This window comes from Chionomys nivalis, chromosome 7 (genome assembly GCF_950005125.1).
Source record: "Chionomys nivalis chromosome 7, mChiNiv1.1, whole genome shotgun sequence".
Lineage (NCBI taxonomy): Eukaryota > Metazoa > Chordata > Mammalia > Rodentia > Cricetidae > Chionomys > Chionomys nivalis.
This window is the reverse complement of record NC_080092.1, coordinates 44,800,974-44,945,152: the sequence shown is the minus strand read 5'-3', so window position 1 is coordinate 44,945,152 and position 144,179 is coordinate 44,800,974. Positions and strand designations below refer to the sequence as shown.

The window sequence follows — 144,179 nt, the reverse complement described above, 5'->3', positions numbered from 1 at the left end:
TGTGGTGAGGTACATGGAGTGTCACCCTTCCGTAAGGCACATTGATACACTGTCTACCAGGATGGAACTAGAGGAAAGTACAGAGGCAAGAAGGTCTCTGTGACCTAAATGGCTGAAGCCCCTCCAGTGACGAGTGTCTTTGCTCAGACTGTCACCTGAACCTGAGCAAACAGGTCTGGCTAAGTCTCCATCAGGTATACCTGCATGTCCACTCATTCTTCAAGCCTCAGAAGAACTCAGCATCCCGGGCTCTTAAGATCCCTGTTTCTGAGGGCTCTGGTGCCATGGAAAACTTTGGGTAAGTGTGTCATGAGCCATGCTTTGCTCCTGTCACTCATGCTTTGTCGTAGGGGTGTGGGACACCAATCTCACGTAACTGGGCAAAAGATTGACTTTTACTCCTCTGTGTATTTTAAAACATGAAATTAAAAAACACATTTCTTAAAAACCAAAAGGGCTCACGGGATGAAAGAAGGAAGCATGAGGTCAGAGCTAAGTAAGGTACACGGGGCATGTCTGTACTTTGTTCAGATCTGAAAATTAAATAGCTGTGGGTTCAAGAGTTTTAAGAGTCCAAATGTCATAACAAACAGGGAGAGTAAAAAGATACATGGTCAAGACACTGAAGAAGTGTTTATAATAAAAATTATGTAGTTCATGTCAAGGCGGGGTCATTACAAGATGTTAACTCTTAAAAGTGAAGGCATGGATGAAGAAAGATTGCAAAAATGTTAACAAAAATACCAGGATTAATACAAAGTCACACTATATTCTGAAGGGCACAATTCATTTAAACAAGAAATTCTTCTATTATGACTACATCGTGATATATTCATAATGCTCATTATATTATTGAATATCTAATATAAAGCAAAAAATACTACAGACCAATCAGCAAAAAATTAGCATAAACTGAAGGAAAACAGGAAAATACAAATGATAAAAATGCAGAAATTATTAAAAATAACATTTTTATATCAGATGAGAGAATTAAAGCACTACCAGGTCTAGTCTGGAGAAAAGTTAAAGATGAGAAAGCACAAATGTGCACAATTAGAAGCAATAAAATTGACACAAGAAATTAGGGTCACTCTTAGAGATGCCTACAGTGCTCCACAGAAACAAACTTTATACAGACAAGGCCGAGTGCTTCCTCTAAAACACACAAAGTATCCAGATACATAAGGAACTCCACAACTACCAAGACACAGACAATGAGACAAGGATTTGAGTACCAGCCCCTGCTTGATGACTCCTCAACACCAATCTTATCAAGCGTTCAAGAAAACCAGACTTACTCACCGTCCCCTGCTTACATATATTATAAACAAAACAAAACCCTTGAATTTTTATCTTCAGCAGAAAGTCTTGTATGAAGCCTTATCACAGATAGATTCATTTACTTTAAAACTACCCCCAAATCTGCATTAAAAACAAAAGGCAAAGCAAGATCAAAACCAAAACAAAACATGAGGGATCGGTGGTAGAGATCAAAGCCCTCACATGAGGACCAGCCAATAGAAAAATGGGAAAAAACAAACAAACAAGCAAAAACCCTAACTCTAGTTTGCCCAAACTAGATATCAGATATTCTTCTGACATCTCCTTTAGGTATTTTCTGGTCCATGAACAGCAAATAAGGCTGTGGAAAAGCTATGTTAAAGGCAGAAAAATTAAGAAAAGAATTAAGTTCCCGAAAGAAAAAGAGGTAAACAGATCTCAAGGCTACCAGGACGAATGCTCTTCACAGCTGTAGAAGGCAATGTGGCCCTTCTGGAGACAGTCATTCCAGGAGACCCAAGCAGAGCAGAATGCAGTGACTAAAAGGGCAGCTTCTAATCAAAACTGTCCTGCTTAAATTCCTAAGACTGAAGTATTTCTCAGAAGTGCTCAGGGTGGGAAGAAAATGTCACAAAATCATCCCCTAGGGAGGCTCAAGGTTCTGCTGAAAAAAAAAAAAAAAAGAATGTGCTAGCTGTTCATCTCCACAGTTCTATCTGAGTTTCTACTGCTCTTTCATAAGGAAGAAGACTGTTATCCCTTTAAAAATAAAAACTAAGTAAACCAAGAGCTGAAGAGATGGCTCGGTGGTTGAGATCACTTGCTGTTCTTAAAGATGATCCGAGTTTGGTTCCCAGCACCCATGTCAGGTGGCTCCAGCTCCAGGGGACCCAACACCCTCTCCTGGCCTCAGTGAGCACCACACAGGTACACAGAAACCCACACTCAGAGGCACACGTGTTTTGTCTGTTTTGAGACAGGGTTCCTCTGGGTAGCACTGGCTGTCCTGGAAGACAGCTCTGTAGACCACACTGGCGTGGACCACCAGACCCACACTGAAACGTGGGCATCTTCCCAGTATATTGACCTGTGTCTGACCCACCAGCTCCTCACTTACTTTGGAGTGAGTTTTGAAATCAAGAAGTTTGAAACTTAGTATTTTGTCCTTATTTGAGATTGTTTTGATTAGGTTATCCTGTAGACTTTGTCATTCCTTATGATTTTAGAGACAGCTTGCTGGTTGTTAAGTAATTTTCCTTAGCTGACAAACCTCTCCGCTGATGCAATAATCCCAATCAAACCAAATCAGACCGAATTAGAAGATGCCAAGGGTTAATGGACGGCAGCACTGGTGGCCCCCCAGGAAAACACTGAGAGGGGAACAGAGAACCAAAAGACCATGGAAAACCGGGAGACCACATGTTCATTCTCTGGGGGTCAGTTTAAATAGCCTGTGGGAGTGGCCTTGACCTTCCCTGGGGAGGGGTCACCATTTGGTGGGCTTTCTTGACCCTCCCTGGGTCGGGGTCACTGGTTGGTGGACTTTCTTGGAGGTGGAGTTTGGACTGAGGCAACTCCCAGGGGAGGGAGCTTGTGCCAGGAACTGGGGTGAAGCCCCCAGCCAAACATTCCAGGCATTTTTGGATAAGGATGTTTGGAGCTGAGGTGATGTATTTAACTAAACATTTGCTGGACTTCTTGTATATATGGATGCCAAGGGGCTGGGGTAAATCTCCCACCCAAACATTTCACACTCTTTGGATAAAGGGGTGCCAGCAAGTTGAGATAAAGCCCCTCAAGCAAGCATTTTAGACTCCTTAGATAAAGGGGGGCCAGTGAGCTGAGGTGAAGCCCTTCGACCAAACATTTTAGACTCCTTGGAAAAAGGAGTGTTATGGAACTGAGGTGATGCTTTTTACCAAACAGTCCCGACTCTCTTTGGATAAAGGGGTGCCAGCTCAAGTCTGGCTACTTCCTGTGGGCATGTGGCGACGTGGGAAAAGGGAGAGCTGGGAGTTGGTGGCCTCACGCTCAGCGAGAGGTGTGGCTGGAGCAATATCCAGGTTACTGTCACATTGGAGCCCTGAGACAGTGTTTCTTGAGGGAGATGAGAAGGCAGGTGGGCTAGGAGAAAAAAATATATTGTTATTAATGGCTCTATGAATGGTCCTAGCCATGGGAAGGGTCATTAACTGCCAGAAAGAATGGGACAAAGTAGCGCCCTGGTTGTACAGGCGAGGCTTGAATGAATAAGTGAGACACAAGAGCAGATATGTCCTTTTAAAACCAGATTTTAGTTAGTAGGTGTCCTGGATCCAGGAGAGTTAGTACCAATGGTGAAGTAACACTGGAGCTGGTGAAGGTGTTGGCATTGTCTGGAGGGTCCTTTGTAAGTTGGTCTTGGCCCAGACAGCAGGAATAACCTGTAAGATATGCTTAAAAATGGGTGGGGTTAAAATATGTTCTGGAGACTCTCTTTACCAGACCAGAATTCTTGATAAAACAGCAGGACTTGTATAGTTGGGTTATTCTTGATAATTTTTTTCCCTTTTGGATTTAAGCTACCATCTAGAGTTAGCTGCCGTCACTCCAGAGGTTTCCGTGGTGTTTCTTGTAAGGCAGCTTGCCAACAGAAAACTGCCTTTGTTTTGTTTCTATGAGAAAGTGTTTTGCTTTCATTTTTGAGACATAGCTCTGTTGGATGGAAGACTCTTGGTCGCTAATCTTTTTGTTTTGTTTTTAAGAATTTCACTAGGCTATCCAATTGCCTGGTATCCCTCTTCTGTGGCTCTTCTGGGAAATCAAGTCTTGATTTTTTTTAATCAATAACACATGTAAAATTTTGTCCTTCTCAAAAATCTCTGATGCCGTTTAACAGCTGAGAGGTTTTGTCAGTTTAAAAGAACGACCTCATCAAACAAATTTCAGTAAAACACAAATACAAGTTATTAAGGTCTGTATCTGCAAGTTATAAAGGTGTGAGGACAAATACAAGTTATCAAATTTTTCTCTCACACTGCCTTTCATAATTTAAAAATACTTTTCGTTGTGCAAAAAATGTCTGTCACAGTCATTCTGCTGCTGTTTAAAACTTATGTTTTCACGAACCCAAAACATTCTTGTGAGTTCCAGGGAACCAAATTGAAGGATCCACCTTAAACAGGTCAGATACACCCCTCTCAATTCCTTGGTCTTATTTTTTTTCCTTATCTTAACTTTGTCCTCTGTTCAGCCAATACCTTGAACAGGTGTAAGAGACACCAGACATTTCTATACACTGGACAGGAGCAAAGAGACCACCTATGCCAGGACATGACCAGCACTCAGCCTTCTCAGACCCCCACCCACCCAAGACGATGCCCACAAATAAGCAGGGAGCAGTCTTGAGAATCCTCCTTCCCAATTCCTTTAACCTGTTGTGCCTAAACTTCAGCCTTTTTATTATATATAAAAAAGAGAGAGATGGGAATGTAAAGGTTTATCCTGTCCCTTTAAGAGATAAGCCATGCCCACTCCCTTCCCTGTCCACCAAGGCAAGCTGATCTTCAACTTCCAGCCTGGGTCCTTCCTCTCCTCATCTCCCTCTCAAAGAGGTAGCTTCTATCTCTCCCTTCTCCCCACTTCTCTCCTTCCCCTTTCTGTTTCTCTCTCTCTCTCTCTCTCTCTCTCTCTCTCTCTCTCTCTCTCTCTCTCTCTCTCTGTGCCTCTCTCTCTGCTCTTCTTTCTCCCCTTTCCCCTCCATAACCCACTAAATATATATCTAAATATCCAACCTCACTCTGCATGGAGTGCCTATCCATGTCTCTGTCTCTCGCCCACCACCTGTCTCCCTGCCGCCACTAGGGGAACTGCACCATCCCTGCCTGGGACTGGTTGCTCTCAGGACCTGCAGTGTGGTCTCATGGCCTGCTGCCCGCTGCAGCCACTTGGGGACCCACAGCATTTTACTTTTACCGTTACAGTGCGGTTTCCTTTCCGTGCTGTGCTAAAAGCTCTCTGACCAAAGGCGACTTACGGGATGAAAGGGTTTGTTTCCATTCCCAGAATACAGGCTATGTCATTGAGGAAGGTCGGAACAGGAAATCCTGCAGGAACCCGAAGGTTTGCTTGCTCTTCCACACAGCATCACCTCCCTACAAGGCACTTACCTAAGGAAGCACAGCAGAAACTAGGATCACTCACATAGGTCATGCTGGGCTAGATAAAGCACAGACCTTCCCACCCAGGAAATAGTACCACCTGCGGTAGGCTGGGCCCACCTACACCAATGAATAGTCCAAACAGTCTTCCTGATCTAGGCAGTCCTCAGGAGATGCCTTTCTCAGGTCAGTGTAGGCCAGTGGTTCTCAACCTGTGGGTTGCAACCCCTTGGTGGCCACATATCAGATAGCCCGCATATCAGATATTTACATTATGATTAACGACAAAAATTACAGTTATGAAGTAGCAATGAAAATAGTTTTACGGTTGAGGGTCACCATAACACGAGGAACTGCATTAAAGGGTCGCAACCTTAGGAAGGTTAAGAACTACTCGTTAGGCTGTATTGGTAACAACTAAAGCTAAATACTACCTGATGATCAGGAATTCTTTTTATCTCACAGATTTCAGCATCTCCCCCGTGTTCTTGTTGATCTGCATTTCAGAGCGCTCTGTCATTTGGGGATCTCTTTGTGTTTATCATAATTAGTTTGTTCCACTTACCAAAGGTTTGAAATTTATTGATTGGAAAGCTGAGAAAATATTTTATTAAAATTATATTTCTAACAACACAGTATCTATTTGGATCTGACTCATAACTTCAGTCTTTGTATTTATAGTCTTTACTTAATGCTGTATTGTAATGCCTTCCTTTCTCAATTATGTTTAACTTTTGTTCTGTGACATCTTCGTGATGGCTGCTTGGAAGTAGTGTGTGTGTGTGTATTCTCTTGGATATAGAATGGGTAGCCCGTGTCCAAAATTTCCTTTTATGTTATTTCAGTTACTTGTTGTCAAGAGGAAATGTTAAATAGAAAAATCCAGAAATGAAAAGCTCATACATTTTTAGTTAGGTGCCACTCTGAGCAGTGTAATGAAATTGAACAGTGTATGGCTCTGTCTCTTCTGGGATACAAATCTGTCTTTTGTCCAGCATCTCCACCAACCTGCATGTCACTCAGAGTCATCTTTGCTATTGGTCCACTCATCTCAGTGTCACAGTTCTTATTTTTTGTACCCTTACATGGTGGCCCGAATCTGCTTCATAGACATTTACTGTATCTGACCATGCAGGCATGGTCATCACACACCATTAAGGAAAGATGAATATGGTACAATATTTTGAGACAGGGTCTAAGTTCATATAACTTTTGCTGCCATAATTATTAATATTGTTCAATTACAGTATTATTAATGCCATACTGTGTATAGTTTAAAATAGTCTTTGTTATGAGTATATATTTACAGGGGAGAATAGCATAGTAAACATTAGTCTGGTAATGTCTCCTAGTGTCCACTAGGGGGTCCTGGAACAATATTCCCCATGGGTAAGAAGAAACTTATACACAGTATCAGCTTTATTTCCAAAGTGCATGAACTGAAGGTTAATATTCAGGAGGATGCTTATATGTTTTTCTTTGGGTTCACCTTCTTATTTAGCTTCTCTAGAATCACGAATTATAGTCTCAATGTCCTTTATTTATGGCTAGAAACCAAATATGAGTGAGTACATCCCATGTTCCTCTTTTTGGGTCTGGCTTAACTCACTCAGGATAGTGTTTTCTATTTCTGTCCATTTGTATGCAAAATTCAACATCAGGCAATGAAAGAAGACAGAGACAGAGACCAACATTGGAGCACTGGACTGAAGTCTCACGATCCAAAGGAGGAGCAGAAGGAGAGAGAGCACGAGCAAGGAACTCAGGACCGCGAGGGGTGCACCCACACACTGAGGCAATGGGGATGTTCTATCAGGAACTCACCAAGGCCAGTTGGCCAGGGTCTGAAAAAGCATGGGACAAAACCGGTCTCGCTGAACATAACGGACAATGAGGACTACTGAGAACTGAAGAACAATGGCAATGGGTCCTTGATCCTATTGCACGTAATGGCTTTGTGGGAGCCCAGGTAGTTTGGATGCTCACCTTAATAGACCTGGATGGAGGTGGGTGGTTCTTGGACCTCCCACAGGGCCGAGAAACCTGCTTGCTCTTTGGGCTGAGGAGGGAGGAAGACTTGATTGGGGGAGGTGGGGGCAATGGGAGGTGGTGGCGGGGAAGAGGCAGAAATCTTTAATAATTAAATAAATTAATTAATAAAAAAAGAAAATCAAAGTGCATGGGCTGTATTTTTCATTTTCTTTTCATATCTCATAATTTTTTTGTGTGAATACTAGATTTTACTTTGTATATTATAGCAACTGTGAGTAGAGAGTCTACTCTCTTACCACTTAGGGCTTTTGGTCATTATTTTCATATTTATTTGCTTAGTGATTGGCTGAATTATTTTGGTGGGTCTGTTTCTTGTCTACTGTATGTTTGGTCAGAGGCATCACCGCAGCTCCCTGGCACCCCTTTATACAAAGAGTCTGGATTGTTCAGTTGGGTGCTTCACCCCAGCCCCCTGGCATCTATTTTGCAATGTTGGGCCTAAAGTTCCATTTGAAAATTCCCTCCCCTGTGAGTTGCCTCAGTGCAAACTCCACCTCCGAGACCGCCCACCAAATGGTGACTCCTCCCCAGGGAGGGTCAAGGCCACTCCCACAGGCTATTTAAAATGCTCCTCAGAGAATGAACCTATAGTCTCCCCGTTCTCCTTTTCCCACTCCATGTTTTCCCGAGGGCTACCTGGGACCAATGGCAGCCATTAAACCTGGACATCGTTTAATTTGGTCTAATTTGGTCTGATTGGAATTATTGCATCAGCAGAGAGGTTTGTCGGTTAAGAAAAATACTTAACACTGTAATCTGAATATAAGGTGTTACTATCCCCCACTCCCCAAGGCTCATGTGTTGACGCCTTGGTTCCCAGTTGTGGCGCTATTGGAGGGTGATTGGACCATAAGGATGCTAATCATCAGTAGATTAGCACACAGAGGAGTCCATTGATAACTAGACTATTAGAAAGTGAGGCCTGCTTTCTGGACAGAGGTCACTGGTATCGTGGAATAATTGTACACTGTGTGAAGATGTATTGCTATGATTGTTTTACTAAAAAACTGAAGGGCCAATAACTAGGCAGGAGGTATAGGTAGAATTTCCGGGGAATGAAAAGAAGATGAGGAGAATCTAGGTGCACAGGAGATTCTAGGAGACATGGAGAGATAATAGGAAGGGAGGTAACATGGGATAGTACATAGATTAATAGAAATGGGTTAATTTAAATTATAAGAGCTACTTATGAACAAGCCTAAGCTATAGGCCAGGCTTTCATAATTAATAAAAAGTCTCAGTGTCATTATTTGTGAGCTGGCAGCCTAAAGAAAAATCCAAGTACACACTGGTGCTATGGCTTTAAATGATATAGCTTGTCCCCGTGCCTTATTTCTTCTTTGCTTCCTGCAGCAAGAGGGTAGAGGGAGAAGAAAGCTACATCAAGATTAACATAAAGGAAGCCAGTTGGCAGACTCGCTTGGAAGCCCTTCCTCATCTGTTTCGTACAAGTGGAGCCTGCTCAAGAAAGCCTTCAGCATACAAACACAGGTGAGGCAGGGACAATGGAGGGTACTATACAGGCTCATGTGACTTTTGACCCAGCACTTTGGGTCATTTGTCCACGCCCGTTCTCAGGAAAGTTCTCCCTTTCTTAATCAACCTCTCTAGTCCTATTTCTAACCACGTATCCCTGGTCCAGCTCTTTGTTGCTAGTCACCCAAGCTGGGACACGCCAGCAGGTGCCCAGGACTCAGACCCGCACCTGTCACCCTCTCACACAAGGTGGGCCGCTCTGATGCAGAGGCCTGGACCAGTCGCAGTGGACCCAGCCAACCATGAACAGGGCCCTCGGAAACTGGGCCCAAAGAAGCCAGTTTTTCACAGTGACAGAAAGTTAACACCACGGTGTTCCGCCTCCAGTGTTCTTCAGAGAGGCACATCTCGGGTGTGTCGACAGGCGCCTGTGTTGACAGTGGCTCAGGAGGAGGCACGACTAGGGCGTGTCCATGGGTGCCCGTGTTGACAGTCGTGTGGGAGAACTCTTTTCGGCCCTTTACCACACCCAGTTGTTAAACTCTACTCATTACCAAAGGAACCCACTACTGCTTCCAACAATGTCCCGGGTTATAAACTGTCCTACGAAGAACTCGCCCAGCTTCTAACCCCCTTAGCGTGGGTAGTTTCCACAGTCGGAGGGTGGCTTGGCTTGGTTCAGACCCCACAGCCTCCTTCTTGTATGTACGCCTGAGACCTCGTTTGCAGCTTGGATTCCTCCCAAATGTCTTCGCTCGCCATAACCTTCATTTTCCTTGACAGTGCCTTTGGTCTTCAATTTCTTCACTCTGAGACCAATACAGTCAGTTCCTTAGGGAGAGGAGTTGTTTGCTCTGTGGCCCAGTTTTTCTTCACCCTGGCACTCTTGTTGTCAAGGCTCTTGCGTTTGGAGTAGGAGCAGCAGCAAGCTTCCCTCAGACGGCTCCTCAGCAGTGTTGAGTCAGGCGCCTTGAAGCCCTTTATTATCCTTCAATGCAACAGCCCCTTTATTTTCAGCTAAACCCTCCTGACATGAACTGAGGGAATCCAGAGGCATTCCTGTCCACCACTGTAGTCTCTTGAACAGTGCTCTATGACCTTGAGCTAAACACGACAAAACAAAATCATGTTCTGTCTCCTTATATTAATACCTTTAAGCTGAGAGTGAGCTCCTTAACTGAGCATGCTCAGAAATGTGCCCCACCCCCACCCCAAGTGATTTGGATGTGAATGTGTGTAGCCTCCCAGAATAAGATCCCCAATGCTTCATTTCTCAGGGGAAGGTGCTGCTTTGGAAACAGTTTCCAAGACCGCCTTACTTTCTGCAAGGAATCCATCCTTCCCTGCTTTCATGCCTTGGGCATGCTCAGTTCAGTTTTTCACTCACCAAAGTGAGAACCCACTGCTCACTCCTTCAAGGGTCTGGAGCTTTGTGAAGAACAGGAGGCCCTGTCTTCATGGTTGAAACAGGGCAAGAATGAGCAGGACCCCGTAATCAGAGGACTGAACTCCCATGCCTCCCACCTCAAAAGTGAGCGTAAGCGAGGAAAGGAAGCCCCACCTCACACTGCACTCAGCTGGGGCTGGACCTCAGGAGTGGGTAGAAGGGCAGGATGAGTAATGCCAAGGACCAGCTCCCCAGGGAAGAAAGCTCTTTGACTGGACACTGGGGAGGTGTAGCCCTGTTTGGCTCTTGCAATTCAGAGTAATCTCAGACTCAGTGAACTGGGATAAGGGGGAGTGGGGGGGATGGGGGAACAATCGTGGTTTGAACAGCAGACTCAAGTTGGTCACACAAAAATTTCCTGAGGGTTCCTATGTAACTTTCCCTGCTATCTGCAGAGTGTTCTTTTTCTACTTTGACCAAAAAGAGGGTTGGTGGGGCTCCTGGCCCCGTGGACCCAGAGCCAGTCTCTGCTCTTGCCAAACTTAATACTTTGGGTAAGGAAAGAACAGCTCTGTAAGACTACAGACATAGTGTGCTCAGGTGATCGCTGAGCAGATGGTGAGGATTTCCGTGTGGTTTGGGTGTGCCTCCCAAGGGTTCAGAGCCCCTGAACAGCAACGGTCAGAGGTGGCAGAACCTTAAATGGCAGAGCCTTGTGGGAGGCGATTATGTCTCTGGAGGTATCACTATATCAAGGGATTAATGCCAGTCAGTGAGTCAGCCGTCAAGACTACAGGTTGCCATAAAGTAAGGTCACACTACAAGTCCAGTCCCCCCCCCCCGTTTTATGCAGCCTTTTTACCATGATGTTGTGCGGCTTTTGGGTCCTGATCAGCGACAACACAAACAGAATCACTCAGTCTTACAGCTCACACTAAACAAGTCTCTTTTCTTTATAAAGTACCTAGGCTCAGTGTGGGGCAATATTATACAGGCCACATATTTCTACATTATATTGGCAGCCAGGCTCTCAAGCCATAGTAACACCTAAGATGGTCACAAAAACACAGACTGGCTGCCGCCTGGGTCAGGATATGTTGATGTTCTTCTGCTCCCTTCTTTGTAATTATGGGGACCGCCTGGGAGAGGTGTTAATCCAACCTAGTGACAGAGCTGGGATGTGACTTTAGTCCCAAAACTGAATGCTAGTGAACTTCCCCCTCAATTTATCTTGGGGGATAAAGGCTGTTTGGAGAATAAATGCAGGTGATCTTCAAGATTTGGATGAACCTTGAGACTCCCTTCCCATATTGCTGTGTGAACTGTGTCTCAATTATTCCCGCGCCTCCACGCCAATCCAGAGAAATAGTTTATGTTGGGGTTGGACCCCGACAGCTCAGGTATTTGTTATTGCAACAGAAAATGGACTAAGACAAAACCACATTATATATGACAGCATCTAGTGTTTAGAAGGGGATGCCCTATGCCTTAGTGTCCGGTCCCTGTGTGAGACTCCCTGACTGCTGCACATCAGATTCTAGACCAGACTCATCATACTGCAACAAGCAGGTTAGCAAGGCAGTGAGATGATCCCAGGATGGGGGAGCCACACAGACCTTTCCAACGGAGCCGGTGAGAGGGAAGTCATTTCTAGCATCTTTATTTTAGCCTTCCTCTTCTTGTGAACTCCTAGAGTCAAGAGCAGAAAGTAACGCTTGACTTTCAACCATAGCTGATACAAGCCTTCTGGAGATGAAACAGGTAATCCCAAACAAGTTTTAAAATATGTTACTGTCCCTTGTCTTGGCACCCTCCCTACCAGGAATTTAACATGAGGACAAGCTTCCAAAACTCACCAATATTCATGCATGAGGATGTGCATTGAGACATTTGCGGTAGTAATAAAAAGCAGGACACAGGTTTGGGACCTATCAATAGGGGATAGTCAATAAATTTTATACAGCTAGATAGTGAGAGAGCTCATTAACATGGAGTACATGGGGACATAAAATGGCCTCCAGTTTTTACCAGAAAACAAGATATAGAAGAATGTACTGTCAGACCACATGGTGTTGACCTATAGACACCAGTGTCCAACATACGCTCCACCCTTTTCCTGGAATAAATCATAAGCAAATATCTTATTTTAGAATCCCTCTTTTATTGGTTTTGTGGGTACTTATGACAAGAGGATCTGAGGTGGGGGAAATGTTTTCAAGTTTTATTATTCTGTCTAGATATGGCTAGGGTGCTATAAGTATATATACATTAATCAATGGAATTAGTCAGGTGGGAAGAGTTTGGGACCATTGTTAGCTTTCTTCTTTGTGCATGATCTACACCAATTTAAAGAAAACATTTGAACATTTTATTTAAATTGTCTTTTAAGATATTTTATGGAATGAGTGTTTTTAGACTATAAGCTTGTGGGGCCCAAGTCCTGGTTTTCTCAATCAATCTCACCTGTATCCATGGCTGGCTGTGGAAATGTGGCCAAAGTCTTTGTGTGAGACGCACATCAAGTACAGGTCACCACAGAGCCTCAGATGGGACTCGCAATTCTGACAAGTGTTCAGGCAGAAGTACTAGGTGGCTGCAGGCAACTGCCCTCTAGGCTCCTGCTACTCAAAACACCAGCCTTACCCAGGCCCTAGCTCGAAATGCAGGACCTCAGGCCTCACAAATATGTGGATATCAGTTGAAATCATCCAGGGTTGTGACTCAGGAGCACACTGAGGTCTGATGAGCCTGGGTCATCCTCTTGAGGGACTGATGCTGGTCTTAAATGGCAAATCAGCCCTCAAGACAGCAGGTTGTCATAAATTCTAGCCACCTCACACATTCGGTCCCTTCTGTATGCCACCGTTTCCTTTCCTGCCGTTTCCTCATGAGGTGAAGCTACTACCATCCTGGGCATAGGGAATCCAAGGGTCTGGGGTGGGAGCCCTCTACAACAGGATCTAATGTGCAGGTCTGGACCAAGATTCAGATAAGCAAACGGGATCTCCTTCCACGCTCTCTCGAATATTCCTCTGTGATGACTTACCGTAACTACCTCACAGGCTGCTTTCTGGAGTCCAGTCACTATGCTGAGCACTTAGCTCCCATCACCCCTTTTGTTTCTTACAACCTAGAGCCTTCACACCAGAATCCACTGCTTACAGGCAAGGTAGAGAATGTGCTCCCGCTGGGAGGCAGCAGAGGGCACGCTCTTGCCTGAGCTGCCTACCTTCCATGGTCTTACGCCATCACTCTGGGTTACCTTGCTCACTAAAACTCAACCATGGGAATTTTCTCATTCTTTCTTGACCTTCAAGTGTAGTTCAAAATAATGGGCCAATAAATGTAAATGACTACATGGCCCAATACCCTGGACCACTGCAAAAGGCTCGGGAATAACAGAAGCCTGGAGCTGGGTAACACGTATGACCTTTGCCCTCCTGATGGGATTAGCTCAGCTATTCCTACTTTACCACCATTTCCATTCAGATCATGATTCAGAGGCCGGCACAGCTCATGCCAATCTCCTCTGCATATGAGCACAATTCTATCAAACCCGTGTTTCCAATACACACCATCAAAGAGTGGGACTAACTGAATTCTTCAAGTTCCTTCCAGGCCAGTGACAGTCCGCCCCCCGGCTCTACTCCCCAGCTCTGTACAATTGGCAGACATTGTACAGTGAGCATTTGCAATGCTCCCTCTACCTATGAGATGGTTAGGACCTCACTCCTGAAGCGCCACACTTCAACCAAGTCCCTAGCTGGACCTCCCTTTCCACTGAAGCTCTTCACCTCACCTTCATGTATGCCTTAAACCCATACCCAGGGCCCCCCAAAAACCTGGGAGACACAAGTGAGTTACTCTGATGTTTATTTTAATATATCTTAGTCCACACAGTTGGTATAAAATCAGGAAAAGCAAGCAAAAAAAGAGAAAGGTCTGGAGTCTTAGCATCAGAAGGGCACCGTATATACATCTACAGTTGGTGGCCAATACAAGTCATTGCCAGACAGTCCCTGGAGGCACAGGACACTCTAGACCCAGCAAGCCAGGGAACTCACAGTCCCAGGGGTCTAGACGCTTGTCCTGACGCTCCGACCGTGAGAAAACTGTGGGAGTGATGGAGGCTTTGAGATTTATTTATTGTAGTAATAACAACAGCCTAGCTAGATACGAAAGCGGTTACAAACCATTTATATCACACGCAATTATTCAGGTCCCCATTCTACTTTATGTCATCAAACTGTTAATCGAGTTTCCAGTGAGTGGTTTAGATGATTAGTAATAACGAGGAATGGTAAATCTATAGCACCATTTCACAGACTCCTTGTCTCCAACTTCTCATTGAAAGGTGTGGCCCTGGTACTCTGCCTACAAGGACGAGTGTCCCAGAGCTACCAGGCATGTTTCTGCGGAGGGCTCTGGTCAGGGCGTTTCGTCTGTGAGTGCTTAGGGCTCCACACAGCGATTCGGGCAGTGGATATTCCTGCGAAATGCACCAGGTCACCCACAGTGTGAAGGCCTCTGGCCATTGGGGGTTTGTCCCCAAACTTTGGTTATCCTATGAGGTTGAGTGGGAGGGAGGTATCTGATTTTAGATGAAAGGGGCCACGTGGGAGATTTTTTTATGTCTGAGCAAAACAAAAGATGAAAACAAAAACAAAAACAAAGATACTGAGCTTGATTATAGTGTTAAGATGTAAAGTTCTTTAAGATTCAACACGAGGCTGACAGTCAACATAAAAGCAAACAATCCTATGTACATATATGTAAAAAGTGTTATAAATAGGTTTTATAAACCATAGATATTATATACATCTTCAGTTGACAGCACTCCCCACTCAACCGCGTTCTGTTTGGTTTGACTTGAGTAGGGGTTTGGGGCTAGCTCTTTTTGGTTTGTTGGGTTTGTTTTCTAGTTTCTTTCCTCCCTCCCCGTGTACCCTATGCGCGCTCAGAGCCTAGACGAACAGTGCATCGGGCGCCTCATTCACGTTTCCGTAGGATCACGTAGATGATGCCACTGAGGAGGGCCAGGGGAAAGGCCACCCAGGCCAGGATGTAGGCGAAGCCATAGGAGTACTCAATGTTGGCATTCCACTCGCTGTGCCTCACTGTGTATATGGCCGCTGCACTCATCACGCAAAGACCTGGGAGGAGAAAGACAGCAGGTAACTGGGGGTTCACAGCTGGACCGTGGCTCTCTGCCACCCAAACCATCCACGGGGCTAGACGGGGAGAATGTTCCTCACCTGGATGGACCTCCCAGAGCAGAACTAGGAGGAGACAGCTGGAAAATATGTGTGAAGGGAAAACAAGCAGCTCCCCCACTTCCAACCTTGGCCGCCCATGCCAAGACCTCTTCTGAGGGTCCTCAGCACACTTTCTGCCTCTTTCTCTTTCTCTCAGTGCCACCTTCTCCCAGGCCATTCGAGATGGACAGAGAGGACTCAGGCTGCAAGATAAGCCCACCTAGCTCTTCCCAAAAGTGGCTGGGTGTGCATATGCTTGTGACCCTGTGACCCGCTCTACAGACGGGCAGTGTTGTGTGTGACCAGAAACCAGTGGGACTGAACTGACGGTGCACCACTGGTGACGTCATGGGATAACAGCAAAGGCTTGACACCCTGCTAACCAGAGGGGACCAGGAGCCCTTAGCAATGCTGTCTCATGAGCGGGGTGAGAGGACCTATTGGTGATATGGGGCAGACAAAGTCTTGCAGTGGAGAGGGAGGCAAGGAGGAAAACAGCGAGGCTGAGAATCAAAGCTGCCTGCAGCACGAGGAGACAGATAAAGAGCAGCTAGCTCCATTCCACTTGGTGACCCCAGGTCTGAGGCTCAAAACAGATGGGAGAGTAGCAGACACAAGGGGGGGGGTCAGGTCACCGCAACTTTTTGGTACAGCCACCATGCTCAAGGTTGACCACCTATGCCCATGTGACAGCTGTGCCCCTCCACAGAGAGGGGTCCAATGACATCAGCATCCCAGCCTGGAGCTGGACAAAGGCAGATCTGTTCCCTACAGAAAACAGAGCCTTTGAGGAGCTCTGAGCGACTATTATAAAGGCAGCAGCTGTGTGGGATTCAGGCAGCTCCACGGCTCCAGTCCCTGGGCCACCTACAGCTAACCTCACTGCTATTTGAGTTGCTGACATGCTGGACAGTTCAACTCTGAATCAAACAGCAGAAGGGGGTGATGTCACACAATCCACCCTGATCAGATTGTCCTTTGGCAACTCAGAGGAGAATATGCCCACTCAGTTTGCCCCCATTGGAAAAGCCATACAATAGTCTTAGAACTGCTGTGGGATGGGATCTAGGACCTGCCACGACCTACAGAAAATGCACAGACAGTAAAGCTGTCCGTGTCACAGGAGGCAGGAAGCCGTAGTACTGCTGAGGGACAACAGCAGTTTGGATGCCCTGAGACACACTTGCTCAGCCTTGATCCAGGGTCCTCTGCTAGCTTGCCTTGTTGCTCCCTGGTTACCACTTCCTGTAGGGTGTAGGGACATGAACCAGTGGTGGTGGGCTTGCTGAGCATGTGCAAGGCCCATCTCCAGCTCCCAAGTGCAAAACAAAGGGAAAAGACAAGATAGGTATTTGTGGCACCATTTGTCACCATTAAATAAAACAAACAGGAAAGGAGACTCACTCTGGAGTCCATGGCTTCTGCTATCTGTCTGAACCCCTTAATCACAGTAACTGGGACCAACCTGACAGACATGGAGATATCCTAAAGAGACAATTGAGTCTCTCAATCAGTCTGCTGAAACAATGGACCCCAAAGAAAGAATTTCCCTAGAAATCTCATGTGAGAGAAGGGAAGGGCACCAGGAGGGGGAGAACTTGTCTCCCAGAAAGAGATTTCACGGGCTTCTAATGACTTGTCAGAACATCTTCCGAGATGAGGCTGAAATTCAGATAATGATGGGTGAGTGGTGGGTGGGACCACACCTTGCCTGGGGCTGCTTAGGTGTGCACATCCGTGGCCCTCTATTTGAACTCTGGCTGTTACTTCAGGACCTAGAGAAGGACTCGGGAGAAAGCAGCTCGCGATCTCTTTGTCCTTCTTCCCAGTGTGGCCACACTGACTAGATCTCCTTTTCCTGTTTTCCACTTTTAATGCGGTCCTTTTTAAATTGGATGCTCAAGGAAAGGTGGCCGGACCTGACTTGGGACACAGGGGTGGTCCCCAAGTTTGATAAGATGCCTACATATCTGAGTTGATTTGGATTCTGCCACAGGGGCACAATTACCTAGGAAACCAGTGGGGGTTGAGGGCCTTCCATGTGCCTGCCTGGGGCTGGTTTGCTGCAGAACAATACACAGCTCTCCTTCTCACTTGGTGTCTGTGTGGTTTCCTTGATGCCCTCCCACCTAGTAAGCCTGACCCAACACAGCAGGTAACAGGATAACAAACGCGTAGGAACAGTGGCACTCTGAAAACAGAAATGACTCCAGAAACAAGAAGCAGGATCAGCACGTTCTCCTCTAAGGGGCTTAGAATGTATAGCTCATGAGGAGGGTTTGCTATTAGCGAGAAGGCCCTGGAAGACCTCACAGCAAGATCAGGGAGCTTTAATGGCTGTCCATCAAGTCCCCAGGGAGTGCTCACAGAGACATCCTGCAGGAGGCTCTCCAGAGTAAAACCATCTTGCCTGGAGGCAGACAAGCCCGCTAAGAAGGTGCTTTTTGTTATCCCTGAGGAAACTGCCAAGTCAAGAAGCGTGTGATCCAGAGATGGAGAGCCCAGTTGACATTCTCACAGCTGGCTGAACATGGGACACTGCATCTCTGGCTACACAGAGGGCCAGAATAGGGAGTGTGTCATGGTAGCTAGACATAGTCTGGAGTTTATTCTCTGCCTCTTCTCTCCAGTACCCTTCAGTCCCAGTCAACTGACAAACACCAGACAGAAAGGAAGGCATCAATGAAGCAAGAAACTAAGAAGAATCCAGAGACAGAACCATAAGGTATTCACCCCATGACAGAAGGTTCTGGGCCCCACACACCATACATGCAGGCTATAGGGAGAAGCTGGAAGCCTTTCCTATGTTTGTATGTGTTACCGCAGTCTCGTATTTGGAAGTATTAACGCAGAATGCTGGTGTGGACAGCAGAGAATGCCGCAGGAATCAAAGTCCAGGGGAGTTTGTCAATGTGACTATCTCCACTTAAAGGCACAAGACACTTTCCTAAGAACACCCTTGCCAGCACTCTGAACAGGGCCCTGTTCTGAACAGGACCAATATAGTTCCATGGGTATCACATAAACCAAAGGAAATAGTCCTCTAGACTGTCCTTGGCTCAGTGAGTAGCCTCAGCATTTACCTCTAAGGATGTGCCCATACTATAGCTTCATTCCTGGTGATGGGTCTGAACTGTTTGGAGACTTTTCTTCTTGAGTCCCCAAGACTCTTTCATGTGTGTCTCATTCCACAGAGCAGTGGGATGTTCCCAAGTTCAAATATATTCTCATATACAGCGTGTGTGCGCAAGCGTGCGTGCACACACACACACACACACGATGGGGGTTATGGAGAAAGAGAAAGATGGAGAGAGAGGGAAAAAGCTTCAGGATAAACATCCAATAGTCCAAATATAAATATTCACCACTCTGGCACCATGTCCTTCAGAAGGTCCGTGTCCCATATGGTTGTCACCATCCACAACTTACCAGCAAGGATTTGGAAGAATCCGGTGATGTAAAAGCGGCCGCCTTTGGTGAGGGTGAAGAGCTGGCAGAAGAACAGGAACAGAGACAGGACGCTGAAGATGACAGACAGGACCATGGTGGCCTGGACAGACTGCAGCCATTCTGGGGGAAGAAACACTTGGTTAGAAAACCTGGGAATGGCCAGGGAGGACCTTCATGGGGCATGTGAGGCCTAGGGGGCCTGATTCCTGAGAGCCCTCAACCTGGTGGGAACAGTTAACGTCTGCACTTAGAGTATCACCAAGCTACCTTTTCTTGCTGAACCATGGACATTTCTGGAAAGGGCTGTAGGAAAAGTATGTGTCACTGGGAGTTAAGTGCCATTTAAAACACACTGAACTGCCTTCAAATGCTTCTGGCAAATGCGCTGCTCAAACTAGCAGACGGTTCGTGACTTGTATAGTCTAAGTTGTAATTTTCCACTTTACAACACAAAGGTAATGCGCAGTCAGGGAAAACTGTAGTTCACACTTGGAATTCGGAGCCTTTCCTGACTGGCCGTGGGTCACAAGGGAGACAGCAGCAGGGAATGGCAGTGAGAGGCCGCACCCAGCCAGTCACCCAGCCACTGCCATGAGCAGAAAGAGCCCATACTGCAGGGTACAGGGTGCTCAGCCATTGGGTATCAAGTGCGTTGAATGCATCTTTGACTTAACATTAGTTTCAACTTACAGTGGGTTCCCTGAGCCATAACCCCATGGTAACCAGGGAACATCTGTGTGTACATGTGCTACAGAGTCTGAGCCTCGTCCACAACTTCCTAATATTCAAGGACCGCCCCCCACATATGAGTTTCTGAAGAACTTGGTATAATCCCTCTACTACATTCCAAAAATAATAGCTCATAACCAATATTCAGGAGGTTGGCATCCTCCAAAGAGAGCTTAGGAATGCTGGTTTTTTTTTGGGGGGGGGGCGCTCTTACAGAAAGCAGGAAGAAAGTGCTAAAGATGAATGGGCATGCCATGTTCTCTGCCAGTTCCGTCCTTTTCTTAGTCAGTCTTGACCATGGTCTTTGGCCTCAGCACAGAGCTGCCTGTGGTCAATTAAATCACCAGACAGGACCATGGCTTCTGTGTTACCACTGTAGCCAACCATGCCATGCTTTCAGCAAATATTTCAACTTCCAACTGCAATTCAGGCAAGGGAGGGTATCCCCAGGTAACCATCTGCTGCAAGCTAGTCTGACTTTAGAAGAAATGAAGGAGGTAACAGGCAGGCCTAAGTGTGACAGGGGGACATGGACAGTGTCCACCAGATGGGTTGGACCATGTCTACCCTACTCTCACCAAAAAAGAGAACTGACAGAGAGGGCTTTATCTTCTCAAGCAGTAACTAGTTGGTGTGCAATAGCTTCAAATTGCACACATCACCTAGCGGTGGCAGACATCTGTAATTCTAACACTGAAAAAAAATAAAGGTAAGTTCAAGACCAGCCTGAGCTATGGAGAGGGACCCTATCATCAAAAGATGCTTGCACCAATGCTTAGCAAGCATCCACAGACTTGCCCTCTTACACCATAGCAATGCATGCTGCTGCTTTCTCCATTCAGAAAGAAAACAGTGTCTAAGGGGCCAGAAGCAGCCCCAATTTCACGTCACACAGCCACCACTAACATGTGTGCCACTAGCATGTGTCTTTTCCTGATAGTGTGGCTTTCTCTGAAGGTTCATTCTACAATAAAGCTGATGTTACCATAATCCATTAAAACATTATCTACCTCAGTGAGATGACACAGAGGCCACAAATCGAAGGTCCTAGTCTGAACCTGGAGCCGTGACTCAGCTGTGGCTGGGATGTGTCCCCCAGAGTGTACTGTCCTAAGGGGCAAGGCTGGAGCAGACACTATGTGGGTCTCCAGTTCTAAGATCTTTTACTAACACACTGTGTACTACACAGTGTGATTAAACTCGAATTTTTTATGTGTTAAATTTATGCAAGTCGGAAAAGTACCCTGGCCTTCATTTATTGACTTTTGAACCCCATTATACATGAGTGATCTAACCCAAAACTGGTTCTCCAACCAGAACAGAATTGGGCATCAGGAGATGTATTCAGTAAGCATTTCTTGAGCTTCCACACTGGCTGTGGGGATAAGAAGATGAAGAGGCAGTTTTCAACCATAAACACAACAGACAGAAGACACAGATCCACAGAGTAAGACCAACGCTATCCTTGGCTACAACCCATGTGAAGTTACTCATGAACAGCTCTCTGAGTCAAACCATTCCAGCCAAGGACCCAAGAGATACACCTAACAGAAATCTGAGGACAGTTTTTAAAAGAGACCCTAACTAAATGATAAGCAAAATAAAAGACGAATGACAACAGATGAGAACACAGAATCTGAGCTGAAATATAAAGGTAGCCAAAGAGAAAAGCTTCCCTCTTCCAAGCGTGTACACCACAAAGCCAAGACACAAGGGTCAAGGTTACCCTGACAACAGGAGCTGTCTCATTGCAGCAGATACATAGGAAATGTATGTTCAAATGATAAAATCTATCAACAATTTTCAAACTCACATGGGACAGTCTTACAGACTGTCTGTGTATTAGGTATTGGGGGAAGATGTCTCAGGAAAACGGGGATGACCTAAGCATAAAATAAAACCAGGAGTTGGAAATAAAAAGTTAGCCAGGGCCAGGGCCAAGGCTACAGCTGGGGGTATAACGCTTGCCTTGCAAGTCCAATGAACCCCGGCATAGAAAAATGAGACAGACACCAAAATCCATCTGCACACTTAACAGAAGATTTAGACAATCCTTTAAAGAAATGGAGCTGAAAGGCAAAAATGCCATCAGCAAAGAGGGACACTGAAAATTAATGTGTCGGACCCAAGAGCTGCGGCCAAAGCAGCCTTCAGAGAACAATGCCTGCCTCTTATGTCTTTACTGGAAAGATACTGAAGAAAGGGAGATTGAACTGTCAACTCAAAAATCTGGAAAAACAAGAATGAAATAAATCCAAAATTAATTGAGTTAGTGCAGATTAATGAAATTGAAGAAATATGACAACATGTCTTTTATATCTGGTGGGGAGAAGAAATAAATATGGAATTGAAGAACAAAACGCTCAACATTAATGATGTTCCTGGAAAGAAACACTTGAAGCTGCAAGAATTCAATTTTATCAAAAACAATGAGCAATATAATGTTATTCTTGCCAATATCTTAACTAGAATTTGACAAAATGATTCAAAACTTCATGAAAAGATGAATGTGGGTTTGTTTACTGAGTACTTGCCCCGGCTGCACAACTTCGGTCCCCAGTACTGAATAAACCAAACATGATGGCTCTTCAAACAGTCAAGGTCATCCTTGGCTGCATGGCAAGTTTAAGGCCGGCCTGGGTTATGTAACACACTGTCTCAAAAACTTTTTCTTCAAAAAAAGAACGGAAGCAAAAAATAACAGCTAACAAAAAGTTTGAAACAAGCACCGAAACAACAAATAGGAGATCAATAACAATATAAAACAGAGGGAAGAAAACCAGAACAGTAAATGAAAATGACCAGACATCAAGCATTGGCCTCCAGTGTATGTCCATTACCTTACATGCTCATTATTAGCAATACAATTAATAAAATATAACTACAATGTACAATTAAAATATTTTACATGCAAAGCTTATAAAGTTTTAGCAATTCAAACCGTATGTTCTAGTCATGGACAGAAAATGGTAGAGTAGGGCAAAAGGAAGACTTCGGGTGTCTTGACACAAATTTAGTGTACATTAAATACAGTCCACAAACCATAAGGAAGGACATGAAAGGGGGTGTCAGTTGGAGTTAGTCTCTAGCTCACGGGTCCACAAGATTAAGGTTCAGAGGGATCAAAGGTTCAGATGTTAAATTAAAAAGCCACATGGATTGTGATTCGCAAGTGATAAATATGAAGCCAGTAAATACATGAAGATTCTCAACCCCACGAGATAACCAGAGGATGCATGGGAAACTCATGAAGAATGTGATACCAGCTTTTATCTACCCAACTGTTGAAAAGAAGTTTTTAGAGACAGTATCAGGTCTGGTGAGGGGGCTCAGTGGGTAAAAGCGCTTGAAGAATCCACAGTGGAAGGAGGAACCAGCTCCGAAAACTCCTCCTCTTATTTCCACACAGGTATCATGACAGGTGAGCATAGGCACTAATAACAGACAGAATTTAGAGTTGATCACATTGCCTGGGTCAACATGATACACACTGTTCACAGGAACAATGGCAACACAGCCTTTCATACCTAGAGAGCTGAAGGAATATATTTAAAATTTTCAATGTTTAAGACATAATGGCTCAAAAAGCTAATGTCTGTGTCTAGAAGTAAATACTTGAACATATACTCAACAATATACTTAAAATTTCATCTGCAAAGAATGGCTCTGAAAGTGAGCATGCCACCCGGGAACTGTGGGCCAATCAGTCTTCAAGGGACAATCTGCCTCAGATGCCTTTACCAGGAAAATACTCAAGACAGGGGGTTTAACTGTCAACTCCAGAAGCTAGAAAAACAATAATGAAATAAACCCAAAACTACCTGAGTTAGTAGAGATTCAGGAAGTCAAGCAGGATGTTCCACAGTGGAATCATTCCTCTCACAAGGAATAATGAATCAGTGTACCTCCTATAATGTCTGACCTATAGTCTCCTACAATAACAAACTAGACTATCAACCTACAACGGACCTGCAGCCCTTGAAAAATGACAAATTAAGATAGCAGTACTTTTATAAGCGCTCAAGACAATAAGAAGTAAAATACACACACATGTGCACAGGGCCATGATGTAAACACACCAAACAATAGTCCTTGCTACACTACATCTCTACAGAAAAAAAAAAAAAAAACAACATCTGTCAATCTGATGCCAGGAAACCCCCAAGAACTTTATAACATAATGAGGGGGAGTTTAGTCAAAATCCTTTCACTGGATCTGTATCTTCTGACTTATTTTTCACTAAAAGAGAGTGTATTCTTCACCTATCTGAAGCCTTCACATCCACAGACTCAACCAGAGAGGCCGAAGACGCTTTTAAAAGCTCTGCCTGTCGTGTGCACACACAGTCTTCCCTTACCCGCACTCCCTGAAGAGTACAATGACAGCTATTTACCCAGGCTCCACACTGCACTGCTGTTAAGCTATAGGAGCACACAGAGGATGTGCAAAGGTTATGCACAAATGCTAACTACCCCACTGAGTGTGAGGAGCTTGAGTTTATGAGGATTTGGGCATTAGGCTGGGAACAAATCCATACTTCATAATGAAAAGCAATTTGACATGTATTAGGTGAACGTTAAATGAGTTTAAAAATTACAAGGTAAAGAAAATCTGGCACTGTCAATAGCGAGGGTTGGGTTTCCAAAACTTCAAAGGACTGCAGGATTCTGGGCATAGAATAAAGAGATCCACTTGTCATCAAATGTCATCCATCAGGTGCTAGTCAAGGACAGTCAAGGATAAGCAGAGCCAGGCCTTGGAGACAATGGCCTCCATGACAGTCAGAAGACTGGCTCGGTTCACTGGCTGCTCGAAGGGGAAAGCCTGCAATGCCCTAAAGGGGCTGCCCAGCTACCCTACCATTTCTTCCAGCCAGAATCACTCTCAGACTTAGAACAGAGGGGTGGCTAGGGCAGAGGGGTGGGTACTTGAGCCCATGTGAAAACAGGCTCAGGCAATGATGAGCAAAGCCAGGCTCTCCCTAGCAGCCATGTGTGTGTGCTCTCATTGAAATAGCCCCAAGGTGGTTCTGCTGCCACCTATTTAACTTGTCACTTGCCTCTTGGAGAATTGAATTGCCCTTCTCTAGATTGACTTACTATCCCAGGTCATAGGGATGCAAGAATTCAGGCTGCAGTGAAAGTCCTGTTAAAGGAGGAGGGTACAGAAGTTGGTCCATGTGACTTTGGGGTTCAATCTCATTGGAAGAGGGAGGAAGAAAAAAAGGAAGGAGGAATAGGAAGGGAGGGAGGGAAGTAGGGAAGGAGGGAGGGAGGGAGGGAGGGAGGGAGGGGAAGGAAAAGAGGGAGGAAAGAAGAAGCAATGGGAAAGAAGGAAAGAGCATTGGCAAATAAAGCCAGCCCCACTCACATAGACGGTGCTAGCAGCAGAGAAACAACCTTTTATATGTAGTGACTGGAGGGTCCATTCTAGGCACCTCCATTCAGGTCACACAAAGTGGGGACCACAGAATTCACAGAAGTGATGCAACCCAGGCACCAACCAGAACTCCAAAAAGCGTTCTGACTTAATTTTGATTTCTCTGTGTTTTTCATCCCAGCATGGCAGCACTGTGAAGCATCAGCAGAAGAGTGTCTGTCTACCCAGCAAGCTGACTGCAGTGAGCTGGAAGATTAAGCTTTGGGGGGCTCACTGAGCCTCAGTAGGAAGCGCAAAAAGCAGGGAGTGTGGCTGACTTATCCGATAAACCCTTACTTAGTAAATCAAGTGGTGGCTTTACTTTGGCCTCTAAAGTTAGTTTCTCCATGTTTGCTAGAGCAAAGCAAGAGGCAAGTGTTGACAGTAGAGAGAAACAGAAGCGGGGGAGAAGGCTGTCAATTTGAAACTTATTTCTAGTGAACTGCAAAGGCCGGCTTGGTAATACCCTGCTCCCCACTAACTGAGAGCCTACAATAATTGAGTATATAACCCAAGGAAACCTCTTGTTCTCCAGTGCTCACTTAGTAAGGAATTCAAAGGAGATACCTGGGGAATTGTCGGAGCTAACTCTAAGACAGTCTCAACCCTTGGTACTAAACCATAGTGATAAACCCTGCATGGTCTCAGCAGGCCTGCTGCTCCAATGAGATGCCAGGTGCCAGGGCTACAGACAACTTTCTGTTTGGGGCTGTGGCTGCAGACAAACCCATCCCCCAGGGAACACAGGGGATGGTAGAGCTGGCTCACCCAGGCTTCCCTTCAAGGTCAGATTCCTGCCCAGAGCCAGCTGATCAGAGAAGGAAATACATCTGCCCCCTCGGCTATATTCTTAGCCCAGGGCCTACAGTCTACATGGTGAAGGGCTCAGAAAACACGAACAGTTCATCTGCCTCTGTCATTATCAGCACGGAGTCAGCCTCTATCCCTGATCTCTGGTTCCCCTGTTGGGCAATTCTTGATTGGTTTTCTGATTCCAGAGAGAGAGTTCACTAGAGTCTAAAATGTAGCTGAGTAGATTGGTTACTTACTTAGCTGGCTCGATGATATGGGTTTGGTCTTCAGGGCCACCAAAAACAATTACACACAGTAAGGTAGTTATGTTGAAAATGTGAAAATGTAAGGTAGATAAGGTAGAACACAAACTGGGGACATGGAAGAAAGCCATCGGGGAAGGGGTAAATCACAAAGGCAGGAGTCGTGCCTCCCATAGGCACTGTGCTGCACTCTTTTCAAAGTCACATGGCAACCCCCAGAGCAGGACCCCCGCCCTCAAATCTCCAACCCACCACCATCACACAAAAATCACCATTTTCTCTGATTTCTCAGTATGAATGCCATTCCAGAACTCGCTGGATTTCCAAGCAGCCTCCACCCTCAACAATGTGGCCTCTGCTTACCCTTCGCCCACCAGCTTGGTGACCCAGAGTCCAGTGTGGGTCCTGTCCTAGGACCTCCACCCCTACCCCAGCAGTTTGACTTGAGAATCGGGACTCAAGCTAATTTTACCCATGACCCCTGTAGATCACATAGAAAAGCAAGGCGTGACCCTGGGGCTCGCAGAGACCAGGAAGGCTCACCTCTGCTGAGACCTTTGCAGCTGGTGATTACGGAGGTGTTCTACTGGGAGCAACCTGCAGCTGGACATTAGTGGACACAAAGGACCCAGTGTGGGGTAGAAAGAACCCTCACATCAGGGGACTCCAATGACATCTGAGAGATGGTCACATTTGTCACTAATACAAAAATCCAAAATGTTAAAAATATCTGGAGCTTGACACAGTGGGGAGTTCTTCACCTGACTCAGAGTGATAGGTACACTGAATACGTAGACATTCATCTTTGGGCTATGAAAATAAGTTGTATATAAATACATGCCATGTTTAGATCTGGATCCCTCGCCAAACAGAGTTAATGCGTATGCAAGTGTTCCAACATCTAAAAGCACCCTAAATCAGGGCCGCCTCCAGATGCAGACCCTTTGGCTAAGATGCTCAGTTCACATAGGCACTCAGTGAATTGCACTTCTAATTAAGAGGTTTGTGCAAGACATACCAACTAGTTGTACACTCCAGTATCCATGCTCTTCTGTGCACTGGGTCTTGGACTGGCACAGGGATTCCTATGTGCCCCCTGGGGTCCCTGAGTTACCTGAACAGAGGAAGCTTCCTCTGTACCTTGTTAGGAAGCTGGAGAAACAGGAAGATCTGCAGAAAATGTTTACTCCAAGACTTAATAAGTCGATACTAAAAGGGGGGGGCGTGGGTTTCATGCTCAAGTGTTTTGGCCTCTCTCTCTCTGGACACTCACAGTAGTATGTAGTGAATTACTACAGGTCACAAGAAGTTGTGCTCTTGTTAAAAAATAATAATAAAAGCTTGAATAATTTATGAAGCTTAATATTTTTCAAATCATTGACCATAGCACCCACTTGAAATCACTGAGTCTGGCCACAGAAGAGAGAGAGGCAGATTCCACTGCATAGCATGAGCCATATGAATGCAGACAGGGAGTGCCTGGGCTACCTCTGCAATCTTTGGGTTTTACAGGATTTCCTCATACAAGAAAGACTGAAAACCTCCACCTCCCCCAGCAGATAGAAAAAGGCCACCGTGGAGATCACAGTTCCTACACTCACCAGGAACAGAATGCCACCCCCTCTTTCCTATGCACAAAGCCCTTCTGTGCTCCCCGGGTCCCCTGATGATGTATATGATCCCCAAGAACAAGCTCAAGGGTCAGCCACCTCCTTGGGTCCACCTATATGACAATTACACTCTGGAAGTGCAGAGGCCCTGGGACCTGTGCAGCGAGGACTCTGACTGTGTGCCGTACCTTGGCATGGGTGACTAGTAAGACATCAGGGCACCTGCCAGCCTGGCCCATTTGCTAGAGATAGACCAGTGTAAGAGAGCATGGACTCCTGGGACTTCAGTGACTTGTTTTTCCACCACAATGCACTGAAGAGCCAGAAAAGTCAACAATGTATTTGAATGCCTTCCCTAGTACCGTTTTGATTTAGAATCCACAGAAGGGAGAGGAGGGGGAGGGGAGGTGCTGTGGCATGGAGAGACAGCTTTGCTAAGCCAAACCCACACGTTCTCTTCACACTTGCTGCCTGCCCAGACCATACAGTGGGAACCCTGGAACAGTCTCACTAGCTCCAGAGAAGCCACAGAAAGGAGGTGACGAAACTCCAGTCCTCCGCTATTTGAAGACTTGTCAACAGAACAAAGACTGCTGTCACACCCCATCTTGGTGCAAAGGCCACTGGAAAGATGTCCACTTTTTGAGGGTGAGCCCAAGTCTAGAAAAATGGCACAGGGGAAAGCAACCAGGAGTGACTGCCCCAAGCGACAGAAGCTGTGGGCTGAACAAGGGAATTTTTCAAATGATTTTGTCTCATGGGCTTCCTCTCCCATCCCAGGTTGCTGATCCCAAGATTCCCACCTTTGCAGGTTCCCATTAACCTCTATCCAAGGCTCAGCTCAAGGGTGTTCCTCCTTTGCCCCTCTCCTTCACTTCAGCCCCAGGACCCTGAATACCCTCCCTCACAGATCCAGGATGTCCAATTGTCGGGATCCAGCAAGACTGGTCCCCGGGGACTACTAAATCCAAAAGAGACCTTGCTGACACCGCTGATGAGCACATCTGATCCTGGTTTCCATCCTCCGATGCCCCATCTCATTTCTATCTCCTGGCCCACAAACCTAGACATCGTTTCCAACCAAGCTTCCACAAATCCTACATCTAATGCAGCTCCAAAAGCTATGACGAGTCCAGCCCCTCCTCCGCTCCTCCCACAGCTCAGCCTCTACCAATGTCCTACATTCTAAAGTGGGTTGAATGTGTAACTCTAACAAGAAGGCCTGGCATAGTGCTTACATCATCGCTGTCACCAGGGCTGTCACTATCCATCATTCCCGGCCTGGACCATCATAACAGTTCCTCGTTGGTCCTTTGCCTTTCCCCGGAACTAATTTTCAAAACGCCCACCCTCCACTGTGGACAAAGGGGTGTTCTATGGCCAGATGCTTCTTCCTCCTCAGGGATAGCAGTCTACCTCATTTCTCCAACTTTATAAACACAACTTCTGCTCTCAGGATTGTTTCTTAATTGTAACTAAGTCCCTCAACCAACTGTGAGCTCCATAGGGTAGAGACCTGGTTTTTCTTATGCCTCCACGTGCCCAATTCTGGAACCAAGTCTACAGTACAGGAAGGCCTCCACATACAAGAAGAACACGTGGCTGCAGCTTACTGGTTTCTCCTCAGAGAGGAAAAGCTTTTCTTGGAAGTGGGGTGCTCCCTATCACTAGCAGGGTAGACACACAGAAGGCTTATTGCAGAGGTGTCTCTAGACGGATGGGGAAAGCAGCAGATAGCTAGAGGCTCTTGCATGCCAGCAGCTGTATTTTCAGCCCCTGGGCCCAAGCACCTTCCTCTCACATGCCCTCAAGTCAAGCCATGACCAAGCACTCTCCCTGCTCTTAAAATGCAAAGGATGTTTTCGGGACTCTGGGGAAATCCCAAGAATGTAGCTGATATCATATCTTGTGATACAGTATCACACTGACCATAATAACTGGTTATTATGAAACAGTGACGCACTATGCTATCTATGCATGCATGTGTTGCACTACTGGGCTCAGGCAATCCTCTCACGTCGCCCTCAGTTTTTAAACAGCAAGACTGCGTATGCTCCATATTAACGCCTACAAACTGTCATCTGATTAAAAAAAAAAAAGTCAGGAGATCAAATGTCACATCCCATCCCCTGATTCCTTTTCCTGCCAGAGAACCTATGAGATCCTGTGAATTCAAGACCCATTGCTGCAGTGGAATTCTGGGTTGGTCTGGGGAGCCACAAAAATGTTAAACTGTGAACCGTGAGCCCATAAATGCAGAGGGCCTTTGGGCTTCCTGAAGTCTGACCTGTAGCTGAGCCACAGCAAGGAAATGGTCTGGTGCCCTTGCCAAAATGACAGTGTCATCACATGGCTGAGCGAGTTGAAGTCTGGCATCATTTTGGAGGCAGAGACAAAAGAGACCACCAAGAGTGTTCAGGGGGACTGATGCTGGCAGGACAGATGTTTTCCTGTTTCCAGCCCCAGCAATGCCACCCACAACATAGAGACTACCGTGAGTTTATTGCTGTTCTGTAGAATGGAAAAGGACAAGGAAGTCTTACTGGCTTCTGGTTTGAGCCCCAGGCATCCTCTGAGACAAAGAGGTCCTCTGCAGCTGAGGGGGCCAATTTCGCCAAAGGGCCTATAGGGCATCTTCAACCACTATGAAGTCACTGGGGATGTGGTTATTCCCTTCATGTTCTGGGTTGAATAGATACTTTCTAAAATCAAAGATGTGTCAAGAATGAGCATATTTTTTTGCTGTCATCCTCTAACACAACAGAGCAATTCCTAAGTGGATATGAGTCTAGTCACACCAAAGGCCAAGTTCTTCTGTGCCTGACTGACCTCAGCTATGTTCTCGAAAGGCAATGAGGAGGCTAAGGCCAGGTTGAGCCCTTCCAACCCTCAGGCACCCAAGCAGCCTGGGATCTGACCCTTTTGCTCCAGATCAGGTCCATACAGGTGAAATCTAGATTTGGAGATCACTTCTATGCATTTAAAAAAAAAAAAAACAGAAATTCAAAACACAAGGCACAGGTTCACTAAACGACAAAGCAGATGTGCTGCCCAGACCTGGAACAGGGGTTCCTCAACTCCCTCACAGGGGCTTGGAGAAAAACTGGAGTCTGGAAGAATCTTTAGACACACCCCATTCTGGCTCCACTCTGCTGTTCTGCTCTCTTCCCCTGTGATCTTGTGCTCAGTGCTCCCCCTGCCTCGAGCCTCTCCCAGACAGTCACACAATTTACTCCAGGGTCAGGGTGACTCTGGAGATGGTGACTTGGGTGGGACCTCTTAAACAGCCCAGCAGAACTCTCTGGCAGGTGACGTTTAGAAGAGAAGAATGTGCTGAAAGAAAATGAGGACTCACGGTACTGACAAAGGACTCTGAGATTTCGCTATACTTGAGGAGGAAGAGGGAAATGGAGGAAGAGAGCAAGGAAATTGAGGGAAGGGAGGAGGAAGGGAGGAGGAAGGGAGAAAGATGGAGGGGTACAGAGAGAGGGAGGGAAGGAAGGAGGGAGGGAGGGAAAGAGATGGAAGGGAAGAGAGGGAAGGAAGGGAGGAAGAAGGGAGAAAGATGAAGGGGGACAGAGAGACAGAGGGAGGAAAGGAGAAAAAGAACAAGGGAGGGAGAGAGAGACAGAAAGAGAGACATTTTTGACACAATCCTACTCCATTTCTCTGCCTTCTTGTAAATGAACAAGGCATGATTGGTAACTGAGCTCCAACAAAAGGAAGGAACAAACGTGAGCTTCCAGGCACATTCCATCCAAAGGGGCAAGAGCACATTCTTTCTTCCTTGCTATGTTCGCCCTGCCACTGAGGGCAAGGATGAGAAGGCTAGAACTCCAGCAGCCTGTACACTCATGTCAGATGAGAACCAAGCCCAAAATACGGCAAAGAAATGAGCTAGAAAGTATCTCATTGCCTAAAAATGTCGTGATGAAACGCCATGTATCTCCCAGGCTGCCGTGTTCTGATTTCATTACAAAAGGGGAAAAATAAACTCTAACACTAACATTTGAAGAGGTTCTACCCAATGGGGTCAGCTCAATCCTAACACTAACCAGAACTCGAGCCAACTGGTCTACCATGCCCCATCTTCTTGCAGTAGGTCATTGTCCAGACAGAGCATACCTCCCCGCTTGCCTGTATTTACTTAAATCCTGCCTGCCCTTTGGAGAAGGGATCATATCCTGCCTCCCACTGTAGACTGTCCTTCCACTTCCTCCTGAACCCGGGCACGGTCTGTCTGCCCCCTCTCCTCAGGCACCTGGCCCAGTGTGCCTTCACAGTGAGTGACTCATACCCCCACACTCAGTGAACTTCAGCATCAGCAGGGGCAAGATCCCTGACTGCCAAGGCCAAGAGCTCCCGAGCCTTGGGGCGGGTCCCACAGAGCCAGTTCACCTCTGCCTACTGCAGGGATTGAGCAGGGCAGGGGCCAGAAACTAAGTGAATCAGTGTAGAAAAACCTGAGAGGGGGAGAAGAGGTTGAGGACTCATGAAGAACACGTAAAACTAGACCCAGCGCAAAGAGATAGCTTTGCAAAGAGACGTGATTCACCTTTGGGCTCGATAGGACAGCTATAGGGCTGTCCAGAGTACACACTAGCAGTCCACACCCACATAGCAGTGGCTTCTACAACAGAGCAGCCCCACCCCTATCCCGGGGGGGGGGGGAGAAGAGCTTTAATGATCTTTCAGAAACGAACAAGTTGGAGCTAAAATAGTGGCTTGTGGCCATGGTGTCCCAACTACTCAAGGGAGCTGAAGAACAGGGAATCCCTTGAACCCAAGAATTCAAGACCAACCTTGGTGGCAGCAAAACCCCAGGGGAGGTAGGAAGCCTGTCATATAAAGGGATGTTACGTGCTTGGCACACAGTCTTATCAAATCACTATCAATAATGATTACCTCAAAGAGAATGCTTCCAACATTCTAAGAACAAACACAACTCATTTAATTCAGAGAACAACTAAACACCATTCATTCAAGAAGGTAGCCCAATGCTTTAAAAGTAACTTTGTAATTCTCTGTTGTTGCATAATTTATCATGGGATACCATGGAACAGGCAAAGCAGGCCCAGGGGACTGATCCCTGGGAGCTTCGTCTGTAACATGCTGACACACCTGGAAGACCTCAGGCAGGTAATTACTACTTGAGAAGTGTAAATGGAAACTCCTAATTTAAAATAAGCCCAAGTGGAAGCAAGCCTGGCTTTGTGGGGGCCTTTTCAGAATGCTTCAAAAGCCCATTAATGTCAGAGCTACGACCTAGCGTTCCCAGAAAAGCCATCAAGAAGACTTGGAACACATTAACAAACTGAGCAGAATCACTGTGGGATAGCCCAGAAAGATGAATTTGTCAGACACGGAGAAGTTGAGAAGCAAGTTTCCTCTTTAAAATAGCACCAATGTCTCTTTAATATGTGCTTCTGGCACCAAGGAACAGCTATTTATTGTGCAGGAAGATGCAGTGTGGGCCAATTAACGGGCTACCCAGCTGTACCTTCCATTCTCTCTTGCAGACAGCTTGTGCACAGCTTAGCAGTTCCTCTGCCTCCTCGTTTCGGCTGAAACTCAGGCGGTTTTAATATGCCTGCCAAAACTGCTCCCTTCCGGGCCTGAGAGTCTTGAATTCTGTGCCAACCCCACGTGGCCAGATGCCACTTGGGGACAGCGCCTGTGGACACCAGCCCCAAGGGCCCAGAGAAAGCTGACTTTTGCAGGCTGTCTTGCCCCTTAACGGTCACTAGGTGTCAGTGGTGAGGCAGAAGATACCCAGCATGAAAGCGCAGGGAACTTCTGCCAGACCTTAAGGCTGAAGCAGTTGAAACCTGATTCTGGGGCGTTCGGGGACCAAGAGAAGTCTCATCTCTTTCTCAGGCACTCATGAATAGTATTCATTTAGTTGGCTGCCAACTCACCGTGCAACCTCTAGGATGGTTTCAATTTAGTGTGTCCCCCAAACCCAGATGAAGTACGACCCATTTCAAAGGGACTGGGGTCTTTATTGTGTCCCCAGCCCCAGAACTGTGGAATTTTAAAACAGCCTTTCACCTCTCCTCCCTGTGAACACGTTACCAGTTGCCCTGGGCAAAGGTCTTTCATTCACTACACTTCAACCTACTCTTGCCAAGTCTATAGGAAGAGAGAAATCAGCGAAGGAACTGGATTGCACTGAGCTGAGAGTCACTTCACTGTCTGCTCTGTGGGGCTGGATAATAACCGATCCCTCTCACTGACTGTGGCATCTTCAATGAAACATGAGAGCCATTTACAGTAAGACGGAAGCCGTCCTTAACTGGCCTTTTGAAGTCAGAATTCCAGGTCTCCCTGGGCCCAGGACCCATCGTTGGGAACTTAAGACCAAGTCTTGGCAAAAATTTCATGACTACACCTCCACCAGAGCTCTCCTAGTGGGCCCTTGATTCCATCCTCAGCCTGGTTTCCAACACCCCACAGCCAAAGATGATGAGAGCAGAGGAGAAATACAGTCTGTAGAGAAAGGTCCACAGGCTCAGCTTATGATGCTAAATGGTACCACTGAGGCCCAAGACCTAGGAAGGCAGTCTGGTAACTGGGATGGGGGCAAACCTGGCCAGGCCATCTTCAGGAAATCTCAACTGCCTAACGCTGCAGTGGGAAGATGCAGGACATTTCTGATGGAGACAGTCACCAGACCAAACATGTCTGCAGTATCACCAGTTGCCATGGGCTCTGCTTTAGGTGAACCGGCACGCTACCTCCTCTGCTTAACTGTGTCCAAATTGCTTTACCCACTTCGAGCATTACACAAAGCAATTAGAGCAAGCTGAAGGCATGGCTCAGGTAGAGTCACGGGAATACCGAAGTCTCCCTCATGAGACAACTGGCCCTGCCTCTCACGTTGGTTTCATGGGTCTGCGACACGTTCCACCCCACCCAGTAGGCACTTTCTAGACCAGAGCCCCAAGAACTGATGTTTTCAGGTGCAAAAGAAGAGCCCTCGGGACCACTGGAGCAGAGCGCCAAACTAGTCTCTCACCGCTCACTGACGATGCGGAACAATGTTGGACAGCGCCATAGATGGATGTGGTACAGTTCTGCCAGAGATCAGTCGTGTGTCCATTGGTCACGAGCCATTGCTGGAAACAATAAGACACTCCAATTAGTGAAGCAGCCAGCAAGGAAGGAGTAAAAGCAGCAGGGTGAGGATGGTAGAGCAGCCTTCCACTGTAGGCCTGCCCCACCCCCGACCCAGTGAGACCAGCACAAGCTACTCCCCAGCCTTCCTGGAGGCCTGACCCCACCCCCACCCCACCCCACCCCCACCCCACCCCCACCCCCCCAACCCCAGTCCTTCCCCTGCAAGCACAGGTCACTCCCTGGTAAAGTTAACAATTGTGACCCAGGAATGCGGGGTGCCAGCCTGACACAGATATGTGCGGAGTGGGGAGCACTGTCTTGTGTGTGAGAAGCACTTTGGAAATAGAAAGGTCTCTCACACGCACACAGATACCCACACATACATATGCTACTGCATGAAGAGGTGTGTGGCACAGCAGGAACAAGGCACTTGCCCAAGGACAGTGTCCCCAAGCTCTACCCGGCACATGGACACTTCCTGGGAGTCATTCCTAGTCCTGACCTCTATAAGCCCACTTCTTCTCATATCTATTTCTTGGGTGAGCATGGAGGGGTCAGGGTCTTAGGTAGCCCAGGCTGTCCTCAAACTAGGTAGCCAAGGATGACCCTGAGCTTCTGACCCTTCTGCTTCTACCTCAGGAAGGGCTGCACTACCATACACAGGTTCATGCCAGGCTAGGATCTGAACCTAGCAGGCTTCACGCTTGCTTGCCAAGCACTGTGCCAGCTGAGCTTATCATTCCTACTGCTATCAAGATTAGCATCAACCATAGTCACAATTAAGATCTCGTTATTAATAAAGCAATCTACAAATCCCAAAGCTACTTCTCAGAACCCACACTTCCACCTTGCCTTACATTAAGACATTAAAGCCAGAAGCATACATCTTCATGGACAAGAAATAAACTTAAAAGAACTAATCCACTGTGTTTGACAGTTTCATAACACGTTTTCCCTGCCCAGCTCCTATCGGGGAGGGCAGTCCAGCAAGATACGACAGGCCTGCTCCAATACTGGCTAGAGACTTGCAAACTTTTCTCCAGGTAAGCCGATTTTAACTTGATAACTCCAAGTCCTAACGAGATTTATAAAAGAAACGTCTGAGCTATGATTTGGGGAAAGAAGATTTTCTAAATTGCCCACTTAGTTCAAAGAGGCTACGTCAAGGTAAAGAAAAGCAGTCCAATCTTATCAACCGGAGGCCAAGAATCATGGATCTGCTGTGCAGTCAGCCCCTTTGGCTCAGAGGCCTAAGCAGCTAAGTTCTTCCCGTCCTTGGTCACTTCCTATTCTACCCCTAACTCTGGCCCGACTTTCTCAAAGGACTGAAAAGAAGCAGGAGGACAGAAAGTGCAAAAGCAAATGTCCCTGGGCCTCTGAGATGTTCAGCCCTCTGCAAATATCATTCCAATTTGGCACTTAGAGAAGCACCTGGGATCCCAGAGCAGGAATAGCTGCCGCCCCTCAAGGAGCCTCCCCTGCCCGCCTGCACTCACGCTGACGATGGTGGAGACGAACAGCAACACTAGCACAGCGACGTGGAGGAACAGGATCCCCAGCAACAGTAGGAGCATGGTGACTGGGAGTTGGGCGCGGGCTCGGTGGAGTGGTGCCTGGACAGAGAGGGAGGCGGGTGTGAGGCCGGTGGCCCTGGCCCGGGGGCCCAGCTGGCCGGGAGGGGGCAGCAGCCGCCATCCCTATCCCCGCCCAGCGCCCGCCCGCGATCCAACATCTTTTGCCTTTGGAACAAAACAAGCAAGTGGTACGCACGTCTCGATCACCCCGGGAGGCGCGCAGAGGAGAGGAGTTTCCAGAAGGATGAGCCGAGGCCACAGCAAGCCTCCGCCCAGCCGGGGCGCCTCTTATGGCTCGTGGGACTCCGAAGGCCACAGAGGCCACGTCCCTGCCCGAGTCACAGGGCGGATTTCCCCGGGGGCGGGAGGTTCAACGGGTGGCGCCAGGATTGTAGTCAGCGGCCTGGGGTCGCCCGCTGCCTGAGGCTGTTTTCCCAGACCCCAGCGTGCCTCGCGTTCCGTTACTTGCCTCCAAGTTTTCACCGGGTTTTGCCAGCTGAGAGGAGCCACCCCGCCCGGGGATCGGCCTAGATGCTGGCAGCTCCCGGATCGGGAGAGCGGGCGGGCTGGAGGACTGCCCGGCTCCCGAGCTTCCCGCGCGCGCGGGGGGCTCAGCGCCTTTCCTGAGCCCCAGGGGGCTAAAGGCCTTGAACCCGGCAAGCTCCACGCTCCCCCCAACACACACACCACAACGCTCCCACGGGCAGCCAGGCTGAGCCCGCCGCAGGCAGGGCCCCTACGCGTACCCTGTCCAGTTTTCCACCCCGAGTGGATGCGCCAGGAGTCCTATCCTGGGGTGCCACTGACTGGCGGGAAGGAGGTTGTATAAAACGGCTGAGTCTGAGAAGTCCCGCAGGTCAGAGTTGGCAAGACATGTTTCTGCGGTCCGGAGATCCTATCCTCCCACCCTTCACAGATTCAGAGAGCTAAAGCTTGGTGATCTGATAGCGAATGTGTTCGGCTGTGAAAGACTGGCTGCAGCTGGGTGGACCAGTTAAGGACAGAACCTTGGGCCAAGGAGACTTCAAAATAGTTTTGACAAGTATTCTATCCCAGACACTCCATTTTCCTCCCAAGGAACACATCAAAAACAAAAACCCAGGAATGCACAGAAGATATAAATAGGATTTTTCCATGCTTTCCACAAAAATTAAAATTACATCGGATGGCTTCAAGTAGGAGGGAGCAAGAGCAGATAAGGCCCGTGGCTAGGACCTGAAGGACCAGAGGTAGGTATTTTAACAGTACATCTTCTGGAAAGAATCGCGTGATCGCCCCAGCCACCTTCTATCCAGACACTGCCACCACCCTGGGTAGACTAGAAAAGAAGCAGGCAGGGGTCTCGGAGCTCTGCCACAAGACAGTCCTGTGGAGGGCTGAAGCCCGGTCACTATTCTAGCCGCACTACCTCCAGACGGATGCCCAGGTTTATCCCCCACCTCCTTCACTTTCCCTACCAACTTACTTGCAGTTCAAAAGGACAGCTGTCTCAGAGCAGAGTGGCCTCAGGCACAAACTCCGGTGCGACCTCTGGCTTGCTGGCGTCCCCAAAAGACAGCCGTGCTGTGCGGTTGCGTGCGCGCAAAGCAAGGGGGCACTGGGAGGCTCCCGGCGTTCCCCTTTAACGGGAACTACGCCCTGTTTGCGTCGCTGCACAAGGGTGTGTCCCTGGGTCAGCGTGTGCGGGAGGGCGGGCCTCCCCGAGGAGAGGGGGCAGGCGGGCGGGGCGCCGACTGCCCCAGACAGTTACTTGGACTTAAGACACCTCCGGAAAAGCAGATCTCTGCAAAACTTCGACTTTTATTCGAAGCTGGAGGCCCCTGGGCTTCTCGCCTCCCACCTCCTCTAGCTCTGTGGTACTTAGACCCCGTTGACCAGTAAATCGTACCTTCGTCCCCCACTCCCAGCCTACATAAGTAAAGCTTGCCCCGCATCATGCCGCATGTGCACAGTCCGGGCGCACCCAAGCAGACTGTGCCTATGCGGGAACTGAGGCTGGATCCCCTCTCCTACCTGCAACCCGGACCTCTGGGACCTTGCACACCTGGCTTGCTTGATCTTAATTGGGCTTGTCCTCAAAACACCCATCCTGGCTATGCTATCCCTGTTTGTACCTAGAAAGTGTGCCGGCTTCCAGGGATTCAGGAGACATATCTAGAGGACCCTGCTGGGATCAGAATTGCCCGGGGGGGGGGGGGCACTGCTAAAGAGACAAGGAGTCCTAGGATCTGGCTCCTCCTAACTTTGGCAAACCCAGATTACAACGCATATAAACTTAGGGTGAAGTTTGCCTGAGGCAATCTGGCCTGGCTCCCAGTCTTGGCTGGAGTCCTGACCGGTGTGTGTGGGGGGGAGTAGGGGGTGAGGGAACTGGCCATCTGAGGAGGTGCGAAAGAGCGGCCAGAGAAACTAGCTGATTCATAGCCGCCTGAGTGTGGCCCTCCCAGAGTTATAGAGGGAGAGGCTAGGCAGCCCTTATTGGAGATGTGCCCAAGTGACCATCAGGACACCTGTGTCGGCCGACTGAGCAAGGAACCAATACGTTAAAGGTCTCTACCCGCACATCCACACCCTCCCTACCTATTATGAGTTGTGTGTCATAAAGCCCTAGATGACTCAAATAGTTCCATATTATTTTGCTGTGTGAAGGTAGTCATCATTTGAACTCATTGTCTAGTCTTGCTTATTAAATAAAAAAATGAATTTGAAGGACTCTTCAGACAATGATCTTTTAAATTTTCTTATCAGATTAAAAAGAACACTTGTGAAGTTCTTATCCAATGACCTGTCTATGCCAGGTGCTCTACCTGGGCTGGGCACACAGCGGGACGAGAGGAGCCGTGGGGACCGTGGTTGAGGTTGGGGCTCTGTGCTCAGGCACCCCTAATCAGCCAGCTTCCTCCTGTTGTAAGCGTTCCCTGAGTGTTAGTGTTTTCAATGTCGCTGGGAAGAGCTACTTGAGCCTGCACTGAAGGGCGTGGAGATCCATCAAGAAGATATGCTCAAAGCCCTTAGCGGTGTGTCTGGAACAAAATATAGGACCAGGCTACAAATGCACCACTATGATAAGAATGCCACATTTAATATTCACAACCCTACAAGGCAGGCCTAGCCACCTCCGGACTAAAATACATTAGAATGCCCAGAGTTTTACAGCTACACAAGAGTGTATGTGACTGGAGAAGGACTGAGAAAATGCAGCTAAGTCTTCTATTTTATGGTCATTTTCATGTTGAGTGTGTCCTCGAAGTCACTGCACTCTTACTTACTTAAAACCCTATTTGTTCTGAGTTTTCTCGGTGGCACTGCGTTTAGCTCGGGTTCTCTTCCCTTCCTGTTGAGGGAGCTTCGAAAGGCCGTCTAATACTCTGCCCTTCCCCATCTCAGTATTTCAGCCAGTAATAGCCTGGGTCATAGCCACACCACAAGCTGCCAGAAAGATGACCCCATCTGTCCCTTGCTGCCTCTTGCTTCCTGGCCAGCTCCCAGTGCTACAGAGGAAATGCTGCTGAGGAAGTGCTGTACAAACGTGGCTACACCCAGAGCCTGCTGGCCGCAGGTGGAAGGGGCCATGCCCCAGCCCCGCTGGCCAGCTGTGCGAATAAAGCTACTTGCACTAGGGCAAGGCATCTATGCCCCCCTTCCCCTTCCAATTTGGATGTATTCAGGCTCTAGGTGCTCTCAGCCCACTCTCTTGCCTCCCCAGTCAAATACACACCTGGATTTTAAGCAAGAACTTAAGAACTCCCGAGTTCCTGTCACTTTCAGTACCTTTGTGCTGTCTCCATTAGAGTCACTTCCGTGTGCAGGTTTCAGTGGACGGGAACTGAGCCGCGCTATAACATACAACACCACCCAGAGGAATCATTTGCCAATAAAACTCACCAGCACAACGGTGTAACGCCTTCCTCTACACGGATTTCTTTGCAGTCAAACGCAAAGGGTGGAAGGCAAGCCCTGCCCACAGGACAGCAGATGCCCACAGCTGACACGGATCTGAGCTCTGCTGCTTCCAGCCAGCCAGGCTCCCTGAGATGTTCTCTGGTGGAGCTCCCTGTAACTGAAGCTGGACTAGGCGTCTTTCCAGTTTATTCAGGGGCTGGTCCAATGCTGGGATATGTCATGGTGGCCTGAGAGATTCTCAGCCTCTACTATTTAAAGAGACAGTGTCCACTGTGTAACCTCTGAAAGAGAGTGATCCCAAGAGGCCCTGCAGGAAACGAAGAGCTTGGAATGAATTCGGGATGTTCCTGAAGCCAAGAACCCAGGGCTCTTCTCCCTGGAAACACTTAGCCTATGTACAAGCAAGGAGGTCCAGCCCATTCTCAGTAGGCTCTCTGTAACTCTGTGGAGTCTGCAAGACCAAAATCTACTGTGCAATGGGCATATGCACACAGCATTAACTGCAAGAAAACCAGCATCCTTCTACAGCATTCCAACATGGCACAAATCACCCCCTCAGCACATCACACCAGGGAACCAAACATGGATGTCAGTGTTACCCAAGTCAGCTCCATTTTGCTGGGTGCCCAGTTAGCAAGGGTCCATGCTACCTGCTCTTTCTGCTGTGATTCCCTCTGCTCCAACATACCATGCTGACATATCATGACAACATACATCCCATGCTGGTAGTGCGTTAGAATGGAAGTTAGGGAAATATGTCTTCCAGGTCTGTCTTGAATGTGTTTTCCTCAAATCACTATTAATACTGACCTTTGTGAGGTCATTCACTTTAAGTAAACAACCCCCTACAGGAAAGGTTTCTGACCTATCAGGCAAGCTAGTTGGGAAGTTGAGAGATTGGCAAATGATGTTCACTGCATTTTTTCCAACTTATCCCACCCCTTCCAAGTCATAAGAAGGGTCCCCATCACTAGCAACTGCCTTAATATGAGATAAAGGGAAGAGATTTAATTGAATATATTTCCTGGAATCCTGGCAACTCCCCAAGGTCTTATGTCATAGACTCCCACTCTGAATCAACCCAAAGAGTTTGAGGGAGACCTTACATCTCATTGGGTTCCCTCATCAGGAGCAAGTCCAAATGGTCCAATTGCTCCGCTCACAGCCAGCATTCTTCTGGCTCCCCCAAAAGCACTTCTTTGTCCCTTTGCTTAGCCATTTCTATTTTCCCAACCCCTGTTCTCTTCCCTGACTGCTGCTTAGAGGCAACTGAGAACTTTGCCAGTGATCTCACCATGCCAGGGATGCTGACAGGAACAGGTCGCTTGTCACATTCTGCTTCTCCAGCATGTCACATTGTCCAGCTGGGTGTGCTGGAGTTAATGCACTCTTGCTTCTCCTTCCAGCTTCCTTCTGTGGTTCAGTCCAAACTGGATCAAAGCTCGGGGTAAGCTCCCTTATTATGCAACTTATGGGTTAGTCTTGCAAGGTGAACCCAGGCGGAGGTATGGGCAAGAGGGCCCGTCCCGGTCCTCCTCTGACATGGTCTGCACACTTCTGAAAAGCAGACCGCATGCCTTCCTTGGACCTGTTTAGACATTCCCCTAGTGGGTATTCCTGTGATTAAACTGAAGATTGTAAGGCAGGGGCTATTGGACCACAGTTCAGGACAAAATGGTCACATCGAGGAAGATTATTTATGACCTCAAAGCCTGAAATTTGAGGAAGAGTGAGGGTAAGGCCTGAGGGCATGGATTTTACATCTGGACCAATCAGGTCAGCTGGTCCTTCCCTCCGTGAGCCACACTTCCCTAGACCCACCGGCTCAGCCTGTGTCTCTTTTGGTCCCTCCAATCTCAGTAGCCAGGCCCTGGAAGACCTGCTGCCTATCTGCTCCATCCATGCTTGCCTAAGTAGACCTCTCCTCTCCCAGCCACGAAGAACATCCAGCTGAGCCACTTGCCACAATAATCACATAGAATAGTCACTCAATCATGTTTATCATGGTGGATGTTGCCTTGCTTTACACATAGAGAAAATAAGCCATGCAGTGTCACCGAGGAGACAGTGAAGGTACCTCAGATTGGCTAATTCTACCAGCTGAACGTTTCAGCTGCAGTTGAGTTTGAGTCTCTCAGGAGTAATCGCCCCACCCAGAAGTCATGGACTAAAATGATAGCATCCACCATTCATATCTACCAGATGCCTAGTAAGACCAAGAACCACCCTGAGCATTTCATCTGCATCAAACCACTAATCTTTGCAGGGACTTATGAAATGGGTACCAGTATCACCCTCTTTTATAAGAAGGGGCATAGCATGACAGCAAGTGTCTCTACTGTAGAGCCCACTCTTAGGACCCATTCTGTCTTACTCCTTGCTACATCTAGAATATTCCTAGCACCTCTTTAACACTAGGCTTCTGTCAACTTCCTATCATTCAATTTCCTTTTTCATGAAAGGTATACTTTATATACATTTTGCTACTCACATTTTTTTTTCTATTAAAAGCGAGGACTATACCATTCCCCTTGGTACTGATTTCCAGCATCCAACCTCATTCTACAGCCAAGCCAGGTACTTCTGCATTGAAGGAAGTCCATATCACACACATCTACCTAACACCTGTACCAGGGCAATGTCCAGAAGAAACAGTTGATTTCACGAGACTGTCACTGCTGTCCTTGTGGAGTAGGGCTCCAGCAGACTCCGGAGGAGGAAGCCCTTCGTGCTTTTGGCAACTGATAAAAAGCTGTTGTCTACAGCATCCTACCCAGAGGGAAGCATTATAACCATTCCCATGTGAAGGAGCTGAGGCATGAAAAGTCCACGTGTTTTTCCCGGGATCAGCTCCCAAAGGCCATGCCAGGACAGAAGGCCAGATCCCTGCTCTCCAAACCTCTGGCTTTCCGCTCCTCACAATCCCCAAGAGCAAAGTGGAGGTGAGCCTGAACTTGACACGTGTCCAGATGATGAAGTGGTCACAGAAGCATCTATCCCCATCACTAACTGGACAGTGTTCCCACAGAAAAGGGAGCCTGTGCTGCCTCACAGCAGCCTGTGTGGGAGTCCTTGGCCCAACCTGGATGCAGCTGGTCTGGAAACCCTCAAGAGTCAACTCACTGGCTCTGGATGCATTTATATTGTTCTGACCTTGTGCAACAGCAGCTGATTAGAAGAACAAGCAAAGGGAGAGAAGGATGGAAGGAAGAAATAAGACTAAGTGTATCTTCCATTGATCCCTCTGTCAATGCGCAAGTTTGAAACTATGTCACATCCAAGACCCTGGAAGATGGGAAGACGTCCTAGAAAAACAAAGAAGCAGTCAGAAACCATCCCAACACACACACATACCACACACACGTATGCACACACTACACCACATAATACATGCCACACACATGCTCACATGTATGCTCACACCCATACCACATACATACCACACACACATGTACCCCCACACACACATCATACACAATGCATGTGCATAGAACACACACAAAACCTAACCTGGCAAGTTGCAGTTTTATCTCAGAATAAAGCATGTCTTCAGCCCCTTCACCTGTGGGAGACAGAAAGCACAGAATACTTATGTTGCAGACATAAAAAAAAAAAAAAAAAGCCCTACAGAGTACAAAAGACTATTTGTCCCTAAATGTGTTGTTGCTTAGGGAAGCCGGATTCCAGAGATGCAAGTAGAGGGAGAAAGCAGCCTTTCTCTGCAAGCCCATGACCTGCAGAGAGCAATGGGGAGAGAAGGCCAGAAACAGACACGCATTTGCAATGCCAAAGCATTTCTAGAACTCCTGAGTGGCAGGCTTTTCTACTCCAGCGGAGCTGGGGAGAGGGCGCGGTCTTGCTGCAGAAATGAGGGAAGGTGGCAATGATGCATTGTCCAGGCTACCGCAGACCAGCCACGGTGCTTAGAAGGACAGCCTGGACTTGATGGAGCTATAGAGAGAGGTGACAGGAAAGGCTACTGACCCCAAGGGGGATGCTTGAGTCAGGCACTCTAAGGAATGGTCATTCACCTCCAGCAACTGTGGATCCACCTCCCATTATGGTCCCATGGTGTCTCGTTCCGTGTGCGCCTCTGAGCCTGAGCAACAGCGGCTGGTCTGAGCATGAACCTGAGGGCAGATGTTTTCTCCATCTGAGATCCTCCAACTACCTCACAAGTGTGAAACCTTAGCTGCACCAGGAAGGTCACAGGCAGAGGTCAAAGGTCAAACCCTTTTAAGAGGTTCAAAGGAAAAGTGAGCAACATTTCCAGCAGGTTTCCTCTTCATTGTTTCAGACCAGGAAATACCTAATCCAGGGAACTTCAGTGGCAAGATGAGGCCTAGTGTGGAGATTGTTTCAAAATTTGAGCTCAGAATTTTAGAAGTTTATTTGAAAATAGTCCTGGATATGTGAAAAACTGGCTATCGTATGTATTAATTATGATACTTCCTATAATGAAAAAAGCCATGAATATTCAGTAAATTTTGGTACAGCTACAAGCTCAGCTAGTATAGGAATCTTTTTTTTTTTAATATTTATTTATTTATTATGTATACAATATTCTGTCTATATATATGCCTGAAGACCAGAAGAGGCCACCAGACCTCACTACAGATGGTTGTGAGCCACCATGTGGTTGCTGGGAATTGAACTCAGGACCTTTGGAAGAGCAGGCAATGCTCTTAACCTCTGAGCCATCTCTCCAGCCCCTAGTATAGGAATCTTAAAAGTATTATAAAGGGGGAGAATATGAAATGCAGAGACATGCATAATACATGCAATTTTATACTCATAATTTTTTTTTTTTTGGTTTTTTGAGACAGGGTTTCTCTGTAGTTTTGGAGCCTGTCCTGGAACTAGCTCTTGTAGACCAGGCTGGTCTCGAACTCACAGAGATCCGCCTGCCTCTGCCTCCCGAGTGCTGGGATTAAAGGCGTGCGCCACCACCGCCCAGCTATACTCATAATTTTAAACTCATAATTTACTGAGCACTTTTTGTGCATCAGTGCTAAATATCTCATTTAATACATAATTGGTAGATAGTTGTTCCTAAATATAAACTTTGGCCATCAGATCACATTCTTAACTACTCAACTCCATCAAATGGACAGCTTCGTTTGGTTTCTAATTTTATTTTCTTAAGGTATTGAGATTTGAACCCAGGCCCTTTCACATGCTAAGCAAGCACCCTACCACTGAGCTACATTCCCAGTCCTCTATTCCTTTTTAAGGTTCTCGTTTGTTCATTTGTTTGTTTTAAAATTGAGGCAGGATCTCACTAAGTTGCCCAGGCTGGCTTTAAACTCACTCTGTAACCCAACCAGATTTGAACTTGCAATCCTTCTGCCTCTGCCTCAGAAGCGGCTAGGATTATAGGCCTGTGTCTCCAGGCTCAACACATATGTGTCTCCCACAGCCCCACAGTAACAGCAGTGAGGACAAAACCCGTGATTCTGTGGAGCTGGGAGAAAGCAGCACAGCTGAGCTCCGTAAGTGTCGCGTGTTGTGGTCGGGATCATCATTCCCCCAGAGAGTCATAGGCTGAGACGTTGTCAGTGAAAGAACCTGGAGGACCCTCGTGGAAAGATGCTAAGACAGTGGGGCCTGGGAGGCAGCCATGGGAGCCCAGCCCCACAACCTCTTTCTGCTTCCTGGGTGCCCCGAGATAAGTGTCTTTCCCAGTGTGCACGTGCGCACACGACAAAGTACTTGCCTCACCCTCACTGTTGGCACCAATGCCATAGAATGTTTCAGCCTTGGCCTGCAATTCCTGAATCCTCTCTGTACGTTGATTACATCAGGTATTTTGATTCGGCAATGGAAGTGTGATGGACAAAAACACTGTGTTTCTGTGCTCTGACATAAAATGAGAGAGGCCGCTGTAAAGAGCTAAGCACACCAGAGCTAATTGTAGTGACCGATCAGACAGCTCAGCCTGGGGTCTCCAGCACACTGGAGTGGTGGTTTGCTGGCATGAGCGGACGAAACACAAACTGAGTCCACTCCAGGGAAGGAGGGAGAGGGCCAGCAGCCAGGTCTTGTTCATCTCGCATCTGGTCACAGAGGTAGGAAATTAGTATTGGGCTAATTATTGAGTTTCACCATGTTGATGGTAAAGCGCTAAGATGTGTATACATTCTGAGTTTGGAGGAAAGGAATAGCCCAGATGTGTCTTCAGTTTGAGGGATCCTGACTGTACCCAGAATTCACTGGGTTAGGAACATGGCGTGATGAGAGTAAGCCCCAGCACGTGGTAAGGTGCACAATTCTGATGACTGAAATGGTATGGGAAATGGTGGTTAGTTTGGCTGAGGGGGAGAGCCCTGTGTGGTCGCCATGGTTTATCACTACTACCACGGTGTCTTGTTCCTCAGCTTCCCCCTCTCCTTTGCTCAAGGCCCAGCCACACAGTATGTGTCCATACTGATATGCAAATATTAACACCCGCATTCCTCTACCTTGTGAACATCTCCATTGCTAGGAGACCTAGGAGCTATGTGAGTGTTTTTATGAGTCCTCCCCAGGGGACGGGCTACATGACGTGTCCTCCTGCCTTGGTCCTATCTAGTCTTGGGTCACTTACTATGCAACTATGTCACAAGTTTCTGGGAGAAGACTGGATTCCAAAGCAACTCCTAAATGTATTGGGTCACAGAACTGCTCTCGGGTTATCTCCAGGACTCAAGATCACTGAATATCACTGTTAAAAACATTGGCCTACATGACTTGTCCTAGAACTAACGCTATAGGCTTCATCAGTGAGGAAAAGGACTTACAGTGATCTCAGAAAATCCAAAGGCAGACTTCAAGGTGGGAGGCATTGGCTAAAGACTCTCAACCAGCTGACTTTCTCAAGATAGGAAGCACGGAGCATCAACAGTACCCAACACTAAGAAGTCCCAAACAGATTCCCAGGTGTGGAGTTGGGGAGGTGTATCTGGGGTCATACAGTAATCTCGTGTAGGGAGCGTGAAGGCCCTTGCCGCCACAGACATCCAGAGAAAGAAATGTCAATCACACAAGGGTGTCTCCTCAAAGAAGGAAAGACCAGCTCTTCCATCTCGAAGGCTGGGAATTGGAGGTGACTAACAGTCTGCTGATCTGTGTTATCTGGTGGGCCAGGCCATACCAAGCTCCTGCAGCCAGGACCAGGGATGGCTAGTAATCTAAATGACTTTTACAGCCAGGGCTCCCCAAGCTCCCACATCCAGGACCAGAGATTCCCTAACAGTCTAAATGACCCTTATCTGTATAGCCAGAGGCTCCTTCAGGCTCCTCCAACCAGGACCAGAGGTGGCTAATAGACCAGATGACCTCTCAGCTATCTGTATGACTGAGACAAGACCAGACCCTGCCCTGGGTCCTTAACCTAGCACGGTTGGCTTATCACCAGAACCCATCTTCTCAGAAGAAATGATGTGTACCCGAGTCAAGTTCCGATGTAATCATACTTCCTTGAACACTGGGGATTATATTACAGCAGGAGAACTTTTTTTCTAAATTATACTGTGTTTAAACTTGTTGGGAATAAACCACCAGAGATCAGACTCTTTAGGAGTCTTGAACCAGGCTGATGAACTTGGTTTGAACTGAGTTTTCATTCTTATGTCTTCATGATTCTCTCTTCCCTGCCTGAACGCCAGCATGGCCCCCTAAATCAACACAGAATGACAATGTCGCCAGGTTTTTCTGCATCTGCCCTCAGAGGTTCCCTCCCCATTTCACATGGTTTTATTTCAGTGAGTGGCCTTAGTGTGGCCTTTCACGGAACCCAGTGAAATAGGTACAATCAATGAACCAGGGACGGCCTTTGCACATTGGGTTGGTTAGTTAGTTCACTGGGCTGTTTTGAGTTCATTAGCTCAAAAGCCTACTGGTTTCAAATTCAAAATTTTATACATTTGGAAATGGACTTTCACCTATGGGCAAGACAGAGCCTTACAGTTGGAAGACCACAAGCTGCTATGGCCCTTCAGAGTTCTCTGACACAGAGGATTGTTGAGTGATAATGACATTACTCAGACTTGGATGGTCCCTGTCTGATATGCGCTTCCCCAAGTTCTCCCTATCCCTACCCTTTGTGCTATAGCCCCCGTGAACCTCTTGTTATCAAGACTGTTTTCTGCAACCTTGTCCATACGTTGTCAACAGATTCTGTCATGTCCTACCATCTCTATGTATTTTTCAAAAACCGGTCGTTAAAGCCCTTTGAGTGAAGCCTTGCACATGGATGGGGTGGTAGAACACAGAAGACCCCTAGATCTGGGACGAGAGCTCGGCAATTCCCAGAAGAACTGGGTGTTAAGGTCCTGTCATCCCAGTTTCTTCCAACAACCCAGCAAAAGAATTTCTGCCTCCAGCGCTATGTTAGAAAAATCAATGACTACTGTCTTAGTTTGCTCTCTATTGCTGTGATAAAAACATGAAGCAAACCCAGCTCTGGGAAGAAAAGGTTTATTTCATTGCACACTCCATCCCTGAGAGAAGCCAAGGCAGGAGCCTGGAGGCAAGGACTGAAGCAGACAGAGACCACCCAGGGATGCTGCTTACTGGCTTGCTCTGGAGAAGAAACCTTCACTAGAGCATGCTGGGGATGAGAGCATGCTGGGGATGAGAGCAGGGGCTTCTTGGCTTGGGGCCAGGAAAAGGATGCCCAGGAGCACACAGCTGTACATAAGCTGGTGGAAGTCCATGAGATCGGTCCTCCCAGATGACGCTGCGGGCATGCTCCCGCTCCGCGAGCCGAGAGCCATTCTCACGCTCTAGCTTCAGGATCTGGTCTTCAATTCTGATGCCTCCACACACCGTGTGTGAATTCCTGGGTGGAGCTGAAACAGGCCAGCCATCTACTAGAAGCTTCACACTAAAGTATCAGTTTCCTGTCTACGCCAGCGCTGTCTTCCATCAAGGAAACAAAAGCTAGCCACATGGTCCTCCTTACTGAGTTTGCTGGACTCTGCTGGCTTCTTCCACGGTGAGAGAGAGCTGACTTTTTCCAGATGGTGACTAAGTGTATCTGGCATCCACGGAGCTCCAAAGAGCCAGGCTTGGGGACAAATGTGCTTTGAACATCTCCAGCTCAACTATGTGAAGAGAAGGAAGACCGAAGACTCTTAAAACAATATTCATTCAATTGATATTCATCGAGCAGCAACCGTAACTAGGAACAAACAACACTGTTCGGCCCCTCCACCTTCTCTGTAAAAATAGCCACAGATGTTTGCTGTCCCTCAATGCACACTTTGCTCAAGAGATGGAGTCTACTCTTCCATTCTTTGAGTTGGCGCCTGTCCATGCTAGGGTGATATTAACAGTGCTGCACAGTAGAGGCTGGAACAGGAAGCCCGGACAAGCCTCTGAAGAGTAAGATGCAACATGACAAAAGATTCCCAACCCCAACCACCTCTGTTAAAATCCTCCAAGGAAAGTGCACCAGAAGCTGACCTGGAGCAGAGGGATGCCAAATGAGAATTGCTGAGTGCCAATCATGTGCTGTTTCAGGCCAGTAAGTATCGGGGGATTACTTGTTACACAGCACAAAGTAGCTGATACATTAATAATCCTTGATCTGGGCATAGGTGCCAACCATGTTACATTTAGAAGCAAGACTCTATGTCAGTGGGGACAGAGGCGATGTCTTCTACAGTAGCAAACTGATTTCTTCTTGCTCCTGTGTCTCTGAGGCTTAGAAAATTGACTTTAAGAGTTGACTCAACCACATCTCCAAAGAAAGAGAGTTTCAGAAAGACCTAGAAGCTTCCTGAGGTCCTGCAGTAATTGCTGGGCTTATGGAACCTCTTGGACATTTCTGAGAGTCTAGTTATCCTCTGGAGAAGCTTGTGAATCTGGAGAGTCCTGTGGGTTTGTGGTGTGTTCTGAGGCTCGGTGGAGAGTAAGACTTTTGCAGTGAAGTTGTTACTACTGTGTGCTTGCACGTTATTTCTAAATCATCGTAATTAGTTACATGAGCCTGCAGGGCATGGGAGACAGACATGCCCACAAAATGTCATGAGGCATCAGAATGCTAAAGAACTGGAGGGGAGGGGAAGAGGAGGAGGAGGTTGTGATGGTACCTAACTTCTTTCTTCTGCATCTCTGCTTGCCTCTGAGGGGGTCTAAAACAGTCTTATGAGCTCTCGCAGGTCCTATGTGCAGCGTGCATCTTGAGAAGTGTCGCTGGAAAATGGGCTGAAGATGACGCTCCATGTGCATCGTCTCAGACCCCGGGGTCATGACACTACATCTATGTCACATACTAGACTGTTAACACTGTTTTTTAACATGGAACCAAGTGACATTTCTTCAATCTGCATGGCAAGTCCTATGGGAAACCAAACAAGAAAAGGCTGATGAAGCACAGGATCCTTTGGTTAGAAAAGACACTCAAAACTAGGAACAAGAAATCTCAACGCTTAGCTCTTCTCTGGCTAGAAGCTGGAGCAGCAAGCGTAGCTCTTTGGCTGTACACAGGCTGCCCTTCTTCCCTGAAAGCCACTTCAAGGCTGCTGGATGAGGTCTACAAGGAAATGTGGGGCATTCATGGACCGGACTACAAGAAACATGACCCTCAGATGCCCCAAGACAGCAGAGATTTGACATGAAGGAGATGGAGCTCCCACATAGTACAGCGACACCAGGCTCTTGACTCTTCCCAGCTCCAGGAAGTTGTGCGTGGGTTTCTTCTTGTAGCACCAGGGCCTCGGTGGTATGAACTTGTCACAGACTCATCCAGTTCATTTGTTTCTTACCTCTCGGGCAACCATTCTTTGTGGGCAAATATCCAGTGTTGTAGCTGTTCTATGTATTTTGTCTGCTGTGTTTGTGTGGTGTGTCTAGTAAGAGAGTAGATACTGTCTCTATTACTCACTTGGCCAGATTCCCCTCTGGCTTTTGGGGTTGCAGGTCAGCACACGACTCCCCTCTGGACATCTGATCTGAGACTCCACCCCCCGCCCCCATGAGTCTCCTCCTGACATCTCCAGCCTGGTATGGCATATGACACATAGACTGGATGCTCAGGAGAGATGCTTTCTGAGCATGGTACGACTTTTCTCGCTGGTGCTCATGCACGCTGTCTTTTCTCTCAAATGCTTCTCCTTTCTGGATATAAAGATTTGCTGTCTCAGAGATTCATTTCTTTTAATTAATATATTAATATAAATTCCTGCTAGCTTTGTGTTGGGGTAGTCCATCACAAATGCACTGAGATGGCGTAACATGTAACAGTGCTGAAGGCGGCCACAGAAAACCGAACTTCTCTGCCATGTAACAGTTTCTCCCCAAATTGAAACACTTCATCTTCTGGGCAGACCCCCCTTAAGACAGAAAGTAAACAACTCAAAATAGCTTCAGGAAGTTCCTGAAACTGACGTAACTAGTGCCCGCCCTCCCAAGAGTAAATAATTAAGACTGAAGAGAGTTGCTCTCAGACATGCAAAGCTGCGAAGAAAACTCTTAGGCCCTCCGCCCAGTCTGGAAGAAGCAGCAATCAGTCAAGGGCCTCCAAAACACCGGAAAAGGCAACCCGGAAAGGACCCTCTCCAGCCTGTCGAGCTGCCTGCAGGCTGTGCAGTGTGCTCCAGGTTCCCAGCTTGTGAGCTGTCACCGTGCCTGGGTGGACCTGGTGATGCAGCAGTCTTTGAGTCATATCTGTTCCTGTAAATAACCTCTCACCTATATTCTTGTGAGTAACTCCAATAAAACTCATTGGATCATCACATTGGACTTGAGTGTCATCCGAACTTCAGTCTCTCGCGGGCTCCTTTCCTGGGGTGAGTCAACGTGTGTGTTGTGACCCCAGGGGCTCTCTGAGGCATGACTGATGAGGAGACAGTGGGACTCAACTTCCTAGTGACTTGTTCTGCTTCTTACCCTCAAGTCCACATTTGACACTGTGCCCAGTCGAGCAGTTCATACTGTATCGCAGAAAAATCAACATCTCCGCACGTCACAGGCCCAGAACGTCTCGCAGATTGCTGACACTGTGGATGGCAAGGGTTGGTTCTAGTTATGTTTTATTGCTTTTGTTTATTATTTCCATCCCTCTAGGTTTTACGTTCATGAATGACTGAGGCCTCTTTGAACTGTTTTGGGGGTATGCCAAGTTAGAGTGCGTGAAATAAAATAGGTATTTGCTGTGTGAATGAACGCACAGCTTAAAAAATGAACCTGCAAGCCTCCCCAGATTCTGCGGTGTGCATGTGTGTAGAAAGACCTCACAGTAGTGGTACAGCATTACTTCTGCCATGGTAGCCATCCAGCGTCCGTTTTTGCACTAAGATTCCTAGACCATATTGTAAAAAAGGAAGGAAGACTGGAGGAAGAAAAAGAAGAAAGAGAAAAGAATACAATGTCATCGCAGGCCAGTGATGTGTCTCACTTCATTCCCCACCATCACCTCCACGGTTTCCTGAATGTGTCTGCTGTACAAGGACTTGGAGAACTTTCTAGTATCCAAGCAAAGGTTCCCCTTTGCCTTTCAATTTTAAAATTTAGGGTTCATGCCACTGAAGACTTATCTTTATTATTATTGCCATTTCAGACAAAATGAAGTTCAGAGTATAGATAACCATCACTGCCAACCCCCCCCCCCCAAGCCCAGAAACAGCCCCATGGGGTCTTAGCTTTCATCCCATAAAGCTGAATTCCGTGGTGTTTGGTGTCTAGAACAGCGATCTGACATTTGACCAGCCTTTGCCTGGATCACAGCCAAGATTTCATGTGAACTATTTGAAGGTCTCCGATGAAGCGCCACGTGGCTGAATATTTAGCCATGTTCAAAATATCTGAGGGACTGACCTATGTTTATCCAGACCTGGCCATTCCTGCTCTCGAGACGGCTTTCCTGGAGCACCCTGGAGTGTTAGTGTCTACCAGAGAATGTTCCTCTCAAGTCAGAAGAGGAGCCTGGCTGGACCCTGCGTGCGCAGCTGGCGGGAGGGAGGCTGCTCAGCTCACAGCGTGCTGTCGGTGCCAGGGGCCTGTGGGAGCACAAGGCTTCTCCCAAACACTTACAAACTCATTATGCATCACACGGCCTCTCCCCAAACAGGCGTGGGATGCTATGGCCACATGAATTCCGTGGATGTCCAGCCTGCCATCGGGACAAGCCTGGGTTGTGACATCGGGCTTCTGCTGCTACCTTCTTAGCCACAAATTCCAGCCACACGCCGCTTGTGGTTGGGTGTCCCAGCCCTGGTCTCAGCACACGGGAGCACAGAAGTCTATGGCAAATGGTAGTGGCTGCAGGACAGGCAAGAGGTGGCAGGAGAATTCCAAGTGGTTCAGTGTGACCTCGGGCAGACCCTTGGGTGTCTAGCTAGCATCTTACGAAGCCTAACCCACAAGCTCAGAGATGCAGCTCTTGACTTGTCTTCACCTTTGCTTTCTCACAGCCTTTGCAAAGGCCTGCCCCAAGCATCCCACAACTCTGTTGTAAGACATCAGAGGAAGGGTAATTTTCCGTGTACCTGTGTTCATATGCTGGGGCCACATAACAATGTCCCATAGAATGGGTGGGGTGGTTCAAATAACATGAATTTTCTCATAATTCTGGACTCTATTCCAAACACACGGTGTCCCTGGGCTATCTTCTCAGGACTTTTCTCTGTGTTTGAGTCAGTCGGTTCAGTAGGACAACCCCCTCCCCTCCTTGGCCTCCTTCCAGATTCGCCATCTAATCTTTAAAGGCCCTGTCTCCAGACTCAGTCACATTCTGTGGGACTGGCAGCCAGGCCTTCACGGCTGCCATGAATTCTGGGGCGACACACCTTAGCCTGTGGGTGTCACGGCTCTGAGATAAAGGGCTTCCCCAGTGGAAGCATTGCAGCTTTGAGGTCAAAGGTATCATGGCAGCCAGGCAACGAGGAATACCATAGAGTCGCACGGCACAACAAGCCTCACATAAGAGCTTTATTGGGAAAGACACAAGGAGGTGGCTGTTTCTGCTTGCATGAGAAGCAGCAAAGAATTCAGCAGAAGAAGCAGGTTTATATAGGGTTTCCTGGAGGTGGCATTTTCCAGGGTGGAGACTGGTAAAATTTCTAGTTCTGAGCTTCAGGGATTGGTGGGATTTTAAGCTCAGAGGTTGGTGGGTTTTCAGAATGTAGAAGTGAGCTCAGACGTTTTACCCTTCCTAGCCTAGACCCCCTTTCACAGAAAAGGATAGTACAGCCTTGAGAATTAATGAGGGCCCCAAATGGGAGAAAAAATGGAAGTCGACAGTGTGCCCTACCTCCCATTCTCCAGGTCACTCACTCTTCTGCCAGAGAAGCCCTGGAGCCTGTGGTTTCCAAAGGGGGCTTTGCTACATGGCTTCCGAGATTAGAAGTTGGGGAGTCAGTGAACTGCCTGCATGCTGGAGACGCATGCATAGCTGCTCAGGCCAGAGCTCTGCCTCTCAATGAGGGGACCAGTGCTACAGCCCCACTGTGAAGCTGACTACCTGGAAGCTCCCTAGAACCTCACTGGTGGGAGTCTCGGGAAGAAGCCGGAGTCTGCTGTCCATGTATGATGGCAGCAGCAGCAGACACACTTACTCAGGAAGAATGGAGCCCAGATGGCCTGCCTGGCTTCTTCCACTTCCGATTTTGTTCCACTTCCTGCTTTCCTCTTCACTCATAAGGATTCTATTTCCCCATAGCCTTTGCTGTAGTCAAACTCACTTTCTGCCAAACCACACCCACCTGCTCTAACTCTGCAGCTCACTCACTACCCAGCACTTCCTCCCATAGACCCATCCCCAGCACAGCATCTTCCCAGAGCACAGTCAGCTCCTCATAGACCAATTCATAAAGTCGAGATGACCCTACCTTATGGTTCCCACGTTCCTACTATTCATGTCCTCATCCCTCCCTTTCCCAGACTCTTCATTCCAGGCATCTAGAAAATCCACCAGAAACCCCAAAGCTGCTTCACTAGAGGGTAGCTTTTGAGAGGAGGAATCATATTCTCCCAAATTTTCTTTCATTAGTTGGTCCCTCGTAAATTGCCAAGGCTCTACCCTCCTCTGAGTAGGAATGGGCTCCGGGATGACTTGTGCTGCCCTAAGTTCTTAAGTTGGCATCTCAGCCTTCAGTCCCCTCGTACTATTCCCATGATCCTTTTTCACCGTACTAATTTTTCCGTAGCCTTTGAATGCCACCTCCTAGTTTAAGCTTTGTCGGACTCAAAAGCCCAGCGTGCACAGCCCTCAGCGTGACCTGCACTTGGTTTAGCCACTTGTTCTCCTTCCCAACACCATTTGTATCTTTCTCTTTGCTTAGTTTATTTTTATTATTTGACAGCTTCATGTTTGCCTGTGATGAATTTTAATAATTTTCTCCTCCCTCACACTCTCTCATCTCCCTCCCTCTTCCACTGCAAACTTCCTTTTTCCCAGTAAACCCCCTCCTTTCAGGTAGGGGGGCACACACCCCACTGGGTTTCAACAGAGTGGTTTGAATGGGCATGAATGAGAGGTCATTTGTTGTAAAACAACTTACCAGTGTCTACACCACTGAAGAAAGTGAGATGCTTCCATCCCCAAAAACTATTTACTGGCAACAACACAGCCAGGGTTAGGACTTGATGGCCTTCCCTGGTCCATGATGAAATGCTGATGAGCCCAGTCTTATGGATAATCATAGCCATATATATGTTTGGATAATGAGTGAGTTCATGAGTGCCATGGCCGGGTCAGGTATAGATGATGTCTTTTGTGACATATCTCATTATCCTCTGGCTCTTACAATCTTTCCTCCCCTTTTCTGAGATGCCCCTGGATCTTAGAGGAGTTGTTATAGATGCCCCACTTAGGGGACACACCACTATCATTTATTCTCAGCACTTTGCCCAGCTGTGAGTCTCCGCATTACCTACAACCCACTGAATAAGAAGCTTTTCTGGAGAAGGCTGAGAGCAGCATCAATCTATGGGTAGACATGTGTATTTGGAAGGCACTTTGACAATGTGTCCATTTAGCAAAATGATATTAGAAGGTTTTCCCCTTAGGGACTATGATCTCCCCAGCCATGGGCTCTTCTTGTCTAGGGTTATAGTAGTAAGCATGAATACACTCCTGTAGAGAGGCCTCAAATACAACCGGAAAGACTTGGTTACCCCATAATAGTCATGCCACTGTTACTCCAGTAGGCATAAGCTGCCTAGCAGGTTATAATTGTAGCACACAAGGTCGTCCACTGGGAAAGATGGTTGATGAAGTTTTCCTTCTGTAATGGTTGGTTTTAACTGTCAATAGAACATAATTTAGAATCATCTTGGAAGAGTCCCAATAAAGAACTGTTGAGAGATCAGATTATCCCATGAACATGCCTGTGGGGGATTATCTTGATTGCCTTAATTGCTGTAGGAAGGCCCATCCTGGAAGTGACTGGCACAATTCCCTCTTTGGGGGTTCTGGATTATATAAGAATAGAGAAAACTAGCTGACTACTAAGCATGCATGCATTCATTTCTCTCAGCTCTCAGCAGATGTGATGTAACTAGCTACCTCGAGTCCCCGCTTCCTTTGACTTCCCCTGCAATAATAGACTGTAGTCAGAAATTGTGATCTGAAACAAACCCTTTCTTCCCCTAAGTTGCTTTTAGAATATACAACCACAAGAGGTAAAATAAAGCAAGGACCTTTCCCCCAAAACCTGCCCTTCATCTTACTAATTACTTTAGCATTTATTTTAGCTGTGCTAAAATCTACACAACAGAAAAGTTTCCATCTTAGCCATCTTTATGATGCAATTGCCACTGTCATCCATCCTCAGACAACTTCAACCATTAAAAAAAAAAATTGTACTCACCCCTCCCCAGATTCCCTGGAAATTACCATTCTACTTTCTGTCTATTAAATTAATTGTTCTAGGTCCATCTTATAAATCAACTAACACAGCGTATGTCCTTTGGTAAGTGATTTACTTCACCAAGATGCATTGACGCTGTAGCAGGTGTTACAAACTCTTCTTTAAAGACTAATATTCCCTTAAGTGAGTGTACTGTGTTTTGTTTATTCATCCATTGATTGATGCTTGGGTTTCCATCTGTATTTTGACTATCATAAAAAATAGTCCAAATGAAAAAAAAATGCTTTAAGCCTCATGAAGACTTTGCATCACTTCTCAAGAGTGGCCTTTCAATAAATCCATTGAGGTATTTTCTTTTCATTGGAAACAAGATGTTTCTTCACACACTACATTGATTATGGTTTTCCCTCCGCCCATATCTACCAGTTTGTTGATGTGGGATCCCCCTCTGTATGCAGTGAATATCATTGGTTAATAAAGAAACCGTGTTTTGTTGGGTTTGGGCTCGGCCATTAAGCTAGGCTATCCAACCAGAGAACCCAGAGCTGTGCCTGTCTCCACCTCCCCCAGAACTGAGAGGACAAGTGTCCACCAAGCCCAGCTGCCTTACATGAGTTCTGGGAATCAAACTCAGGTCTTCATGCATATGGAGTGAGCATTTTATAGACTGAGTGATTCTCCCATCCTGTTTAGCAGATTCTCAAAACTTCTTAAAGCAAAGGACACTAAGGCCAAATGCTGAGAATGTTACTTCCTCTCTCTATTTGGTTACTTTCTCTAAATAGTAGAGAAAGGTAGCTGATTTGGCAGGCAGGGAGGGGGCATGCCTATGCACCACTGTATAACAACATCTGAATTATGTCACAGAACTTGAAAACATCCTGGAGTGTGTATCAGAGACCATCACTACCTCTGAGCTAAACGTGTTGTTACTCTCCCACTGTGAGTTTAAATGTTTGCAGAACATGCTGTAGGCTCCTTAGCAGCTGCTGGCCAGCACAGCCTGTAGGATTTGCTTCTGCCCTGTGTTCTGAAATCAAATGTTAAAGTTTTAATATGCTCAGACTATTATCACATTTTTACATTCTCTTTGGATGTTTTCATGTGTTTTTTAAAATCTGTAATCATGTGGGATTTCTGTTCAAATACAATTAAATGCAGTCAGTTTCCTATGTCTTCCTAATAACCAGTTCTGGACTAACCTAGCTTTTCCTTGCTGTTGAGAAACCATGTATTGGCTCTGCACATATGTGCGACAAAATTTGGGGGCGTTTCCCATTACACTGATCAACCTACCTATCCCAGTTTTATTGCCTCTGGAATAATCAAATGTGGCCAGAAGGTCTCTTGGAAAGAGATTTCTTACCTTAATAACTTTCACATTATCACCAAGTATTTCATCTCTAACCAGCAAACGACTCCTGCAATCTATTTAATTTCCAAGTCAGTGTTACCAAGACAGGACTTCTCCTTGTTGAAGAAACTTCCATAAACCCCTCTCTGTGTTTTCTGACTGTTTCTTTTCGTCCACAGCCCATCAATCCATAACCCACGCAATAATCTCCTCCCTCCCTGGAGCTCTGTTATCTGGTTGCACTACCCAAAGAAAACAGTTAGGCATTAGCAGGGACCCTCTTCATGTCTTTCATGTCTGCTTCTGATTTTCAACTCCCTGTGGTCCTTTCAGAATGTGTCCCTGTCCCAGCACTGCCTGGAGCCACCCTCATCCCTCCTCGCACTATCACCTCAGACCTTTGATGCTTTATCTGTTGGCAGATTCTGTCTTTTACTCTTCGTTCTACATGAGTGTAAGCCTAATGCATACCCTTCACCCCTGGAATGGAACCGGGGAACCCCGCAATGGAGCTTGGCTTTTCTCTCTCCAAATCTTCAGTGCACAAGGGAGAGGTCACTTATCTCCCAGCCCGTGCCATCAAGAATCTTCAGAACATTTTCACAACTGTGCCTGTGGCAAATCAACGTCCTCCCAGACTGAAATCAATCACCCGCCTTCCTGGGGACTTGCCAAACAGTTCCTCTCCTTGGTATTGCGAGGCCACCATCGTCCCCAGCACCCCTGGCTCACTGCCGCCTGTGAGACCCTTCTTTCTTCCCACAGTAATTCCACTAGAAGAGCCTTCCTTCCTCCTTCCTGTTTATCAGAAGCCTCGCCAGCTTTCTGCTGCCCATTAGATAAGTCCAAATGTCTTACTCAAGCTCCCGAGTGGAGTCCATACACAGCAGATATCCTACGCACTGTGACCTTAACCAATACTCACATTAAAAGGGACTGGATTTTAATTCAGAAGATCCTGACTTCATAGTAGCCGGATGGAATTCAGACTCATTATTTAGAATCCTTTCCACTAAACCCAAAGACCTAGCGGCATCATAAGTGGGATTTCCCATGTGTGTCAAGGATGATGACCCTGCATTGATCAAGGCTTGTCAAGCACAGAGGCCGAGCGGGACACATTGTATAGCAGCGGGCTTGAACCTGTGTATTGGTTAGTGTTTGTCAACTTGACACAAGCTAGAGTCATCTGGGAACAGGGGACCTCAGCTGAGAAAATTCACACTGTCAGATGCAAACCTGTGGGGCATTTTCTTGATTGACAATTGATATGGAAAGACCCAGCCCATTGTGGGTGGTGCCAACCCTGGGCAGATGGTCTTGGGGTGTATAAAAATATAAACTGAGCAAAGGCGGATCAAGCCAGTAAGCTGTGTTCTCCCATGGTCTTTGGTTGAGTTACTGATTCCGGGTTTCTGCCTTGAGTTTCCGCCCTGACTTTCCTCAGTGATGAACTGTAAGCTGTAAGATCAGATAAACCCTTTCCTCCCCAAGTGGCTTTCTGTCACAGAAGCAGAAAGCAGACTAGGCCACCTAGAATGTGAACAGAACTCTTGCTTTGTATGTCTGCCCTCTTGAAGGGCAGGATGAGTGCTCTTTTCTTCTTGGCTCGCAGATGTCATCAAATTATTTCTTCTTTTCTAACTATCATTTACTGGTGCCCAATGGAATTATGTAATTTCTTGGGATCATCCAAATATTTATTATATTTACTTGATATTCTATAAAACATCCACAAATAAAGTATTGTATGAGCCCTATTTATTGGACGGAGAAAAGATCACTAGGAAACAGTGGGTCTAGGGGTCATTAGGAGCTGTCCTTTTTGGGCTTCAGGACCTTGAACAACTGCTCAGCTTGGCTGAGCTTTGGTACCTTAAACTTCCACATGGAACCCTGGTACGTTCATAGCTACTCATGCCTGGTGGCTGCCGTTCTAGACAGAGACGATACAGAACATTAGCATCGGTACAGAAAACTGATGGAGAGCGCCAAGAGACCGAAACACCACAAGAAGGGCTCTGCAGCTGCCAGTGACATCACTGACCAGCGTTTGTGGGAAATGCACAGAACAGAAGCCTCGCAGACAATAGACTGAAGTAAGTGGAGGAGACAGCCCAGCTCCTCTGGGATATGCTCCAGTGTGCCTGTGAAATTAGATTAGCGGGATGCAGACAAATAACTAAAGCATCTCACTGCAGTCAGCTCAGTCCACGGACGATAAGAAAGAAGAGGGGAAATTTACCAGGAAAAAGCAGCCCTTCTTGATGCAGGAGCCTCTAATGTTCAAAGATAGGAAGCAATTCGAAAAGATATCTTGAGGCTTAAGATTGAAATGGTTACTTTCAGATCTCTGTGCTGGAAAGGCAAAATGGGGGAGTGGTGTTTGGTTCAGAGGACAGGAGGAAGCACACAAGACAGTTTATCCCAATCAAGGTTCTTTATTAGATGAATATCCGTCCCTCCCCTGCTTTTCCAATGTCCTAGATATCTCCATCGTGGTACTTTTGATAAGCACTTTGACTGGATTGGACATCGGTAGCCCCACTCTAGGTTCCTTGAGGGCAATAAAGATGTCATCTGTTATTCATATCAAGACCACGGTGGTAAAGTTGTAGAGATGGCTCAGCAGTTGAAGGCACTGGCTCCTTGTGGTGGTTTGAATAAGCATAGCCACCACAGACTCAAGTTTGCATGCTCGACCCATGAGTGGGGTGGTCCTGTTAGAGGAAGTATGCCACTGTGTGGCAGGCTATGATGTCTCATATGCTCAAGTACACCCAGTGTGGCACACTGTCTCCTTCTTCAGATCAAGATGTAGAACTCTCAGCTCCTTCTCCAGCACCATGTCTGCCTGCATACCACCATGTCTCCTGCCATGATGATAATGGACTGAACCTCTGAACTGTAAGCCAGCCCCAATAAATGGTCTTCCTTTATAGGAGTTGCCATGGTCATGGTGTCTCTTCACAGCAGAAACCCAAACTAAGATACTGCTCTACCGGAAAACCCAAGTTTGTTTTCCCGCACCCACATCAGGCAGTTGTGAATAGTCTGTAACTCTTACCTCTGCAGGAAAGTCGATGCCTCTGGCCTGCAGCCTTCTCAAGTGCCTGCACTCATAAGCACATATCCACATGTAAATACACACCTACACACAACTAACAAATAATAGAAAATCTTTAAAAGCCATCACAGTGGTCTTTAAGGAGTTCAGATTTATGTCAAGATCAAACTCCTATTCCGGGACCAGCTATAATTGAAGGACAGTATGCAAAAAAAATGGGTCTCTTTGCTCAAAATCCACTAGACATTTAGATTGTGAAAATAGAGAATTAAAAACAAGCATGCTCTTTGTGAGTACAGGGCTCTGCTCACCTGCACAGGGCTCACGCTCATCCGACTCCTAGGCATAGTGATACAAATGTTTTAAAATTGCCACCACCTAAAGCACCCTCAGGGGTCCTCCCTTTACTGCCATGTTGCATTCTGAGTTGGTACCTTTCAGAAAATCATTTAAGTGACACCTTCCAAATGGCATCCTAAGACGCTGTCTCTTATGCATCCTCATAACTTGGTTCATTTGCAACTGTTTAATGTCAGTCAGTTCATCACTGAGGGAAGGGACTTCACAAAGACATGGGTATGGCTGTTTCCCCTCAAGAGCTGACTAGCATCTTCAATCCTCACTTTGATCTGTCTCTGCATCACATCATGGGATGTGTTGGGGTCAAGGAATGAGGACAGCTGACTAGTGATGACTCCCTGGCTAGTCCTCAAAACCAGACTTTTAATATTATAAATTATGTAGGTTTCTCTAGAGAGCAGGTTCTCAGGCAAGCAGGGCCTCCTTTTGTGGACATCCACATGATGCCCTATGTCTGAGTGTCCACAAGGCTAAGATGTCGTGGTAGCTTTCAAACTTCATACAAAGATAAATCATGGCAAAATTGGTCTTTACATTAGAGGGAGGGGAATGGTTAAAAATGGATTTCCTTGAGGTTCTCAGTCTGTTCACACATGGGGGTCGGGGAGGGTTTCCTGAGACCAGTGGTGAAGCCCGTTGGTCCCCACCAGGCTCCTTTCCATGAAACCATGATGCCAAGGTATTGATTTTTGATTTATGATGATTTTCTAAAAGGAAAAAGTGGGCAGCAGGGAGAGTCTCCTGCTAGCCCCTTAGCAAAATCAAACAGCGAGGTCCCAGGGCATGGAACATCCATCACATCACACAACAGAATCCTCTGCTGTTGATAAATAAGGTCTTGAGCTGAGGAAGAACCCTGAGCCATTTGGAGAAGGAGGTAACTGTGGACATTCTGCCTTCTGGGATGCCTAGATTCATAAGGGTCTGAGTTCTTACATAGTCTCAAGATCTTTCTCAATTCAATACCCCATATAATCCTTGCTGATGGCTGGGGCTGATCCCCAGAGTGAGGTCAATTTGTAGTCCCTGGTGATAAGCTTACACCATTTTCTCTCTTCCCCATGAGTGCATGAATAATCGTCAGGTTAGTTTTCTGAATTCACCATCAGCACCAGGCAAGAGTGGCTAGTCTTGGCAGTGGGAGGTGGCGGTTCATGCGCCCCTGCTAGGAACCATTAAGGGCTAAGGTTAGGAGAGGGGAGGCTGGAAGACTTGGATCACAAGATAAACAACAGTTCCCCTGCTCTAGATTAGTTTGTATACACAGGGAAGGAGTCCATCCCTGCTCTCAACACACACACACACACACACACACACACAAATAATCTAATTTAAAATCAACCCCCACTGTTCACCTATTTATAGCCTGAACTCGGGAGACAGAAGTGCCAGGTGAGAGGTGTCTATAACAACATTCTCCAGAGACAGAAGTGGAAATTACTAAAATTATAGGCAGCTTGGCTATTTAGGGGCAATTACACATATTTCTAAATTTGAATGATGCCTGGGTAAGTGAATGCCTTGGGCACCCAGTGACCCTCCCACAGTCACATTATATTAATACGGTTTAAACAGATAAAGGCAGGCCATGTGACATATATCCTCCAGCCCTGAGATTCTTAAACACGAGCGTCCACTCTGAGTCTAGGCTGCTTGTAGACTTCAACACTGCAGTAGCTATAACGATGAACTAGCTACTACGCTTCAGACTAAAAACCAAATGTTTATTTACAGAATTTAGTCTCGCCCACAGTTTACCAAAATAAGAAAACGAGGTCTTTTTTGTCTGGGCTACATTTTTTTCTTCCCGTCACATTCTCGTAATGCCAGAAATATAGACCAACTCAAAGAATGGTGGAAACTGTATTCTTCAAATTAAAAAATACATATATACAATTCACGGAAATAGAAAATTTTCCCACAAGCATATAGCAACTAAGAGACATATGAGTTTAAGCTTGTAAATAAGAGGGCTGTAAAACTCATTAAACTATGGCATTTTATCTAACTCAATTGTGAGATGATTTAGTGGCATTGAGATATCTGGTTCCATCAGAAGTAAAAGGAACAAAACCAAACCTATAATTTGATTCTAAAATGATATTTTGAGGTCACAAAAATAGCTGATGTACAAGCTTATCATGCGTACATCAACCCTTCTGGCATTTGGAAACGTTCTGTGAAATTAGCTAACCAATATTCTAAGGAGAGAGGGCAAGAAGCAAGACTGAAAGGCGGGGAGGCAGGGAGAACGTGAATTCCGGAGTTAAGGGACGACGGTTAAAGCAGGGCGAGCGCACTGGGAGATAGAGGGAGACACCAAGAGAAAGAGGAGCACGTGAGGCGAGAGAAAAGCCTCTCTGCTGTGGTCTCCCGTTTCAGGGAGTGCAAAGCTGAGGAACGGCCAAGAAGGAAAAGATACAGGATGAGAGTCATTTTTAAAACCGCACCCGATGCTCTCAGGCTCTCCAGTGCACTCACTCCACAGCTCCCCACGTGTGTCCCACCACATCCCAACTGCAGTCTCCTGAGGACAAAGTCACGCAGATCTTTGGGGAACATGCAGCAATGATGACAAGATTAGAACTCCTGATCTGGTCACTTCAAGGAAAAAATACCCTTCATTTTTGGCCCATTCATATTATAAACAGAATGATGAGAACCGTTCAAACCCTCCTGTTTACCTTCTCTAGGGAACTGACTACATTTCCTTACTTCCTCTCCATAACCCAGAAAGCCAGTACACAGAAAATTAAGGTTTAGACACAAAAGAAAGGCCATCCAAGACAAAGGTGTGGTGTGTTTCTATCACAACAACCCTTTAATAGTGACTACATTCACACTCATTTAGATGCTGGGGTAGGGCTTTGCTTCTATCATTATTTTAGGGGTCTGACAAACATTCTTCCTGGGGTCCCTAGCAGAAGCCAACCAGCCGGAGGGTATTGGGGTAGCTTTTGCGCATGCTCATGCATTTCTCCTGGTCGATGTACAGGGTGTTGGCTTTCACAGCCAGGTCTTGCTCCAGGATGGTTTTGGTGTGGACCAAGGACTGCAGGGTGTCCTCCGAGTCCCTCAGGCGCTGCTGCAGAGTCTGGATGGTGTCGTCTACCTCATAGACCTCATTAACAAGGCTGCAGGAAGGAAAGCATAGTCAGCTAGGCGGGCACACTCCTGCAGCCCGCCCTTGGCTGTATTAAAGGCTTGCACACTCATTGAGTTCTACGGGAGAGGCATCTGGTGCAACGACCCTGTCAGAAGTACTTTCGATAGCCAGGGAATCGGCATCTATGCGCGATTCCAGTATCATGCCAGGGTCACCCCCATTGCCTACAGCCGTAGTTCAAAGCCCAAACGACAAGATAAACATGTTCATGAGGTCTCTCTCTCTCTCTCTCTCTCTCTCTCTCTCTCTCTCTCTCTCTCTCTCTCTCTCTCACACACACACACACACACTCCCCTCTATACTCTGACATACATACTCACATGCTCACACATAAATGTATGTAAGGACAATATTCTAAAAGAAGGACAATTATAAACATTGATATTTTGTAAAAAGCAAGTATGGCATGTGGAAGGGGGGAAGAACCTCAAAACTTAGCTGGAACTTTTTACCTTTTACTTTAGCCTTGAAAATCCATTATAGAGATGAGGAGAGAGAACCTGTACTATTTCGAATTCTGCCCAACCTGTTACCGTATCTCAGTAAGGGGCATTCTCCAAAGTACAATACCACAGCAAGGCCCTAAGTAAAATCCTCACAGATCTAAAGTCAGCATATTGTAATTTTCCAAACTATAATGCAACATGAAGATGATGGTCTGTGACTGTGTAACTGCAAACTGTGACCCCAAAACTGTCACAAATGCTCTTTCTGTGTACTGATGAAGAGTAGTCATGAGGACAGGAAGAAAAACTACAGCATCATCCCAGAGTGGAGCAGCTCCTTCCCTAGGATGCAGTCGGTACAGTCTCGGTCTTCGTGGTCTTATGTTGTACACGGGCCTTTCCTAAATACCTGTGCACCCTTTTGCATTTGGTGTCCAAGCTGCCTGTCACTTTGCTGCTGGAGCACTATTCCTTATCACTGCCATTTGCATAAGTAAGCCTAACGATTAGGCATGCTTCTGGAAATGGCAGCTGTGAGGTTTTTGTCATTTGCTTTTGGAAAACATTATCCCAAGTAACTGTTTGCCTTCTCATTTTGTTTATGGTATGTTTTCTGTGTTATGTTTTGCTGTACATAAGATTTCAGTGTTTGGTGAGCCCTTTTGGGATTTCTTCTACCATGTTTATAGTTAGAAAGTTTTTTCTTCCCAAGAGTAATTATCCACCGGTTTGACCAATAGTATCTCAAGGATGTACCTCTGTGTCACTCAAGGGTGAAGGTGGGCATAGGTTATAAAAGGGGCAGTAATCATTACTGTAACTTGCTAGTGACTGCCCTCCATCTAAGTGCTGTTCTGAGTGCCATTCTGGGCCGACCGGCTTGCTCTTCCTAAGGACACCAGAAGCATCTCCACTCTCAGGTGAGTAGAAGGAGACCTTGGGAGCCACCTATCAGCCACTTCTAATTACTCTCCTCCCATTCCAGTCAGTTGAGAACATAACTCAGAGTACAGTCACACCCCTGTATCCAAGGGTCTGCATAGGCATTCAGTAAGTCACGGATATAAAATATTCAGGGAAAAAAAATGCATCCATGCTAAACAAACACCTTTGTCTACTTCTTATTCCCTAAACACTATACTGTCACGGCCGTTTACATTGCATTGGCATTATAAGTAATCTATCCATGAACAAAAGGTGCACGGGGGTATGCATAGGTTAGATGCAAATGCCGCTTCATTTTATAGAAGGGACTTCATGTTTGTGGATTTGGATATCCAAGGGAAATCTTAGAACCACGCCCCAGAGATCCTGATGGATGTCCACCAAATCCTGATTGGTGTTGCAAAGATGAAACTGTATTGTCTTCAAAGTTTCGCTTACTAGCAGATTAAAGGGGCGTGGATTTAGTTAAAATACATACCAGAAACTGTCCTGAATACAACGGTGCCTATGATCTAATGAGGATCTACTAATCCCTGGAGGGGAGAAAGACTTCACCATGACAGAAACACATCCAAACCACATTAATGCCAGGACACAGCGCAACTGGAAAAGGGACATCAGGGATCAGCAGGCCCAGGTCCCTTGTTTTATAGATGAGGAAGTTGAGCCCAGAGGATTGAAGAGCTGTCCTGTGCCCAGGCACACAGCCCACACGTGTTTATAAGCAATGGCAGGCCATCCCGGAATCTGGGAAGGAACTATAGAGTCTGGCTGGCTCTGCTAAGGAACAGGGTCCCATTTCCTGTCCCCACCCTCTCTATTCCTAGTAATAAAAGGGCAGAGGCAGAGACCCAGGAGGGCGGCTTCAGGACACAGGGTTCCTTTGAGATGGCCCATCTCACTGTCTTTTATTTGTACTCCTCACGGACAATACACAGGATGCCTGCCCAGCTGGACGTCAATGTCAAGTAAACAAGTAATTTTTAGTGCCAAGTATTTTTTTTAGTCCCGGCACAATACACATACTGTAGGGTTGACCATCTTAAGCATATCCATGTGTAGCTCAGGATCATTAAGAACAGTTACATTGTGTAGCTGTCCCCACCATCCATCCAGATGGAGATCGTTACAGAGATCTACAACTGACCAACATGCGGAGAATCGGGTACCAACTAGTACATCTGTAACGAGACCTTTATGTCTCTGGCTCAGGTAAAAACAGAAGAGGGAGAAAGATCGCAAGAGCCAGAAGCCCAGGATCCTAGCATGTTGCCAGACAGTGTCCTCTAGGCATCGCAGGGAAAATGCACCCATGAGATCCCAACCATATGGTTTCTTGAACAAGACCAGCATGATGCCAACACCAGCGGACATGCCAATATAGACTAGAAAAATTCCATGTGGTTCCACCCCAGATGAGGAACTACAGGCGATCAGTGGCTTCTGAAACAGGGTGATCAGTATCTACCAAGAGATGATGAGTTTCCTTCAGGGACAAGCTCCCACATAGCATATCTAACCCCAGTTGTTCCCCCTGAACACATGTACATATGAGCAAAGTTAAATGGATCTAGTAGGGTGTATACACATATATACACGTAAAATACTACAAATCTGGAGGTGCCAGGGAGGAGTTTGAGGGGGGAGTTATGCAGCTACAGTGCTCATGTATGAAGTTCTCGACTTTTGAAGAATATGTGCTGGACAAAGAACCCCACCATATGCTGCTCCTTGAGACGGTCACAATCTAGACCTCTCCTGCAGTGTCTGGTGATGGAGGCAGACAGCAGAGGATCCTCCTGTGATTTCTCCCGGATAGGATGGCGGGTAGAAGATATGTGTTTACTGTTTACAGTTTTACTTTCTGTACTATTCTGGATCTCTACCATAAATATGGTGAACACTATTCTTCAGGTCAACAATCAAAACAAAACAACAAGAAAACCCCCCACAACTTTTCCCTCCTAAAACCGGAGAGAACCAGTGGGTTATTTTTTGTTTTGTTTTGTTTTGTTTTTTGTTTTGTTTTTTTGAGATGGGATTTCTCTGAGAGCCCTGGTTGTCTTGGAACTCACTTCGTAGACCAGGCTGGCCTCTGACTCAGAGATCCACCTGCCTCTGCCTCACAAGAGCTGGAATTAAAGGCATATGCCACCACTGCCTGGTTATTAGTGGATCCTTTATCAATAGACTCAACTAGCCTCAGACAGAAAGTGTTATGTTGTTCTTAAAATTTTGCTTCTTCCTGAACACTCACACCGACTTTCTTGACTTTACTCCCTAAACAGCACCATACAACAACTGCTTATGGTAGTACCATTTACATTAGATTATGCTAATCGACAGATTATTTCATGTATGTAGAAGGAAGTGCTCATGGGAAATACTATACCATTTAACATACAGGACTTGAGCACCCATGGATTTTGACTTCTCTGAGGGGGTCCTAGACCTAATATCCCTAAATACCAAGGGGCTGCAATTAGGAGAGATTTTTTTCTACTCTGACTTTTTAGAGGGGTAACCTGAAGGGGCCTGGATAAGAGATGGCACACTGACGCAAACATCTCCATGTCAAATGAAGATGCTCTCACAGTTTCCCCGAAGAAATCCCATCACACCCAGCTTCTGAACTTCCCCTCCCACTTGCCTATATTGGGCTGGCCACAGGCTCTGAGGCTGGCTGAGGTAGAGTGTGACAGAGTTACAGTGGCAGCACCCTGGGTCATGGCACATCCCGTCTCAGGTAAAGCTAACCTCATCTTTTGGGGTGCTAGACTAAAAACTTCTGACTGACTTTACCCCTTCTTCATGACTTCACACCACTCGGTCATAGAAACTAGCCATCTTGTCTTCCATACAACCTATCCTGCCCCTCAATCCCCATCCCCCCACATTCCACTCCCATATACTTTCCTCACTCCAGTCTCTGACCTCAGGGCATTCCTTAGCTATCTCCTTAGTCAGTGTAACTCTTATCTGCCTCTTGAGCTCTCTAAAGAATGCCAGCTCCCAATACTAGGGAAGACACACTTCAGTCCTTGGGACTAATTTGTTGCCCAGTGTTAGGTTATACATGCCAAGAGGCCACCCCTTCTGTGGCCTTGAGCACTTGGAAATGTCTTCCCTACAGACATCAGGAAGCAATGTCATTCACCCAAAATATTCTTGTTAACACCTGCATCCTGCAGGCTCTCCCACAGTTGTAGACATACCAGATGTATGTGTTGGGTGAGAACCAATGTCTACATTCTAGGTTGGTGGCTCTCAACCTGTGGGTCGCAACCTCTTTGGGACCAACGAAGTCTTTCATAGTGGTTGCATATCAGATATCCTGCATATTAGATATTTGCATTATAATTCATAACAATAGCAAAATTACAGTTATGAAGTAACGAAAAATAATTTTATGGTTGGGGGTCACCAACCACAAATGAGGAACTGCATTAAAGGGTCGCAGCATTGGAAAGGTTGAGAATCACTGATCCAGGCAGAAGAGGCAACCTTGGGAGGCAAGGAGATGCCGAAAGTTCTACATCCAAAGGATGCACCAAGAGTAAGACCCAGATGCAAGCCTGTAAGGACTCAAGGCAGGAAGGAAATGGAGGAACCTACTTTCAACAGACCTGCATTCAGTCTGAGACAAGGAAGACACCAGTGAAGGGTGCTCACCAGCAGGCATGTGGGCACACCCCTGTAATTTCCGCCTTATGGAGGCAGAGGCAGAGGCAGAAGGATTCAGAGTTTGAAGCCAGCCTGAGATGCACAGTGAACTGAAAAATTAAGCGCCGAGGTGGGAGTCAGTGGTAGAGCCTGCTGGCATTGCGTGTGCACCTCTCTGAGCTCCATCTCTGCCCCTGCAGGAGAAAAAGGCCCACAGCAGCTGGGAAAGCATGTTAACATCTCACATCCCCTTTACCCAGAGACCATACCATTCTCCCTGCCAATGGCACTCAAGATCCAGAGGTCAGGGGGTGATAAGCAAAGAGTCTGCGAACTCATCTGGTATGCTATACTTTGCTGTTTAGAACAGACTGGGTTAAAGAGAGCTTTTATTTAAAACCTTAGGGTATAAAGTGTCACCAGCTCCGTCGCGGCTGCTGGAGAGGGTTGGAGGTGGGACGAGGATGGGGCTGTTTATCATCACCAGGACTGCCTTGCCTCTGCTCTCCCAGTCCTCCCTGACTTCAAAAGGAATCCTGAACCCAGATGTGTCTTTACTCCCTGCAGCCGAACTCTCATCCCCTGAAAGTTTACCATAAGGAACGGTGAACATAATACCTTAAAATATCACTGTCAAAACAAGACATGAAAGATCTGGAGAAGGCAGCCACCGAGAGTCCACTTTCTTGAAACTTTGAGGGCACAGAAGGGGACAACCTTCCCCCAACTGCAGCCATCAGAAATCCCCATGACAATCAAGGACACACATCACTTCTACCTTCTATGGTCTCAGCTGATTTGGGAGAACTATTTTGCTGACAGCATTCCAGTTCGATGTTGTTGTTGTTGTTTAAATTACAGATTTGAAAATCATTTTGCTTCAAATACAAACATGTCTGCTATAGAGTTTATTTGTCTTAGAATCAAGATTTAAGTTAAGCAGAGCCTTCTCTGGATTTCTACCAAAGATGCCAAGAAGGAACTTAGAACTGCTTTTGAAGGAGCCCACTTAGAATATTTGAAATGTAAATAAAGTCTTGAAATGAAAACAGCATTTTTTCCCATCCTCAACCCCCTACCCTAAGTTTGATCTTTCTCAATCTAGACAGCCCAAGGGTGGCTTTCACAGTGATTAATTTTGAGGGGAAGGTTTTTTTTCCAAATAATAATGGTCAAATATCTTTGGCAAGGCTTTCTTTACAAAAAAACACAGGTTCTGTCCTAATGGAAGCAGAGGAAACAGACACAGCAGAGGACCAACAGGGAAGCAAGAGAATAGCTGCGCATATTAGCTTGGAAGTTCAGCCTCTCAGAGGGGCCATGAGCATCTCTCCTTGCTTGGTAACTCCAGAGCCACACCAGGTGGCCACTCAAAATCCTTTTATGTACTGAGGAGATGGCTCAGTGGTTAAAGTGTTTGCCCTGCAAGCATGAGGAACAAAGATTAGATAGATAGCCAGAATGCAATAAATGCCAGATAGGAGGCATGGATGCTTGCCTATAATTCCAAACCAGGAAGACAGAGTAGGGGAATCCTCAGAAATATGATCAGCCACATCGGCAAGCTCTGGAGTTGATTGAGAGACCTTGCCTCAATGAATAAGGTAGAAGAATGATTGGGGATGATTACAGACATCACACTCACAAACATACACATCCACAAACGTGCAGAGTACATAGGTCATACATACACACACACACACACACACACACACACACACTTGGAAAAGGAAACTTTTATGGTTGGGGTGTGGCTCCATGATAGAACACACAACATTTCCAAAGGCCCCAGGTTCTAATTCCAGCATCCAAAACAAACAAAAATAAAACCCTGTGTTTATCTAATAGCAGTCTGAAGAATTACTCCCATCTCCATGTTTTATGACTCTGCAGAAACTGTTTTGGACCATGAGACTTCAGCTCAGCCTCTTCTGATAGTATTTGCATTCAGAGGGCTGGGGAGAAGGCTAGGCTCAGCAGGTACAGTGCTTGGTGCATAAGCATGGAAGCGTGAGCTTTGGTCCCCAGAACCAATGTACAAAGCTGGGTATGGCTGTGTACTCCTGTAATCCCAGAGCTGGGAGGTGGAGACAGTCACTGTCTGGACAACCTGGGGGCACTCACTCTCTAGACAACAAGCCCCAAATGGTCAGCACCAGCTTCAGTGAGAAACCTCACCTCAAAAAAAAGAAAAGAAAGGAAGGAAGGAAGCAATAGGAGATACACTGCCAGCCTCTGGCCCCCACAAATGTGCAAATGGGCAAAGCCCCTGCTTCTACGTGTGAGTAGACACCATAACCTCCAACACACAGCATATTTGCTAAAAAACACAACTCGCTAACTAATCCTAACTAGCCCGTGCCCGTTCTCTGACTGCAGGTTCTTCTGAAGCGAGAGACACACTTCAGCTGGCCACCCAGGGACCTGTCTTGCCTCTGGAGTGGAAGGCAACTTACTTCAAATAATGGATTGTGTTGGAAGAGCCCCTTCTGAGGAGCATGTAGCCTGGATGGCGATGGCCACCTGTGTATTAGAAACCCACCCCCAGATGCTACACTACTTGACACATGGCCCCTGCATCAGCTCCCGTCTCCAGGCTCCTGCCCTGTCTGAACTCCTGTCCTGGCTTCCTTCGATGACAGGCAGTGATGTGGAAGGGTAAGCCAAATGAAAGCTTCCCTCTTGCAGTTGCTTTTGGCCATGGAGTTTTCATCAAGGAACAGCAGCCATGACTAAGACACTCCTCAACCTGTTTCTACCTCCTCTTCCTCATTCACAAAATGAAGGTGATGTAGGAAATACTGTAAAGTCACAGGACAGGGCCACGCATGGAGCAAGATCAAGGAAAGGTGACAACTGTTTTCATCACTATTTTATCATCATCATTGCCATCGTTGTCATCATTGTCATCGTCATGATCATCATCAATGACAATTGACCTTACGAGGAGTCTCCCTTGACTTTCTCTCTGAAAAGCCATCACTGAACCACCACTGCTTTCCTTGGTAGTGCCCACGTGTGGTCAGTTCATCTTTAGAATAAAACCTTCATGATGAAGAGGCTCTATTGTGGAATACAAGAGAAGGCTCACGGCATCTCCCCACGGTCCAGCCCACTGCTACCGATTTGGTTTACTTTCACAAGGGGAGCCTTGTGGCTTGGACTAGCAACCTAAGGAATTGCTCAGAAGCCCAGACACCACCACCCCAAATGCTCTGAATGAACTAAATGCTAAGGCTATGTGATGCACTGCTGTAGTTTTAACTGTTAACAAATATATGGTATAATATGCACAACACACTTTAGGCGCGGTGAAGTGTTCGGTTCAGTGACAGTAAATACAGGCAACCACCTTCAGGCACCCGTCACCACCACCCATCTTGAGAGTTTTCTTCATCGTCCCGAATTGAACCCCTTACCCATTTGACAGCTCCCGTCAGTCACACGTTACACATTTAAAGAAGGCATCTTCACGATGCTTGGCATCAGAGAATATCCTTAATCAGAGCCCAGCTGCATCCAGTTAGCCCTGCCCCCAGCTCTCCCCCTCTGCCCACCCTCACCGTAACTGAGCCGTGTCCCTGCACAGCTCTATGTTCGGTCTCCTTGTCCGTTCATCCAGCCTGGTCTGCGCCACCTTCAGGAAGGCAGACTTCTCTTTGATGGCCTTTTTGATGGATTCTATAGTCATTTCGATCTGGAAGATCTCCTGCAGGGTCTGTGGCAACAAGAAGCAACTGCTGACATCCTGATGCTGGTCCCTGAGCCACCTGAGACACTCCCACCTCTGGCCCCTGGGCTTCCTCAACCTCTGGGAGGAGGAAGTAGTTTCACTGAGAACCTTGCTCCTTCCACATTCTCTTCTTCTTGTGCTTGGGACACCCTGCCTTCAGTGACACCCAGCTCTCTGATGCTCCTCAGTTTCAAACCTCCCCACTTTGGTCCTTTGGTCTGGCCCCTTTCCTAAGGCCTGGAGACAGCTCAGTTACTAACCATCTCATTTTCCAAACCAGCTGTCTTTTCTGCCACGATCCCATCCCAGGGTCCTCTCCACACTTGCCTGTGTTCCCTGCCAAGTCTGTTCGCCCATGGCCTATGCCCATTCCCTCTGCCTCCCACCTACCCCATATTCCAGGGGCTCCTGAAAATGCCTCTCAAGCTCAAGGTCAGAGCCTCTTGAATCCTTCCCACTACTTGAAACCCTGGCCCAACTTGTTCTCTTAGTCAGCTGCTAGCCAAATTCCTGGCTTCCTAACTGTTCCTCATTCCACTGCCAAAGGTTTATCCTGGGGAAATTTGCTATTACATCCTCTGTCTTCTCCAGGGACCTTGCAAAAGCACACCTATTTAATGTCCATGTAATCCAAGCCCTCCTGAGTCTATCACTCAGGCTTTGACCTCTCTCCCAAGCTTTTGCCAACCTGTCGAAATAGCCATGTCTGATTCTCACCAGAAGAGACAACACGTCCTTCTGATAAACCTTTGTCTCTCTGGTTCCAAGTGGTTATGTCTGTGCCTTCCCAACAGACTAACCATTTTCTCTCATGTATGTGGGGTGTATGTGTGTGCACCTGCATGTCTGTGTGTATGTGTATTGTCTCACTAGGACATAAAACAGCAAGATCAGCGTGGCATCCATGTGTCTGCCTCTCAACATGCCTAAGTGGAACTTAGAATGTATCTATTATGGGTTGAATTGTGTGTCCTTCCCCTAAAAGTTCGTATCTTGAAGTCTCAACCCTCAGGACCCCAGATTGTGACTATACTGGGAGACTGAGTCTCTGCAGAGGTCAAGTTAAAATGAGTCAGCAGATTGGTCCAAGTCTTATAAATGGAGGGACCTTGGACACTGTGATAGCTATTCCCAGTTGTCAACTTGACTACATCTGAAATTAACTAAAGCCCAAATGATTGGGCACACAGGTAGGGATTTTTTTTTAAGTACATCATTTGAAGTGGGAGAATCCATCCACTTTTAATCCAGATGTTTGAGATGGGAAGGTCCGCCTTTAATCTGGACCACACTTTGTGTTGGCAACCCAAAACCATGGAAGAAGGAAACTTGCTCTCTCATTGCCTGTTGCTCTCATGCTCACTGCCAAGTTCATTCCTTCAATGGTGCTAGAGCCTACTTCTTTGGGATTCTGGCACATAATGAAGACTGGCTGAGACATCCAGCCTTGTGGACTGAACAACTACTGGACTCTTGGACATTGTTAGACAGCCACTGTAGTGTTAGCTGGACGACAGCTGGTAATCCATTCTAATAAATCCCTGTGTGTGCATGAGTGTGTGTGTGTGTGTGTGTGTGTGTGTGTGTGCAGAGAGAGACTCATTCTCTAAGTCCTATCCCTCTCGAGAGCCCTGACGAATAAACATGTGTGTGCGCACACGTGTGTGTACAGAGAGAGACTCATTCTCTAAGTTCTATCCCTCTCAAGAGCCCTGACTAGTAGAGCACAGATGCACACAGAGGAAGGTGACACAGACACATCGAGAGAAGAGACTGCCAGAGAGTGCAAGGAGGGGACCTCAGAAGCAAGCAACCTTGTGACATCTGGAGCTCAGGCTTCTAGCCACTCAGACAGTGAGCACTTTGTGTGGTCACAGCCCTGGTGAACTAATGCAGTGGTTAGAAACAACAAACAAACAAACAAACAAACAGAAAACACCACCTGCAATCCACCAGTGAACAAAGGAACTCTGTCACAATACCTTTCTAAGGACTTTCAGGATGGAGCTCTGTGGTGATATTGTTTGTAATCTGAGAAACAATGCTTGCCTGAAGATCAGAGTGCAGAGCTAAGCCACTGGTTAGTCATAGAGGCCACGCAGTGGTGGCACACTCCTTTAATCCCAGCACTCAGTAGAAAGAGGCAGACAGATCTTTGTGAGTTCAAGGCTATCCCGAGCTACACGAGATTGAATCTGTCTAGAAGAGAAACAGAGCTCACACAAAGATGATCCATCAGTTGGATCACATGCCTTTAAACCCAGCACTAGGGAGGTAGAGACAGGAGTGATATGGCTGGGTAGAGAGAGGTATATAAGACGGGAGGAGACAGGAGCTCAGGTACAGTCTGAGGATTCAGTCTGAGATGCAGTCTGAGGTTTCATAGAGATGCAGTTTGAACATGTGGTCTAGGGATTCAGTCTAAGCATGTAGTCTGAATATTCATAGAGACAGGATCACCCCTTCCATCTGAGCACAGGTCGAGGTAAGAACTCTCTAGTAGCTGGCTGCCCTGCTTCTCTGATCTTTCAGCATTAATCCCTATATCTGACTCTGGTTTTTATTATTATAGCCAATTAGAATTTCACGCTACAGAGCCCTACTGCCCTGACCCCCATCTCCCACCCCCATCCCAGCAACTTCTGCAGTGTGGTTCCAGCCTTCTTCCCAAGCTCCTCTCCTAGGACACAGCATCCACGCCAGCTTCAACAACCTCTCTAGACCTCAATGTGGCCACTTAGTCACTGCCTCCTGAGCCCTGCTTGAGGGATTGCCCCATTCGGACACTCATTTCTCCCTCCAACCCACGAACATACAGTTGTCATGGGCAATCAGGGTGCGTGACCTCCTACTGTTATTACTATCTGCTCAGGAACAAAAACTACATTTTATGCCTTTCCCTGCCCTTCACAATGTAGCACACCACCTGGCTCGACTGTTCTTTACTGCATAAGTCAGGCATCCTGAGAAGGAAGGGTATATTGCTGTTGCCTGGGGGGAACATGGCACCCTCTACTGTGAAATATTACCTTAGTGCAATAATATAAAATCTTTAAAAGGAAGACAGGCTGGAGAGATGATGGCTCACCAGTTAAGAGCATCGGCTGCTCTTCCAGAGGACCCAGGTTCAGTTCCCAGCATCCTCATAGCAGCTCACAATTCTGTAACTCCAGTCCTAGGGGGATTCTAACGCCCTCTTCTGGTCTCCATGAGCACTGCATGCACATGGTGCACAGACATACATGCAGGCAAAATACTCATACATAAAATACGTATAAAATAAAGGTCAATACTTTTTTTTTTGTTGTTTGTTTGTTTTTCGAGACAGGGTTTCTCTGTGGTTTTGAAGCCTGTCCTGGAACTAGCTCTTGTAGACCAAGCTGGTCTCGAACTCACAGAGATCCGCCTGCCTCTGCCTCCCAAGTGCTGGGATTAAAGGCGTGCGCCACCACCGCCCGGCCAGGTAAATACTTTCAAGGGAAAAAAAAGTGACACATGATGAGGGCCATATTCCATAGTACTTAGGAGCAAAGGCAGAAGGTCTTGCTTATCTTGAAATGTGACTTCTGCATCAGCCTTTACTCAATCACCGCTGTAAAACTCCTACACTCACAGCACAGAGCACTTCACAATCTCAGGAATACTCAGCACTACCTTTTTGCTTCCTGCATTTGGTCCCACCGTCCAGAAAAGGGATCTAAAATGACTGACCCAAATGAATTCCCTCCCCACTGTATGTTCTACTAAGTCCACATTCTAGTTATATATGGCGATTCATTAAGCTTTATCATAATATTTTTGTTTCCATTAAATTCTAAGAGTCTCTCCCTGTATAGTGCATTCTTTGTGTTCCAGATACCAGTGAATTCCCGTTTCATTTTGACACCTGGCTACACGCTGAAATAAATGGCATGCTTTGTACTGCTTTTAACTTTCCTCAGTCTGGATGGCCAGGAAGTCATGTGACTTACGGAGCTTTCCTGGAGGTGGTGAGAGATTTGTGGTCTCAGAGTACCCTGCCTTGCCCATGGCAATGATGGGGAACAAATGATTGATTTAGTTTTTCATTTTCCAATCCTGGGGGGTGCAGCTAGGGGTCTTGCATGGACCAAGCAAACCCTTTACCCCTGAACTCTTCCCCCAGCCTTGGGTATAGTTCCGAGACCAAGCTAGCTCCTTCTTTACCTTTGATAAGTGAACGTGGATCTTATTCTTAGCATCTGCAGTCTCGGCAATGCGATTGGTGAAAGCCAAGTTCACTTTGTTGAACTGATTCCACATCTCATTGGCTGTCACAACCAGAAGGTTCTCAATGTCATCCCTCAGCTTGGTAGAGGCTGCCCTCTCACTCTGGGAGCGGAGAATATTGTCATCTGTAAACTTGGCCCACGACTCGGGCACAGACACCCTGGAAATGGGAAGAAAGACGATGGCGACAATGATGCGTCAACCCAGACGGTCTGCAGGGACAGTGTATCCTGCGAGAGAAAGGCTCTAGTGCCACCCATCCTAGACATGCTGCATGAGATGGAAACAGCAGCCAAGTCTATTTGAACCAATAGTGCATTAATAGGCATGAAGTAATTCTTCTGCCAGAGTGGGGAAGGGTCACCGAAGAGCAAGAACTCTTTACAGATGTGTCCAGATCAACACAATAAAGAGAAGCAAAAATATCAACCTTGGGAGTAGCCAAAGGTGTGCCAATGAAAACAGCAGGGCCCTGAGAACCCCTTTTCAGAAGAGTAAAATGAGAGGCATTCACTTGCAGGGGTGATGTGTGTAGGAAGGGCTGCTGTCTCCAGCTGACCTGCAGCTGGTGATGTGTGTAGGAAGGCTGCTGTCTCCAGCTGACCTGCAGCTGGTGATGTGTGTAGAAAAGGCTGCTGTCTCTAGCAGCTGACCTGCAGCTGGTGATGTGTGTAGGAAGGCTGTTGTCTCCAGCTGACCTGCAGCTGGTAATGTGTGTAGGAAGCCTACCGTCTCCAGCTGACCTGCAACTGGTGATATGTGTAGGAAGAGCTGTTGTCTAGCAGCTGACTTGTAACTGACCTGCAGCTGGCGATTTGTGTAGGAAGGGCTGCTGTCTAGCAACTGAGAATGTTAAACTAGTTTGATCTTGCTAGGCAATAGGCAAGCAACGCAGACTAAGAGTTTGTAACTCAAAAATTCCACTGTCCCAAGCAAATAGTGTTCCCAAAGTCAGAGATGGAAGGACATTCGTTTCAGCAATATTCATATAAAGCTTGGGAAGCTTAGAAATGGCCTAAACGAATGAAAGAATAGATTAGATTAATATGTGTGGAAAATCTGTGTGGCATGAAAATTCACAAATATTTACTTCATGAATCTATATTGGCCTAGGAATACTAAACTCAAAAACAGCATCATTGATGCAGCATGCAGCGAAAAGTTGGCTAGGCGTGTTGAAATGGCGTGTGGGCAATACCATTCTTTAAGGTTACAAACAAGCATCTGTCCATCTGGGGACACATAGACGAACTAAGGACCCGTCGTCCACATTGGGTGTCTCTCGTTGGTAGATAAGCGATATCTGTTATATTGAATAGGACTCAATGTTGTCTAGACCCAAAATAACGTCATAGATGCTCCTTACATTTTGTAAGGGATAGAAAAGAACTTGTGCAAAAATGGGGGGCCTTAAAAAGCTCTCAGCTCTCCTTGAGCCGAGTAAGGCAACATGTACGGATTACACAGAACACAGGGTCTGGTTCTGATTCACAGCTGAACAGCAAACACCCGAGGAGTAACTGATACTGTAGCTCTCAGGAAAGTCACTTTGTGGGACAAGGCACCCAGAGGACAGAATCAATTTTGGAGTCACTTTAGGGGTAGTGCGTAGACACAGGTGTGGGGGAAACTGAGGATCCTTACAGGGTGGTGAAAACTCTCCATCTACGTGTGGCTGTGCTGCCACGGACATTCAAATAACAGAGCCACTGCCACGCATGTGCAGCTCCACCATTTTATTCTATGCAAACATCACTCCATCAAACTTGGTTATTTTTAAAAGGAAGTGGCAGTCTCAGCTAAGCCCTGCCCAACTAGGTATCCAGGGGTCTGGCAAAGAACTACCAGAAAGGCAAATGCAACAAGCATTGGTGAGAAAGGCATGCATGGCTCCCAGCCTGTGCCCACAGGGCCCAGGGCGTCTAGGAACTGGCAATGTCTGGTTTCCTTTTTGTCTATGCTTTTCTACATAACAAGGTGCCATTTTCATGTTAGAAAAAATTATCTGTTTGCAGAATAAAGAATGGTTCAGTTCCCAAGGCCTCTACTAGAATGAAATCTCATTGAAAACTGAGCAAGGCCAAGGGCATCTCTCATCTTCCGGCACCTGGCCATGCTTTGCATAAGCCATTTTAACTTGTATTTATGTCAGTGCATTGTTGGGCAGGACAGCCTTTAAGTCAGTACCTCTCAACCTGTGGGTCACAACCCCCCCTTGGCAAACCTCTATCTCCAAAAAAATATTTACATTATGATTCATAGCAGTAGAAAAATTAGTTATGAGGTAGCACTAATTTTATGGTTGGGGGTCACCACAACATGAGGAACTGTATTAAAGGATCGCAGCATTAGGAAGGCTTGAGAAGCATGGTTTAAATAATGAGCGGGTCGTTAGGAAGCATCAATGCCTGTGAAAACGCTCTTTACCTTGAGGTGCTAGGAACAAATACCCCTCATGGAGTCGCATTCATGCCTTTCTGGAGAAAACAAGGTCGTTCTCTTGGGAATTGGTCAGTGTTCCAGAGTGGGCTATTATCGAAGTGAGTTCGCCTTTTATTTCTGCAAATACTCATTTACCCTTCTCTTTCTTCGGCCCAAAACCTCTCACAAGAAATTGCCACCGTGGACTTTCAAGACTCCAGAAACGGGAAACTAAGAAGTTTCTGTTCCTTATAAATCACCGAGTCTTGGGGAATTCCATGACAGTTGTAAAAAAATAACAAAATATGGAGTAGGATAACCTGTATACCACACCACTATGAACGCAGAGAGCATGAACGACATTACAATCTCAGAACGGCGTGTGCCGGCTTACGTTGCGTCAACTCTCTCCACTCCCCGGAAGTAGCTGACGCCCTCCGAAGTGTTGCGCAGGTCCTTGCATTTCCCGTCGATGCGGAGGGCTGTTTGTTTATCACTCAAGTCCTTCTCCAGCTCGTGCTGGGCTGCTCTGTCTGAGCTACGACACATGGGGGAGAGAAGAGAGACAAGTTTCCAGCCAGGCAATGACTTCCCAAGCCACCAGGCATCGCCACTCTAAGGTGGAACCTTCTACAACTCCCCTCCATCAAAACAATCAACTCCCACTCCAAAGGAACATCTGTGGAGATGGTCATGGACGTGAGTCCTGAGGACCCTACCCTGCCCTGTCCCACCCTGTCCTGTCCCGCCCCGCCCTGCCCCACCCTGCCCTGCCACATTTCCTGTCCATGGGGTCTAGGCAAGTGGGCAGAGTTCCAGGTAGGACACTGATTTGCGTCCATTTCTGTGCCTTCCTCTCTTCCTTCCCATTCATTTTCTATATTCTCTCCCCTTTCCCTATGCTTTGAATATAATTTCCCCCAGAATTCATGAGACAGACACATCAAAACCTCCCTCGATCCATTGGCGACCTAAGTTTGTGGCCATGTTGTGGCACAGATGTTCCCCAGGAGATATAAACTAAGAGTCAGAATCAGATTCTAAAGAGTGCTTGAAGTGAGGTCGAGGAGCTGGCAGTTCACCCCAACCCTCTGCCCCAGCAGCCCAGCTACTGGGAGAGAAGAGATCCCGGTAATCTCAGAGATAGTCTTGCCCAAATTCTAGGGAGAGAGACGACCCACAAGTCACACCCAGAACCCTGGAGGAGAGGTGGGCATGGGTGTCAGGTGAAACATATCTTCATTCATGGTCACTGTTCACTTAATAAATAATTTCTGTGTGAGCCTGAGGAATAGTGAACACAGCAGAAACTCTTCTCCAAGGAGTTTATCCCTACCGTGAGCCCATAGACAGTACATACACTACACAGGAAGCTGGAGTGGCTAGAAGATCATGGCAAAAACCAAAAGAGGAACCAGGAACCCCAGATCAGGTGCTGGGACTTTACACAGGGTGGGCAGGAGAGAGCTCATCAGATGACACTGAACCCTGGTGTAAGGACAACCAGGTCACACACGTTGGATGGTGGACGCTGCCGAGGCCCAGGTGTTCTCCAAAGAGAAACTGGAGGCTGCTGACTTGCCTTTTAGCTAGATCATTCTGTTGCTGTGCTGAGGACCCACTGCTGAAGACCTGGGAAGACACGCTAGGAGCCACAGCAGTGACTATGAAGGAGGGAGACAGCAGGGACTAAGGAGACAGCCGAGGAGGTAAGAAGTATTCGGCTTCTGGGTAAGTTTAAGAACCAAGCCAATCTCCCATGAGGTTGGACTTCAATGAGAATCAAGAGCTCAGCTGACTCACTGGATTGACAGAATTCCATCACTGCAGTTGGTAGACACCTGGGTGAGAAGAGGATCTGGGGGACTTCGGGTGACACCCTAAGCCTGTGTGCTCCTTCCACACCCAAACGTAGACCCCAGTAGGCTGCTGACATTTGGGAAAGTTGGGAGCTGTTAGCATGTGGCCCGTGAGAAGCAGGAGAACTGAATGATCAGTCACATCTATGCTTCTAGAACCATAAGCAAGGAACCGCTTGGCAAAGATTGCTTCCGGTGGAATGAACTGATGCCAGCAGCTTCACTCTCCGTGGCCTGTGCCTTCAGACAAATCACTTCCATAAAGCTTTAGCTTTTTTGTAATGTAGAAATGAGGGCAGCCCTGGGCAAACTATCTGTGTCTTATGAATCTTATGGGAGAATACATATGCAAAAAGATGCCTCCCCTTGACACGGCTGAGCCTCCAGCGTTGGGTTATTATGTTGGGACTCTGGACTAGAAGATCTGTCTTGTTTGCGATCTAGGACCAGCACATCCCATGGGCTTCCTCTCTTGGGATGACATCTTTGATGGGAGGGGAGCCTGTTAGTCCACCTGGAAAGTATGTGAGGTGGTACCTCGTTCACTTGTCATATAATCAAAGATGTCAAAAGCCCTGGATGCTATGTTAGTGCCCAGGGAAGTTTCATTTTCAACTGATGTGCATTCTGAGAGTGTGACAGTCACATTCAAAGCAAGTGGAGAGAGTACAATAGAAAAGCCACCCAGGGAGGTGAGGTCAGCACCGCCCACTATAGATGTAAACAAAGGCAAGCTCCTTGAAGGGTCACCAACAAAAATCTAAGCACATGAATATGCATGGTCAGGACCTTGTACAAGGGCCTGTGATACAACCAAGGGAGACAAAATGTGGACTTACAGAGAGATGTGGCCATCTCAGCATGGAACAACGATGCCCACGGAAAGCCAAGGACACAAGACATAACAGCAGATTCTTGATTATTAACGAAAATGGGGATCAGGACAGACTCTCGGAAACTTGCTAAATGTAGATTCTAGAATTCTTAAAGAAGTCATGAGTTCAGTCAGAACTACCTGTCCATTAGTCAAATCATGCCAGGCAGCTTCTGAAACGGATTGTGCATCTCACCAATGTCTGAGTAATAGAGCCTTCTAATGCCACCTCCAGAGGACCGCAGCATGCGAACCTCACCAACCTTCCCGGGGTTGACTCCATGGCACAGGTTGGCAAACTAAGCAGGTAGTGATTTGAGGCCTCTGTGGCACTTGTTACCCGAGGTGAAATACATGTCATCTTTGGTAACGGCAGCATATACGTGGCCATCATTTCTTTGAGGGAGGAGTGTTTCAACACTGCTTCTTTGTGTGACCACAGCCAACACAGACTTTTGGAGGGCTGTTAGTCAGCAGACTCAGCCAGTAACTTTTCTATTCTGACAGCCGTTACCATAACTAAAGAACTGCCTCTTCTTCTCCTTTCCCATTCTTCCACCCTTGCCATAGAGTGAGTGGCCAAGAACCCAAGCCTTGAGGGAGTTGTATTCCGGCAGAGAACAGGAGTAGTGCCTAACGGTAGCGCTGTGGGTGCAGCGAATGCCGTGATGATGTAATCAGAAGATGTGGGTCTTCATGGAAATATGAAAGCCAAATGCCAGGATAGAACACAGGCCTCAAAGTAAGAGTCTTGAGTTAAAGGACATTGGCCATCCTTCCCACAGCATCCCCAAATTAGTTTTGAAATAAAAATCGAAAACAAGATCCCAAGTGCTCATCCTCACCTCTGAATAAAAATGTGTATATGTGTGTGCCCATGTGCCCAGATGTGTGTGTGCCTGTCTGTGCCTGTCCGTGTGTGTGTATGTGTGCCTGTCCATGTGTGCATGTGTGTGTGTCTCTGTCCGTGCCTGTCTGTGAGTGTGTATGTGTGCCTGTCCGTGGTGTGTGTGTGTGCCTGCCCATGCCTGTCCATGCGTGTGTATGTGTGCCTGTCCGTATGTGTGTGTGTGTGCGCGTGTGCTCTTAAGACGTGCTAAAAGCAGTGTGCCCAGGAGGCAGAAGCACGGTTCAATGCTGGGTTTAAACTGGATAGAGAGGAAATGCTTACGCGAGTTGGGCAATCGCCTTATCCAGATGTCGCCTCATTCTTTCTTGACAACACAGAATGGCATCAACTTCCTGCTCAATTGAAAAACAAAACCACACATTAACACTTTCATTGAGTATATATCATCCAAAGCCCTCAGTGCTCAAATCTGTCAATAAACGAACTTTTTATTTGTTGAAAATCTGTGATGATAAGCATTAAAACGAATTTTATATCTACTCATTTCCCTGCATGCCCCATGATAATACAAATCAGTCTTCCCTTATAGGGAAACTGTAATATGGATCAAGCTGGAACAGAGTGAAAATTTTAGTGTTCATTTCTACTCTATCTTTGTCTTTAACTAAAACAAAACAACAACAAAAACCCTAAAATTCTGGCGACATGAAAGACTGAACTTGACTGATAACTTTTTCCTCAACAGTTTTCCCTCAAAAGTAAAGAAAACCAGTGAAGACCAGGCCCTGGGAGCGTCTCTGTGGTGGTACATGCAATAATAACAGGTAAAGTCCTGTGTTTCAAACATGGAAATTGACTTCCACTCTGGAGGTCGACCACCATGCTTTGCCCTTGGCTCAGTCCCTGCACTTGAACCAACACCCATGTTAGCCATGCCACTCATTGAGCAAATGTGTGGCATATTGAGGCTACAATGTATATGTACTACTTCATAGCATGCAAATATTAATTTCCCTCTGATATTAACATGAATATTAGAAAATTTGTAAACTCAAATAACATCTTTCAGAAATTTTTGTAAGTGTACACAATCATTTTTATCATTTTCTCAAGTAAAAAGGGGTCATTCTTAATACTTGGTTTGTGGCATTTTAAACTTGAATGTTCTCCCGTGACATTAAACAATGATGTGTGAACCATCAATGTAAACATGTAGACACTGCCACGGGTCATGCCTGTTTTCAAGGCTTGGCAATTAAAGGAAAAATTCCCTTCCGCGAAGTTGCATTTATCTACAAGGATAAATGGGTCTGCCTTCCTTGGGCACACCATGGAACCAGGTAGCCAGCTAGCTTCCAACTCTTGCCAATGTGACAGAACGTGCCCAAGACAAACAGCCAACCTGCCTGTGTTTGCAGGCTAATATGAGGATGTATGTGATGTTCTTAGTATATTTAAAATGCACTCCTTAGCCACATGTGCTGGTCGGCACCTGTAGTGGGAAAGAAGAAAGTGCAGAGCAGGACCAATCATAGCAAAGTCATTCATGATTCCCCGGTTCCTAATCATTCCTAGGTAGTGGAAGGGGCAGCGACTTTTATCATTCTTAATGCAATGGTCATTAAAAAAGATCAAAATGATGTTAAAGAGAGACACTGGTGGAGTGTCAGGATAAAATCACTCGAATGACCTGACTAGCTCGAAATAATTTCTTACCAAGGACTTCTTTTTTCCCTCAGGGATCGACAAAACAAAGAAAAAGCAGTGGGACCCTGAAAATCTGGTTTGGGGATAGAGAAGATGGGCCCATCACAGCAGAAATTCTGTGATTCTGAGAGGGAAACAGGCTGAGAAATTAAAGGGAGGTGGAGCGGAAGGTCCCAGTGAACTTACATCCTCTGGGCATTGTCGAGTTGGGAATATCTCTCAGAAGAAGCAAAGAACTGGTGACCATGCACATGGACCTAAAACACGGAGTAGGACAGTGTCTGGGAATTGCACAGGACTCGGCTTTCAGAGAAAGAGTTAAAGCTGACAGGAAGGTTTAAGGAGGCAATGGCTGCAGCCAAGAACACTCTACCATCAGTAGAATGAGGTAGGTGACAGTAGGGCAGGCTGAGAATTGAGCTGGGAGGGAGGATAAGCAGATGCTGGATGTGACCAATACATACTTGATCCTTATCCTTATCATCATTGTCATTGTCATCATCGTCATCATCATCGTCATCATTATCATCATTGTTGTCATCATCATCATTACATGTCAATCAAAAATTTAAAGGCTGTTTGCAGAACACTTGAGGTGGAGAACTAGCGCTTAATTCAATGTCTCAGTCAAAGAAAGAGACTGGGAGTAGCCTCAAGCACTGGAGGATGGAACCCTTGACAGACTGCAGAGGAGTTACTGTAGGTAGCACAGAAAGGTGAGAGAATTGAGAAGGAAATTAGACTTAGCAGGTGGAAAGTTCGAGAGCACCTGAAGAACCTGCAGAATGGCAGGGAAACATCAGCTCTAGGGTGGCGGCTTGGCAGAGGACCAAACGTCCCCAGATGTTTATGCCCTTTGACACTGTGATGGCATCAGACTACAGGGACCAGAGCCCGTGCCTTCCTTGGAGACGGAGCACAGACTACCAAGTGGTGTGTGGGATAAGGAAGTTACCAGACTGTTCAATACAGGAAGGCTGAGCTTTGTCAAGCGGAGGCATCTTGACACTGTGAACGCTGGGGATTGAATAACCAAAGTTGTGTCCTACAGGGGTATGCAGTGATAAGGAAAATGGCCTCAGTGCCGTTTGAAATGAATGAAGGAGTCTTCTCATTCACAAATACTGTCTGAGAGCAATCTTGGAGACACGTGGATGTCAGTACTGTGTGACCCAGCGGTGTCTATCTAAGCATGCTTAACAGAATGACTCAAATGCTCCAAAAGCGACACGGATATGCATCCTGTGGGACCACAAGCACCTAACCTTTCTTTATTCTTTCCTGTGTTTTTTAAATTCTCATTCAACACACATTACTTATAAAACCAAGAGATTGGACCTTTGCTAGGCACTATATACATTTACTTACAAATGACTACAGGCAACACTGTGGCTCTGATTTCTTCAGTTAAACACACACTTGCAGCAAGAGTAAGAGGCTTCTCATTATTGAAGCATTGCCTCTCCCGCCCCACGCTTACCGTCAGCAGTTCTTTTTCGGCTTCATCATGAACTAGGTCAATTCCCATTCTCTTCTCGCGGTGAAAGAGACACTCTCGGGCAACCTACAGATCCGCAGAGCACAGAACACGTCACTACAAACTGACCACAGCTGGGGACAAGAAGGGCTAGTGGCTTGTTTAAAATAAGTCAACAGGGACTCCCTAGCTGGACTTCTCAAACCAGTTTGGGAGAGCCTAGCATAAGAAAGACCACGACAGGGGAAGAAACCTATGCTGCTACTTGAAAGGCTGGTGTCTGCTTGAGATATTTTGAAAAAAGTTGAAAAAAAGAATCCCAATTTGGGAAACTGACAAAATGAATTCCTACCAGTTAGCAACTAAGATAAATACTTGGCATCCGTCTACTGAAGAGAATCAGTTTCATTACATAAAACAAAGAGTTTGGGATATCATTTCTAAGTATTTTTTTTACTGGAAAAAGTAGACTTGAATGATTCATTTTCAAACTATTAAAATATTTGTGGAGCCAAGTATCTAAAGCATTATCTTTAAAATCATTTGTCATTTTCCCAATTATAAATAATATGCTTTTACCTATTAAGAATTAAAATAGAGAAAACGTGATTGAGCCGTACCCATCACTCTTCTATTGTTTGGTTGACCTTTAATAAACGGAGGCAACAATGTCCTTACAATTTTATACTATTTTTTAAGGATCAAATTAAACATTAGACTGAGGTTTTAAAATGTACTTTGAAGTAGAGAATGTTAATTATGACAATGGAAAATAGCATAAATTGCTAACCATGAATTATGTCCGAGAGGTCATTATGTAGCTAAAATGCTTTTTCCAAACCTTTTCCATGACATAGAACTACTGTATGATGTTCAGCTTTTATAAGCATAAAATGTGAGCCATATTAGAATATGTTATTGAACCTCAACAGAGCAAATTTCTACTTTTTAATAGTATAATTTACATTTACTGCATGAGGAGCTAGTGGGTTATGGGAACTGGGAGTATTTCAGTGGCTATTGCCACAGTGCTCTTCAGGACTCTCCCTCGGGTCCACGGCCCCACCAGTCACATGTCAAAGTGCACACACTCTGCCCTAGATGGTCATTACTGCAACTGTCATAAGCTAGAAATGGTCACCTTTTTGATTTAATCACTGCTGTGTTATTAAAATTTAACAATCTTCCTCCTTTTAAGTGGTTGTTTTTATTTTCTCTTTTGAAGTTTATTTCTGTGTAACACTGTTGTAATCAGGACCTTCTGGTTCCATTTTGACAGTCTGTGTTGCGACTCACAAGAACACTTGGCAGAAACTGCAGGAGAAAGCTCACATCGGAACCAAGTAAGGGGTTCAGTCATCAGGAAGGGGGAGTGAGGCAAGCAACTGAGAGCCTTAGAGAAATTAAGGGTATGTGGTCGTGGTTTTCAGGATATTTTCAATCCCAGAGCTAGGTCCCAGATAAGGCACTGGAGGCCTTAACAACCCAGAGTGAATTAATCCAAAAATATCCCATCTGAGCATCCCCAACATCCCAGGGGATGCTGGAGCTTGTGCACATTTATGTATTTATGGTTAGAGGAGAAAGGATGGGACAGAAGAGACGCTGGGCATCAATGCCCAACAGAGTCCTTGGATCACTAGACTTGTAGCCTCATGGTCCTCACTCTTATACTACAAATACCATGTGACCTCCTGTGAGCACTCCATATGGAGACAACTGGTGTTGGCTGCATTGGTTGAGATATATACTAATTTTTCTGCTTTCCCCAGCATTAGGCATGGAATATCTTCTTTCTGTGGTGGTGGGCATGATAGGGTTGGAGGACCTATTGTGTGGTACAAGGGTCATAGGTGACGGGAGCCCACTCAAAGCCTAATCAGGCGCAGGCAGTGAATTGAGTCCTGCCTGTATGACCGTGACAACTGGCCTGCATTCGGTCTCATTTCTCTAAGAAAAGAATCCTAAACAATTTCTAACAGGGTCTCAGTTGATCATTTGTGCCCTGAAAGGCAATTACGTCAACAAAGGGCTTACTTCATGACACAACTGAAAATTTTTAATTTTTTTATTTATTGATATTCATAGTTATTTATTTTGTTATTCTAAAATTATATTGCATTGGTATTAGAAAATATTCTTGTTTTATGACATTTTAACATTTTTATTTTTATTTATTTTTATTTTTTTTAAAAAAGAAAACAATCTTTTTTCATTTTACATACCAATCCCAGTTCCCACTCCCTCCCTTAATTTTCTTTTTAAGAAACTTTATTTGAATATGTATGTGTGCATGTTTGTGTGTGTCTATAGGTATATATATCTATATCTGTGTGTGTGTGTGTGTGCAGGCACACACAAGTGTATGTTTGTGTGTGCAGGTATATGTGTGCATCTCTGTGTGTTTGTGTGTGTATGCAGGTCGGCCCCCAAGGTGTGTGTGTGTGTGTGTGTAAATGTCAAGGGCCAAGGTCAACCTTGAGTGTTGTGCTTCCTCAGACACCATTAACATCATTCTGAAACAGTTTCTCATTGGCCTGGAACTCACTGATTAGGTTAGGCTGGCTGGCCAGTGACCCCAGTGATCCCCCTGCCTCCTCCTCCCCAGTGCTTGGATTGCTAGCACATTAATGCCATTCCCTGATGTTTCCTATGGGTTCTGGGGACCAAACTCAGGTCCTCCTACTTACAAGGCAAAGGTGCACCAACTGAGCCATTGCCCAGCTCCCATTAAATTAAAAATTTCTAAAACAATTACTTTCTTAAAATTTTATCTTAATCTAGAGCTTGCAGAGATCAGGCCAGCCTTTTTAAGAGTTAATAAGATATCACATTCAGCTGAAAACACTGTCTAGCCTAATGGTGTTTCTTTAGTCTGCTTTGCTTTCTGAATTTGCTCAGAAACTCGTTATAGGTGATATATGTTTATATGACCATGATTTAGCCATTAGCAACCCCATTTACAGATTGATGGATGAGTGTGTTTCTATGGCAGCTAAGCTGCAGTGCCTTTCGCCCCAACTCTCGGCCTTACCTGCAGAGGGGCTTCGGTCTCCATCAAAGCCCTCTCCAGCCTTCTCTTCAAATCAGTAAGTGCATTTGTCTCTCCAATCATTTCATCCAACTCATGCGTGATTTCAGATTTCCAAAATGCTATGTCATTGACACGTTCTCCCAAGTTTTGGGTGGTGTCAACCTGGGTCTTCCGGATTTGCTGGTATTTGTCTTGAATGAGGCGAGATGTGTCCACTCGGAATCTCTCTGAATTATGCCGTGAGCTATTGGACTCTTGGTAGTTGACTAAATTGGAGCGATACCAATCATCGGGAGTGTACCTCGTGAAGAGGGTGGTTCTGTTGGACACGAAGGGGAGCATGGTGCTCTCACACACCCTCTGAGCTCTTGTGCAGTAAGGGGACAACGTTGGGTAGTTGGAGACCGTTTTGTAGTATGTGTTCGGTCTCCATGGAAGGCTCAAGCTGTGTGCCAAATTATGATGGGGAAAGCGGTCCCGATAGCTTGATGTCACGGTACCAATGGCTGGTAGGAAACTGGTTGGTGCTGGCTGAGGATGGGCATAAGTAGCCGTTAAAGTAGAGCCTACAAGCTCCATGGTGCCCAGACACAATCTGTGAATCTCTTCTGCAAAGGAGGAATGGAAGGAAAGAGGGAGGGAGGGAACAAAAGAAGGAAAGAATATCACATAATTTAATCTTATATAACAGTCCATAAAAAGTGACATTAGACATAATACTAGCCTTGGGGATCCCGGGTTCATTAGATATCTGTTCTCATATGTCGTCAGTACTTCTTGATGATACTTTCAAAAGTTTCCATCCCTGTGTCTCTAAAGTGTATGAAGTTGGTGTGCTTTTATATCAACCATTTGAATTTTTGAAATCGAAATGTTTTTTAAAAACTAATAATGTTGAGTGCAAACTCAAGAGCGTGACTTTGTGTTTAAACAGATAGCTACCTCTACATTCAACAGATTCAAATCTTGCCGTATGACAACGACACAAGACAAATTACTGAACCTTCGGCTGCCCTATCGGCCGGTCCAAGGGATCAAGGCCAGCACTCTCTTCTTTGAATTGTTCAAGCAGCCCTGCAGGAAGCAGTTCCTTAGCAGCACGCCCTGGTCCTGTCACACCCAGCATGTGAGCTGGGTGTGAAGATATGTCAATGAAAGTATGAGACACCCCCTCTAAGAGCCTCTGGTATAGAAACTGTCAACCAGTCGTGTGGCTAGAATGTCACAGCCATGCTAAGCATTGGGACAACTGGGACAGCATTGGTATAATGAAGGTTAACTTTTAAATTACCAGTTGAAAGGAGTAAAGGGTATCAAAGTCAGTCTCCCTTCTCCCCTAAAAGTCCACTAGCTACTCAGAAGGAGTCGCTGTGAATGCACGTTATTGATTGTAGCTTTTCAAATTATTCCGTTCACATGGAGCCAGATATGTTATTTATATACTATAGACATCTACCTATGTGCCACTTACATGTGCAGAGCTTTTCAAAGGCAAAACACTGAGCTGCAGAGTTATCATAATCACAATACATATCTTTTTTAGCTCAATACCTATGTAGGACCTCCTAGGAAGACCAGGATACTGTAGACTATGCCATACCTTTTGGAACTTAAGTATGATTCTGCTGGGGAGGTAATATCTCCCTATCCATAGACCTGTTACTAAAAAGAAAAGAATCAAGTCACATTCAGTTTGCTGCACTATGCAGATAAAAAGAAATAAGCCCCTCACTGATTAAATAGCTAGACACCAATGTCTTCTGACCAAAACCACAGAACAACTGATTTGCAGAACTGTGTTCAAGTTAAAACCCACCCAGACCACATTGTAGAATAGCTGCCCATGCCAGTGTGGCCCAGGGAACACTTGCTCCCTCCCTGTTTGCTGAGTCCTTCTTTCCTTTTGCTCCTAATCACTTTATACTGGCAACTCTTTACTTCAACTTTACTGGCAACTTTGAAGTTTGAAACTTTAAATATTGCTTTTCTTAAAAATAAGTTCAAAGCAACTTGAGGTGTTGGGGACCTTAAGGCTGCCTTCCTTCTAACCTTGTCAAATTTGGAAATAACAGTTTTCTTCTAGCAAACAACCTTTCTGCTTGGTTTTGGTTAAAGCTTGACAATAAAGGATCCCAAATCCAGAGGTCACTTAGTGCTCTGACAGTGGTATTTGAAGAGCATGCCACACGGATTTTTCTCACAACCGCAAATGTTGGCATCTTGAGATATCACAATCCAGAATTGTCCAAAATGAAGCCACACAGCCATGGAAACGCAGGTTCATAAGCAACACAAGATACATGAACAGAGAAAAAGCCACACACAGAGAACTTGGTTTTAGGGAAGGGACGGTCGAGGATCTGGACTGAGGCGCAGGACGTAGAATTCATGTGTGGTGATCCCCCTGCACAGGGATGCACGTGAGCCTCTGATTGGGCATAATCCGCACGCGGATCCAGGGACCTGGGGGTGGAGTTGTCAGGTGAACTGTTGCTAGAGCATAGAAGGGAGAGATGCACTCTGAACTCAGCGAGCAAGACGAGAATCTATCATATTTCCAGGATGCAGTCAGTGAAGGTGTCAGCATGAGGCAGAAATCCTTTAGCAAGGGAAACGTCCCCCACTCTAGTGTGTTTTCTGTTGCTGTAATAACACCACGGCCAAGTAGTCTGTCATTGAGGAAAGTTGGGGTAAGAACTCAAGCAGGAGCAGAAGCAGGAAGGAACCACAGAAGTTACTGGCTTGCTCTCTCCATGGTTCACTCAGCTTGCTTACCACACAACTCTGGACCTTCTGCTCAGGGCTGAAAATGCCCACAATGGGCCAGACCATCTCACACATCAATCCTCAATCCGTAATTAAGACAATGCCCCACAGCCTTGTCTACTACAGGCCAATCTGACCAAGGTGTTTTCTCAAGGCTTCTTCTTCCCAGATGGCATGCACTTGAGTCAAATTGACAAAAACAAACAAAACCTCATGAATATATCCCTTGAAAAAGTAAGGCAAAATACAAGATTTTTAAACAAAAGCCAAAAGGATTCCCCAGCAAAGAATTTCCTTTACAAAGGCAAAGGGAATTATTCCAGACTGGAGCCTTGGATCCTAAAAAAATATGAAGAATGTCAGAAATGGCAAGAATGTGTGCATTGCTAAAACTTCTTCTAACTTCCAAGTTTCTTTAAAGGATAGTTGCTTACATGATAATATGAGCACAGTTTGAACGGTTTGGGGGAAGCATACATTTTAAACGTATGTGGTTGAAATGGATGATAGAATTTAAGCACAGCCTGTGGTCTATTGAAATATGCACTGCGCACTTCAGAACCGCTCTTCTCAGAAGGTAAATAAGGACAACAGGCGTGCCTAAGCTTTCCAGCAGGGAGAACGGCAACATCATTTTTGTAGTTAAACCCCCGGGGACAGCCACCTTCTTTAACCCGACACTCTCGTATGTTTCCCATGAAGCTTCCAGGGCTGGTGTCACGTGTGGCATTAAACAGACTGAATGAAGAGCCACACTGGGAATTAAAGAAGTACCCCACAGCTATAAGACAGCTACACTCTGGCTAATACCTTTTATTTTGCTTCACACGATAATGTTTCACCGCGAATGGTGAGCACGTCTGCGTATCTGAGGGCAGGCTGAGCTCATCGGTGTCTACGCTTCGTAAGAGAGTTCTGGCCCAAACAGCAAAACATCTGAAAATTGATGTCCTGAAGTAATCTCTAAAAAATAATAATTAAAAAAGAAGTTCTAACTAACAAGTCAAAATGAAGAAGGAGGGGGAGAAGGAAAAGCAAAGACATGACTGAAAAGAGGGGTGAAAAATAGGATGAAGAAAAGCAAAATTATCAAGATGAGAGACAGGAAGCTAAGTATATTATAAATTATATTTATATTAAATAGCCTCCATATCGGTTGGAGTAATATTAATTGTATGTTATCTAGAAAAAAACATTTTAAATATAAAGTATACAACTTAAAAATAAAAGTATAGGAAAACATACATGTAAATAGTAACAAAAACTTGAGTTTACTATATTACTATCAAGCCAAGTAAATCTCAAGAGCAAAGATATAAATTCAAAGAGTGATGTCAGGGAAGGCAAGATTGCTCAGTGGGCAATGACGCTTTGCCGCCAAAGCCTGGAGACCTGAGTGAGGTCCACTCCTGAAATCCACTGGAGACCTGAGCAAGGTCCACTCCTGAAATCCACAGAAAGATGGAAGGAGACTGACTCCCAGGGCTTGTCTTCTGACCTCCACACATGCCCACCAGCACTCACTCACATATCATACATGTAATAATACGAAATAAAGACAATACTTTAAGAGATATAGCTCTCTTAAATGTCTATGCCATCATTGACATAAATACATAACACCAAGATAGATAAAATTAAGGCACAGGCAAATCCACAATTACAGTTTGATAGCCAACACACTTATGTCAGTAATTCATAGAAAAGATATACTGGTTAATTCTCATTCAAATAACCTAGACTATCTGGACCTCAGGTGTCTACAAGGTGCTGCCTCCCAAAGGCAGTCTTGCACACTATTTCCAAATACACAGAGAATGTCCGCCAGTGCAAACCAGTCACCAGCCTGGAATCCCAGTAGTCCGAAACTACCGAAACCATGCAAGCTAAATATATTTTCTGGATACATCAATATTAAGTTATAAGTCAATAACAGACACTTAGAAATTTCTCAAATAATAGGAAATTAAACAACACAGTTATAAAAAAATCATGAATCAATGAGGAAATAGCATGGGAAATTGGAAAATAATCTTTAAGCGAATGAAACACAGCCCATGAAAAATTAATGAAACAGCAAAAATTGCTACTAGAGGGAAAGGTATAGACTTATTTGTTATAATAAGCTCAAATCAGTGATCTGTGTTTTAAGAAATAAAAAACAAAATAAACCCAAAGAAGAAGGAAGAAATAGCAAAGAGAAAAATTTGTGAAACAGAAAAAGGCTAAACAGAAAAAATGAAACTCTGTCAAAAAAAATTAATAAATTGGCTTGACTTACCAAAATAAAAAGAGGACAAATTAGGAATTAGAGAGAAATATTCCACCAAATCAGATATTTAAAAGCTAAGAAGGCATCAATCCTCCCATCTTTATGCTAACAGTGGACAGCACAGGCCTAAGAAATGGCTCAGGCGACAAAGGTGCTTACAACCACCCTGACGAGCTGGATTCAATTCACATGTGTGTGCATGCACGCGGAGCCTAGAAGTTGATATTGACACTGGATACCCTCTTCATTTACTCTCCATGAATTGAGAAGGCGTCCCCTGTTGAACCCCAGGCTCTCCAATACCAACTAATCTAGATAGCTGGCCAGCCAGGACCCTCTGTCTCCACATGCCACCCCCAGCACTGGAGGAGCCACGCCACCTGCTCAGCCTTCATGTGGGTCCTAGGGATCCGAACTCTAATCCTCATGCCTGCACAGCAAGCACTTACTCCACTAAGCCACCTTTCCAGCCCAAGTAAAGTTTTCAAAAGCCACAAAGAAGACTGAAGAAGGGACTGACAACCCAAAGAGCCCTATGACAATCAAATGGAACGTATAATTTGCAGTATTTTCTCAAGGAACATTTCAGCCCACTGGTGAGGACTGTTTGGATTGAAATGTCCTGCATAGGCTTCCGTTTGATCTTTGGTTCGCAGCTGGTGGCACTGTTTGGGGAGTTGGTGAAACTTTTAAGGGGGCGGAGCCTCTCTTCCAGAGAGAGTCACTGGAGAGTTGAGGGTTGGTTATAAGACCCCACTCCACTTCCTGTGGGTGTCTGCTTCCTGAATGCATCATACGAGTGCAGCCGCTCCTGCTGCCATTTCTTCCTGCCACCATGGAAACCATCCCCTAGGCCATACAACAGGTTTTTTTTTTTTTATCTTTTAAATTAAACATTGGGCAGATGTGGTGTGCATGCTTTTAATCCCAGCACTCAGAAAGCAGAGGCAGATGGATCTCTGTGAGTCTGAGACCAACCTGGTCTACATAGCAAGTTCCAGGATAGTCAGAACTCAAACAAACAAACAAACAAACAAATAAATAAATAAATTTCATTCGCCCCCAAAGAGCATTTGAAGAAATGAGTTGTGCTGCAATATCAAACCATGTTGGAATTTATCTATTTATTGTGTGATCAATAGGAACTAACATAATGACAATGCTACAGTGGTCATCTATAAATAGTAATTTGCTAAAAACAAAACCAACTCCACAGAAAATACAAGTACTGGAAAGATCCATTTTCAATTTACAAGACCGGCTTGACTTGAATGAGTGTATTTTTATCAACCCATTTTAGTCAAGACTTTAGGATCATAAATATTTCAAACATAAGCCTATAGAACATCCCCAGAAGACCCACGTGCAGAGACTGGATCGCTTTGCTCCACCCCTGGCCTCAGATCAGCAGCAGGCATGGATTGAAAGCTTCCTATACAGACCTTCAGGTCCACTAGGAGCTAACACAGACCAGAAATCCACAATAAATACCGCAATTAACAAGGGCTTCTCTTCAGATCCTATAAACCTTTCTGCCTTTTAAACAAACACCATAATTAGGAGCATTGACTTGTCTTTCAACATGAAACATTGCGACTTCAACGTTAAATAAAGCATTAGGAAAAGCTTATTGATCTCTAAGCAAACAAAAAAAGAATGCAAAATAATCCTTGTCAGTAGCAGGATCTGGGACACTGGAAATGACATTCCAGTTACTTCTATTGCCACGACTGTGCACTCAGAGATACCCATAAACAGAAACAATTAGAATGTCCAAGAATCCGTCTCCAGCATTTTTAAGGGAGCAAACTCAAGGCCTGTGAGCACGAAGATGTATAGGAGACGTAAATTCACAGCACACTTGATGCAGAGTATCTGTTACATCTCATTACAGAAACTTAAAGCAACAACACCATGTGTTGACATCTGGATAAAAGGAGAAAAGTATAAAATATTCAGAGTATAAGGAAACACTAAACTCTAGTAGCCATGTGCCCTGGGGGAAGAAGAACGGTGTGCTTGTAACAGTTTAAGGGATAGATGGAGTGACTTGGTATACAGATGCTGCTCACTAAATTATTGTGTAAAATGTTTCATTTAAAAAAAAATACCAGATTCCTCAAATATTTTATCTGTCAATAAAACAGCTTCCTGTCCGCAATAACCAAGCAAAGAATGTTCCCCAGTTTCTCAAGTGTTTGCTTAGTACACCATAAGCACCAGGAATGGTATTGAGGGGGCTTGGTTTAAACCACCAAAATGCAAGGAAGATTTAACCTGAAAGTGACCCAGAGGCAAGGAATGTCAGAGGACAACAGCCTTGGTTTGAATTTCAGGTAAGTGTCTTCCCCTTGGTCTCTTTGATGGCATGGACTGAGAAAGCATCAGGAGAAGGGCTGAGGACACAAGCTACATTCTGGAGAAGTAGGTGAGAAACAGAATGGATGCCCCTCGCGGTCCAGGGCTGCCTGCGGAGGAAGGGTGAGGCAACCAGGACTCCTAGGGAGATGCCACAGCCTTGCCGCCCAGGGCACCTAGACCACTCACCTGTGCGCGCCTTCGACCTTCAGCTACCCTAGAGGCCGACTCGCCCCGCCTCCCTGTGACATCAAACCGTGGACCACTCAACGGCAGCCAGGGTCCCTCGCAGGGAGCGGATTGGGCACCAGCAGGGAACACCCGCCCTAGGCGGTTGCTATGGACGCTCACGCGCACAGTAACCGTGCTGTGATAGCGGTGCAGGGAGGGTCCGGGAGACTCTGGAACTCAGGGTCCATCCCAAGGCGTACCAGCTGACTTTGAGGCCTTCTCTCTGTTGTTTTCAGTAAACACAATATTTCTGCAGGCACAGGCCACGTGTTTTATTTACTTGTCCATCGCTGCCACCTCCTTCCAAGCTCTAACAGAGTTCCTTTTACGAAGTGGGGGGGGGGGGACTGAGGCCCGCCCTGAAATGCAGATCTGTAGGCTTTAATACTCCCTGAAGTGGCATCCCAGCTGTGCTAGCCCCAATAACCCACACTGATAGCTGTTAACAAGAAAGAAAGCAAAGACCCTGGGTAATCACGTTTGGCGTTTCTTGTGCATGCTCGCAGGATGTGATAGCTCACCCAAGGGACCTTAAGACATGACACTAGGCATTCAGGGGGAGCAGATCCTCAACTTTGCCCATTCCGAAACTTGGGTGTTATCAGAGGCCGAGGCCAACTGAACGCTTAAGAACCTGAAGAGGAATCGCTAGATTGACTCCAGCAGGGTACACATTAAGCGCCTCCCACTTTCTGACAATGGAAATGAGCCTAGAATGTTTTCCTCAAGTATGGGGGTGTGGCTACAAAGAACACCTGAAGGTCCAGTGCTTAAGCACATGAAGACAACACCCCCCCCCCCATCCGCCCACGCAGGTCTGCAAGGCTAGCTTCTCTTTCTCCAGTCTCCCTCCCTACAGCTAACTCCAGATCCTAATTCAAGATACCTTTCTTGAATCTACCGTTTTCGGTCTTTTCCTCTCAAGACGTAGCAAAGCATCCTTGATGCTCAGGACTCAGAATGGGTTTCCGTGATGCCACCAAGCTGCCGCTGACATAGTATGTTGTTGATTCTTGGGGTCAGAAGGCCAGAAATTTCTGAACCAAATTTAACAGAGACCTGTTGAAGATGGGACAGTCTTCACGCTTTGTATTGGCCCTTCTTTAATAGGATCAGAATATGGTGCTGGCCAAATATTAGTCGCCCTGTGTCTGATTTTTAAAGAAACAGGTGAAATCATAGTAGACCTGATAGTTGAAGTGATATGGGAGCATATCCTGGGTTAAATTAGTCAATTCTATTCACAGGAAAAAAATTGAATTTTAAAAACACAAGTCAGATACCCTTTGTACAACTGTCAAATGTTTGCCAGAATTAAAAGGCTATTACTGTCCTTGCACCTCATCATGCTTGCCACAAAGGAGGTCCTTGACCAATATTTGTGATTTGGAAGCACACATATGATGCGTAGCCTAGGAGACTTACCAGGGGTTTGGACACAGAGAGGCAGTTGAGCTGACTGAGGCAACTTTGCTTCTTTGCTTGAGGAGCACAATGCTTGAGGCCAACTATATAACTTCCTTCCTCTGTCCGGCTGTCACCAGGCTTCCTTTCCAGTCACTCTGGGACTTCCTATCACCCAGTCATCAGCCACTACCAGTCTTTATCCAGAAGCTATCAGACCCACCCCAGCAGCACTTCCTCATCAGAATCCAGGGGCAACTTTGTCTGCTGAGATCCAGGAAGCTCACTCATGCTGCCTCCTTGCTTTCCCAAACGGAAGTGGCTATCCATAGGCATGGGCTTCTCTCTCACTTGGCTACTCTTTGGAAATCTCTGCTTAGCCCTGTGTGTCTTGCTAAGTACCCTCCTAAAGTTTCTGTTACCCACCAGACCCTCTGTGAGAAGAAAATTTAGCTTCTAATTAACAAAAGCACCTCCAAATCTTAGCACACCCACTTCCCTTGTCTGTGTTCTTTCCACAGAAAAAGATTTTTCTCACTAATGTTTACTTGGAAGCACAGTGCATCCCACCGACTGGATGTGTGACGTAACCCTCCCCCCACACTTTCCCATCACACCTCCTCTGTCCCTGGGGACCTTCCTTCCGCTGTTAACTTCTGCCAACCATTCCCATTAAACCTGCTTCTTACTAAATGACATTGGTTCCTGACCACACCATGAATTCCTGGCTAATGTCATGACAACCCCACTAACTGAGGTCTGTTGTGAGTTCCTGTGTCCAAGTCCCTGACATAGTGTCTCATCTAGCACAGTACTCTGTGAAGGCCAGTCTCCTGCCTCTGTCATCCTGCATAACGATTTCCACAGACTGTAAACTCCTTAGCCAGACAAACCATATCCACTCACCATCTCCTTCCATGTAGCAAGGACCCAGTTGTCAGAGCAGAGCAGTTAAGCTCTTGGGTCATCTGCTTTCTCGTTCCCAGCTAAGGTAGAGTCACAGGCTATGCATGCCCACCGGTATAACAGCCACCATTTATTAAAGATTCACTACTGTGTTTGGGGACCTGGAGAAGACAGCAAACGATGATGCCTGGGCTCGGCTTTATAGGATCTACAATCCCAGGAAGGTCTTAGGCGAACCCAGCTATTTCTGCTCCTGGATTAAGTGCTGATCAGGGCGCACTGAGGATAGCCCCGAACTCTTTTTGCAATCGGAGAAAATGAAAATTGAGTGCGAAGGGGTGGTCCAATTGTGGCCGAGGCAGAGCCCCTAGAGTGGGAATTGCCCTGTCAGAAATTTCACAAAGAAAAAATTGGGGGCTTTCAGTTTGGTTTTTAATTTCTCTTCTAAAACGACGTTTAATTGAAAACATGTTTATGGTCTGCAATGTGATGTTTTGAAATATGTATATGTTGTAAAATGGCATTCCAGCTGTGCAATTGGACCACACATCTTGTGTCCAGCTCTCCAGGGACAGACACTACATTGGTTAATGTTTTCTTTTCTTTTCTTTTTTTTTGTCAACTTGACACAAAGTAGAGTCACCTAGGAAGGGGGAACCTCAGTTGAGGAACTGCCTTTTTATGGAAATGTCTGTGTAGGACATTTTCTTGATTCGTTATTGGTGCGGGAGGGCTCTGCCCACCATGAGTGGTACTGGGTTGTATAAGAAAGCAGGCACAGCAAGCCATGGAGTAAAACCAGTGAGGAGCATCCCTCTATGGCCTCAGCATCAGCTCCTGCCTCTGAGTTCCTGTCCCAACTTCCTTCAGAGATGGGCTGTTACCTGAAAGGGTAAGATAGAATAGGCCCTTTCCTCCCCAGTGTGTTATTACAGCCTGCCCTTGCTTCTAGCTGCCCTTCTGGGAAGCAGAGCACACTGCTCAAAGACAACCCTGTGAGTCCATTAATTCCCTTCCCTCCCTCACACATGCATCCTTCCATCTCTGACTCCTCCAATGCCACACTCCAAAAAGGTAGACAAATGCGTCCATCCCTGCCGGTCTCCTGTGCCATCATCAGAATTGAAGCCACCACTTCTCCTACCTGAATTGTAGCAAAGATACAGATCTTTTTGAGACAGGGTCTCCCCGCATCATCTGGTCTTGCACCACTGTGACACCCACCCCTTCCAGTGCTCTTAACAGACTGTTCCATCATGCCCATTTTCCAGATGTTGCAGTGGAGGCTTGGAGGGCAGATGATTTGAACAATATTATCCAGACAGCGAGAGCCATGCTTTACTGCCTGGCTCTAACATCTGCGCTCTTTACCTCTCCTTGAAACAATGATAAATGGAAAACCCAGAACCAACATGTAGATTTTACCATTGCCCTTCACACCAGTGAATCCTCTGACTCCAGTCCTATCCTCTAGGAAAAGATGGCCTGTGCCCGCAGCCAGAAAGTGCTAACAGTCTGTTGAACTGGCTTATCTGAGATTGATGAGAGCAATTCAGGCTGATTCTGGCGCAAAGGTTTTTTGGTAAAAGGTTTTCAGGACAACTTTAGTCAGAATAATCCCCTTCAATAGGGCAATCTTGGTAACAATGCCCTCAGTAAGGGAAGGGGTGTGACCCATAGAGCTTGAATCGAAAGTGTCCTCTAAAGGTGCAGGTATCAAGGGGCGGGGGGGGGGGGAACATCCTATCATACTCCTAAGGTGTGATGGGATATCGAACCTGTTAGGTCTTGCAAGGGGAAGCCTGAGAGCGACCACTGAAGGCAATGCTGGGACTCTGGCCCCCTCCTCCCGCCGCCTTTGTTTCTCATCAGTCCTGAAATGAGCAGAATTGCTCCTCCACTGGCTCTTACTGGGCTACACTGCCACCCTGGGTCAAAAGCAAGGGGCAACCGTGGAACTCTGAGCCCAAACTGCACGTTCCCTCTTTGACTGGCTCAGGTAATTGGTCTCAGCAATAGGAAGCTTATTACGGAAGGCCCAAAGGCTGGTCCAAAAGTGTAAACAAACCTTCACAGGGATAGAGGATTGGACTTCTTCAGAGTCATGTCTGCTGTTAGCACAAAGTTGGACAGAGGTGAAAGAGCATGGGCATAGGTGAGCGAGGGTCGTCTACTACTGCGACTTTGTGAGATTTAAAGATCTGCGAGATTATAGCAAAGCAGTGGATAACCTGCTCCTCCTTGGTGAGAGAGGGGGAACAGAACGTGTGTGTTGTTCCAGCTCCACGCACACCCATCTTATCTCTACTTCCCACAAAAACTCATAACATGGATTTACAGGTGAAGTAACTTGACCAAAATCACCTTAGATGACTAAGCTGGGGTATAACTTAGGACAGTGTAACTCCAAACTTGTGATATTTCCTCTGTTTCAGATGCTGTACACTCCACTCAAACATCCTTCTAGTTATCCTCAGCATCCCCATGCTTGTTCCTATTATCCTCAGCATCCCCATGCTTGGCTCATGATGGACATCTAACATATGACTGCTTAACGAATGGGCACAATATTTGGAGGAGAGGGACCAGCATCTCCTTAAGCACTTACTAGCATTATATTATGGTATTATTATAGGATAAACCTCAGATCACCCCCCCCAAGTGAGCTAGAATGCAGGGCTAAATTGTATGTTATTACCCCAAAGGGAAAAAATTGACTAGATCCTTTGATAACAGTCTTGCCTCAAAAACAGCTACAAGTTCAGATGCCCATGTAGAGTGACTCCAGGAGAATGGCACAGACTTCTGGGTGGGGTTGCAGTAGGGCTTGCTTTACTTTTTTTCCATGGAGAAATATAGCACTGGGGCAAAGGAAGGAGAAAGGGGCGGTGAGTGGAATATTCGTGAAGCATGAGTGTGGATGAAGACATGAGCAGGGAGCCTGTGGCAGCATTTTCCTATCATGAAGGGAAGCCCGTAGAGGCTGGACTAGAGTCAGAATCCCTTCCCTTACTTCTTCAACATCAGAAAAGAAGAATTCGTGTTGATGGAATATGTTTCCCCCAGCACCACACAATCAATCGAGATCAACCAAACAAAGACCCAACCAGCTGATCAAGAAGAGTCCTCCACCTTCCCAGACCTGTGTGTTTCTAGCACAGAGATGGTGAGGCAGGTTTCTTTAATGCCAGTGTTCTTAGGATCTTCAATAGGCCAGTGTATCTTCCCGTATCTCTGTAAATCAGAAGAACTAAGTATTTAGAATGTTTGCTGACATCTCCAGGAACACCAGTGTTCATCCAAAGCCTCTTAGCTCCATATTTTGTTGCTCTGTATAGAGGGGAGCTGGAAACATTCCCATGGTGGAAGAGACAAGAAATATTTGTCACCTGTGTTTTAGACTATTATAAGTTCTCAAACTGTACTCATTGTCTCTCTCCTCAGAAATAAATTGCTTAGAAACAAATTTGAAGAATCTTATTCAAATTTACACCATCAGTATCTGGGACTTTAATTCCCATGAGTTCTGAACTAAAAAGCTATACTTTTCTGTAAATAGCAAATTCAGTCTATAAATTGCATAGGAGATCAACACGGCTTTAAAGTGTAGGATGGAATAGTAACTGTCACAGAGAAAGGCTTCGTGGAGCATCAGACAGGACATCTGACTGGGTGTATGATGCATCCATTGGGAATTTTTATCACTTCCAGCAGTGCTAAGGCGGCATCGGCAGTCACTGCTGTGTTTGCTTATGTTACTAGGCTATTTGTAAGGGTGTGTGCTGCAGTCAGCTTTTTCAATTGGGTGGACTTTCTCACAGCATGACATTGGAGGGCACACCCTATTGGAGTAGTTCTAGAGAGTGTAAGTCCGAAATGCAGTCAAGATGATGCATTGTCTAAGCCCTTTGTTTAGGAGATGGAAGAGCTTGGGATGAAGAGCTCTCACGACTGTGCTTCCAATCAGGTGGAAGGTAGCGAGCTAACACAGTGCCTGTCATTATCCACCGGTCATTTGTCTTCACATGATGCCTTTCCCATTAAACTGAGTCCTGTAAAGACAGAGACAGGGTTCTTCTAGCCTTAGCCACAAGAACCCTCTGGAGGGCATGTGTGTGGCTCCACCTGCACACATCATCTCACCTGTACTTCCCACGATAACCCATAACATGGATTTACAGGTCAAGTAACTTGACCAAAATCACATTAGATGACTAAGCCGGGATATAACCTAGGCCCGTGTAACTCCAAATTTGTGATATTTCCTCTGTATCTGATGCTGTACACTCCACTCAAACATCCTTCTAGTTATCCTCAGCATCTTCATGCTTCTTCCTTTTTTGCTCAGCATCCCTATACTTGTTCCTTTTACCCTCAGCATCCCCATTCTTGGCTCATGATGGACATCTAACATATGTTTACTCAATGAATGGACACAATACTTGGAGGAGAGGGACCAGAATCTCCTTTGGCATTTACTGGCACTGTATTATAGGATAAACCCCCAGGTGAGCTAGAACACAGGACTAATGGCATATTATCCACCCCAACGAGAATTGACCAGATTCTCCATTGACGGTCTTGCCTCAAAAACAGCTAGAAGTTCAAATGCCCATTTAGAGTGACTCCAGGAGAATGGCACAGACTTCTGGAGGGGCTTGCAGTGGCGCTTGTTTCTCTATTTTTCCGTGGAGAAATATAACTCTGGGCAAAAGAAATCCAAGTTTCAAGTTAGCAAGCAAGATGCATGAGGCAGCATCAGCAACTGCCTCAGAAGTCGAGATGGCAACATGATTATCTTTGTTCCTGAAGACTTTCTTGTATGATCACGGATCTCATCTTACAAAGTCCTGGCAGTTGCTGATAGTCCCATATCATAAATTGCTCACCAGTGACAGCAGCCAACAATGACTCATCGGAAGCTTTATAGCTGAAATCCTAACAATCTGAAAGAGATAAAGGGACATGCCTAAGGAGGGGAGGAAAATGATTTATTTTAATGTTGTGAAAAGTGATAAAAGAGTAAATGTTTATTATGGATAGTATTGCACTGTATTTTGTAGTGTATATTAAAAATAAATAAATAACCAGATGAGGCTGTGTCAGCTGTGTGACATCGTGGTTCTAAGATCATTGTGTGATCTGCTTCCTAGGCTTCTGCAAAAACTGTAAATGAACATTTGTCTCCAAATAGAGAGACATCAATTGTTCTAAGACACCAGAGATACACTGTCTCAGCCACATGTGTCAACGAGATCTTCAGTAGTTAAACTGGTGTCTGTGTTTTCCTACTAGTAGGAGAATGTTGGAAATTTGGTAAGATGGAGATAGAGCATCAGGTCACATCATTGAATAGTTTTTGTTTTGTTTATTTTGTTTTGTTTTAGCCCTCAGCATTATGTGAGGCAATAAAGCCAGGCACAGAATGCTGGAACTGGCCCAGAATGGCTTGGAAGAGGGTCTTGTTAAATCTGTATGATTCTTCTAAGTTGATTGTGAAGCACAATTGTTATCAAAAACCAAATTAAATTAATTTATTATTTAATCAGTTATATTGAATCCATGGTGATGAATACTTGAAATGCCTTTCCTCCTAATTATTTCTTCTGATCCTTGAAGTTATTTTGATCTGTTGAGTCCTCATGATGGACATACTACCCAGTGGTATTCTCCTAAATACTCCCAAATCTGAATTCAGTGGCTTTTCATTGGTAGCTTCAAATTAACCAAGGCAGCAGTATTTGTACAAGGAAACGACATCACACTTTTCTCCACCAGGAAAGCAAAGGAACTCACACCTGTAATTTCAATGCTTGGACTCTGAGACAAGAGGATCACGAGTTTGAGGCCACCTTGGGCTATAGACAGACTCTGTGCTGCTGACTTGAGAGAGAGACAGAGAGAGAGAGAGACAGAGAGAGAGAGAGACAGAGAGAGAACATGCATTAACCTAAGTGCTTCGTGTCTATAGCCATTGAATTAGTTCCTGTATTTAAAAGGAGTCATCTGATTCTGTAAAGAAGACACTCATACCATCCCATAATACATATAATCACATGTCTACTTCATTTAAACTCAAACCCATTCATTCCAAAATACGCCTTCATTTTGTCTTGTTACTGTGAATGAGTATAACAGCCCATTCATGTTGGAGCTTCTTTGGTTAATTAACTGTAACTACACCTAGGAAGTGACATAAGTAAGAACTAATGAGTATAATCTGTGAAAATCAATTCACTACAGGGAATATTAATATGTCTATTTATAAATTATATACTATAGGATCATTAAAAAAAGTTCAGTGTATAATAAATGTGTGTGTGTTCCCGCCCTCTCTAGAATAGGTGTTAAATATTTGCATCATTGGAAGTGGATCCCTTCTCTGTTCTTAGAGATTCCCCACTGGTGAGTAGTAGGTAAACCGGATAGTGTAGGCTCCTGTGTGGACACAGATGTCTGAATGAACCCCAGCCTCTCAGGAGTTCTCAAGTGGGAAGTCACCCCTGGCCAGGAGCCCTAAACTGTTCATTTGCAGGCTGTGCAGCAAAACCTTGTAGCTCTTTAAGCTGACAGAGTTCTTGGAAAGAAAGTGGAGTCAGGTAGTGAGTGATAACTATGCCTTTTTTAAAATAAAATATTGGGCATGATAGTTCTCAGCAGTTTAGTGAGGAAGTTGGCTGGCTTCTGCTGTCATTGTTAAGATCATTTATCTGTTGTGCAAAAACTGGGAAGAGCCAGGGACTGGTTCGTGCTAGCTCAAGCCTGATTTGATGGCTTCTGTTTGCCTCAGCCAGCCCTTTCTAAGCAGCGGGCCATGAGATGAAGGTGGTACCGACAGACCTCACTCCCCACAGCCTGTGCTGAAGCATCACTCCAGCATGGCGTCGTAGTCAGCTTACACAGGAAACACGACTTAGCTTTAGGTTTCAGTCATGTCTGTGACCCTCGGTGGAAGAAGACCATCTGGCTGTCTCCAGATGGCTGTGGTCAATACAGTCATTGCTCCAATTCCTGTCCCCTGGAATCTTAGGGCCTTTTTCTAGAGCTTGGGCTCCCAAAGATGTGTCACTCTTGACAGTTGGCCCCTGCATCAGTAGAAAGAAAGATGGTCTCAGAATGTCAACACCAATTCTGCTGACACAAGGAAAGCTGAAAGCAACTGGGAATTTGTGTCTCAGGTCAACCCCTTGACCAAAGATGAATGAGTCCCAGTCCTCAGGAATGTGACCGACAGTGTCTCCAGAGCTCTTTCTGGAAATGATCCAAAGTCACTTCCTGCTTCTTCTTACTTCCCCTCTGCATCCACATCCCCGTTTCTCTTTCTTTCCTCACCACATCTGCTGACGAATCACTTTCACAGGGACTCCATGAGTTATGCTTCTGGGGAGCTCAACCTGAGACAGTGACCATGCTCAAATGCCCTCTTCCAGCCCTCTTGAGTCACTGATTGACAAACACCTGGCTCCAAAGGTAGTTCATAGGCAGACTGAGGTTGCCCAGGACAAAAACAAATATAGACAGTTCCTTCCTTGGGAGGGTTGATCTTGAGTCAGAGAGACTGGCTGAGTCATTACATTTGATGTTGCAAAAACTCCCATTGAGATTCATAGGGATGTTCCATCAGAGTCACGGGATAACATTGTCACTGGGAACCTAGTTTATGACACCCTAAAGCCTTGCCTCTGTCCAGGCACCCTCCCATTTCCAGGGTGCTTAGGTCCCACTCTCCTTCTTTTCTGTGACTTTTATTCCTCAAGGTCATGGGGCTGTCCTGAGTTTTCATGAATACTAAGCTAGCTGGAACCGCCTGCCTGATGGGCACAATTGTCTGGCCATTCATCGCTTCATTCTTTAGAAAACGGGACTGAAAATTTCAAAGTTGATCATAGCAGTGTGAACAGAAGCAACATAGAGCTGAGTCAGATCCAGTTACGCTGGCTGGATGAATCTAGAAGGAGCTCTGCACTAGCAGTGAAGACACTGAGAGGGAGCAAACTGGTGAGCTCCCAATGCCCTAGAAATGGCAGCTGTGTCCCCTTTTGTCTCCCACAGGCTAGAACCCAAGAGCACAGCACTATAGGACCAGGTGGAACAATCTTCAGGACTTAGACTTGGAGGCTGTGGAACAGAAGGGTACCAGCATCACCACCTCTTCGAACTAAAACTGAAGCCAATACTTTATAGACCCAAGTCAATGTCTGCTACTATGATGTGTGTTTGCCTGGAATCAACATCATTTCTCCCTCCCCCTCCTCATAGGTCTCTTCAAGGCTTGTTGAGATCCCAGTTGCTTCTCCAAAGCCAGTAATTATCTCATGGGAGTCACAATCTGCAGACATTCTGCTCTGCTGATATCCCAAGGGCCCTGGATGACTCATCGGATCTCCCAGAGAACCCTCGCCTGTGCCTGCACATCCACTGTCTTCCCCAGACTCAGGACGCTGGCTGCCAATCCGTATGGGTGTAGGAAGTGTTTTTTTTGATCTGAGCAGTGATAATCAGGTCTGAAAATCTTGTTTGAATGGAGTTTATCTACACCAATATTGATTTTATAAAGACAACAAAGCAAACCTGTGCATCTCCTTTGAGATGGGTGTGTGTGTGTGTGTGTGTGTGTGTGTGTGTATGCTTAACCTCCACTGAAAAGAGTTACCAAGAGTTTCTTGCAAATGAAGTTTTCTAATTTTTTTATTAATTCTTAGTTATGGGTTTAATTTAATTTTCAATCTCTTCGATTCTCCAGGAGAATGCATCAAGATTCCCATGGCACACATGCCCTTGGTAGTAAGTTTCCAATAATTGAGGTGGATGGAATCCCATGAAGTAAAGGCTATGAGGAGCTCTTCCCCTACTCCCCACCAGATCAGTCCCTCGCTGTGGATGCCCCATCCACAATGGGCTAGAGGCTACACTTAGAAAGCTATTTCAAGACAAAGCAAACAAACAAACAAAATGCAAGCACCCAGAAAGTTCACTTCATCGTCCCCCTAAAATCCTGTCAGTTACCTCAGTCTTCAGAACTTCCTTACACCTATATGTTTCTTATAGATGCTGTGGTGTGGAAGTGTCTCGCAAAGACCTCTGTGTGGTCACTGAGAGGTAGCAAGACCTTTATGGGGTGGGGCTAGTGTAAAGAAGTGAGGACGTTGTGGCTATAACCCTGAAGAGGAAGTATTGGAATCCCAAACACTTCCTATTCTTGTCTTTGCTTTCTGGCTACAGTGGACAAGCCTTCTCCACCAAACATGTGGCATAATGCTTTGTGCTGCCAGAGGCCCAACAACAGAAATGAGCAACCATGGTTAAAGCCTCTGAAACCAACAGCCCAAACACATCTTTCTTCCTTTCAGCACGGTTCTCTTGGGTACTCCGCTGCAGTGATGGAACACTAATTAGCATAATAACCTATGTAATCTCTTCTTTATATTTATGCAGATGTGTAGACACATATATGTACACATATTTTACTTATATATACACATGCATGTCTATACGCTCTCTTCTTCCCTACAAGTTACTTCTCTGAGTACAAAGCGAAAGTTACTAACTATGTACTTTATTATTCTTATCTCTTTCAGCCCAACCTTTGAGTCATTAAAAATATAGCAAGCACAATGAGCAAGCTGTGATAGGTGGGCACTCTTGTGCCATCTCTCTGCTCTCAGGGACAAGAGGCTTTGTTCACAGCTGTCCACAAACATACTCTTGTTTTCACCTGCCCATTGATGTCACGGGTACACAGAAACAGGCGCAGTGTCCTTGCTGAGAATACAAAGAGCTGACCTGTTGTCCCTCCCCTGAAGGGCACCAGGCCTGCCTGGGCCCACACTACACTGTGGTTGTTCTTGTAAGACGGCATTAGATGGGCACTTGCCCAGGGTTGTGCGTGTTCACAGGTAATTGGCGGAGCCTTCAGGCCCATCAGCAGCCAGGTCACCATTGTGCCCTTTGCTTCCAGACTCCTGTCAAATACATGATTCCTTTTTCTTCTGCACCTGCTGCATGTCCTGGAGACTGTGGTTACCTACAACGACAGCTTTCCCAGCCCCTATCCGGGGCCCCCACCATCACTACGGAGCTGCATGCTCCAACCAGGAGAATGACAGATGGGTTTTTCTATCTACAGTGGCCTCAGTGGCATTCAGGGAAGATTACAGGCTTAGTCATTGTGATGCTTAGTCATCACTGTCAACATGATTGAATCTCGGCTCATCCAGGAGACATATCTATAGAAGAGTCTGGGAAGACATTTCCAAAGAGGCCTAGCTAAACATGGACGCCTATCTGAAGTCAACCCCACCTCCCCTTCCCCACCTCAAATGTTTCTAAACTTCAAATGTCTTTAAACATCTTGACAATATCATAATGTTTTTTCAAAGCCTTCCCGTAGGCTGGGGTCCCAAGCTGAATAAAAAGGAAAAAGGAGAAGACAAGTAGGGTACCAGCATTCTCCCCTTGCTTCCTGGCTGTGGACAGATGTGCCCAGATGTTTCTCACTCCTGTCACCAGGGCTATGATGGGCTGCACTCTCACACCCTCCCTTAGGTTGCTTCTGAGCCAGTGTGTGGTCCCAGCAACTGTGAAGAAACTAAGACAGCAGAGAAGCTGGCAGCTAGCCTAGGCTTGGCCCCTCACCTGCACAATGCACTGAGCGCATCACAGGCCTCTCCGAGGCTCACATTTCCTATGAAGTTAGCACACAGACTTCAGCCTCACAGGTTGTGCACAAAACAGAAGGACACAGGTGAAATCACAGACCTCTTCCTCCCCACTCAGTGTAGCATCGCTCCCGTGGAACTAGAGAAGGTTGCGTAAGGGAACGTCTATGAATTTGCAAAGCCACACACAGCTGGACAGATGCTCCACGTGGTCTTGCAGCAGAACCACCACAAATCAGAGCCTCACTACACCAGGGCTGTGTCCATGCTGGATGACATCATCCGCTCTTACAGAAAAGGCCAAGGGCTTCTGAAAGGTGACAACTATTTTTAAATGACTTTTAAAAAGTGGTTTCCTCTCCCACCTCACGACTTAAGGCAGGCTGGCCCAGCATCTGATTTAGGTCATGGTGTGGTGTGAGTCATGTAGCTGACCTTCTGTGGTTCACACACTTCCAGCAGTTTAGGAATAACAATAGGAGCAAAATTCTTGATTCCTGGCAGATATCCACCCAGGAATTTCAAGTACTTTTCCACGCTGGTAAGAACATGGAGTAACGGGCCCTCTCATACACTGTTGATAGGAGTGTAGATTAGCACCCCCATTGAGGAAATAGTGTGGAGAGTCCTTGGAACATGAAGAATACAGCTACCACATGGTTGAGCAATGATGGAGGAGGGTGATCTTTCTATCTGTTGTTTCATTGGTTAACATATAAAGAAAACTGCTTGGCCCTTTAATAGGACAGAAAATTAGGTAGGCGGAGTAAACAGAACAGAATGCTGGGAGAAAGAAGCCGAGTCAAGCAGTCACCATGATTCTCCCACTCTAGACAGATGCAGGTTAAGATCTTCCCTGGTCAGCCAGCTTGTAGTGCTACACAGAATATTAGAAATGGGTTAGATCAATATGTAAGAGCTAGCCAGTAAGAGGTTAAAACTAATGGGCCAAACAGTGCTTAAAAGAATACAGTTTCCGTGTAATTATTTCGGGTAAAGCTAGCCGTGCTGGCGGCTGGGTGGTGAGACGCAGCCTGCCGCTCCTTAATTCAACAGAGCAATCCCATCACTGGGCACACAGACCAAAGATGTGGAGTCGGTATGTCAGACACCTGGAATCATGGGCGATGTCAGTGAATAAATGGATAAAGAAAGCAAGGACTACATACATAATGGAATATTATTCAACCGTTAATAAGGACAGAATGCTTTGTAATATGCAGTGACATGGACAAAACTGGAAGATTTCATAGGAAGACGTGTGCCAGGCCAGGTATGATGTGGCAGAGACAGGCAAATCTCTGAATTTGAGGCCTACCTAGTCTACGAGCAAGTTCTAGGTCAGCCAAAGCCATATAGTGAGACCCTGTCGCAAAAAATATATTAGATAGATAGATAGATAGATAGATAGATAGATAGATAGATAGATGATAGATAGATAGATAGATAGATAGATAGATAGATAGATAGATAGATAGATAGATAGATAGATAGATGATACAAAATACAACTACATATTCTCATTTATATGAGGAAGCTAATATTGGTCTTTAAAGAACTCAAGAGAATAGTGATTGCCAGGGCCTGGGAGGGGCATAGGAAAGGGAGGTGAGAGCGTGGTGTCTGCCCATAGAAATGCTGAGAAGCACAGTGGGGAACTGTGAGTGACGATTCCTAGAACTTTTCAAGATATCTATTAGGAGATTCCGATTACCACATGCCTTTATTAAAGCAACCCAGAGCAGCCAATGAATGCTTAGTTACTCTGTGTCTGTTTAAAGCCTAGCCATGAAACAATGATCATCATTTTTCTATGACGGTTCTCTTTTCGGAGTATCCAAGCCAGAATTGCCAAGGATTGTCGTGGCCAGTCCAATGCCTTCTGGTTGGTTTTTTAAAACCTGAACACAAGATAGGGAGCTGTCTACTGAATGCTTCGTGGCAAGGTAGCTTGTTGTTTTAATCCACAGCTCTTGGAAAGTCAAGGCTAAAGAGTGCTACTCTCGGTCCCATTTCCTGACCTTCCGAACGTGGTTTCTCAAAACCCACCTCTGTAAATAGAAGGCATTTGGTGGAATTGACGCTGAAAACTGGCTCTGATTAGCCCCAATAGTTTACGGGTATGTGTGACAATGTTCAGTAAGTAAACACATTAATGTTCATCAATCTATTTGAAAAGTATGTAAATAGTAACATTTTGCTTAGGGACTTTATAAATCAATATATTCATTTTAAATTTCTCATTTTTCTTACAATTATTTTATTATGTTTAAATGAGTTATATATGTTTCATACTGAATATCTGAATTTAACTTTTTGTTTAGATTTCCTTTTTATCTTATGTGCATGGGTGTTTGCCTGCAGGTTTGTGTGCATACCTGGTGTCCAAGGAGGTCAGAAGACATTATTAGATGCCCCAACTAGAGTTATGGATTGTTGTGAGCCACCATGTAGTACTAGGAACTGAATCTGAGCCCTCTGCAAGAGCAACATGTGCTCTTAACCACAGATCTATTCCATATCTCCAGCCCCAAGACATTTAAATTTTAAATTAGTAAAGAGGCATTATTTAAAAGCTTTTGCTTAAAATTCTATATACAGAGTAACTTTAATTTTTCATTTACATGCACATTTTATTCGACAGAGATGTGTAATAGGGTGATCAATGGGAGATTTTCGAGACTAAATATTAAAGTAAGATGAGAAACATTGGGAAAAAAACAGAACAAGAATATTGATTTAAAGAATGATGTCAGCAGTTTGCCTATTAAAAACTAATTTTTCTGCCAGGTGGTGGTGGCACATGTCTCTAATCCCAGCACTCAGAAGGCAGAGGCAGGCAGATCTCTGTGAGTTCAAAGTCAGCCTGACCTACAGAGTGAGTTCCAGGACAGTCAAAGCCACACAGAGAAACCGTGTCTCGAAAAATCAACAACAGCAGCAACAACAAACAAACAGAAAACTCTTATTTATCTTTGTGTGGGTGACAGTGTGACAATGGCTATTCTTTACTCAGTCTGAAGCATTTAAAATATGAAAGCAATAAATAAAACAGCTTTTTAAATATCAATGCCTGCAATGTATGAAAAAGTATTTGTTTGCAATTAAACAAGTAATTTTTCTAGACTTATTAATTTTTATTTTATGTGTATGAGTGTTTTTCCTCAAGGTATGTACTACATTACCTGTGTTCCTGGTGCCCACAGAGGTCAGAAGAAAGCATCAGAGATCCCCCGGAACTGGGTACAGTTGGTGATGAGCCACTATGTGAGTGCTGGGAATCAAACTCAACTTACAGTAATGTTAACGTGTGAGTCTTAACAAATAAGAGGTGCTATGACATTTTCTAAAATTATTTTAAGTTTGCATGAATCCAAAACGATGAAGATTGTAGCTCCCACGAAACCCTGGCAATGAAGACTTGGCCCCTCCTACCTGGCTCCCAGAGAACGTCACAGATTTTTGTTTCAGGACTGTGGACCACTGTCTATGACATGGGGACAGCCCAGAAACAGTGTCCGTGCAGAAGGCACATTCTGCTGCTCTGCTGTGTGTTGTTTGTCAACTTGACATCAACAAGAGTGACCTGGGAAGAGGGGATGTCAGCTGAAGAACGACCTCCATCCTCCATCTGCTTAGCTTGGGAACACGTCGGCGGTTTCCTAACTGCTGATTGACGGAGGAAGGCCCCGCCCACTGTGGGTGGGGCCATCTAATCTGGGCACCTGGGTCTGGACTGACTAGAAAGAAGCTGAACAATGCCTGGGGAGCAAGCCAGTGAGCAGCTTTCCACCATGGTCTGTGCACCAACTCCTGCCTCCAGGCTCCTGCTTGAGTTCCTGCCCTGACTTTTCCCAATGATGGGCTCTGATGTGGAAGTCTAAATGAAATAAGCCCTTTCCTTCCCCAGTTGACTTTGATCACGGTATTTCTCACAGCAACAGAGAAGTCAGAAGAGAAGACTCTGCACATGTGACTCCTCCTGAGAACCACCTTTAGATAAGGACCACAACGCTGTCCCGATGCGAGGTAAAACAGAGCTTTCCCTGACGTGTGTTACATCTGAGGCAGAAGAGACACTTGCTCTGAAGCTCGGAGAATGACAGTGCCACCTACTAAAATTGGCCTGGAGGAAAGGGGGAGAGAACAGGGAAAGGAGGAGGAGGTCCCAAGACACACGTGTTCCTCCCCCAACCATTCTCAAGGTTCCTGGCAGCTATAAAAGAACCTGTCCTCTCTCTGACGTCACAGGGACCAAGATCTCCTTTAGACCCTCTGGGTCAACTGCACCGTGATCTTCACGGGCCCCACCACTGGTATGATTGGTGACAGAAACATGGGTCCAGGCTGGAACTGCTTACATGAAACAGGCCTGGAGGGGCCATGAAGATGGACAGCTTCTAGAAAGCACACATTGAAGCTAACGCAAGGCTCTGGCAGAAGAAAGTCATAGACAGAAGGCCCTGAGCCTCATGAGGTCAGGGAGGGGCTTTCAGTCACCCAAACGGGCCATCAAAAGCAGAAGCCAGCCCTGCTGGAGGAAACCGCTGCATTGCTGAGGGCTGGCGTGCGGACTCCAACTGGGTCCGAGCAGATAGAAAGTGCACATAATGAGTGATGCTGAGGTCACGGGCAGCATCGCTCACACATGACTGAGCACGTGCTCTTCTCGCACAGTGCACAGGCATACGTGTGTTCTTGCCATGACTTCCGAAGAACTGCTGTTTTAACGTGGCCGCCTTCATGATCAAAGAGCTTTGCTCACTGGTAAGCCAGTAATTTAGCAGTTCTAATGTCAACATAAACGATAGGACAGATGTTCCCCAGATGTGGTAGAAACATCTTGGGGTACCTGCTTACACCCTGGCTTTTAATACAAGTCCCCTGCTCTTCAAAACTGGACTCACCCTCAGCCCCAAGGCTACACCTCGCTTCTCTAAGTGTGGTCCATAGCTCAGCAGTTCTGGCAGTTTCTAAGATACACACACAGCCTTACAGACCCAGGAGCTGGCAGCAGGTCCAGATGAGCCGCAGGAGCACCGGGTTTGAGAAACACCAGACATCCCAGCACTGCTTGGCAGGGTGGACGCGACGCAACTTGTACCTGCCCAAATCACTCTTCAGAAGTTTTACTGAGAAGCAGCAAGGCCGCCGAGGGAAATGAGACCACACTCTTGGCACAGCCCTGCAGGGAAGGGTCAGAGTCCTGCTGTGGACTTTGGTTGTCATCCTTACAGGGTGTCACAATAATAGAGTCCGCCCTCTGCCTCCAAGGAACTCACATCCGTGGAGTCAACCAACACTGAAAATATTTGAATAAACTTTGCCCTTGTACTCAGCAGGCACAGGCGTTTTCCTGCTCACGCTCCCTGAGCGGTGTGTCTCAAGCTGTCTCACTCACCAGCTCTCTTTGCCTGAGAAGTTGTTACATGACCCTGGATGGGTATGTGAAATAGGTGTATAAACCAAACATCTACGGAGAGTCATAAAGAAATGTACTTTAAAACAGTTTTTTTGGTACACACGTACACGTGCACACGCACACACACACACTTTATTATTTGTTAATGAGGAAAGGAAATGACAATGACATGCTAATGAAATGAATGTACTTATTTATCTTTTTGAGATTTGTATTAGTCCATGTGTGTATGTGTGTCTGTCTGTCTGTCTGTGATATACAAACATGGACATTCAGGTGCCTATGGAGTCCAGAAGAGGCCGTTTGGATCCCTGGAGCTGGAGTTAAAGGAGGTCGTAATTCACCTAATGTGGACGCTGAAAACTGAAGTCGAGAGCTTCTTCAAGTTCGTGTGTGTGGTGGACATAAACCCAGGCAGGTACACGCAAAGACATAAACTGTTAAATAAATAAATGAATGAATAAATAAATAATTTAAAAGAAGCCACTGGACCCTAAGGAATGCACTAGCATAGTTAATGACATTATTTTTGCACTGTGTTTGGCATTGCAAGGAACCTAGGGATATTTCAAGCGTGCAGGAGTACGCACATAGGTTCAATGCCAATACTATGGTAATTTTACATATGAAACTTGAAAATTGGAATTCTAGTATTTCAGGAGGGAGATCCTGCAACCCATCCCATCCAATTCATGGGTCCCAAGGGGTCACTGGAGTTACTTGGATCAAATCCATTTCAGGTGAGATGAAGCAGTTCAAGTTACTGGTGAATCATGTGTGTGTAAAAAATATGTATGCACAAGCACTCCAATGTGTGAAATGTGTGTGTGTTTGTGTGTGTGCATCATAACAAAACTACAGTTGAATAGTCTTTGACCATTTGGACACAAAATGCTTCAACAAAAACCAAAAAACATATCCAACAGCATATTGAAAGGGTATATATCTTTAATCCTTCAGTGATCAAGGATTTATCACAGAGATTCAAGGAAGAATCAAGATTTTAAAAAATTGACACATTAATAAAAACAAGCATAAGAAGTTACATAATATTCTCAGTTTACACACACACACAAAATATTTGAAATCCCTGAGTCATAGAACATGGGGAATTCAAGCTGGTCCTGACCTGGAAACCCCATCGCTATTGGCTAGCTTTCATATCATGGGAGGAGAAAAGTGTTCATCAACCTTACCCAACCATGAACCCTGCAAGATGCAGCAATATGTGGCCTGGCCCTACATGCCCATTGGTGCACTGGCAGCATGAATTCCATGGCCGTAAATAATCACTTTCTGGTTGGATTTAGGTCCCACTTCACAAGATAAAACCTGGCACCACTATCTGGCCAAGAATTTGTGGCCAGTCAGGTCCCTGGGAGAGAATTACTATGACTACTCTGCTAAATGGACATAGCATTAAACAAGTTCCTAAAAATTTATATTATACCCACAGACTAGAATATCTCTCAATCCTGCATCACAATAGAAATCGGGGCACAGAGGTCTCTCCATGAGTATTTGCTATTTTGGGTGGTCACCCACTTACCAAATTATTTTGCTTGTGTAGATACTGTGAAAATGTCCACATCTATACAGTTTTGAATTTCTTTTGGACAAGTGTGCAAATAGCATGTGTGTGCTGAGCGTCACTACGCTGCCACCCCCACCCCATCCTGTGCGCCATGGGAAAGTGTGCGTCACTTGTATTGAGTCAAAAGGTTCTGTATTTTAACCCCACTTTACAGGTTAGAAAACTGAGGTTTAGAAAGCTAATTAACTGTCCAGAACTTAACCTTGTGATCGTGCTAGGATCTGAATTCGTGTTTCCCTGGCCCCTTACACTGTTTTCTCAAGAGAAATGGCCTTTGTTTCGGGGGTAGGTATGACAGGGGATGCCTGGCTTTTAACTCAGCACAAAGCATCAGGCATGGAAGACAGAGGCAAGAGAATTCATGCATTACCTTTTGTCTAGAAGTCAAAGATGGCAGCATTGTTTGACCATGGTTTCTTACACAAGGCTCAATGCGGCCATGCCAAGCATGGATGAGTGTGCATTATAACGTCATAGGCAGTTTGGAATTGTGGGGCCAATAGAAGGGTTTGTTTCTCCATCCTGTATGACCGCTTGACTAAAAGTAAAATAAGATTTAAAAACGTATTCTTGAATTAAACATGAGCTATTATTTGATAAAGGCATGCTTGCTAGAAAAGTCTTGGGGTTTTCTAGTTCCCCCTGAGGGAACACTGAACAATGCAGACAGCCAATTAAGGACTTGAGAAACTGATAGATTTCCCTCCGCTTTGATCTGTTTCAGTGTAGCCCCACATCTCTAGGTCAGTCCACTTTTAGTGTCGATGTCTATCCATGCAAATGATGAAAATAAAGAGACTTTTAGAAGCAGAAAGGATGAAAAGTTGTTTTATTTATGTTTCTGCATTCATGTACCAGTCCATGGGAAACGAAAAATATGCTTGCATCCCCCCCCCGCCGCCTTCTCAAAATCCTTGTTTCTCAAAAACTATCAGAAATCAAATTAAACTAAAAACTGAACAGAATGATCCCATCTCTTTAGGAACAAGGGAAAGTGAAGCCCAGCGATGCTTAACAAGTTGCCCAGAGTCAAAGGATTGGACAAATCTAGACCAGAACAAATGTGCTCAGCCCCTGTGTGTCATTTCCTATTGCAAACCCATGTGATTTTACACAGCACATGGACACTTCACTTTAGTATCACAGCTAGGTAGAAATCCATCGCCCTTACCTCGGTGGTGGTGGCTGGCTGTTTTGGCCAACCTGACACATGCTAGGGTCATCTAGGAAGAGGGAAGCTCAACTGAGAAGCTGCCTCCACCAGACTGACTGGTAGGCAAGACTATCAGACAATTTCTTGATGAATGATTGGTGTGGGAGGGCCCAACCCACTGTGGGCAGTGCGACCCTTAGGTAGGTGGTCCTAGAGGGTTTAAGACCGCAGACTGAGCAAGCCACGGAGAGCTAGCCAATGAGCAGTGGTCCTCCACAACTTCTGCTTCAGTTCCTGTCTCCAGGTTCCTGTCTTGAGTTTCTGCCCCAACTTCGCTTCATGATGGGTTCTAAGCTGAAATAAACCCTTTCCTCCTGAATTACTTTGCTCGTGGTATTAACCACAGCAACAGGGAGCAAACTAGAGCACCTAGGGTGCATTTCTAGAATTTGCTCTAAAACTAAAGACTCACCCAATGCACACACCAAAAAGAGATCAGCATGCTAACACTACACGCAACTGAGAGCAGTGGAGGGTGAAACATCCGCACACTTTGTAAGAACACCAAGGAAATAAGGAATTAATACCAAGTGAGGACTGAAGCAACACCAAGCAGAGCCACGCCTAGACTCGGCTGTTGAGGGACACTTTCAGTGTCCTATCTCCCATAACATGGTTATGTGTCTAGTGAAATTTTATTTATAGTAAATTAAACTCAAAGAATACGATACCATTCTCCTTGCAGGAGTTCAGGTGATGCATGAGCTGTTTTATAGTTCTTCCTTCCCACCCTTCCTCTGCTCTCAGCCTCCCTGAAAAGTGAATGCTGGCAATAACTGGTTTCCTTTTTCTATGTCCTAAAGTGATTTTATAATGATATGAATGCAAATCACACTAAATGCAGACCATCCTGTTTCCCTGAATAGTGGCAGAGCATCTTATCAGTTCTTTTCACTCCTTCCAGATAATGCCTGCATAGCGATAAGTTTTTATTTGCATATTTTACAAAATATTAGTATACCATACATACTGTATTCTGACCTTGCTTCTATTCCCATATAGACTGGCAAGCTTGTTCTTATCAATATGTATAAAACAATCTCACTCTTTTTATTGGCTGTGTAATTTACTTAACTGTCCTGTTGAAAGATAAGATCGTTTTTGAACTTTGGAATTACCTTACAAACCCACACAAATGTGCAATATGGGCTAAGCTCCTAGAAATGCCCAGTAGAATGTCACTCAGCTTTAGAAAGAAATTGCTGTTAGTTCCCATGTGACTGAACTGGAGGATATTCTACTTAGTAAAATAAGCAGTCAATAAGAACATGTAAACCCTGTGTGATCCTGATTGCAGGAAAGGGAGTGTACAGTAGGCAGGTTAGGAAAGGCAGGGAACAGGATGGTGGTTGCCACGGGTTGCAAGAATAAGGAATGAGCCGGGCAGTGGTGGCGCACGCCTTTAATCCCAGCACTCGGGAGGCAGAGGCAGGGCGGATCTCTGTGAGTTTGAGGCCAGCCTGGTCTACAAGAGCTAGTTCCAGGACAGGAAACAAAAAGCTATGGAGAAACCCTGTCTAGAAAAATTCAAAAAAAAAAAAAAAAGACTAGGGAATGGGAGCTACTTAACAGGTGATTTGGGGTTGACAAGACAGAGAGTTTTATGGGTGGAGGGGTAACAACACAAAGTGTGACTTGATGCCACCGAACTGTATAAAAAACTGGTGACGACAGCAAAACTTCTGTTTCCACCCTCAAATTTAATTGTCTAAACTTTAAAAACTATCAGAGTTTAAATTATCTGGCTCATTGGTTTAACTGGGAAAAGAGAAACAGGCTCTCTCTGTGTAGCTATCCCTGGCTGGTCTGGAACTCACAGAGATCCGCTCACCTCTGTCTCGTGAGTGCTGGGAGTGTGTGTCCACTTCATTTGGCAGATTGATGTTATTTTTACTTTTACTTAGATCATCCTATTTCAAATTTAGGAATCTCCTACCTGGTTCTTTTTTTTTTTTTTTTATGCCAACTCTTTTTGTTTTGCGGTGACTCCTCAAAACACATCACGACATGTTAAGGACCTTAATTTTTGAAATAGCTTCTGTTCTCCATGCTTGCAGAGAGAAGGAAGCCCGTTTTCTCTGTACGTGTGGTTTCTGTGTCGCCTGAGGCTCTTGTGCTTTCTCGGGCAGCAGGGTTCCCTGTGCAGCTTTTTAGATGCCCCATGTCCTCCCCTGCATTCTGCTCTCAGTGAGAATGCATCTTCCAGTGTGTGTGTGGGTGGGGGGGTGTCTGTGCACCCAGGGGTTCTTTATTTGGAGCACAAGCCCCCTTTCTGTCTTATCTCACTCCGTCATTGCATATTGATATTTGGCAGGACTTGAAGCTGGAGGAAGCTTATGATTCGCAGCCTGCTAGGTAATCAGGAATGACAGGGCCTCTGTGCACATCTGCAAACCCAGCTGAGGCCTCCTGCCACCACCGCAGCAGCGGGGCACCTTGCCATGGGACATCTTCCTCTCCGGGTTGTCTTCTTCACTTCTGGCTTTTTCATTCGGGAACTGCCCTCCATCCTTATGATGGACAGAACCTGGTTGTATTTTTTAATGGGTTTATAGACTTACTATTTCAGGAACTGTTATTGAGTATTCAGCCCGCCTACTCACCATGTCCTGCACTCATTATTCATAAAGACTTTTAAAGAGCTGCTCTGGGTGGGGGCCACCCTGCTGTGGCTTGACACCCAGCTGCTGGATTGCATGTTTCTGAATGGTGCTGAGGGGTTCCCCACTCTGGAGTGGGGCCCACCATCCCCAGTGGCAAGCTCCCAACCAGGCAAAAGGAAGCCTTGGGACTAGTGAAGGTGCCATCTCCCTGGCTGCTAGGTACACGAAACCTGCACTCTCTTATATGGCCCCGCCTCACAAGCACTTCCCCGGGCGTGCAGAGCATCACCACGTTCTGCCACTGCTGTGAGAGGAAACACTGGCAGTTTTGATCCCAGTGTCATAAAGAATCAATGCACAGCCACGGGGCAGAGGGAGACATAAGGCATCCTTTTGTTCAGAAGCAATTAGTGCATTCCGGTAGAGCCAGTTCTGGGCAGGGGGCAGAGGGAGTAGCCACAAAATGGCCTTTGTCCGAACTCCCATAAAAAAATTCCAGATAGTGGGAGTGAACAGACACAGTCCAGAGAGTAGACTGTAGATGTTCCGGATCTGGGCTTCTACAGGGAAAGTATTCCAGGACTTCATGGATCGTGGTCCGTAGAAGGGGGAGGGAAAGAAGTACCTCCCCCAAGGAGAGGAGCCCCTTCATCACGGTGAGGATTTTACCTACTAAGGACTTGGTCCCTACCTAGTTCATTGAGTTGTTTTCTTTGCTAGCTAGTCTATAGATACAGTTGGAAAAGGCGCCTCTCTCCCCCCCTTCATCTCACCCCCCATGCCTATTCCTGGGACCTGGTACATACTGAGAACTGTCTTTGGGCCCTTTGAACTATAGCTAAATAATTGCAAACCTGGTTTATCATTTGGGAATTAGAGATACATGAGTAAAACTCACTCTCTAGATAGTTGTCATTTCTCCTCGTTCAAAGCTAGACAAAACGAATAACCTCTACTTGGTGTAGATGGTTGGGATTAACCTGGCAGCAGGGAATTCTCACCCTTTTACCTACATCATAGGACACCAGATGGTGACAGCAAGGAGTCCTGGAGGCATCAGTACCAGAAGCTATCAGATGAGCATTTTCCTGTGTTTGCTTTCCTCTGCTTTACAAGGAATATGATGGCAATGCCTCCTTCATGGGGCTCTGGGCGCACTAAGTAACGGAAGAGGTGGTGTGTTCAAAACCAAAAGTCCATGGCGCTTAAACAGTAAACGACCCAGCTTCAATTCTGCTGAGAGCCACAGAGGGTGAGCATCCCCGGTCACACCTGCTCTGAAAGGATTTTCCAGTGAGGAGGATTTGTACTGGCACCCTTGGCTGTCACAGTGGGACCATCAGAAGGTGGTGGTCAAATAAATGGGTTTGTTATATTTTTTAGCATTAGGACCACAAATTCACACGTCTTCCTTGTGATTCACTGTAGACAGAGCAGAGCATATGAGCAGGCAACACTCTAGTCTTGTTCTCCCTTCCAAGAAGACAGAATTTGTTCCATGAGTCCATGGAACACCTAGAAGAGACTAATAAGCACCTGAATGAGTCATGGGAACTCTGGATGGAAGGTGCCCACAAGTCCTGCATCTGCATAAAGGAGGAAGGTAATTGACCTCACAGCTAAGTCTTCCTACAGATCTAGAAGGAGTAGAACTGGGTAGTATTATTTCTTTGTGAAAATTAACCACCTGCCTCAATGCCAGATACCAGCCAACCACCATAAAAAAGAGCAAACCTGTGCCTTCAAATGATGAACTGAAGAAAGCTGTGGGCTGTCCAGCATCAAACGGAAGAAACAACCACCATAAAATGATATAACAAAACACAGTGAGACGCATTTAAGTCCTTCCTGGCCATGAATTCACTTCCTGCGCAGTACAACAAGTCTGTCTGTGAGCAAATCCCATGATTCATACCCTCTGGACTTCGACTTATAATGGAATTTTTATGAAGTTTATGATTTTTATTGTTGTAAGGCCGGAGACGGGTGTGGGTTTCATGCCTACCCTGGGAATCACCTCTCTGGTCTTTTATAACCTCCCTGACATGATTCAGAATGTCGTCATCGTCATGGTCACTAGAGCTGTCTGTCATTTACTGATCATCAGGTTCCAGGAGCTCACAGTGTCCTCAGAGAATCCTGCAAGCGAGGTTTGCAGGTAGACACAGTTCCAGACTGCCTTAGAGTTTCATTGTGGTGACACTTTTCTCCACACTGGGGATCAAAATCAGCACTCTACTGTGGAGTGATGCCCCGGCCTCTGCTATGGGCCATCTTAATACTGCTGAAGTTATTTCCACAAATGTTGGCAGTTGGGATATGGCCAAGTCTTATCATTGGCTTGTGATTTTCATCAGCCAATCGACACACAACTTTAATGGATGTGTAATCTCTGTATATTATTCTTTCTCTGTTTAGAGGCAGGGCCGTGCTCTCCAGCCCAGTGTACTAGAATTTAGGAGCTGCATGCCTTCGCTTTTCAAGTACTGGGTTAGAGTAGTATATGCCTCAGTACCTGGAGCCGTGCTCCTCTTCAGGGGCTCCTCTACATCTATCAGTGTCTGCAGATGCAACCAGCTGCGAGGGGTGGGAAGGGTTCTCCAGTGACAGCTGTTTCCATGGATATTTTTACAACTTTTCTTATAAAAGGTGTGTGCTCTCAGTAACAAGAAAGAGAGAGCACCTAGCAAGGTCTGCAGTCCTGGCATTCTTAACTTCAGTTGCCCTGAATGTGAACAGACCTCTTTCTGTCATTACACCCTAAGCAGTACAGCATAGCCGGTGTCTCAGTGAGTGTTAGGTAATGCTTTGAGGACCATGAGAAGAGGTGGGTAGGCAATCCACAAGATCTGTGCCATTTGATGCAAGGGCTTTGAGCAGCTGAGGATTTGGGTGGGGGGAGGGTTCTGAAACCATTCCCTTGAAGATGTGTAGCTGTGATTGACTGATCAACACCAAACTTAACTCATGAACAGCAATCGAGGGTCAATCTGTCCCACCTAATTATGTTTATTACTAGATGACAGTGTTCTTGTTTAATAAAGTTGAGTTCACAGAAGCAGATGAAGATGGGGAAGGGGGAGCCATTAAGGAATTGATCAAAGAGCCCAGAGTTTAGCTGGGTAAGAGTGAGCTTTGAGATCTGTTGTACAACGGGGTGACTCTAGTCTAGACTAATGTAAACTGGGGTTGGCAAAATGACTCAGTCGGTAAAGGCACTTGCTGAACAAGCCTGTAACCCAAGAGTAATCTCTGGAACCCACGTAAAGGTTGAAGGAGAGAACCAATTCTACAAAGTTGCCCTTTGTACACATGTGCCCCACCATCACAGCTATAATAAATAAAAATTGTATAAGTTTAAAAAAAAATAAATAAAGGAGTACGGGCTGGGGATGGCTCAGAGATAGAAGGAACACCTGTAATGCATGAGGCCCTCAAACACAGAGGGGATGGGATATTTCCAATAACTCTCCAAATGAAGCGGCAGGTAAGGTAAGCAAAGAACATGTTTATTAGTTTGCTTTAGCCATTTCACACTGCAGACATGTATCAAAATATCACACTGTATGCCATAGGCGTGCAATTATGATTTGTTAATCAATACCAGTAATAACTTATAAGCTGATTCTTGAAGGTATAAGAATAGTGAGGATAGCACTCCTTATGGCCTTTATGGGTATCTGAGCTATCCCTGTCCCTGCCAGCTCCCAACCCCCATGTGTGAGGCGCCTGAGGGAGGATGGGCAATGTTTGTATGTTGGTACAAGATTACATAGGTTTGGATGACACTCAGTGAACTTGCAGTCTTTTTATTGTAGAAGTTATCTTGTTGGATTTCCCAGGCCCAAGGAGAAAACCTGAATCTACCTTGTCAAGTGCATGTCTAGTTTTCAGGTGGTCACCCCCGGAGCCTTGTGGGGAAGATTCCAGAGATGATGCTCCATGGGAGGAATTGCTAAGCCACACCCTGAATCACGATTCCTCCTCCTGAGGCTGAGGAAGTGGGTTTGGGCTCATCATCTTCCCTGTTATCACCATTCTTTCTCCCACTTTATTGAAGAAGCATGCACAGCTGTTTGCCAAATTTATTAACAGCACATGTTTTCGGGTATCCTCAGCTTGGGCCTTCTGGCTAGATGATAACGTATTTGTATGTTACGGTTTTTCATTGTGTTACTTGGTTGCCACGGGCCCATGGGCATCTTTGCAAAGTTCCCCATGCCTCCATTTCCTCCTCCACATAAGAAAGGTAACAAGACTCCCCATAACTCAGCTACTTAGAGGGGCAGTGGGTTGGGAGCCCTCAGCACAGTGTGTGGCTCAATAAAAATGTTAGTTTTTATTATTGCCACTATCGTCCTTCCAGATGCCTTCTGGGTGGTGTGACTGATGCTACACTCCCTGTCCCACCCAAGGAGTTCATGTCCAAAGTCCCTTCCTAGGAAAACAAGGAGGGCCATCCAGAGGCAAGGAGCTTGCTTGTTGGATAAGTTTGTGTAAGACGAAATCAGACCTCGTCAGGCCCGGTCACCCATCCTCAGGGGAAATGATCAAACTGCGCAGAACAGTTCCATCAGCTGAACTGTATCTTCTGTTTGTTTTCCTTGGCGGCCTGCCAACAACCACCCCAAACACTTGTCAAATTTTCCTGAGCCAGTGAGGTTGACATCTTTACAGCTACTTTACTCTACAAACACAAAAATTAACATTTTGGTTGCTTGCCCTACTGTCAAAGTCCACAGGCAGCCAAGGTAGGTTTCACCACAGACAACCAGGCCTGCTCTTCAAGGCCATGCCTCACAGGGCTGTGTGCACTGCTGCATTGGCTTGGCTGTGCCTCACCATGTACCCTGTGACTGAACTAGAATGGGGCCAATCCCCAGGTGTCTACACTTAAAATATTACCATCTTTTCCACCATCAAAACATGGTGGTATTCCTGTACATGCTTATTTTCTTACACGAAGATGTTATAAAAGTTGAATTGCTGGATTGGCGAACTACATATTCAGGCTATTAGGTGATTTATTCACCTCCAAAAAATACAGTACAATTTCAAACTTCTCTGATGGTGATAGTGTTTATTTTCTTTTCCTTTGTTGTCAATTCTTTTAATCAGCAAGCTTTTATTAGGCATCTGTTTGGTTGAAGGTATTGGTTAAATGTAGCACATTAGAGTTTTTTAGATTTGGGTAATTTTAATAAGTATAAATTATACATTTATTTAGTGCTGATTCCCCAATAATCCAAGAAAAGGGCAGACAGAAATGTTCTACAAAAAAGGAAATGCACACTCAGTGAGTTTCAGTGACACACCTATGGGTACACAGCTGATGAGGGAAGAGCTAGGTTCACAGCCAGACCTGCTGGATCCATAAGTAAAGCTCCATCCACTTTGCCCTCCACTCTTTCTGGACACCAAAGGTCATCTGAGGGGTTTGTGCAATCTCCTGTCCCTTCCTCACAAGACGGAAAGTTCATCAATGAGAAACACATAGCCGAGCTAACTGAAGAGATGGGTGCTTCTCTGAGGTCCTTGGCCACTGCGGAGATTATAGCTGCAAGCCATGCTGATGGCTGAGCAGTCCAGTGGCAAATGATAGCAGGACTTAAAGCATCTGCACCAAACCCTTCAGTTTTAGAATGCAGAAGGCCGGGGCTCCTGAGCATGGCCGCTGAGCCCCTTAGACAAAAGCTATGGGCATTTGGGCCCCGAACACTGCTCACCTCCCAGATGCTTACACTCAGCAAACCCAGGTGGCTCTTGATCCTGTCTGCTCATAGCCAGAACTCTCTTTCTATCCCTGTGGCCCTAGACTCTACCAAACATCTGGGCTCTCTATCCTCCGTCTGACACTCTTCCCAATATGTCAATGAAGTTAAAACTGAAAACAAACTAAAACAGATAACAACCTGTCATAGTCAGAGTTACAGTTGCTGTGGTGAAATCCATGACCAAAGCAACTTGAGGAGGAAAGGGATTATTCTGTTCATACTTCCAGGTAATAGTCCTTCACTGACAGAGGGAAGTCAGGACAGGGACTCAAACATGGCAGGAACCTGGAGGCAGGAGCTGATGCAGAGGCCGTAGAGGGGTGTTGCTTACTGGCTTGGTCCTTATGGCTTGCTCAGTCTGCTTTTTTTATAGAACCCAGGACCTCCAGCCCAGGGGTGGCACCACCAACAATGGGCTGGGCCCTGCTCCGTTGATAACTAATTAAGGAAATATTCTGCTACAATGATTCTCAACCTTCTTTATGCTGTAACCCATCAATACAGTTCCTCATATTGTGGGGACCCCAAACCATATAGTTATTTCATTGCTACTTTGTAACTGCAATTTTGCTACTGTTATGAATTGTAATGGAAATATCTGATATGCAGGATATATGATATGCAAACCCGAAAGGGGTTATGAACCACAGGTTGAGAATCTCTGTTCTACAGGCTTGTCTAGAGTCCAGTCTTAGAGAGGCATTTTCTCAATGGAGGCTCTCCCCTCAAATGATTTTAGCCTATGTCATGTTGACATAAAATTAGCCAACACATAACCCATCAGATATATGTGAAGATATGCAGATATCCCTGTAAGTAGTCATCACTATGTGACATACATAAACAATCTCATGGAAAACATGGAGGAGGGCTATAACATTCCCTCAGTGATACAGACAGTGGTAAGCTGCCTGAACTCCAGCAAATAGGCCCCACCCGTGCTCAAGCAGGGTACTCTAACCAAACTCAGTGATCTAAAAGAAAGTCACAAAGTCATGAGAGTAGGGGGGACTGGGTGGAGAAAAGGGGTTCAGAGAGAGGGTGGAAGATAAGAGAAGATAGTGAGTATGAATGGAATAACTACATATATAATATAAATATGTGAAATAGTAAATAACTATGCAAACAAAATGGAAATTTTATCTAAGAAAATACAAACGGTGAAATCCATTTACAAAAAGTTAAATATCACTCATATTTAAATTTAATTTAGAATAACAGCAAGCACTGAATGATTAAAGAGTAAACATAATGAGAAATAAAACAATGATATTATAAACAAAATTATAAGGGTTTAAAATCATTTCACATACTTAGTTTCTCATAGCCCCCTCACAGTCACTCTGGTGGTGTGGAGATAAGTATTTCCCATTATTTGCTCTGCTAACTAAACATTATCTTGTCTTTATTCCAGTCAAATGAATAGAAAAGCTTATTTTTCTCTTAAGAAATAAAATAGAGCTGGACAGTGGTGGTACACTCCTTTAATTCCAGCACTTGAGAGGCAGAAGCCGGTGAATCTTAGTTCAAGGCCAGTCTGGTCTACAGAGTTAGTTCAAGAACAGTCAGGATGACACAGAGAAACCCTGTATTGAAAAAAATCAAAAAAGAAAAAAAGAAAATGGAATCCAGTTCCCACAAAGAAAATATTATCCTAAAAACATAGCTTAGCTTACTAACCATAGACTAAAAGCAAGTATCAAAATGCATACACCTAACAAATTATTTATATTTATATATGCAAATGACCCTTGACACTTAAGATGACAAATGAGCAAATAATAAAATGGACAAAATATTTGGATAAACATTCACCCAGAGAAGAAATAAAAATAAATTGATATGGGAAAATACATTTAGCATTATTAGCCATAAGGAAAAACAGCACTGCAATGAGCCATCACTACAGACCCACTATAGAGTTTTAAAGGAAAGAAAGCAATGGACACATAAGTGTGGCAAGGATGTAGAACAGCAGGACTCACAGTGCTCCTGGACGCAATACCCAGTTGTACAACCACTTTGGAAACCAGTTCATTGGTATCATGAGCTAAACATGTGTTGAGGAGACAGAAAAAAATAAGCAAGAGCTGAGAAGAAATAATTACAAGTCACATATCTGACCAAAGATTTGGCCTCTAGAAAGTACCACTGCACTTGTACTAAGTTCCCAAAATTAGAAAAGCCAACTATCTAATTATAAAATGGTCCAGACATAAGCACAGGTCTTTCACCAGTAGACAGACATCTCGTAAGCATGTGAAAGCAGTAGGAAGACACTAGTTAAAACAACAATAACAAGCACCAAAACAGCAGGACCAGATGCTTCCAAGAGTGTGGAGAGGTAGGACTATTCATTCCCACTCTGAGTACAGAAGATGGCACAGTCATCCTGGGATACAGCTTGGCAGTTTGCTATAAAACTAACATACAACCCAGCAACTGTGCTTTGGAATTTTATCCTGGAGAAATGGAAACCTGAATTTACACAAAAAAAATATGTACACAAATGTTTCTTACAGATTCTTTTATAGTAGGTGATACTGGATGTAGTTGAAACACTTCTCAGTGATGATTATTTGAACTTCAGTGTGTTCATATCACGGAGCAGTGCTTGCCAGTTAAGAGGAGTCCATGATTTACGCGAATGGCAAGGGAACTGTGAACTAAGTGAAAAATTCTAAAAGGTTGCATAGTGTGAGTCCAATTTTAGGATATTCTTGAAATATAAAACATATTTAAGGACAGGGTTAAGGCAGGGTGGAGAAAGAAGATGAGCCCAAGATTAACATCTACCGCCATGGACTCCAGGCTTTCCAGGAAGCCCTGTTTCAGTCTCCTGGGTTCATTTCCCCACAGTCATCTGTCGTTTCCTCATTGAATAGTCTCCGCATGAGTTCTCTTCAGACTCCTGTGTCTCCCTGTGAGTGTCTTGGAGTCTGACCCCAGAGCTGGAAATAACGTAAGGTCATGCCAACAAGCTCAGGCAGGGAGGGGCGATCACTCTATGGATCCAGATCAGGGCTGCTGTAGAGTCTGCATAAGACGTTAAATCGGTGCCTATTGCATCCTGCTGGAGAGTCTGCATAAGACGCTAAATTGATGCCTGTCACATCCTGGTCCGTGTGCTTCCTGTCATACCTCATGAAACAGGAATGTGCCTTTTCCTACCACCATGTCCAGCCTTGGTCCAGAGGTCAGGAAAGCATAGAAACTTCTAGGCAGAGAAAAGAAATTTCCAAAGGAAAGAGTTGAACTGACTGATGAGAGCCTGAGAGAGTCATTGTGTTAAATTTGACAGAAGATACCATTGCATGCGCCAGGGGGGCTGTCCACATTTGGTCCTTTCCATTTCTACCCTCGGTCCCTCAGCTGGGTGAGTTAGCCCAGGCTCATCTACTCTGTCTGGTCAGCCTCTATCATGGAACCATAAGAGTAGCTGACCAAGGCTACCTCCACCCAATCTGTCTACCGGGGAGGGAGAGGAACTGGTTGTTCTTTCTCTCTCTCTCTCTCTCTCTCTCTCTCTCTCTCTCTCTCTCTCTCTCTCATCCCTCCACCCACTCACTCCCAGTCTGGAAGGCAGCTAGAGAGAGCATCAGAACTCAAGCGCTTGCATTTGCAAATCCCTAACATTATATCCCAATTGCTGTGCACAGGCCACCTCCTGAGACAGTCCTGCTCTGAGATGGATTCTCCAGGTCATTCCAAGTGGAGTTAGTACAGCAAACACCATCTGCTCGCTGTAACTGCTGCTACAGGTTGCATGTGACATGTCCTCTACAGGCTCGTGTGTTTAAATGCTTGGTCCCCAGCTGGTGATGTGTGGGAGGCTGAGGAAACGAGATGAGGCCTGACCGGTAGAAGTAGGTCACTGAGGGTGGACGTGGAGGGCAACAGCCCCTCCCTGCTTCCATTCAGTCTTGGCTCCCCAGCTGCCCCTTGTGAGTTGTTGTACCACAGGTTCCTGATACAGACCATGCCACTCCAGCTGCTCCCGCTATGCTCACATAATGGACTTCAGCCTCTAAACTGTGAGCCAATAGAATCCTACACACACACACACACAGACTCAGTTTTCCCTCCTTGGAAAAAGAACCTTGACTTTTTGCTGAGCACAGTGCTGACTTGGGTAAGAAGGAGAGACTGCTTTTGGCCTCTTTGCCCTCAGGAATGACCCGGAAACAGAGCTGTGACCACGGAGACTAGAATGGGAACACGTTGTGGGACTTCCTGGAAGGAAGACTCTGACATAGCTGCAGGCTGGGTAAGAGGGGCTTCTGTCCCCTTTATTGTCTGGAATGGGGATGGTTTGGTGGAGCTGCAAGAGTCAAGGCGGAAGACTACAGCGTAGAAGGAGTGTGCTCTCATTCATCCATCTGGGCCGAGTAGCACCAGGCAGGCCTGGCGATCCGAATGGAATCTCCTGATGGCCTGATACCACAAGCCATCCATCAGACCAGCCTGAACTGCCCACTTGTAGACATGTTTGACTTGCTAAAGAAACTACAGTTCTAATTTCCCTGAGTCTCTGTTGACTGGAGGGTTCTGCCCTGTGCCTCTGACCCCAGCCCTAGAGGACTGGCTTACTCTCTTCTGTTCCCATGACCCCTCCATGGCCTGCTCTCTATGTTTACATTCTCTGCTTGACTGAGAATTCGGTGAGAGGGGGAAGCACATTTTAATCATCTCCAGATACCTCCTACCTTCTTCCTGGCACACAGAAGATACCTATTTAATATTTTTCAGTGTTTACAGGAGAAAGTTTCCAAGGTAAGATTCATAAGCTATGTAATCACAGTTGGGGCCCATGGGGGAGGGTAGAGGGGGAGAGTGGAGGAAGGGAGGGGAGAAAAATGTTTAGCTCAATAAAAATAATTTTTAAAAAAGATTCAGAAGCTAGCTGGAGTTGGCACACCCTACACTCTTTGTCTCTGGGGTAACTCTCGCCTCTACAGATAAACTCACAGTGACAAGCATTGGGATCTCCTTGATAGCCAATTGCAGTGCTAGGACCAGAAGGATGGGTGAAAAAGGCCTTTGTTGGCACTCCACCCACCTACCCAGAACCTTCCCCCTCACCACCGAAAACAAAATCAGGGCTTTGTTTAGGCAAAGTGCAGTTACATTTCTGAATTCTTGGACTCTAACAAAAGTTTAGGAGTGGAAAAAACCATGCTCCCACCTTTACTCTTTGCATTACCAAGGCCATATTTACCTAACACATCCAAGTTCTGAGTACATTTGCCTTCCCATCAGCAGGCATCCTGCCAACTCTGAATTTACTGTCATTCTTTCTTCTGTAAACAAGCTCATTTAATAAAAATATATCCTCGAATAAGTGCCAGGCACTTTGTAAGTGCTAGGAATATAAAAATAAATTGTGACTAACGAGTTTCTGCATGAAATGTGCACAGACAAAGCATGATTTGGACAGCCACTGTATGCACCCATGGGTCAGAAAACTGGTAGCCTCAAAAAAAAAAAAAAAGAAAAAAAGAAAAACCCTGAATTCTGGAACAGTCAATAGAGGTTTCACAGAAGCAAGGGTATGGGGCTGGCACATGAAGGACCAACAGACTTCACCTGAAGAATAATGGAAGAGTGGGTATAGTATGCAAATAAGAGTGGGTGAGAAATGCCCTGGAAGATCTGGGCTTGCTCCACAGGGGCAAGGTGGTCAGAAGCAAGCCTGAACTTCTAGGCAGGGGCCAGGCTAAGCCAGACAGTATTCCAGTTTGGACTCTTTGCCTGCAGGCAGAGGGCAGGTAGGGACAGTTTTTGCTGGTGGTGATGGGGAACCTTGTTAGCCAATCATCTTTAAGAGGTGGGTCTTAGTTAAGGTGTGGCTTCACTGGGACCCAGGGTAAAATGTGTGCACTTCAAAAAAAGGGGGGAGTAATAATAGTGGGTAATAAAATGAATATTTGTGAGATATGATTTATGAATAATTTACATTGGTATAGTTCTTGTATATTGATACAAGTTCAAATTATATTTGTTATTTCTGTTTACAATATTTGTGCACCTATGCAAAGTTATTCTGTCAGACTGCATACGTGCATGTTTCTACCTCTGTTTAGGACATTTTTATATTGATACAACCTTTAGGATATATTTTCATATTGTATTACATATTATTATTACCTCTGAACAAGATACTTACGTATTGTTTACATTTTGAGGTCATTGTCCTCATTTGCTCACATTTGTTTACAGATTATTTAATATCCTGACATGAAGTCTTAATCTTTAAGTTATACAGGTATTAAATATTATAGGTCAATAGTTGTTCATGTTTGTTATACATACAGTTAGATTAATTATGTTCTTTAGATACATAGAGATTGTATTCTGCCTAGATAGGTAATCTTCAACCACTTCAAGGATCTGTAGAACATGGCATTTAAATAACTTAGGGTTCTGTTGACATGCGACATGATTGCTCTTGACAGCACCAATCTATTCCCGAGAGAATGTTGAGCACTGAAGACACTCCACTCAGAGTTTGTTTTCTTCTTGGCACAATTGGCCTTTGGGCAAGGAACTGCCCATGCCTCAACCACTGACTGGAAATGGATACACAGGTCACAAGGAAAAAGACTGTCAATCTTGCCAAGACAAGGTAAAAATTCTAAAGTTCTAAAAGTTCTAAAAAAATTCCTGCCTCTGAAAATGGTCTGTCAGTTATGCTAGGCCTTAGCCAAAGTTGGTTGCTTCAACACTGCAAATGAGATTTTGGGCGATTGCTCAGGTAGCTAATTGTCTCTGTCATATTCTGCTCACTTTGGATGCTGTTTGATTGCACTTCCTGCCTGCTCAAGTAATATTATTTCCCTTCTCAGGCCTTCGATGGGGTTGAAGATTAGATAGTCATAGTTACCGTCCTCTTATGATTTAGCCAAGCTTATTTCCAATGCAAGATTTAGACTCCTTAAAATAAAATGTTTATTAAAACATTTATCATGTGTTCCTTGCTTAATAATGCTTATGTTGTTTGTAATTGTATACTTGATATCTGTTCTTATGGTATATAGTTTTGTATTGGGTTTGGATTTCTCTTGTTTAGACAAGAGGGGGAGATGATGGGGTACCTTATTATCCAATCATCTTTAAGAGGTGGGTCTTAGTTAAGGTATGGCTTCACTGGGACCCAGGGTAAAATGTGTGCACCTCCATGTGCGCTCTCTGCACCTTTTCCTGCAGGACATTGCTGTGCTTGGATTTCTTGTTTTCTATTTTGTGAGTTTTCCCCTAATAATAAATTAAATATAATTGTTTTATCCTTAGCTAGACTGGTTATTTCAACATGGTGGCATACTGCAGTGCCTAGGTTTCCCCTGCTTCAGAGCAATCACTCTGGCAGGAGCACAGAGGATGCAGGAGGGAGGACAGAAAAGCAGTTCCTGAAAAAAAAAAACTCAGATGCAAGAAGGCATGATAGGCAAGAGAGAGGGAGGGAATAACAAGAGGAAATGAGGTCCTGGAGACAGCGAGACTTGGTACCTACTGAGTATGGGGTGATAGTTTGTGCTCTTAAACAGGGTACATGGTTCGTAAATTTGAGATGGAAGACTCTCCACTATTCCTACTTCTGTTCAATATTAACTTTCTAGAAAGAAGACATTACAAGTAGAGGGGGCAAGCTCCAGGGCATAGGCCCTAGCAAAGACTGAGTGTAGGGGAGATGTTGGCCCTGCATTTCCCACTGTCATCTCTAACCCAGCTCCACTAACCCAGAGTGACCCCAACTTTCTTGGTGCCCAACTCTGTACCTTAGACCAGGCCAACCTCTCATTTCCATATAACAGACAGCCCAGAACAGAAGATGTGCACCGTGCCATCGGCATCCATGAGCATCTCTAAGGCAGGGAGAAGGGCACTGCCTCCTGACCAGAAGATGCCCAATCACATAGTCACAGTCAACATGCTGAACACTAGAGGAGGCCCAGCATGGCAGTGACAGATCAGGAGAAGGGATGAGAGAGGTGTCACTCCTATGAGCTGGAAGGATGCCGGAAACTAGCACACTGCTATCACACAGACAGATCCAGAAAATGCCAGAGTCAGGAGCACACACATGTGCCTTAACCACTAGGTCAACAGAAGTGTCACCTGTGCCAGATCTATGCTTATGCTATATGGTATATATGGTATATAACCAGCCTAGGCTATATGGTAGTTTTTACCATGCCCATGTCCCTGTGGAGAAGAAAGAGGGCGGGGGAGGGGCCAACAAATTGAGGCTCTTAGGCGGCAGCAAATAGCAAGAACACGTTTGCATGGTAAGATAGTTGGGCATTCATGTTGTTTCCTGGACACACAGGGAGAGGACCGGGTGTGAAATATCTTAGGCTTATTTCAGCTTTTTCTATCTAGCTGTTTTTGGAAAGTTCCAGTCAAAATCTATTACCAGTGAAGGAAGACTCTCAAGGACCCTTGGAATCTGGACGACTGGGCTAATACTCAGAATCAAGGAGTGTCCTGGCTGTGGTGTCTAAAACACTGTTGTCACTCCCAGGAAACTGTCAAAGCAACTGCTGCCAAGGACATCTCTTGGCTGCCGTGTCCCTGAGCTCAGAGAGGATGGGTTAACGCTGGCTCAGCTCCCTGAGTCTGGCCTATCAGGACTTTACATTCAGGACCGGGCAAAGATTGCTTTATCTTGGTGCTTCTAGGTAGTAAGAGTCACTGGTAACCGTGCTAGAACTAGAGTGGACTTCAGGGCGAAGTGGCTCGGCCCTTGGCTTTACAGAGGAAGTGTCAACCCAGCACAGCCATGTGACTCATGCTATGAGCTCAGAATTGTGTCCCAGCCAAGGAGAGCTGCTGCAGCCAGAGATGGGTGGTCCAAATAGCATCTAGAAAGCCTGCCTGCATTTATCCAGCCATGTGGAAGGAAGCAGGGAAAAGATGCAACTGACAGACAAGTACCCCAGTTTCCCACTGGCATAGCAATGGCCCAGCAGCATGCCTGTCAATCAGTGCAAAGCTGCCAGCAAGCCTAATTCTCAATTTGTGGTTCTGAGTTCAGGTCAACAAAATTCTCCTCCTGGGGTTCTTGAAAGTTACTATGGGTCTTTCGAGGTTGGTCCACTGTTGTAACCCCGTATCTGTTGAGACATTCGGTGCTCTGAATCTGGTCAACATGACTCACTTTCCCCCAGCTGAAGTGACTCCATTTACACCCTTCTGTAAGATTCTTCTGGAAGAGTTGATTGGATCTTTTCATCTTTAATGACAAGCATCATCTAGCCTCTCTCATCTGATGAATTTGGGCAGTGTCTTAGGTAGGGTTTCTATTGCCGTGAAGGACACTGTGATCACAGCAACTCTTTGAAAGGAAAGCATTTCATTGAGGTGGTGGCTTGAATTCAGAGGTTCAGTCCATTATCACCGTAATGGGGAGCATGACGGAACGCACGCAGACATGGTGCTAGGGCAGTAGCTGAGAGGCTTACATCTCCCTGGCAACCAGAAGTCAACTGTGGCACTGGGCAGTATCCTGAATACAGAAAACCTCAAAACCGGCCACCACAGTGACACTCATCCCCCAACAAGATCTTACGCTCTCTAACAAAGCCCTACACCTTAATAGTATCATTCTCTATAGGACTATGGGGACCAATTACATTCAAACTGCCACTGGCCGCATTCTCTAGAGTATTTGAAGTAACAAATGCAGTTTTATGCCTCACAGGCCGCCAGCCATGAAGACTGACTGGTCTTGTATGAGCAGTCAAACCATAGAGCCTATTGCCTGTATGGTGGCAGTGTGTCCTAGGTCACTTTCTGTGTCCTACTCTCTTCCAGGTGACCTCCCTTCCCCTTGTTCTGGTGCCCAGGATCTAATGGGTCTCCTTAGTCTTTCTTTCCTAATAAAATCCCTCTCAGAACTAACTTCCTGGGGGATGTGTTGGAGCAATGTCTGAGGGGCTGAGCTGTCCTCCTCAGACAACACTTGAACTGGAGTCACCTCCTCTTCCAGTAGTTACTGGTAGCCCCATCATATTCAGTTATTCAGTTCCTCTTGCCTTTAGAGGAGGCCCCCTCCCAGAATGCCCTTGAGCCCATCCCATCCCCATATAAAGACTTCTCTGGATTCCATCTTGGGCTTGGAACAAGTTGCATAATCGTGGGCTGTCACATAAATAGTCGTAGACTATAATATAAACAACACCCAAAGCCTCTTGTTCTGTGCAAATACACAGTGTGATAAACATTGGATGGATGGATGGTGATTGCTTCCAATTGACCAGCTGTCAGAATCTTTGGTCAGGATCACTGCAGCACAGTTTTCGACAAAAGAACAAATAATCGTGACTCTTTGGTGAAATCATAACTAACGACAGCAGAGGGATTGATTGAGTCTGTTGTACAAATAGAAACCTGTCGCATGAGGGCAGGTGAGGGACAATGCTGGCATGCGGGTGAAGAGCCCCTTCCTGTCTCTGCATGAAGAGGATTTCCAGAGTCAGTTGGATTCCATGAATAACTCTGGGTGTGTCATGTGAATTACTCCTCAGCCCCAGTATAACCTGAAAATACGATACCCATTCTACTGAGGAGGAATGAGGTCAAAAGACACAACTGGTTTCTAATATGATTTTCAATCTGGCCTCAGATCTGTCTGGCTAAAGCACCAGAGGCATTTCATTTCTACTCCTGGTAACCTTTCCAAGGTCTGATGAACATTCCTGTGAAATAGAAAATCACCTTCTTGAATGTGCCCAGCTAGACTGAACAGGGATGAAAAAGTAATTGCTACCCAGAGGCTACAGACTTCAACGGCCTAGAAGTGGCCCAGGATCCCCTCTGCAATGTGAACATCACGGGTCAGACTAAGAAGAAAGAATCTTGGGGACCAGATGGCAGGAGGCAAGATGTCACATCTGACTGGGGGTTGGTTTCTAGGTTCCTTGGTGCCCCAGAGTAGCAACTAGGATGATGGTTCTTTGGTCAGTGAGATAGCAAACTGTGTTTTGGAATTCAAAGTCGATTGCACAGTCTGAATATATTTCATGCCACTGAACTGCACCTTTAAGAAGGACTACAATTATGTATATATTTTATGCCATGTGTACATGACCATAATAAGCCAAAATAAGTATAAAAGGAAATTAATCTATAATTAGATAAAATAACATTGTCAAACACAAGAGGCATCCAATGCCACAAGAACAAGGACCCTCAGTATCTCTATTTGGATTCCAGGCCAAAAAAAAAAAAAAGACAAACAAACAAACACCCTCTGTTTCAGGAAGGCATGCCTTGAAAACCGAGCAAAGAGGGATGAATATAAAACCAATCAGCTGCCCACCCACTGAGTCCATAGGACTAGCTCTGAACTGTCAGGTCACTTAACATGGTCAAAGGTTGATTTATCATGCCACCCATTATAATTATTAAAGATAACAGCTGGCATTTATTGAGCTCTTGCTCCCTACAAGGCGCCAAGGTTGGCTTTGGGCTTATCAGATGCTGAGGCCAGCCTTAGGGAGGAGCCAGGGCACAGAAGAGCAGCAAGGCTACAGGGCTGATATTCAGTGGGCCGCCTGGCTGCCTGCCTTTCTGGGTGGTCTTTTGCAGTGACCAGCGAGTCCAGGACTGTGATTGGTTGAGACTGATAACATTGCTTGAGATAAAATTGCTTAAAAGAATATGGGTTTCTTTGTAAAGTCCAGTTTGCTTTTCAACTAAGATTCCTCCAAAGAATTCCAAGAACTGGGACATGACTGTGAATCCAGTGTTCTAACTTGCTCAGAGTATTTGCTTTGATGAAGAGCCATGGCCTCCTTGGAGAGGGAATGAGTCAGGTACAGGATCGGATAAGCCAGATACAGGATCGGATAAGCCAGTGGCTCTCAACCTGTGGGTCCTGCATACTGTATATTTACATTATGATTCATAACAGTAGCAAAATTACAGTCATTAATTAAGTAGCAACAAAATAAACTTATGATTGTGGGTCACCACAACATGAGGAACTGTATTAAAGGGTCACAACATTTGATGGCTCTCAAAAAAAAAAAAAGTATCTTGTTCCCACTGAATTCTTCCACGGTCCTATCCCCTAACTACCAGACACATTAGTTACAGATAAAGTCCAGGAGAAGCCTGGGCTGCCTGGTCCCAGTTTCTCCAGACATTAAGGTGCAGAAGCCCTCCTCAAATCCAGCATCCAGTGTTTCGTCCTCAGAATAACCCAGCAAGGGACTGTCTCTCTGAACCTGAGCTCTCTGCTGTCCTCATTGTCCTCCCAGCCCCCTGCCTCCTCATTGCTCATTCTTGTCTACTCTTCCCATTTCCCGTAAGCATTAGCCGAGCCCATCTCATTGAGAACTGGCAGGCAACTGGCCTTTTTGGCATCTGCTTTGCCATGACTCATGTCTCCCATTACCAAACCCCCATCAATGCTGGGCCACCACCTCCTGCAGGACACGGCAGCTTGTCTTCAGGAAATGTTCCAAAATGGCCATTTGAGCATTGGTTCATTGTATTAGTGTCCCACAGTCCGGAGACCTGCAGTCTCTTTCAGAGGGACAATGCTTTGGTTCTCCATCAGTATGTGGGCCAGGTGGTCACCTGGATGCCAAGTGGAGGTGATGAGGGAGAGGAGAGAGGCATCTAACTTCTTCAATGGATTCCCTGGGGTTATCCCTTTCTTTGACTCTCGCCTTAGAGACACGTGGTACTACTGCACTTCCAGCATGTCTGGAAGTTTCTCTGGAATAAAAGGCTCTTTTCCCTTTCTTCCTTTTCCCTGCAAGATTAGAAATAAGCTCGCTACATTTAATAAACTTATAACTACTTGACCATACACATTGGACTTCCAAAAAACATATACTCAGCTCCTCTGTTCTCTTTATCTTTACAGCCCTCTGCCTTCTTCTTTGGCCTCTCTTAATGAATGCTGATGAAACATAATGACAGACCCACACTGCCCTCCTTTTCAGAGTAGGGCTGAACACAAGGCCTTGCCTATGCTATGTAAGTACTATGTGTATGCTAGGTAAGGACTTGTGCATGCTACGTAAGGACTTGTGTATGCTATGTAAGGACTTGTGTATGCTATGTAAGGACTTGTGTATGCTATGTAAGGACTTGTGTATGCTATGTAAGGACTTGGCCACTGAGTTGCATCCCCAGCACCCCCACCAATACATACCTGTCTTCTTAAATAAATATTCCTGGCCATTTGTCCTTTGTTGCTAAGGTCTTTCTTGCCCAGCTATATTGCAGAGCTTGGGTCAATCAATCAATCAATCACTGTGCCCGTCACTGTGGAATACAATTACCCTGAAGACACAGAACAAAGAGACTACAACCTTCAATGCATTTACATGGGCAAGGTAAGGGGCGGATTGAGCTGTACTCTGTCATGCCGTGCCATGTGTGTCCTACTGAGTCTGTGGCTCCTGTTGGTTTATAGACATCCAGGGTCAGCAAGACAAACTCAGGCCTTACCCTAGACATTCTCAGTTCCCAAAAGGGAAGACAGAAGATCTTTTGGGTTGTAATAACAAACAATAAACAGGGCCTCACATCACAGGACCCACCCAGAAAACACCATGGTAAGGGGGCTACTTTTCAATAACAGGAGAGTTACCACACTCCACTTCCGCCCTGAGCTTCCTTTGTCTCCAGGCTCACATCTTTCCTGCCTGGCACTCTCACCTGCCAAGTACCTTGGAGAAAAGGAAGAACCCATCCAGGAGCCTGTCCGGTTCCTCTCTTCCTACTGGTATTGTTGGATTTAGTCATACTGGTGAAGAGTTGGCGGCCTTGATTCAAATAACCGGAACTGTGGGCTTCAGCCTTAGGTCCGTTCTGATCGTGAAGGGCTGAGTTCGCAAAGCCCAGCCTGAGAAGGCGGAAGCAGAGGCTGAGTGGTCCTCGTGAACGTAATTTCACAGGGGAACGTGCAAACCACTGCTTATTTGAGAAGAGTGTGCAGTGTGCCCTCTCTCTGCAAACTCTGGGTTAGACTTGGAGGCGCAAGGGTTGCTGGGAAAGCAGTCTGGCCTGTCCTATGGGAGCCCAGAACCCATAAACAATGCGAGCAGGTGAATAGGTACTATTTCTGTGGCAGGGAAAGAGTAGCTGTGACCTCTGAATGGCAGGTGACTCCTGCTGAAGCAGCATCTGTCCTTGTTCACTTTCTGTCGCTATGATAAACAGCACAACCCCAACCGAAAGGAATTTGGGGGAAAAGTGGTGTGTTTGACTTGCACTTCCAGGTCACAGTCTGTCACTGAGGGACGTCAGAGCTGTAACTCAGGCAGAAACCAGGGAGGGGCGCTGCTTACCGGCTCCCTCTCTTCAGTACAGACCCACCTGCCTAGGGATAGTGCTGCCCACAGTGAGCGGGGCCCTCCCACATCCACCAGCTGTCAAGAAAATAACCCACAGGACAAGCTGATAGAAGAAATGCCTCAGCTAAGGCTCCCGCTTTCCGTCAGTGTCTAGCTGGAACCCGGTTTCCTAGATACCTCCAGACAATTGCACAGACAGGAGCAATGTCCTCATCTCCAGTAACACAGATAACCCATGGGTGGAGATGTTCAGAAAGGAGAGTCACCTCAAAGTCCTCGTTGAACTTAACTTTGAGTGGTACATGAGGCTGAGTCAGTCTCTGTTAGTGAAGAAAGGGCACAGGTCCCTAGGTCCCGACAATTCAAAGGTCATTGCATTCTTTACCTCACAGGTATGTGCTGCAGCCTTGTCCCTCTACTACCTCAGTGTGCCTGCAGCTGGAGGAAGGGCTTTCATAGTGGCAGACAAGTTAAAGTGGGGCCTTAATCCACCATTACTGGTGTCATAAGAAGACACAGCAGGACACAGACCCACACAGCAGAGACCATTTGAAGACACGGGGAAGACACGGTATCAACAAAGTAGGAGTCAGGGTCTCAAGAAACCAACCCTGTCCATATATGGGTTTTAGACTTCCAACCTCCCAGATTGTGAGAAACTTAATGTCTCCGCTTAAGTCACCTCACTGCAGAGAGCGGTTGATGCAGAGAGCTGGAAGTATGCTGGCAAGGGCATGTGATCTGTGCTATGGGCGCAGAAGGGAGGACGGTGGCCCCTAGGGAGCAAGGAAGCTAGCCTGGAAGATTTCCCTTGAGCGCCAGAGTGGAGTGGCTGGATCCATATCTCCCAGGCACACCACCTCCTAAGAGAGAATGGCTCCACAGAGAAGTCAGACAAGGAAGATACCAGCACATCTAAAAGGAAAGATGCAGCGAGGGTAGACACGTGGGGGACAGGGATTGGCGTGGGTGGGGGGTAGAGACTTTTGGTACAGGAAGAAGAAAGCCAGTGACAGAGGCAGTGACTTGTAGCAGGGCTGGACCACAGAGAGAAAGACAAGTTACCTGGAAGAATGGAAGTAGAGTCAGGGAAATGGGGGTAGAACAAGGAGGAAAACCAGGAAAATGTGGCTAGGCACCGCTCCCATAGAACGAGCAACCCCATTGCAATCCATGACTGCCACACAATATACGTGCACCAAATGACCATACAGGGCTCCGCAGGTGTGTGGGCACGGGGTGCAGCGACTGAAAAGTAACGTTTACAAGGTTTATAAGGCAAGGAAGGGACCAAGCAGATGCTGGAAACAGCTGGAGACTAGAAGGGAAAACAGCAGTGATCACACTGGGGACCAGTGAGCAACCCTGGCCCTTCTGTCTGCTCATCTAAAATATTTATCTCGATATTTGAATGCATAAACAATGCAGGAGCCCGGGCACAGTGCATCCTCTCCCCAGCTCTTAAGAGATTTTCTGTGAAAGTGTTCCTGGAAGAGGCAGTTAATGCCTACACTCGCTTGTCCTGCCATTGATTGTCGAGCAGCAGGCCAGCTCACTTCCTTCCTGGGAGTCCTGCGCTGAGATCCTGGGATTCTGAAAGGACCACATGCCTCAAGGAGACCAACAAGGGGGTACGGATGCCTTTGTAAGAACATCCTGCTCCTGTCCATTCACACAGGGCCTCCTGTTTAATCTATTGCAAGCTGGCTTTCGCGGGAGCCTCATCTTTCTGTAGGCATGGAGGCCAAGAGTGTGCAAACAGAATTTTATTCTAGTTTATCCAGGTTACGAGCATAGAAGTTGGAAGGTGGTAGTAGCTTGGATACTGTGTAATTTAACACTGGGTAAACTGAAAACCGGAAGTCGTAACACAACAGCCACTGACGAATTCCTCCCAATGGAAATACTCCAGCTCTAAACCTCCAGAGGGCCACAGGATGAGAGTGCAGGGAATGAGAAAGCAGGTAATGCTCCAGGATGGGCCAAACACAGCAGATTTCTCTGTGCACACTTTCCAAGCTGCTAAGTTAGAATGTTCTGGGCCCTGCTAGACTTGGTTGAGAGGAGATGGCCGAGGCAAGGGTGGGTGGGCAGAAGGCAGACTCTGCATACCACCATGAAAGGCTTCTCCAAAGAGAGCCACCAGTTGTGGGCCCACAAGGCTACACATTTAGCAAACTCTATAGTCTCCCCAGGGCATTGCTATAGCGAGAA

At 45.8% G+C, this 144,179-nt stretch overlaps 2 protein-coding genes across 4 annotated transcripts; both read right to left on the bottom strand.

Moving 5' to 3' along the window:
* Nucleotides 1-14,191: 14,191 nt before the first annotated feature.
* Nucleotides 14,192-40,593, bottom strand: Pmp22 (peripheral myelin protein 22). 3 transcript variants are annotated; one of them, XM_057774959.1, is made up of 5 exons: nt 40,432-40,593; nt 36,469-36,585; nt 34,872-34,971; nt 19,020-19,160; nt 14,192-15,488 (listed from the first exon to the last, which is right to left on the bottom strand). In XM_057774959.1, exons 2-5 carry the CDS (start codon nt 36,544-36,546, stop codon nt 15,325-15,327), a joined length of 483 nt encoding a protein of 160 aa, XP_057630942.1. In that variant the 5' UTR covers nt 36,547-36,585; nt 40,432-40,593; the 3' UTR covers nt 14,192-15,324. The 3 variants fall into 3 exon arrangements, with proteins under 3 accessions (XP_057630942.1, XP_057630941.1, XP_057630943.1); XM_057774958.1 differs by lacking the exon at nt 40,432-40,593 and adding an exon at nt 38,012-38,162; XM_057774960.1 differs by lacking the exon at nt 40,432-40,593 and adding an exon at nt 37,293-37,310.
* Nucleotides 40,594-64,943: 24,350 nt separating this feature from the next.
* On the bottom strand, nt 64,944-98,045 carry Tekt3 (tektin 3). The gene is made up of 8 exons (XM_057776176.1): nt 98,035-98,045; nt 90,450-91,057; nt 87,419-87,502; nt 84,553-84,623; nt 81,043-81,186; nt 78,165-78,387; nt 73,810-73,964; nt 64,944-65,160 (listed from the first exon to the last, which is right to left on the bottom strand). Exons 2-8 carry the CDS (start codon nt 91,026-91,028, stop codon nt 64,944-64,946), a joined length of 1,473 nt encoding a protein of 490 aa, XP_057632159.1. The 5' UTR covers nt 91,029-91,057; nt 98,035-98,045.
* Between the last annotated feature and the right edge of the window lie 46,134 nt (nt 98,046-144,179).

Bases quoted from the DNA above. Each gene is read 5' to 3' on its own strand.
- Pmp22 (XM_057774959.1), bottom strand. From the start codon at position 36,546: ATGCTCCTACTGTTGCTGGGGATCCTGTTCCTCCACGTCGCTGTGCTA. The intron at 34,972-36,468 runs GTGAGTGCAGGC...TATTGTTTCCAG, and splicing joins TCGTCTCCACCATCGTCAGC to CAATGGCTCGTGACCAATGG. The intron at 15,489-19,019 runs GTAAGTTGTGGA...TTCTCCTCCCAG, and splicing joins ATTCTTCCAAATCCTTGCTG to GTCTTTGCGTGATGAGTGCA.
- Tekt3 (XM_057776176.1), bottom strand. From the start codon at position 91,028: ATGGAGCTTGTAGGCTCTACTTTAACGGCTACTTATGCCCATCCTCAG. The intron at 87,503-90,449 runs GTAAGGCCGAGA...GCGGATCTGTAG, and splicing joins AGACCGAAGCCCCTCTGCAG to GTTGCCCGAGAGTGTCTCTT. The intron at 65,161-73,809 runs GTGAGGGTGGGC...TCCTTCCTGCAG, and splicing joins AGGGACACGGCTCAGTTACG to CCTTGTTAATGAGGTCTATG.